The sequence below is a fragment of the Plectropomus leopardus genome, chromosome 8, assembly GCF_008729295.1.
Source record: "Plectropomus leopardus isolate mb chromosome 8, YSFRI_Pleo_2.0, whole genome shotgun sequence".
Classification (NCBI taxonomy): Eukaryota; Metazoa; Chordata; class Actinopteri; order Perciformes; family Serranidae; genus Plectropomus; species Plectropomus leopardus.
In genome coordinates, this window is record NC_056470.1 from 21,015,520 (window position 1) to 21,159,225 (window position 143,706).

A 143,706-nucleotide genomic window follows, 5' to 3' on the forward strand; every position below is an offset into this window, starting at 1 on the left:
AAAACCCCAAAACCTGAATCTACATGCAAATATGAAAAGGCCTTGATATCTCAAGGGCAAAATTTGGATGTCTTGATGTCTGGAACTAAATATTTGAGGCGGGAATCATAACAGGCTCCCAATACGATATTATCAAGATGCTCAGGTCCCAATACAGCATTATTAGAATTCTACATGTTTTATTATATACTGAGTGTTACAATAACATTATACAATATATTGCAATGTGTTGCCTTTTTTCAACTGCAAATTAAGGAAAAACTTTTTTAAAAACATTTTCTTTATTTGCATAGGCTACCAGAAACTTAATTTATTTCAACATGAATAATCTCTATAACTAAAAGTCGATACTTGCCGTTCTTGTGTTTTTACAGTATTGCCACATACAATTTTGCAAAATTATAATGTATTGATTATTACCCATACCCCTACTAAATGTTACTTGATGTTTATGTCAGTATTTTCTTTTACTTGAAGGGACGTTGCCTCTCTCTGAATGAGGCTGATGCAGGGCAGGTGTGTAGAAGAAACTAACAGCCAAAAACCAAGAAAACACAGTCATCTTAATAATAAGACAACCAGGCGAAAACAAAGACAGACTACCTAATGAAGGCAACTTAACCCTTTAAAACCTAAGCAAATTGGTTTTAGGTCTTTCATTGTTAGAAAGCAATGAGCAACTTCACAAGACAAGGCCCAAAAATTAACAGGAAATTAGTTAAAAAAGAAAAAAGAAAGAAGGGAAAGGAAAATTACCTTAAAATAAGCAAAAAAGAAAACGACATTTCTGTTTAGAATAAACAAATCGAACTAAAGTAATTTTCAGGTCATTTTCTTATCTTTAAAAAAAAGTTTCTACTTCCTTATTTTGGGTTTTATTTTGACAAGCAGCACCGGAAACAGTGTTTTCCCTTCCCTTCCAGCTTGACATCTTGCTTGTGGTTCATGTTTTGTGAGCTAATCTGGCTAGCAGATGTCGACTGGTCAAACTTATTTTCAGATGAATATATGCGGTAAGGGTTTTGCTTTCCTTGTGCGGAATGCACTTTTGATGATATTTGACAAATTGAAGCTAATGAATTATGAAGCTAATGGCCTGTTTTTAAATGCGTTTATGATTAATTATCTGCAGTGCTACCCAGCTAACTTAGCTAACGTTTGCTAACTGGAGCTGTCGGGGAAGCCAGCAGGAACCGCCTTGACATTATTTTTTATCCTCTTTCATTGTGTGGTGACTGCTAGAAACGCATTAATTTGAATTGTAAGTGATGATCATATCGGCACTAAAATGCACAATGACACGGGGTAAGGGGTATTTGTGTTTTCCTAGCCGCTTTTAATGACGTTACGGTGGCTAACGTTTGCGCTAAGGCCCGTGCTACTGCTGGGCCGATCATGTTAACCAAGCTGCCCCCCGATTATGGCAGTGGATTGACGCAATGTTACATTATTTGACATTAATGCAAATCAAACAATAGATAAGAACTACTCGCAGTCCCTTGTGTACCTCTTTGACATTTCTGCAGATATAAGTTAAGCATCACCGGTCTCAGTGATGCCACATAGAGGTGTTTATTTTTTGTTGTTGTTGTTTTTGTTGTTATTCCTAATTTACATAACAGTAAAAAAGTCAAAAGTCTAGAATACAATTTGACGTACACAATAACAACAATAATCAAGCCAGGGGGATATTTCAATAAATAAAAATATTGTCAGATATACAAATGCCAAGAGTCTTGATAGCCTTTTTGTTCGTCGAATCAGTAATTTCATATAATCCTATCCTTCAGAAAACTGCCAATATTTTTTTATTTTTTTTTTTTTTGCTAAACTTACAATTATGTTGTAAGTATTTTGCCAGAACCATTACCAGATTCATTTTATGCTTTGCTTTCTTTTTTGGGCTATTGAGAAAGCCTAACACTATACTTTTGCCAAATAATGTAATGTCTTTGAAGAAAAACAACGCCAAAAACATCGTGTTAAAAAAAAAAAGTTTCAGATTGTTCATCACAAAACACAGCGTCCGTGTTTGTCTTTTTAAAAAATATTTCTTACTTGTAGTGACTGGCAGCAGGTAATATATGACATCTACAAATTAATGCCGATATGTAGTGACATGGAATAGAGACAATATTCTGTTGAAAAAGGGCACCCATGGCTCTATTATTATTTTGGGGATGTTGCAAGAAACAAATTTATCCTATTGGCTTGACATACATTTGCAAAAAGAAAGAAAGCATGTTTTGTTTGACCTTTTCTCTCCTGAAGCTATAATTGAAAACCTGTAGCTACTCACTCACCCAGCATCCGATATATTGTACAGCTGTTAGTTACTACTCCAGCGCTGCTGTTATCAAATCAAATCAAGTTTATTTATATTGCACATTTATAAATAACCGTCATTGACCAAAGTGCTGTAGAAATGAAAACAAATGGAACACAGATTGATAACTTGAAATGCGCACAGCAACAAAATGTTAGCAGAAATTACAAAGCAATAGTATATGTACATAAATATAAAAAAATGAGAGTAGTAAAATTATAAAACACTACACACCAGTATGAGCAACCAAAGACTATTGAAAAACATGTACATCTTAAGATTAGTCTCGTAAGTGTAGAGTAGGAGCAGATAAGTTTTGTAATGTACAGGGGTGCCGATCCATGTAGGCTTAAAAAACAAAAAAAAAACTTTAAAAACAGTCTTGTATTTGATGGGTAACCAGTGCAGGGATGCCAGGACTAGTGGTCTCTCTACTGGTACCAGTGAGGAGTCTCCCTGCTGCATTCTGTATCAGCTGTAGGAGAGACAATATATATTTTACTTTGTCACCTGTTGTTTCTTGACTGTGACACTGGTGGTTTATTGGATGGAATGATGACACGTGTCTCTCTTGTGTAATTTCAGCATAAAACGGTTTAAACGCCACTCCTAGTAAAAGGGGAGGATGGCGCATCGAAGCACCCCACCTTCGCCCTCGCAGAGGACAGAGTACCTGGAGCCTGATAATGATTCCGACAGGGACTCAGGTGTTGGGGAGGATGCAGGGGAGGATGCTGACAGTTGCCATGGAGGCACAGTAACAGAGGAGGAGCAAGTCAACAAGCAAGAGGATGTGGAAGAAACCAACGGGGAGGGAGAAGATTTTACAGTTTTTGTTGCCTTTCAAGGGAATATGGAAGATGAGGACTTCACTCAAAAACTTGACACTATCCTCAGTGGAATACCAGACATGCTTGATATGGGTTAGTTTAATGCTGTTTTACGCTTAACTGCAATGGGGAGGAAAACCGTGCAAGTGTTTTTTCTTGTTTGTTTGCTTTTTTATCAGAAAAAGAAGCATTCAAAGATATAAAGAGTGTACTCACATAAAACTAGGCCGTCAGTGCAGTGGAAAGACACAAATACTTTTGGAATTGGTGCTACATGACCAGGATAAAAAAGAGAAATAGGGCTGTGGCATTCGCTTTTGCTTAATAAGTAGAAAAACCTACAACTACTAGAATGCACTGTGCCATACCTGACCAGTGAATGCTCCTACTGGTGAGTGACATAATGTGAGCTTGGCCATGTCACACGATGGCGGCTGGCTGGTAACAAATGATTTTGTATTATATTTAAATGCAAAGCTAAAAGATGTTTCTGAAAACGTTTAAGGTGAGAAACAGGCAATGCAGTAACAGAATCTTGTTTTATATGTGATCAGTGCTGTTTAGTTTTACTGTTTGAGCTTAGCTTTCAATCAGTTTCTCTGTGCAGGGTGGCGCCCACTTCCTGTTCGCAAACTTTTGCTATTACAGCTAAACAGGGCATATGGCAAGAACTGGGCACTGTGTTAACATAATCCTGACTTCTGTTTGATCAGCACTGCCCAGTTTTACTGTTTGGTGGCATTTCAGTCCGAGTTTGAGAGGGAGAGAGAGAGAGCAAGGGATGGGCGGGTCTGTCTCTCGAGTCACTTCAGTAATCTTTGTGTCCATGGCGGCGGGCAATACGAAAACGTGGAAGTACAGTTGGTGGATCAGACAACAGCCCGAGAGCCAACAATTTTCTCCGTGGGTGGAGGAGGCATATCATGGCACTTGTTAGATGGAGTCCAGTTTACCACAGTTCATCTACACACACTACCCACATTGTTTTGATACAAAGCTGGTTGAAAATCAGTGAAGTGTCCCTTTAACTGATATGCTGCATACAAAAAGGAGCTGCTCATTACAGGTGTGTCCTGATAGCTGCTGTCCAGCTCTGGCTGTGTATCTGGGTCTATATAATATAAGACCTCAGTTGTCTGCCCGGTTAAATACAGTTCTTTAAAAAAGTTTCAATCTTCTTATATGTAATTATTGGGTGGAGGGAGGGTTTATGCAGCATTGCATTGTGATAGTTTTAGTGGCAGTATTGTATCTAAACACAAACTGCCAAGTTTAGCTTTTTACTTAGTACATTTTACTCATCTGGTAGCCCACTAGAATAAGTAGGAATACATTTATTTGGATTTTTGGCCATTATCCAATACTAGGTATTGATAGGTAATAGGTATTGATATATCCATCTTTTTCTCCAGCTAATTTTATTGACCATCAAGTTTCTTATGTAGTAGAATTAACACTCTATAATGTATACTCTTATATTGGTGGCCCACCAGCAGATGGAGTCATAAAATACAATGCTTTTAGAGTTGATGTTTTTCTAGATTAATTCCCAGAGATGTGTTTTCACTGAAAAACAAGTCTTTTATTAGAGAAATGTCCTGAATTCTTTGTCCTATTATATATGACACCAGCAGTTGAGTGTCCATCCTCTCCTTGTCCCTCTCTAACCAGTCACCTCTAAAAAAAATCCATCTTGTATTCAGTGCAATTGCAACTTATATCCATTCATTGTCCCTCTTTAGGCTCTGAAAGGCTACAGCCACAACATGTGGAGCCGTGGAACAGTGTGCGAGTTACCTTCAACATTCCTCGGGATGCTGCTGAGCGACTCAGACTGTTGGCCCAGAACAACCAGCAGCAGCTCAGAGACCTGGGGATTCTCTCTGTGCAGATAGAAGGTAACAGCACTGCCTTCAAACTTCATCTTTCATTTAAACCGAATGCAAAAAACTGTATTGTTTATTCTCTTTTTTCCTTTTTTTTTTCTTTTTTTTTTTTTTACATCTGTGGTACTTAGAATAAGAATAGAAGAATAGAGTCCAAAAACTCAGAAATGACTTAGCATTTTTGCACCTCCACTGCCCTTGTCTCAAAGTTGGTGGGTTTTTTGAATGGGTTTTCAGTTAAACTCCTTAAATAAGGTCAAACTTCAGAGGCTTTCATGTTTTGATCTTCAACATAAAATACATCAGTAAATACCCCACTCGCAAACTTTTAAAGCTTTAATGTGACAGTTGCTAACAATTGGCTAAATGAGACCACAGAACGTCATCACGCAGAATCATGTCAAATCTGCTCTACAGGCTCGTAGCAGTGGTGACGTGACCATGTGTAGTTTGTTTTTGCCTTGCAATAGCTTCTTACTTCAGGTGACTACATTTACTTCACAAATCCCGAAAGTGCTGTTTAATTATGAAGATTACCTTGTTGAACAAAATGTGTAAGTATGATAGACATTTGTTAACCAAAGAGCTTATTCTCTGCAGTGGTCCAAAATCCAGTGGAAAAAAATCCATAAGCTTTTTGATGAGGGAACCAGGGTTAAGTTATCTTTAGGGTTGGCCTACAGAAAAAAACATCATCCCTGATGCACTCTATAAGGCATACACACTAGACTTTGTGTTGTAAATGTTAGTTATAGATGTTCACTCTGTTGATATTCAGGGGAAGGGGCCATCAATGTGGCTGTGGGACCAAATAGAGGACAAGAAGTCAGAGTGAATGGACCAATTGGAGCACCTGGCCAGATGAGAATGGAGGTTGGCTTTCCAGGTCATCCTGGTCCAGGTATTGTTTTACTGAATTGATGACACATGGTCTTGAATATTACACAGCGTTTTTTGTACTAGTTGTAGCAGTAAAAGTGTATTTTGTATAATGGCGCAGTAGGTAATATGCAAACATCGATTATTTTTGTCTTCTCTATTTCCAACACATAAGCACACATAAAGACATGAACACATTACACAAAGCTGTAAAGACAGACAATGGTCATATGTATTGTATGGTTGTTTTTAGTTTTGCTTTGTGTGTTAAAGCCATTCATTAGTGATTGCTGATCTGTTAATTACAAATACACCAGAATATAAGTATTGTAAATCTCATATTATCTTCCCAAGAGAGTTCAAGATGTGCTAAGTGGAAAAGAGGGTCACACTAAATACTTACAACTTTAGCCTGCTGAAGTTGTTTTATTCCGCCATGTTTGCAGTTTTAATACTGTATACATCATCCCTGTATGTTCTGGTTGTATTTTACTAAAGACACTACTGAGAAATAAGTATGCGTGATCATTATAACCGTGCTAATTTAACAAAGTTAAAGGTGGTGCTGTGCAAAGACTTCTGCGCATTAATGTATGTTATAAAAATGATTTGCCTGTTTCCACAAAATTATTTAACACGCCCATATTTTCATAAGGAGGAGTACGGATGGCTAATCCGGCAATGGTTCCCCCAGGGCCTGGCATGTCAGGTCAAGCTATGGTACCAGGCAGCAGTGGACAGATGCACCCTCGTGTTCAGAGACCATCTTCACAGACAGGTTCAGGTCTTTATTTCTTGTACGTCATATCATCCATGTTGCAATTTGGAATGAATTAAGGCTTGGACAATACAATAATGGAAAAATTGCGTCCTCCTCTTCCACAGATGTGATGGATCCAATGATGCCAGGCATGTCAGTTCAGCAGCAACAGCAACTTCAGCATCAACAGGCCGGTCCCCATGCCTCAGGCCCAATGCCTCCTCAGGCTGCTCATCACATGCAGGCTCTGCAGGGAGGTAGACCGCTCAACCCTGCTGCACTGCAGCAGCTACAGCAACAACATCACCAACAGCAACAAGCCCAGCAGCAAGCTCAGCTCTCCCAGCTTGGACCTAGACCTCCATTCAACCCATCGGGCCAGATGGCTGTACCTCCTGGCTGGAACCAGCTGCCCTCCGGTGTCCTCCAGCCACCAGCAGCCCAAGGAGGCCCTGCCTGGAGAAAGCCCCCACCCCAAGCCCAAATGGTTCAACGTCCACCCTCCCTTGCTACAGTTCAGACTCCCAGCCATCCTCCGCCGCCTTACCCGTTTGGCAGCCAGCAGGCTGGGCAGGTGTTCAATGCCATGGGCCAGGGACAAATACAGCAACAGCAGCAGACAGGAGTGGGTCAGTTTGCTGCTCCCCAGCCTAAAGGCCCACAGGCTGGTCCTGGTGGTGTCACAGGACAGCCCAGACCACCTCCACCCCTTCCACCAACATCTGGACCGCAGGGAAACCTCACTGCCAAGTCCCCTGGCTCCTCCTCATCTCCTTTTCAGCAGGGTTCACCTGGGACTCCTCCCATGATGGCTCAGAGACCTACAACACCACAGGGTTTTCCCCAGGGCGTTGGATCACCAGGAAGAGCAGCCCTCGGCCAACAGGGTAACTTGCAGCAAGGATTCATGGGAATGCCCCAGCATGGACAGCCTGGGGCCCAAGTTCACCCAGGTGGGCTACTGTTTGTTGTTATACTGAAATGCACTTTAAAAAATCAAAATTTTGACTCTTGTAAAATAGTATGTGAAGTTAAAGTAGTCTGATGTCTATAATGACAATAAATACTGATTACAGGCATGCCGAAGCGTCCCATGGGCTTTCCAAACCCAAACTTTGTCCAAGGTCAGGTGAGTGCCAGCACTCCAGGAACCCCTGGTGGAGGAGCCAGTCAGCAGCTTCAGAGCAGCCAAGCAATGACTCATGCAGGTAAAAGATTTGCCGTTTAATCAATTGCAAACATTTTTGGCAAAGATCCTTCTTACATTTGACAATTACATGCACTGAGACATGCCTTTTTACATTTTAAAAAAACATTTTGGTTGTGTCATGACATGCTGTTTGACTGATGAAGACAACTGCTTGAAAAATGATAACAACATGACTACTGAATTATATACACTGCTGCATCTCCTATACGCGGTTAACCACTATAGAACATATAGTATATAGTATATAGTTTTTCTCACGGATTTTAAAAACTATACTTTTAATTAATTTTGAGTGTATTATGATAAAGTAATGGATGTAGGTCTAACATTTGAGATCAGATAATGTAAAATGTTATAAAGATTGTTTACGCTGCAGCTAATGGACTCAAATGGCAGGCCTGATTAAAAATAATGAACTGCATTGAATCACCTACACGAGGAACCTTTATGGCAGTGTAATCGAGTATATTTTAGATCCTTTTAGGCGTTTTTCAGATTCTTTCATTTCAGTACAGAATTGTTAAAATCAATCAGTCTATCATATTTTAAATTGTTTAGTCTTAAGTTAGACTGTCACTATAATATTTTAAAATAAAAGTTATGCTGTTTAGTAACAAATTTAACAGGGTTCCAGTCAATCCTCAAAAAGTCTTAAAAGGCATTGAATTAATAGATTTTTAAAAAGCCTTAATTGTTATTAGATTGACTTTAATTAATCTTTTCAAAAGTCTTAAAAATGCTCAGACTGGGGAAGTAGGAATTTCTAAATCTTTTTTCTGATGTTGCAACATAAAAGCTCAAAGTAGATGGTAATATCTATTTTTTTTTGTTTGTTAAATAATTAAATAAATTCCTTTTCCTAAACTCGTCATGATGAGAATCCCAGCAGTGGAAATTCACATGAAGATTGAGAAACACAAAATAGCCCAGAAAACAGGCCAGATATTTCCCACTATTGTTGGTAACCCAAATAGAAACTTCTGTTATTATGTAAAATGTTCACTGTCTTCCATCTATTCCACTCTAAAAAGAGTTGTTTTTCCAACATTTGTTCTTCTTGAATTTTGGTTATTAGAAAATTAGTTTTAAACTTAAATCCAAGTGGCATTAAAAAGTATTAAATCTACCTCGCCTTAATCTGCAGGAACCCTGCTTTTAGGTTTTTCTTGGATTCTTTAATTTCACAATAAACTTGTTGAGTTCGAGTAGCTTCAGACAAACAAACTTAACAGGGGTTCTATCATATTTTAAATTTTGTAGTCTTAATTTAGAATGTCACCATTATATTTTAAAATACAGCTCATGATGTTTAGTAACAAATTTAAAGAAATCATTGCACTGGGTCATTAACTACCAAGTGTGTCAATTTATCACTTTAAAACTATATATAAAATGTATCATATTTTAATACTCATCTCATTAAGTCCCAGCTGTGCAGTTTGTTGGTTGTTGACATTTACACTTGATGAACTGCTTTGATGTGCCTCATTTGGCACGCCATACCTTCCCTGGAGTAAGCAGAAAGCATAATAGTGTAGTACCTGTTGTGAACCCCTTTTAAGTCATATTTTTCTCTCTTCTCCCTTTTACATCAGGAGCTCCACCCTCAGCCTCCACCCCTAACTCAATGCAGGGTCCACCACATGCCCAACCCAATGTTATGGGTGTACAAAGTAGCATGGCAGGTCTGCCACCTGGTACAACCGCTGGGCCTAGTATGGGCCAGCAGCAGCCTGGCCTCCAGACCCAGATGATGGGCCTCCAGCATCAGGCCCAGCCCGTGTCCTCCTCCCCCAGCCAGAAGGTTCAAGGCCAAGGTGGAGGTCAGACTGTTCTCTCAAGGCCCATCAGTCAAGGGCAGAGAGGAGGGATGACCCCACCCAAGCAAATGATGCCTCAGCAAGGCCAGGGGGTGATGCATGGGCAGGGTCAGATGGTTGGGGGCCAAGGGCACCAGGCCATGCTCCTACAGCAGCAGCAACAACAGCAACAAAACTCCATGATGGAGCAAATGGTTGCCAACCAGATGCAAGGCAACAAGCAGGCATTTGGAGGCAAGATTCCAGCTGGGGTCATGCCTGGCCAGATGATGCGTGGCCCTGCCCCAAACGTTCAAGGTAACATGGCTCAGTTCCAGAGCCAAGTTGGCCCTCAGCAGATGACCCCACAACAGCAGCAGCAAATGGCTCAACTCCAACAACAGCAGTTACAACAACAGCAACAGCACCAATTGCAACAGCAACAGCTACAACAACAGCAGCAGCAACAACAACAGCAACAACACCAGCAGATGAACCAGCAACAGCCCCAGCAGGTTTCTATCGCTGGCAATCCGAATCAAGCTATGGGCATGCACGGGCAACAAATGAGGCTCCCTGCTGGTCATCCTCTCATCCAACAGCAGTTGCAACAGCAGCAGTTACAGCAGCAACAGAAACAACAGCAACAGGCCATGTTGCAACAGCAGCAACAGCAACAACAACAACAACAACAACAACAACAGGCAGCTCAACAACACCCACATCCTTTGGGAGATCCTAATAGTGGAACAGGGGACTTGGGGGTCCAACAGATGGTCCCTGATATCCAGGCACAGCAACAGCAAGGCATGATGGCGGGTCCTCAGCACATGCAGATGGGAAATGGCCACTTTGGAGGTCATGGCATGAACTTTAACTCACAGTTCCCAGGTCAGATGCAGATGGGGGGACCCTGCGTACAGCCAGGAGGCTTTAACGTCAGCAAAGATGTAACACTGACAAGCCCACTGCTGGTCAATCTGCTGCAGAGCGATATCTCAGCCAGCCAGTTTGGGCCAGGAGGAAAACAGGGAGCAGGAGGTGGCAACCAAGCCAAACCCAAAAAGAAGAAACCGGCAAGAAAGAAGAAGCCCAAAGAGGGAGAGGGACCACAGCAAGTAGAGGGACTTGGGTAATAATTTGTCTTTCTTACAGGTTTGTTTTTGCCATGGTGGACAGTTGAACTAAGTTTTTCACATTGACATGAAATTATTGATATAGCTTCTTTTATTCTCTTAGTGGTCTTGATGTGGCTGCTGGCATGGAGGATTCTGACCTGCCAAATCTGGGTGGTGAACAGAGTTTGGGTTTAGACACCTCTGGCCAGAAACTCCCTGATTTTGCCAACAGGCCTGCAGGTACCTAATTCAGAATTAATCAATTTGGGCAGTTATTTTGTCTGCATTTCACTGCTTATTATTTATTTGTAGCAACTTAACAGCATGCTTTATCTTTGCAAAATTTGTCTTTTTGTCTGATTTGTAAATGTATGCATCTCTACACTTCTTCTAGGCTTTCCTGGCCAACCTGGAGACCAGAGAGTATTGCAGCAGGTACCCATGCAGTTTATGCAGCAGCAACAACAACAACAACAACAACAACAACAGCAACAGCAACAGCAACAACAGCAGCAGCAACAGGTGAGGATGAGCCATGGTACTGTTGATCTGGCGACTTGCATAGTTGCTGTGATACAGTTTCATGTCATTTAATTTTTAATTCTTCTGGTTATGCACAGCAATCAGATTTAGATTCAAAACACATATACACATTTATAATACTAATACACATTCCTGTAAAAAGGAACACCGTGAAGGAGCAGGGAGAAGTAAAAAGTTCTTATTTTACCTGCTTCTTTCTCAAACATTGCTAAAAGTTTCCATATTCCTGATGTAATAAAAAGTCTGTTAGTATGCTCTCTGAGGTCCATTTAATGAATCATTTTTACTGCTCTCTTTCATTATATGAACAATGGCTTCATGTTACTCATGTATGTGTTGCTACACACTTACTTGCGATAACTGAAGTATGGCAAAATATGTGAAGAGTACAGACTTGTCATTGCCTTGTAATCTAACACATACTTTGCTTTTTTTCTAAACAAAAATACTCTCAGACACATTTGTCTTTACATGTGCTTTCTGAGATTTCCATGACAGTTTATCATCCATTATCACACCCAGAAATCTAATTTGAGACACATTCAATGTGACTAAAGTCTATGAACAGTGAAACCATTTCATCTGTTTTCAATTGGCAAAAACCATAAACTTAGATGTGTTCATATAGAAGGATAACTTATTCTCATTACACCATTTTTTAAGTTTGAGATTTTCATTTGTAATGCTTCGTGCTTAAACAACAGTCCTTTATGCTCAATGTTTTTATGTATGATTTGCAAGTTCAGTGTATGTCCATAGCTTGGAAAATGCAGTAGTACGTTCGACTAACAGTGGATAAAATTCTATTTACTAGACTTTGTTTTTATGTGCAACAGACAAATGTGTACTAGCATGAAGGATCTTTGCAATGCAAGGTGACTGTGCTTGCCTATGCTCGAAACGCACTTCTTTGGGAATCAAAGTGACTTGCAGCTGTGACATGGTTGCATGATCCAAGGCAAATAAACATGTGAACAGATAATAAAGTTTTGTCTTGTCTTAACAGCAGCAACAACAACAACAAATGCAGCACATGCAACAGCAGCAGATACAGCAACAACAAATGCAGCAGCAGCAACAAATACAACAACAAATGCAACAGCAGCAAATACAGCAACAACAGCAACAATTACAACAACAACAACAGCAGATGCAGCAACAGCAGATGCAGCAACAGCAGCAGATGCAACAGATGCAGATGCAGGGTCTCCAGAATGCTCAAGGGCAGCAAGGGATGGCCGGGCCGCAAACACCAGGTCAAGGCCAGCCCCAGATGCACCCTCATCAGCTGCAGCAACAGCAGCAGCAGCAGCAACAGCAGCAGCAACAGCAGCAGCAGCAAAATCAGCAGCCACACTTGCAACAGCAGGTATTATTTCTGTCACGTACCTAACTTAATGTGTATGGTTAGTGGTTTATCCTTTTAATAGTTTATGGCGATCCCCATTTTTCATTATAGCAGCAACAGCAGATGATGATGATGCTGAAGATGCAGCAGGAGCAGGCAAAGAATCGCATGTCCATCCCTCCAGGTGGGCAGCTCCCTCCTCGGGGTATGGGCAATCCACCCGAGGTGCAGAGGCTTCCCGTATCACAGCAAGGCAACATGCCTGTAATGATCAGCCTTCAGGGACATGGAGGTGTGCCGCCGTCACCTGACAAAGCCAGAGGGATGCCCCTGATGGTGAACCCACAGGTAAGGGCCCATGTGCTTCAACATGAAGATGATAATGACATTGACATCTCATGATTTGAATTTTATTTGTGATGGCACTTTAAGGGCTAGGCGATATGGCTCAAAATGTTTGTGTTGCTCAATATCGATAATTATCTACCAAAAAAAGTCAAATCATTATTTCTTTCAAGTTTTAAGGCAGAAATTCGCTCCTGAGTGAAAGATGAAGAAAACATAGTTTCATTGGAGTTTAAACAGCAGAACATTTAAAAAATCTGAGGTAGATTAAAAACAATGATAATCAAAATTATGTAATTCAATTAGACAATAAAAAAAGACATAGAAATCTTAATTTTGGTCAGCAGCATGTCAAACTCTTTGGACAGACGGTTTATAAGTTTTGTATGTGTTTTTACTGACAGTGGAAACTGAATAAATGACAAAGACAAAAATCTTAACTATGAGTTGTATTTTCTCTATAAGTTTTACACCCAAAAATATTAAATTTTGCCATTTCTCAAACAAAACAATAACAAGACAGACTTTGATGACATCTGGAAGTAGTAATGAAAGTCTGTTTGACTGAGGCAGAAATCATGTTTACAGATGTGGAAATTCATGAATGTTGACACATATTTACATTACCTTTAGTCCCGTTCAGTCATGTCATTATATGGAATAGTTGGTCAGTCAGTCACGTCACTCGCTAACTTACCCATAGCACTAGATGAGTAAACTATACAACGACTGTTGCTAACATAATTGGGAATTAAACCACGTTGCAATGTTACCAGTGGTCAAAACAATCATACTATAAATAACTTAATATGCACGTTGAATGTTGATGTAACGTTATAATGTTGCCGTGCACTTCAGTGGGCAGGGGAAAGGTGGCTGGTCTGCCGGTCCCCAAGTCGTTGTCTTCTATGGCTGCTGCTCAGTCTTCTGATAAGTGTCGAGGGGGTTGCTGGCATTTATGATGCATTGCCGCCTCCCTCTATAGGCGTATGGGTGGTTTAATTACATGGAGGATTTATCGAACATTTATTATATCGCTATCAGGGAAAATGATATCAGGATAATTATTGTTATTGTTTTATCACCCAGCCCTAGGCAGTAATTTTTTTTTCCTTTGGAGTAAACTATACAGAGTAAACTGTACAGCATTTGCATATGTTCTCCTGTCTAGCTTGCAGGTGCTGCACGAAGAATGTCCCATCCTGATGTAGGACAGGGCCCTCAGAGCACTGGATCTGAGGAGGCCTCTGCAGGAGCCCACCTGAAACCAGAGAGACCTGGTGGCCCAGAAACTGGGGTGCAGCCTGGAAATGGGAACCAGCAGATGATGACCAACCAAGGCTCCAACGCTCACATGATGAAGCAGGGACCTGTTCCATCACCGATGCCCCAACACACTGGCGCCAGTCCTCAGCAACAGTTACCTAGTCAGCCTCAGCAAGGAGGCCCCATGCCAGGCATTCATTTCCCAAATGTCCCGACAACCTCTCAGAGCTCCCGGCCCAAAACCCCCAACAGAGCCAGCCCCAGGCCTTACCACCATCCCCTCACCCCAACTAATCGTCCACCGAGCACTGAACCCTCCGAAATCAACCTCTCGCCAGAGAGGCTAAATGCCTCTATTGCAGGGCTGTTCCCTCCCAAAATAAACATTCCTCTGCCTCCCAGGCAGCCTAACCTAAACAGGGGATTTGATCAGCAAGGTCTTAACCCAACAACTCTGAAAGCCATCGGACAGGCCCCTCCTAACTTAACCTTACCAGGCAGTAACAACGGCAGTGTGGGTGGAAATAACACTAACAACAGTCAGCAGCCTTTCGCAACTGGGGCAGGAGGAGCAGGCGCTAAACAGGACAAGCAGCCTGGAGCACAGGGTAAGAGGGCAAGTCCTAGCAACAGTCGGAGGTCAAGTCCAGCCTCTAGCCGTAAATCAGCCACCCCAAGTCCAGGGAGACAAAAGGGGGCAAAGATGGCCGTCACCTGCCCCCCTGCCCAACAGCAGATGGTCAACCCTCAGGGGCAAACCATGATGCTCAGCCCCACATCAGTACCCCCAAGTCCAGTATCTATGCCTTCACAAGTGAGTGTGGGCATGGAGGCACAGCAGGCCCAGACCCCCTTCCATGGGATGCAAGGTAACCCTGCTGAGGGTGTCAGGGAAAGTCAGGGAATGATGGCAGCAGAGCAGCGACAGATGCCTCAGCCCCAGCCACAGCCTTTGAGGGAGTTATCAGCTCCCAGAATGGCAAGTCCTCGTTTCCCTGTGCCGCAACAGCCTAAACCTGACTTGGAACTACAGGCTGGCACAGTTGATAGGCACCCAGCACACACAGCTGCCATGCAGGACTCTGAAGTCTCACCCTCTCTCAGGGCAGCTCCAACCTCCCTCAACCAGTTACTGGATAACTCTGGGATCCCAAACATGCCTCTTCGGCCTGCACAGAGTAACGCTGTTAGGGATGGCATGGGAAAAGACAGCCCCAAGTCAGCTTTGGAGCCAGAGAGACCACTCCACAGTAATCCCCAGAGTACAGATATCTCCGCTGCTGTCACTACTGCTGCCACTATAAATGATTCAGAAGCTAAACCCAAACCTACTGTCCCAATAATGACCAGCAGTCCTAATTTGCAGCCTGCTCCAATGTCCAGCTTGCACCCTAGCACTAACGTGACCTCTAATATTATCCCCAACCCTAGCCAAAACCCCGTCTCCAGTCTTGGTGTCAATCCCAGTGCGAATGTAAACCCAACGCCAACCCGCAGTACAAACAGTACTGCAACCACGAGTGTGAGCCCCAACCCAGTCACTTCCAGTCAGAGCAGTCCTGCTTCTATCGTTAATACCACTTCGAACTCCAGCTCTGCTCAAAAACCAAGCCCCAGTCCTAAACCTGTGACAAGTGTTCATTCAGTCATTCAGATCCCGGCCTCCTCTAGCACAATTTCACCTAATCAGATCACTGTGTTCGTCACCTCTAACCCCATCACCTCTGCCCCCACTTCGCAGGTACCCACATCATTGGTGTCCACCATGGTGGCTGTCCCCAACAAGAGCATTAGACCTCAGGACATCAGGCAGCAGGCCCCTGTCCCCCGACCTCCTCAGTTTATCACCACCCCTGTATTTATCAACCCCATTTTTCAGGTCCCAGGTGCATCTGTGGCTCCCAATACCACAATGGTATCACAGTCAGTCACCATGATGGGGCCCATCCAAGTGTCCACTACAAACATCCAACTCTCTCCTGCCCCAAGCTCCACTCAGTCCTCAGGGGCTAACGTGACCAGCACTCAGCCTGCCAGAAGTGCTGTTGGACAGCTCCAGCTGGCCACTAGTGTGCCCTCACCAGTTCAAGTTGTTACTCCCCCAGCTCCTTCTCAAATTAACCCAGGGGCTCCCAAAACAGAAAATCTAGGTGAAACAGGCTCTGCTCAGAAACCTAGTCCCCCAGTCAGGCAGCCATCTCCTCATCCAAGCCCTGCTGCATCATCTCCCTTTCAGTCACCGCTGGCCTCACCTCCTCTCTGCTCTAGTCCTGGGGCTGCTAACACCATCAGAAAAAGCCCCATGTCTCCGTCTCCCACCGCCCAGGTGAAAAGTAAACCCACACAGGCTTCTCCAACTGTGTCTGGTCCAGCTGATTCCCAGCAGAGTCCTGTAGAAAGGCCTGCGCAGGGGCCCACTGGGGCTGTACCACCACAGGTTTTTCATCCTCCTGCTAGTCAAGCCATTCAGATTGAAGCATTAGCTCCCCTTACTACCACTACTGCTGCTCCAAACAACATTACTCCACCTGCTGTCTCCTCTGCAATCCCAGTTCCTGGCCAAGTGGCTGCTCCTACTCAGATTGTTACCCAGGCTCCAGTGCCTCCACCAGCTTCAGTCTCAAGCCAGGCCCAGACTGTACCTCCTCAGACTCCTAATGTCACTGTAGTTGGTGCTACTACAGGTGTCTCTTCCACCTTACTCTCTACGGTTGCTCCTGTACAAAGTCCCATACCGTCCATTGTTTCAATTGTTGCTGGTTCTGGATCTGCTTTGGAGGTGGCCCCCACAACATCATCTCCAGTTACTAATCCCAGTGCTGTTCCACCAGCGCAGTTGGACCCTGTGGCTATGGAGCCCCCCATGCCGCCAGCTGCTGCATCTGCTGAAACCACTCAGACCACTGCAGGTAAACGCACAGCTATCAAGTTAACAGGATAATGATCATATTGAAGCCATGGTCTGTGGTCAGGTCAAACAAGTATCATGCAACCTGATGTATTACATAGCCACTCTATATGTGGTTTTACAGAACTGTGCAAAAGTCTTAGTCACTTTAACTTTTGTTATTTTAGCATGGTTAGAATGATAATACATAATTATTTCTTAGTATAGTCTTTACTAAAACACAATCAGAACATAAAGGAAATATGTATACAGCATTGAAATGCAAATATTTCAGAAAAAAAATTCAGCGGGTTTAAGTTGCATGTATTTAGTCTAATCTCCGTTTCCACTTAGCATCTCTTTAAGTCTCATGGGCAGTGTATTACACCAGCTTGCATTAGAAACATGTCTAAAGCGCAGTATTGATTTTTTTGAGCTACCTTTATAATGGTTTGACTTTTGACTGTTCTGACTTTCTTAGTGTTTTAATGCATTGTACACATTCTCTATATTCTTTGTTTGTATATATACATATCTTTGTCTCATCTTCATTAAGATAATGAAGATGAGACAAAGATATGTATATATATTCATTACAACTTTGCTAAAGCTCTATAGTATAGTAAATCTATGGTGGCCTAAGACTTTTGCACATTGCTTTGTTTACATGTGTCTGTGTTTGCATGCACAAAATATTCCAGTTTTTGCCCTTTTTCTGAAAAAGACAACATTCCCACAAAACTGTTTTCATGGCTAATAAAAATAAATCTTCTACCAAAGTTCACATCAACATTTAGCTGTACATTTTCATGATCAACATGTCATTAATCACATCAAAATGTGGAAAAGTGCCTCAAACAGCTGGAGCCGATAGTGCCACTTTGTTTCTTGAGTTTTCCACTGGTGGTGGAGTTGTTTGACGATGCGAACACAGCCTATCTTTGCCATTCCTTTCATAACCACTGTCTTAAAAAGGTCAACATTTTGTTCATCTGCTGTCTGTCTATTTCCATTTGAACGCAGCATTAATCAGAAAATGCTACATTTGGGAAAAGGCCTAATTCAGAATATCCAAGCGGAATATGTTGTGCATGTAACTGTAGTGAGTGGTCAATACTCCCAACTAACATTTTTTTTATACATTTTCCAATATGTCAGTTGAACTATGTAATCCTTTTCTCCAGCACCTGTTAATAAAGAAGTCCCACAGTCCCAGGAACCCATTACCAGTGAGAAGACGGGTAAGTGTGGTCATAATTGTTGTAAGAAGTTGTTAAAAAGAGAGAATTCCCCCACACATTCCAATTACTTGCAAAAAAACTCAGGTGGAATTTTGCAACCTTATGAAGGTTTGAGGAACAATGTTGTTTACTTAAAAAAGTTTTTTGCAAGTAATTGGACAGTGCACAGGAATTTTCCCTCTTTCGCATTCTACAGAAGTTTTTTTGAAGGTGTGCAGGAACCTCCACATTCAAGTTTTAAAAGTTGTTAAAATGCTTGAATTTTAAAGAATAACTCATATTTGTTTTGTATTTTGTCCTGTTCAGGTGAAGACGCCTCGACAGGTTCTGAGCAGGGGTAAGATTCCTCATAACATTTGTATTCTTATTACAGCTGTGTTGTTGATAAGTTGGGTAATGCTTTGTGTGCTGGGGTCTGTTAAGGTGTCCCTTACTATTGATCGCTGTGATGGTGGCTTAGTCTTTAAATGTGCGCTCTTGAAAGAGAAATGCTTAGACATTTCTAACTCTACTGAAACTCAGGGAGTGCATTTGGTTGGCCAAGGAGGTACATGGTGAATACAATGAGCCACATGGCCTCAGCACTTGGTATGTATGATTGGCATGCAACTATAAAAATATTCCAATGCATGTCAGAAGTTTAAACAAAATAGACACGATCACAAAGCAAATTGCACTACTCCACTGACATTTGTAGTTGCATCTCTTTTCCCGGGGTTTGTCTTAATATGGTGGGGAAGTGAAGCCATGTTTGTTCAGCACAGTTTATAGTTTACCGCTGTTTTTCCACTTCTATCACAGATGGGCAAAGAAAAGAAAGACGCCCATCAACTTAGTCCCAAGGTATGTATTTTAATGTTTGCGCTGCAAAGACACAAGCAGTGATCATGTCGACGTAATGGATGCTGTCGGGATGAAGACGGACAGTATCTGTGGTAGATGAGGAAAAACAGCAAGAGTCCAGAGTGGTATTATATCTTTCTCTGAGTAGAGCAGAGTTAACCCACAACCTTTCACCCTGAGTAACACATCATTGTGTTGTCCCTCCTTCCTTGTCGTTTGTTGTTGTTTTTTTCTGGTTCTCCCAGCACTGCTGTGGAGAAGCCCAAGGGACCGAGCCGGCGCAGCTCTCGGGCAGAGAAGGAGGTGGAGGAGGAGCCAGTAGCAGACAGCGGCATTAGGAAGAGATCGGCCAGACCTGGAGCCAGTGCTGCTGTAAAAGGTAACATAAACACACAAGCAGCTTTTAAGAGGCATGATTACAGATGTACCGATTACAGTTTTTTAAAGTCTGACCTGCCAATTCTAATTAGGCCAATTCTGATTGTCCAGAGGCATATGCTGGCATATGTGTCGCAAAAACCTCATATGGCTTGTTATTGATGAGGTACACCTCACATACAAATAGTAAATAGAAATAAATAGTATTTTTTTAGACCATTACTGTCTAACTGAAAACCCATTTGTGTAATAGAGGAGCAGAGGTTAGTGCTAACATCAGGATTGGCTGAGGGAGTTTGTCTGACAAAGCGAGCACTCCTGCCTGCTGAAAGTGTTTCAGATTCATACAGAGAGCAGTTGAGCTTACAGGATGGCTTTATCGGACTTATAATTGACAGCACGCCAAAACATTTTTGAAAGTGTTATGTATATCTTATATGGCTGCATGGATGATTGTAGAGAGGTAATCAGATCATGCTTGATTGACAGCTCTCTTTTGGTTTAAGTAATGTCACCATTTTATTTTGTTTTCACTCACTGGCATCAAAACGTTTTGCTGTCAAAGAACAAACTACCAAATCTATCAAATGAACTCTACTTGTTGAGACAGCTAGACTAATTAGACTAATTACCAAACAAGGTTAGAGGGCCCAACTCTGTGTTTGCCGTTGTTTTGCCTCCCAGACTATAGTGCCAATAATTTTAGCATTTTCCATTCTGTTACATGAAGCGATAGCATTACTTTTCTATAAGAACCTTTTGAAGTAATTTTCAACTACCCTAGTAGCCTGCTAGTAATCTTGACTAATCAGCAAACAAGCAGACAAGGGTAGACCACCCATATTTGTGTTTTTATTGAATTATAGAGTGCTGCAGGGTTGATGTTTTTGTAGGCCGATGCAAAGTTATCATCGCCCTGGTCCTCTTGTCAAAAAGCCAACTAGATGTTTTCATTGCATTTGAGATATTTGCAGAAAACAAGCTCTGTGGCAAACAAACATTTTGATATTTACACATTTTGTTCATTGAGATAATCTTAAAAAATTAACACTTCTTTTATGTTTTTGAAGCACAAGTGCAATCGCCAGAAGTACAAAACTAACTTAAGGCACAAACGAACTACACAGAGGTCACATGGATAATGTTGCCTCCAAAACAAGGCTGTAAAGCTTTGTTGGACAAGATGATGTTCTGTAGTCTTATTTAGCTACTTGTTAGCAACCACCCTTTTTTTAAAATGCTTAGTGAACTGCCGTGTCAAGTACATATAATCAAACATCGCTGAGTAAACTTTGCCTTCATTGATGAGTTTAAAGCCACCTTAAATAATCAATATCAGTTTAAGTGTACACTATATTAAGAATAGTTTCACTGCTTTACCTTGCCGTAAGACAGCCCTTACCAACGGAGATTTGAAGCTGTTATATCAAAAACACCAAACTCCACTGAGAAAAACAGTGTTTTTCCTTCACTGAACGGTAGAGTCATGCGGGTAATCTCCATGAAGGACCGGGATCCATGTGGATTCTAGAGTTTGGCTCGGACCATACATCCCTTTCCGAACCCAAATAACTGAACCCAAGAGATTAAATTGACTATTTTCAACTACTGACAAAAACAAGTAGGCCTTATGAAAACAAATAGCACATTTAGCTGATCGAAAGATTGCAACAGCTTGTTAGCGCGGCACAGAGGCAGACAAACAGCAGTTTTTCCTTTCAGCGTCTGAACAGTCAAATGTTGAGCGGTGGAAAGTGACTTCTTTTGACTTCTACACAAGACTTGGTTTTAGTCTCAGTTTTGGTCAGACTTTAGATGGAATTCTTTATAAATGCAGTGACGTATCGCTCCATCTCCCATCTAGCTGCTCTCTGCTGCCTTTGTTGGTTTCAGGGGCAAATTTAGTGATTTGGGAGCTCAGTGTCCCAGCCTAAACGCCTTACTTTGATTTCATCCATTCTCTAACTGGTAATGATGGTGGGCTGTTGGCAGCTGTAGAAGAAGTTATGCTGTTCTTTACACCCTCGGTATAACTAATGTAGACAAGTGCAGGTGATGTTACTGTGTCTGCTGCTGTATGTGAACCATCGCTCAGAGCATGCATGTAAATTTTATCAGCACAGACCTGGCTATATCTGAGACTGACCCCCAGATAAACATTCATGGCCAGTTATGGTCACCAGTCAATCAATTTTTGCATCTCTAGATAGAATATCTATCACTAGGCCTAAGTTACCAGTCACTATGCCCATTACCACCCTCCTAAAACACTTATATACTCTTTTTAACAGAAACTGGAGCAAGCCCCACCCAGGCCAAACGAAGGAAGTCAAAATAGGCACAATTGCAGCTGTGGAAACCTGTGAACTGTACTGTAAATGTTTTTGTTTTCCCGCTGTGAATCGGTTGATATCGGTTTCTTTGTCCCAGATTATGAATTTTCAGTGGAGGAAGAAACCATGTACAGATTGTTTTAAAAAGAATGCTTTTGTTTTGTCCATGCTATAATGTGAGATTGTAGTTAGAATGTGTGCAATACAGTATGTGTTTGTGTGAATGTGCTTTTTATATTAAATGCTGGATTAATCATGTGAAGACTGATAATGGAACTTGTCATGATTGTATAATTATGTTGTAAAACTGAATTAAATTTTCTACTGCTTTTTGTTCTGTGAAACTGTGCAAAATGATTCATGTTTTGCCGCAAGGTTGTAATTTTGCAAGCACAAAATTAATGTAAATATTTGAACTTAAACAACCACTAATGACTTTCAGCAACATTTCAATGCTATGAAGTCAGTGTTGTTTAAATTTAAATATTAGATATTTAGTGGCTGTTAAAATTGAAGTATTTATGCCTCTTATTTACATCCATAGTTTATCATTTTCAGTCATGAGTTCCTACGAAAACAGCATTAAAGCACTGTAATACTTATAAGCACTTGCAGAAGGTGGAGTTTGATGTAAACATTGTGGACTCTATGTTGGTGAAGACAAGTTAAACACTGACAGAAGATAATTCTCTAGAACAGTGATAGTCAACTCATAGCCAGCAGGCCAAATCTCACCCCCAACAGAGGTCTTAGCGAAACCCCTGATGTCCTGCAATCTAAGAAACATCCTGAAATCCTAGAAATGTCCTAGAAAAGTTCTATAATCATAGAATTGTCCCAAAATCTTAGAAATGTCTGAAATCCCTAGACAAAAAAAAAATCTAGAATTGTCCTAAAATAACAGAAATGTGTTAAAATCTAAAATAAAATAAAAAATCTAAAGTCTTATAAATGTCCTAAAATCCTAGAATTATCTCTAAATCTGAGAAATGTCTTGAAAATCTAGAAATGTTCCAAAATCTTAGAAATGTCCTAAAATCCTAGAAGTGTCCTAAAATCCTAAAAATGTGCTAAAATCTTAGAAACATCCTAAAATCCTAGAAATGTCCAAAAATCCTAGAAGCATCCTAAAATCCTAGAAATGTCCTAAGTCCCTAGAAATGTCCAAAAATCCTAGAAATATCCTAAAATCCTAGAAATGTATTCAAATCCGAGAAAAGTGTATAGGGCTGCTGTAACTGGCCCCTGGCCCCCTGTCATTTTGCAAAAGTGACCCCCAAGCAAAGCAAGTTGAGTATCTCTGCTCCGCGTGCATGTGTCCTGTATCAATGTAATAAAATAATAATGAGTGTTATTGAAAGGATAAAGTGTCCACATTGACGTAACTGACTTTTGATACAGGTAGGGTGCACGCACAGTATTTTCTCGGCTTTCAGGTCGGTGTGCGCATGCGCAGTCGGTAAACGGTGGTACTCCATTCCAGTGTGTCAGTTGAGGTTCCCTGAGCCTCGCATCCTGAACAGCTGTCCAGTGTGACAACTTCACCTGCTCCAGAAACAAAAACAACCTGACCATGAGCGGGGATTATGGACACGGAGACTCTCAGGTACTTCTTGGTCAATAATTCAGTTTTGTTTGTTTTTTTTAAATTCAGTTTGTGTCAATTATTTGTAAATAACTGACATAACTGACGAGTATTAATCGTCATGATATGAAATAACGGTCAAGAGATAACGTTAAAGTTAAACAGTTTCTCGTCGTAGTGAAAAGTTTGAAATGATGTGTAGTATTTGCATTTTAATGTAACAATATTTGTGTGTTTTTAGGATACATTTGTATGCAAATTGAAACTTGAATAACCGAGCTACCGGCATTTTCAAATTTGATATATTAAAATCTTTTTTTTCCACCACTTGTAGGTCAATTCCGGATCGAAAGGAAGCGGTAGGTCCTCTGATGAGGATTTTTATTCATATTGTGTCCGATTTACAGTCGTAATCGTGATCTGTCTACTGTTAGTTTTTAAAGGACAGAAATGGCGTCCCAGAGACTAAGTCCCTTCTCCTCCACTCTCTTGCGGCTATTGTTCAAAAAAAGGGTCTGAAATGCACACTTGCGACCCTCGGGTTTTTAATCTGCCGGGGTATTCCCAGAGCACCTGGCATCGTGTTTATTTTGCATGCTTCAGTTTGATGATATGTACGTGCAATTACGGCGAAATTTGGAGCCGAAAGTGGCAAAATTGGGGCTGAGGACTTAGTCTCTGCGCCATTTTCTTTTTCAGTATGAAGCAGCCAGGGCGCCGATCATAGAGCCAACTGTCTGCCGTGATATGGAGGCGAGAGCGGGGAGCTTATCGCCTCTCCCTGCCCGTATCTCAGCACCAGCCGCTCTCTGCCTCCATCCCACTGCTGGACTCATTTATCTGCACTGCCAACAGGGATTACACGCAGTTTAAAACTTTAAGTCACAGAAAAGAAAAGTTGCACTTCATTATTGAAAGCATATGCTTTGAGCAGCCCTTTTTTGCACAAATTAATAGTCTTTACAAGAGTATCTGTTAGGGTGAAGTCAGGTAAGGTGGGACATCAGGTAAAGTGGGACAAATAAGGTTTTACATCTTGGACCCTTTAAATGTTAGTAGCTGGACACTGAACATGTTCTTGAGTTATGCTACAAATGTGCTTGACATGAAACAATCATTTTGATTGTTTTTGATAACCAGGATGAGCAAAGCAAAGAGCCAAAAATCCACTGGTCCCAGAGCGTGAGAGGAAAGCCATGTGGCATGTTGATTTTCACATGTTGTCGAACAAAAGAACACAGATGAGACAGGTGGAGAGGGACAGATCAATCAAAAAGCTGCAAAAGGAGTCCCGTCCAGTGTCTTATTTGCAATATGCTATCACTTTTATTTTATTTAAAGTGATATTTGCAAGTTAGACACTGTGCGGGAGTCCTTTTGCAGATTTTCACATGTTGGTAATAAGAGTATTGCAGCTAATGTAATAAGGGTATAACAACAACAGTGGTTGTATGCACATTGATTTGTCCTCTGGCAGAAATCAGCACATTGGTCAATTCAGAATTTGCATTTTAAACCCAATATCTGCAGATTCAGATGATGTACCGACGGTTTTATGCATCCATACTAACAACTAGACCTACTATGATTTTTTTCTCATCATAGTTCGTGATTAATCTGAAAAGTTAAAGAATAAAGTTTTTAAGGGTAAATAAGGTGCCAGATTTAATGCATTTAAATAGGACATTGTTCTAAAGTAAAACCAGCATGATTTTTTTGGCTACCTGTTGCCAAAAAATCACGAGCTATGCTGTTGCGTGCCACTCTTTTAAATTTCAGACATTTCAAGTATTTTTGTTATTAAAAACAGTAAATATGATGCTATGAGTCCACGTCAGCCACAATAGTCTAGAATAAACCAAAACTGTTTGACTGGTACATGTCTATTGTAGACAAACTGGCATCAAGGAAACAGGTACCAAAAAACAACAAGGAAAGCATGGCGGAAAAATCTTTTTAAATGAATACCCGCAGGTTATGATTCAATGAATTAATGACTGAACTGTTAATTTGTTTAATCATTTAAAAAAACAAACAAATATGACTCACTTTACCTGAATGTGTCCTCAGAGTGAGGTCGGGGTTCTCGACATGTTTAAAGGTCCAAAGTTTTTAAATGATTTTACCTAACAACGTATTTCCTTCATAGAGATATAGCAGTAAACCACAACAAGTTCTAAAGTAGCCTGCAGACTTTTAGGTGCTTTTCTTAGTAATTTACCATAATATGTCTCAAATTACCTGACATCACCAAACTGTAAAGTTGAGAGTTGAGAGAATTTGCTGCCTGATGTGATGGAAAACAAAGCAGTCTGTGAGAACTGATTTTTAATAGGGATGTGTGTTACTATTTCATATAGCAGATCATTTTAAACTGCCATGACAACAGGAAGCCACAAGGTGATGATCAAGCCAAACCAGGTCTACCTTGAGGGAAATTCAACTCAGCAGGAAACATTTTAATATGAAGAGTGGTGTAAAAATAATTGTTACAGTCTAATCATTAGACTGGCTGCACAGAGAGTGTGAAAATTACCTTTCCTCTCAAGTCCAATCTCATATTTTTTTAATTAATGCTTTGAAACCAACTTAACAACACATGGCTCAAAAAATACAAAATAAAAAATACAATAAAAAGTTACAAGAAAATTACCTGAACATAAAAAGAAAAGTAAAAATTAAAACAAACAAGACCAAATGACCAGGAAAAAGTGCAGAAAATTAAGGAACATGTATGTTTTTTTCTGTTACATAATTTTAAACAAATGATTATTAATATTGTTTTCTGGACATTTTTCTGTTGTTTTTTTTTTCTTTTGATGTTTGTCTAACAACTGTCCCCTTTTTTCAAGTCTAATTTTCAGGTAATTTTCTTTGTCACCTTTTGCAATTTGTGGGACATTTCTTGCCAAGCAGGTCATTGCCTCTGACCCCTTGTTTTTGAAAGAAACCAATGTGCTTGGGTTTCGGAGATAATAAGATTAGATGTTATTTCAAAGGGTTGATTTCAAACTATTAAACACATATTTATAATTATCATAATTACATGTTTAAAATTATGTTACAGAATTATTTTAAGGTTCTTTAAGCATTTTTTCCAAGTTTTGCTTGCTTTTTTAAGTTTTGTTCCTAATTCTGGTAATGTAATGTAATCTTGTAATCTTGTACTTTTTACTCATTTCTGGCTAATTTTTTGCGTAATTTCTTCTTTCATTGCTCATTTCCTTCTTATGTTTTTAAAAGAGATAAAGCCATTTTTCTCAGGCTTCAAAGCGTTTAGAGCCCAAAATTGGAATTTTAGTGATCTGTATTGCTTTATTTTATCAAATTTTATTTATCCATCTCTTAGTTTATTTTTGTCTTAATTTATTAAGCTCTTCTGTATGACAATCACATTTGTAATTTTTGAAATCTTTAAACCCACCACTGAACCTAATACTGCCTTTTTACTTTATCCTTGCACTTACCTAACAAAACGTAGATTAACGTAACGCAGTCTAATAATCATACTCCTACACAGGTCAGGAGACTACATCTATACTACTTACAATTGTACTCACCTACAAAGCTTGAATAAGAAAATAATTTGTCCAAAAATCCACCATAAATTTGGTTTAACCATAAATTTAAAAGGTTTTTTAAATAGCATTGTAGGTAAGTGTCAGATATCTGTATCAAAAGAGATTGAAACTCCAGCAGCACTTGTGGTATTTAGGACAGCTTTATTGCAAGACAAACGGGTTTCGGCTTATGGCAATAAAGGCATTAAAGATGTTCTAAATACTACAAGTGTTGCTGAAATTTGACCTTTTTTGATACATTTTCCTTTTCCATGCTTCTAGGTAGTTGGTGAAGTACCAGAAACACTCATCCTGCTTCTTTAGTATCTGTTACCTGTAGATACCATGTTTTAAAAGTAGGATGAAATGCAAAATAAATATTTAAATACAGTGGTATAATTTAACAAAGTAAAAGTGCTTTGTTACAGTGCTTAAGTATTTTTTGGGAGTGTCTACTTTGAGTTTTTATATTTTGGTCAAGTTTCACTTTTATTTTTTTTTCCACTACATTTCCTAAATAAAATGTATACTTTTGCTCCAATACATTTCCCCTAAGCATCTTAATTATTTACGACAAAATAGAGACGGAGGGAAGGAATAGAAGAGAGGACACATTGACAAATGAAGGAGTGGGAGAGAAGGAAAAACTGGATTTTGTTCTTTAAAACCTTTTAGGTTGTAAAAAAGACCTAGTTTTTCTTCAAAAGTAATGTATGCTCCATTTTTAAGGTGGTGAAGGCCACAAAGAAAAAAACATCTTTTTTTTACAAAAAACTTGACAACTTCCTTTTTTATCAACTGCATTTACTTGTACCTTTACTTTCAATACTTAAGTACATTTAATAGCATAAACTTACTTTTGATACTTAAGTAAAGTAGACATCAGATACTTTAAGACTTTTACTAAAATAATATTCTTATTGATGACTTAAAGTTCTATCAAAGTCATTTTCTGGCAAAATATTTTTACTTTCAGACTTTTTGTTTTCAGACTTTCTTCTTCTTTCTAATTTTGCTAAACAAGTTTGATCTCTGCTTTGTATCGCAGACACCCACAGACATAAAGACAAGCACAAAGACAAGGAACACAGACACAAAGACCACAAGAAAGAGAGGGAGCGAGAGAAAGTTAAGTACGGCAGCAGGTAGGATATCTGCATATTCCTTCCATTTCTTTGGTGAAATATGTTTTTGCTTATGAACTGACCAGTGCAGGAGTGCACAGGTCCTGAAATGATGACCTTCCAGTGTTACCTTTATCTTCTCACCTCCTGACATGTACATATTCTCCAGTATGAATTCTGTTATGACCTGGTGGTTTTAGCTTTTATATCTGAATCTTCAGTGAGAGGGTATAATGACAAAGTCCATGCATTTGGATACAGATTCTTTCAGTATGAAACATAAAAAATGCAAACACACAAACAAGAACATGAAAGAATCATTCAGGGTTCTGGTATGTGATTGAACTAATTTAACCCTGCCATGTTAAATCAGTAAACATGCATCACAAGGGCTCTCTGAAATCCACTTTCATGAATGACATCTGCAGAGCGTTTGTAATTTGAACCCTTGTGGGGCAGTGGTTATGCTTTCTTGTTTGTCTGATTGAAATACTTGTGGGCTGTACGATGTTAGGAGAGTCACAATTTTGGCCACTTTTACTGGCAGTTGTCCACGCCAATGTCATTGTTGGTTAAAAATGGTGACATTTTTTTGTCGATTACATCTTTTGCGTCTGTGTGTCTGGCCTATTTTTGACCCTTTTGCACTTGATGTCTGACCTCTGTGGCTTCTGTGTTCCAGTGAACACAGGGACCACTCTGAGAAGAAACACAAAGACAAAGAGAAGCTGAAGCACAGCGACGGCAGCTCAGACAAGCACAGGGAAAAACACAAAGACAAAGACAAGGACAAAGAGAAGAGGAGAGAGGAAAAGGTCTGTTAATGGGCAATCAGTCTGCCTTTTATGAAAAGCTGTACAGGCCTCTAGTGTGAATACTATGTTTCTCATCATGACAGCATTTTTATTTTGTGACATTAACTTAACAAGATTTATTTTCACATGATCACATAATAACAAATTATAAAACTAAAACTAACAAAGATAGTCCTGATTACCTGTCAAGAACTCTATGAGCAAATCGATTTAGGGATATCTATGACATAAATTGCTGGGAATATTCATTACTATGTTTTATTAGTTTATAATCACCTGAAAATAAGAATTGATGTGTTTTTGTTACTTCATGCCTCGTTTCCACCAGGCAGTCCATTTCAGTTCAGTTTGTTACACGTTACAACAATTATTTTTGTGTTTCAATTTTCAAAAGTTTTGGATTATTGTATAAAACTTACGTGTGTGAAGCGTCCATATTTTCAGACATTGATGTAAACCCTAAGTACAACTTGACTGGTGAACGGAGGCTTGCAACAGCATGGCAGTATTTGTAGTTTTGAAAATGTCACGCAGTCCCGTTCCGTGTACAATCAGCAAGTTGCAGACATCCCTCTGCATCGTCAGTGAAAAGGAAATACAGCAAGAGCTGGATGTAGCAGCGAGGCGTTTATTACCATTTGGTAACAACCCAGCATACATGATGAGAGTACTGTCTGTTACTGTGGACACACAAATCAGATCAACGGTTTAGGTTCATTTCCGTGTAGATTATGCAAGGTTCTAAGGGTACTATATTGAAAGTTTTTGGTGCAAACATGGTTTTAAAATGAGCAGTTTAAATCTTCATATGGAGCAGGTTCTCTCCCACTGAGTCCCCAATGTTGTGGTACACCGACTCTGGATTGAGCCAGTCATGTTTTGGGTTTGGCTACCGTGGTTTTCCTTCACGCTTGGCACACAGGAGAAGATTCACTTCTACAACCTTGCTGCTAGATGCCACTAAATTCTACACACATTTAAAACTGAGAGAGTGGTTATAGTACATATCAAAAGAATAGAGGGATATGCTAATATATGTGTCATTTTTTTCTTACAGATCAAATCATCCCATGTAGACAAGCTGAAAAAGGAGAAAAAAAATGGATATGTAAGGTAAACTGCATTACTGTGTTGTGTCCCATGTGAAATTAAAGTAATTATAGAACAGTTCTGGCCATCTCTCATTTTGGAAGATATTTATTTCAAGCAAAGCCATTGATTACTTGCGATTAATGGTATATTGCTTTTACTAATATGCAGTTCAATGTCTTCAACTTAGAGATTCAAGCCCTGCTGCCATTAAGAGCGAGCCTGAAGAAGACAATGGCTTCTACCCTTCTCCGCAACACAACAAGACCTCCAAACGAGAGAGTAATGATGAAGAGTGGGTATCATTCAATTTAAACCAGATCTCTACTTTGAGCTTCATTTTCTGTCACTATCTATTCTGTAATCTGTGATCCAGTTGGATTATAAATAAATCTGTTTACAGAATTGAATACAAGCCCAAAAAAGTCAAGACAGAGCATGACAAAAAGGTCAAGAAGAGGAAACATGACTATGAAGAGGAGGAAGAGGTTCTTTCTAGTTTTTTGTATCATTATTTTGATAATTTGATAGATTGTTATGTCGTCCACTGTTTGTGCTCTCCGCAGATATTCTGTTCTCCTCACTTGTTTCAGGACATCAAGCCCAAAAAGAAAACAAAAGACAAAAAGGTAACAGAGGGAAAGGAATCCAAAAAAGAAGAACAGGAGAAGTGGAAATGGTAAGGTCATTTGGGACACAAATTGTCCTTTTCCTCTGAAAATTATGCAACAAGGGAAGTTAACTGATGTAAACGGCCCCTGAGAATTAAATACGTTATTTGTGTTTTCTCTCGTGGGTTGTATTTTGTTGTTTGTTGTGATGATTAGGTGGGAGGAGGAGAGATCTACTGATGGCTCCAAATGGCGATTCCTTGAGCACAAGGGTCCAGTGTTTGCACCACCATATGAACCCATGCCTGATAAAGTCAAATTTTACTACGATGGTGAGTTTTCTGTATAAAAAAACAAGTTGTAATGTATTAGGATTTTTTTTTTTGCCAGACATACAATATAATGTTTCTGTAATTGTAGGTAAGCCTATGAAACTTAGCGCTCCTGCTGAGGAGGTAGCTACATTTTTTGCCAAGATGTTGGATCACGAGTACACCACCAAGGACATTTTCAGAAAGAACTTTTTTAAGGACTGGAGGAAGGTGAGAAGATAAAACATATTCAAGAGTCTCGAGCCAGAGTCTGCAGACGGTGTAATATTCAAGTGTTTAAGTTGGGCATGATTCAGATGTCTTCTCTTTTATTTAAGGAAATGACATCAGAGGAGAAGTCAAAGATCACTGACCTGAATAAGTGCAACTTCAGTGAGATGAATGAGTACTTCAAGACCCAATCAGAAGCGAGGAAACAGATGTCAAAAGAAGAGAAACAGGTAGGCTTGCATTCATGAAGACTCCCCCAGCCCTGGAGAAATCATGAAATCTCTCGCTATATTTTTAGTTAAGTTTAGCTTAGTTTATTTGCACTTACACATGCATAGAAAAGACAGAAAAAGAATTTAAACACCATGCATTAGTGGTTAGAAACCAAAAATGGCTTATGGAGATACCTCCTCTGTTAAATAACTAAAATAATTCATAAAAAGAAAAAAAAGGTAAAAAGAAGATAGCATAATTGATCAAAATTTCGAGACTAAGCAGTAATACAAAATTAATAAAATGCACAGCTGTCAAAAGTTTGTATTTACAAAGTGAAATGCATTACAAACAAATCAATATAATGCTATGAATGTTTGCAAATTTCATGTTTTCATTCACTTTGTAGAAAATCAAGGAGGAAAATGAAAGACTCCTCCAGGAATACGGCTTCTGCATCATGGACAACCACAAGGAGAGGATCGGAAACTTCCGCATTGAGCCGCCCGGCCTGTTCCGAGGACGAGGGGATCATCCGAAGATGGGCATGCTCAAACGGCGCATCAGACCCGAAGACATCATTATTAACTGTAGCAAGTGGGTAATCTTACCACCACCGTTATCACCGTCCTCACTGCCATAGATTTTTTGCGTCTGCATCGGCACTAGCCTCAGCTGGAGGCATAATGTTTTTGGGCTGTTCCTTTGTGTGATACTTGGAAAAACGATATCTTAACAACCTCTTGAGGGAATTTCTTCAAATGTCCACTTTGACCTAAGAATAAACTGACAGTAATTTGGCGGTCAAACTTCAAGGTAACTGTGACCTCGTCTGTCTCATGCCTGATATCTCAGGAAGGGCTCCAAGGAATTTCCTCGTATTTGGCTCGAACGTCCTCTTGGACTCATGAAGAACCGATGAGATTTTGGTAGTTAAAGGTTCTCATTCTGACCTTGTCCATGTCATTCTTGTGAACACGATATCTCAAGAACACCTGGGGGGAATTACCATCTGGACGCATGGATTAATTGATTAAAATTTGGTAGTGAAAGCTAGAGGTCACTGTGACCTCAAACAAAATGTTTTTGGCCATAACTCAAGAATTCATACACACAAATGTCTAATAGAATAAAATTATAAAGTGTTGCCATTTTATACCAAAAAGGTCACAGTTCACCTTCACTTTTCTGGCCATTATTCAACATCATAACTCAGCAACTGAAGGGGAGACATTTGGTTGGAATCAGTGACACTGATCGTGGCCGTCCACCTTTAAACTGCTGATTGTAGAGATCTGCTGTGCTGGAGATGTTTGTGAAGCATCACATTTTAGAATTTATAGCTTCTTGCAGCAACATCCATATTTGAAACATTGTCAGCTGTCATGGTTACATGAGTCTGGACAGAAATAGATTTATATATCATGTAACTGCAAATTGACTGGTTTGGGCGGAATACAACCTCAAATCCGTAATTCTAGTAACATTTTAGCATTGGTTTTGTTATTTTAGTTTAGTTTTTGGATCCCTAGAAAGAACACACAACACTTACGTCAGTAGTACAGTATGTCCAGTTTTGAGTTTTTGCCACAAGGTGGCTGTGTGAAACCACTGTAGGTGAAGTTATATGTAAATACATAGTGGGATAATGCATGAATTTTAAGGACGAGCAGGGATTATGTGTGCTTTGAAAACAGAATGTATTTTCTTGTGGAAGCTATTAGTCCATCAAAGTGAAACAAACAGAGACAAACGTCACATTTTTTGTCCTGCTCTTTTTCTCTCTATTCAACCAGTTTGTTTTTTTCTTCATTTTCTTTCCCTTTTATCTACCCTTGCATCCTCTAACTGCCATGTTGTTACAGCTAGATTTATTTATAGACCACGGAAAATCATTTTCTTTTTATCGCTGTCACTCCATGCCTCAGGTGGTGTTTGTGCATGTGTGTGGGAAGTGATGATTTGTAGCATTTAGTTGCCATCACAGGCAGATGAGCAAAACGATGTACGTGCTGCAAGCGGTATGTACAGTATGGCAGATGTATTGCTGGCACGCACTTACACACATGCCGGCACTGTGTCAAAGGTAGTCTTCCTGTCAGAGTACTCTGTGTGTGCAAACAGTAACAAAACCCGGTGAGGACATGTTGACACCCACATGCTGGTCATAATGGGGTTTGTTTTGCTTTCACATTTGTCTGTATACTTTTGTCTCACAGCTGTAGTGTTTACTATGTAAAGTTAATCTGTAATAAGTATTGTATATTGTTCCTGTGAGGAAAGCACCTTAATCGGCACACACTTAGAAACTCAAACACGTCATGTTATGTTAATAATAAAACTCTTATTGTAGGGACTCCAAGCACCCTAAACCTCCCTCAGGGTCAAAATGGAAGGAAGTCCGCCATGATAATAAGGTGACCTGGCTGGCATCTTGGACAGAGAACATCCAGGGCTCCATCAAGTACATCATGTTGAATCCTAGCTCAAGGATCAAGGTACCTGACATTAACTTCAAGCCTAAAACCCAGTCTAATCCTTAACTTCAATATTTCACCAGTTATCCCTTGATTTAATTAAAATTATCTGTCTGTTACCCTTCTAAATTAACAGGTTTTTGTGTTTGTCTGTGTGTGCGCGTGAAGGGGGAGAAGGACTGGCAGAAATATGAGACTGCTCGACGGTTGAAGAAGTGTGTGGATCGCATCCGTACCCAGTATAGAGACGACTGGAAGTCAAAAGAGATGAGGATCAGGCAGAGAGCCGTGGCACTTTATTTCATAGACAAGGTGAGGAGAACTGCTGTAAAACTGTAATGATAAAGCACAAAAAAACAAAATTATTATACACAGCCTCATGTCTTTGACTCTAACTGGCGATGCCTATGGAAAAAAAGCACAGGATGTAGAAGGAACCCCCCCCCCCAGAGTAAGGTTCCCCTGGAAATGCCGAAATTGAAACCTTTAATCTTACTACAGACCCTATTTTATCATTTCTGTTAACCACAAGGCCTCCCACTGTTGTAGGTAAACCAAGTGAACCCCTTTGAAACCTGCATTGACATCAGTGTTCTTGTGCTATGTTGGAATGCCTTTTACAAGTTATTTTAACCCTTTAAACCTAAGCAAATTGGTTCAACTTCTTTCAAAAACACGAGGAAAAGGACAGTGACTAACTTGGCAACAAATGTCCCACAATTTGAAAGAAATATGTAAAAGGTAACAAGAAAATGAACTGAAAATTAGTTTTAAAAAGAGGAAAATGTAAAAATGCTAGGGAAAATGTCCAGAAAACCATATGTATAATTATTATAACCATATATTTCAAATTATGTTATTTATAATTTTTTCCAGTTTGGCCACATTTTATCATTTATATTGCTTATCTTGAGGTAATTTTCTTGTTACTTTTTTTAACACAAATTTCTTGCTAATTATTGGGCCATGTCTTTTAAAGTTGCGCATTGTTTCCTACCCATTTTTTTTAAAGAAGTCAAACCAAATTGCTCAGCTTTTAAAGGGTGAAGAGAAAAAATCCTGAGAAAGTGTTACACTCTCAAATCTTGATGATAATCACGATGTGTTATCCTGTTTTCCCTGTAGCTTGCACTGAGGGCGGGTAATGAAAAGGAGGAAGGTGAGACAGCGGACACGGTGGGCTGCTGCTCGCTGCGGGTGGAGCACATCAAACTGTACCCCAAGCTGGATGAACAGGAGTACGTGGTCGAGTTTGACTTCTTGGGAAAGGACTCCATCCGCTACTACAACAAGATCCCCGTGGAGAAGAGGGTAAGAATGGAGACAGTAATGTGAGATAAAGGGAGAGAAGATAACTGAAGAGAGATATCATGTGGCACATATATTAAATCACAAGAGATTTTATGTGGTTTCATCAATCAGTCAATTAATAAGACTTTATTTGTATAGCACTTTTCATACAAACAGACTATAACACAAAGTGCTTCATACACACGAGTAAAAACAAGATTTTGTAATTAAGTAAAGAGCTAAAAAAAAAAAAAGGAGTACTCATTAAAACCAAGAACTTAGGAAATGCTACCATAAATAAATAGAAAGGTAAAAAATAAATAATGATAACAGTAATTATAAAAGATAAATAACTCAAACTGTAAATAATAGGTAAATGACAGGATAACAGAAAATAAGTAAAATAATAAATAAATATTTTAAAAATACTAACATGATATATGGAATAGTAAAACTGTGAAACAGACTAAAATGTATAAATAAATAGTCGTAGATAAATAGAGGGTGAAGGGTGAGGTTGAGTGTGTACTGAATTAGTCGTAATGAGATAAGAAGTTGCAACGTAGAGTAGGATGTTTGCACAGACAGGTGACCGGGCACTAAAAGCTTTCCGTCAGCTCTGCCTCAGAGGGAGGTCTATTTCCTGCAATTACTGGAGTGCACACATGCACACAGACACACGCTACTCATGTTTGGTTTTAAGTCACAAATTCTTCAACACACGTGGGCACTGTCTCCTCTTCCTCTCTTCGTCCCTACTTCCATGTAGAAGTACATACAAACAAATGCACCTGTGATGAACCATTTGCTCTTGTCAACATGAACAAGAAATAGAATAGCACACCCATGTGGCAGTAATGGGATTGTACTTGCATCAACAATGTTAGTCTGAAAGTGATTTCTTGCTCGATAAATGTGTTGATTTCCTATTAGGTCTTTAAAAATCTGCAGCTGTTCCTGGAGAACAAACAGCCTGAGGATGACCTCTTTGACAGACTGAATGTAAGAAACTCAAACATGAATATCTGCCTCCAGGGCTTCTAAGTTATATGTTTAAATTTCTAGTTGTAACACTTGTATAACTCTGTTTCTTCTTCTTCTCCCCACTCTTTTCCTCTCTTCTCTGTGTCTCCTACAGACTTCTATTCTGAATAAGCACTTACAGGAGCTGATGGACGGCCTGACAGCCAAGGTCTTTCGCACCTACAACGCCTCCATCACCCTGCAGCAGCAGCTCAAGGAACTCACCTGCCGTGAGTAGCAGCAGCTTCAGACAGCTGAATGACACCCACACAGCTAATACTCTTAATCACTCTATATGACTCAATATTTCCTGTAATTCCAACAAAACTGGACTAGATAGTTTGAAATTCTGCAGTGTCAAGTCAAACAAATACAACAAACAATTGTTTTTTCACTTTTTTATGAACTAAAACTGGTAAGATGATTTGACACAACTTGCTACATAATTCTCAAACTGAGTAGCACAAGATAACATTGTGGGACTGCATGGTGTTAAGGCTATTACATGAGGTCATTTTATTTTGTCTATGGAAGTCTGAAAGATGAATTAACAAGCTATAAATGTTTGAGAATTCTCTAAAAGTATAATAGGAAAAGGTTTTTACATTGCTGTAAATTCAGATGGTTGATACTGATGAATCTTTCAGGAATGACGGACCCGAATAACAATCATATTGTTTATCAGCATGCACCTAAGTCAACTCCAAAAAAACCCAATGAAATCCAATCAATAAGTTAAACTGTAAATGGACTTGCACAGTCATTTGAACACTCAAAGTGCTGACAGAGCACTTGTCACATCCACACTCCGGTATCTGCCGGTAGAGCCGGGGGTCGATAAGTGGACGAGCCACTCTACCTACTGAGCCACAGCCGCCCCATAAAGTTGATATATGTAGGTAAATCTGAGGTGTAAAATTGATAGGAATGTGGTTTTATTAACAATGAGTCTCTTCAACAGTTTAGTCTGTATGAATTGGATCTCTTAGGAGTTTATATCTAATAAGGACAGATAATAAAGCAAAACTGTATGTAAATAAAACTACCCCCTCTAGCTCCTCTACCACAGAGTAATACTTCAAAGGATTTGTGGTAAAACATTTACCAAGAACATTAATTCATGTAGTATATAATACACTTGACAGGGACAGATTTATGTGAATAAAAGTGCCCCATCATCTCCACAAATACAATCAAAGAACAGGTAAAACATGTTATCTTAGCATACTGTAGCTGTAATCTTGTAATGTCAAGCTGTCAAAAACAGTCCCAGTTTGCTGAAATATATAGCAACAGGTGATGACAGTCGCTGTGATAGTGGCTAAGCAAAAGTATGGGGCACAGGTGAAAGTGCCAAAATCAGTTTACATCAGGGGTTGTAGAAAAAGAGATGAAGGAGGTGGGGCTTTGAACCCTATAAATATTAACATTAGAAGCCTTCTCAGAGTATATTTTTAGACAGATTGTGTGAAATTACATGAACAAATACTGTACCTGTAATTTACTGCACATTTTTTATTGTGCCTTTAAATGCATAATCACTTCAAAAATTGGGGTCAGTAATGAGTGTCAGTAAGGACATGCACATAAACATGTATGCACAAATACACAAACAGACAAACAAAGAAAAACGAAAAACTGGACATCTAAACAAAATCTAAGTACAATTACTGAAGATGTAACACATGTGCAATCCACATCCACCCAAAAAAAGTAAATAAATTATACAGAAAATAAAAAGGAAAAAAATGAATTCAATGAAATCAGTTAAATATTAAATGGGAGGTTGAGGATCATGCAAATTGTAAACTACTTCTGCTACTTTGTTGTGGTTGTGTCATTGTCTGGTCTCTAGCTGATGACAGCTTCCCTGCTAAAATCCTGTCATACAACCGTGCCAACCGGGCGGTGGCCATCCTCTGTAACCATCAGAGAGCTCCACCCAAAACATTCGAGAAGTCCATGCAAAACCTTCAGACCAAGGTAAACCCCCATGTTCCCCCTTCTTCTGCTTTGTTGTCCCTGAACAAGCGACATTACCTGAGTTGCATTGAATAAAATAAAATAAAAATGTCATAGTGAAAGATATTTTATCTCTATGTGATGTTGATGATCTACTTCGCTCAGCATATGTTTGTTGTGATTGCAGATTGACGAGAAACAGAATCAACTGTCAGCAGCCAGGAAGCAACTGAAGGCTGCCAAGACTGATCACAAGAGTTCCCATGATGACAAGAGCAAAAAGTAAGACAGCCTGACTACTGCTAACCAGTGAGAGAGACTGTTAGTTTCATCCGTTACTTACCCATTATCTGTAAAAACACCCAACACATCAAGTTCATGAGGTTTGGGGCATCTGCTTTTTCAGTCCATCTCTATAATTCTTTCTCTCTGTGTCTCTGTGTCCCTGCCCTTATACATCTGTCTTTCTCTGTATGTCTTTGTCATCCTCCCTCTGTCTGTCTTGGTGTCTCTCTCAGGGCTGTGGAGGTTAAGCGTAAAGCTGTCCAGAGGATAGAGGAGCAGCTGATGAAGCTCCAGGTTCAGGCCACAGACAGAGAGGAGAACAAGCAGATTGCTCTGGGCACCTCCAAGCTCAACTACCTGGATCCACGCATCTCTGTGGCATGGTATTTATGTGGCACAGCAGAAGCTGATTCCTCCTGTTTATAAGCTAAAACTGTTATTTGATTGCAGGTGTTACACAGTAAAAAAAAACAAAAAAAAAACTGTGACATTAAGTGAGTAAGCCGCCTACTGTTTAACGGGCCAGCTTTCTCTGGGTGGGTGGGTGTACAGGGTGCATATCTACCTTGGTGACAGAAAGGCAGGAAATGCTTCTTGCATTGTAGGAAAAGGAGCAGCACAAGTAAAAAGCTAACGGCTGCAGAAGGAAAATAAGAGGAAGAAAAGCGTGTGAGTGTGAGGAACAATGGGGTTTGTTTCTGAAAGCCAGGGAGCGTCCCCAAACAGCACTCCTTCCTCCATGTGGGAAGTCAATGAGGAGCTGTCTGTGGCTGAACGGAGGGCCAGGCTGCAGAGAGGGGGAACAGTCGTCAGCCCTCCCTAACCAGTGCCCCACAGCTATTTATGGAGAGCCTCCTCCTCAAGCACAATGGATACAGGAATGCTCCGTGTTTTCCCTGATTGTAAGGCATAAGGGACGGGGTCCCCCCTTGTAGGGTGGTGCATGGGAACCTACATCTTCGCTGTGGTGGCATGTGTGAATATGTGTAACAGAGATGAAAACATCAAGTCGAACTGGGTTGATTGCTAGTGGGGCTGGCGTATCAGTAACCTCGTCACATTAGTGATGTAAATAATTCTAAATAAGAGCGATTTACTTTTCTAGTTAGTTCATGGATGTATAAAGAGAACTGGATACATAGTTGAAGGTTGCATCATTGAAAGTTGCTCAGTGACGCACAATGCTAAAAAAATTTTAACTAGTGCATAGAATAACCCAAATAATCGGTACTGCTTTTGCGCTGTGTGATCATAGATGTATAATAAAATTCTTTTGCTGGCCCCGCCCTCGAGCTGATGCTCGACTCATAAACTTTACACATAGATTTTAATAATACCTACAGTAGATACCAGATGCCAAGATGGCGCCTTCTTTAGTTTTTGAATTGAATTGCTCGCTTGGCTTATATGCAAAGAAAATGTTTTAAGCTTCTGGGTTTACTTCTGCAATATATGGGCCACTGAATATGAGTAGTGGTGTTTATGTGTCCCACTGAACCTGCCCTCTGCATTTTAAGACAGAGAAGTTGCTTGTAGTCCCTGCTCCTCCCCGGGAACTTTGGTTTACAGGACAGTGGCGAGAGAGTGATGATTGATGGTCTGTCCAGTCAGGCTCGAGAAAAGAATCGAGAAAAGCTCAGGCCAAGTGTGTCTAGACCAAAGCATTCAGAATGCCCTCCTATTAGTAAAATGTAAACAGGCCTTTTTGCTGCAGACATTTTGGTTATCGCAGGTAAAGCACAGGTGTTAATGATAACATTAAAGGAGACCTATTCACATACATGCACAGTACCATTGTATACATTATATAGCTCAAAGTATTGCACATGAGTTAGTGCTGTATACAATGTGAGACCTTTAACAAGTGCATTCCATTAAGATAAGCTAGTTTCAGTGTCTTGGTATTATGAACGCTGGCTCACTGGCTTACTGGGACACTTAATGAAATAAAGCCGTTGTTTTACCTATGACAAGTGTCTGCCACAGCAAAGGTCTATGCTAGGACCCTATGATATGACTGAATCAGAGTTTTAAATATATTATAGAAGACATTATACTAATACAGTAAAACAAAATGAAAAGCAGTAAATGAGCTATTGTTACTCATGAAGTCCCAGCAACATTAATGCATTGCACATGCGCCAAATAGTTTTAGATTTCGTGTTGACAACCAACTAACTACCACTTTCTGAATTCCCTACATAATAAATAGTGAGCAGTGTTGCCGCCAGTGAGTGGATGAGCTTTCAGTCATTTTTATGCCTCCATGCCAGTGATGGTTGTGAGAGACATTATGTTTTGAGTTGTCCATCCCATTCTTGTGAACAAAGTATCTCAGGAACGCTTTGAGGGAATTTCTTCAAATTTGGCACAAATGTTCACTTGGACTCGATGATGAAGTGATTAGATTTTGTTGGTCGAAGGTCAAGGTCAATGTGACCTCACAAAATAAGTTTTTGGCTACAAGTCTAGAATACATGTTAGTTATGACAAGATTTCACTCAAATGTCTAACAGGATATAATCATAAAGTAATGTAAAGTTCCCATGATGACAAGAGCAAAAAGTAAGACAGCCTGACTACTGCTAACCAGTGAGAGAGACTGTTAGTTTCATCCGTTACTTACCAATGTTGGGAGTTTTATCTGTAAGAACACCCAAAACATCAAGTTCATGAGGTTTGGGGCATCTTCTTTTTCAGTCCATCTCTATAATTCTTTCTCTCTGTGTCTCTGTGTCCCCGCCCCTGTACATCTGTCTTTGTCTGTATCTCTTTGTCTGTATCTCTTTGTCAGTTATGACAAAATTTCACGCAAATGTCTAACAGGATATAATCATAAAGTAATGACTTATACAGTGTATAAAAAAAGGTTGAAGTACAGCTTCAGTGTAAATGGTCTATCTTTCCTCCTCTCCAGGTGCAAGAAATGGTCTGTTTCCATTGAGAAGATCTACAATAAAACACAGAGAGAGAAGTTTGCCTGGGCGATTGACATGGCTGAAAAGGACTACGAGTTTTAAACGCACTTAATGTTTCACCTTTTATAAACATGCCTTTGATTGTAGAGATGGTTTGTAGTTGATGTCAAATAATTCCACTGTGTGGTTACTGCAGGACTGTGAAGGAGGAAGCTGTGACCGCAATTTAACAGATGTGCTGTATATGTATATATGAATTGGTAATTTAATATAAGAGAATAACTCCTGAACCATTCGACCAAGCTGCCAAAGGGCACCTCTCTTTTAAGAAAATGACAGTAGTGTGTATGTAGCTGCAGCTATCTGCCCATGATCAAACACCTATGAACACATTAGTATTATCTTTTGTCAAACACGACTGTACTGAGATTTGTAAGCCATCAGACTTATTGAGACATTCTATATTCTCATAGAATAATGAATTAACAAATGTTTGTACGGGAGACTGTGAGGAGCAACATGAGAGATAATAGGATGAATTTCAATTTGTGGTATTGTGTGAAAGATTGGTACAATAAAATGACAGACAGTGTGAAGAATAGAAACCTGGCACTATGCTCATATAATTATTAGCACACAGAATGTCATCTTTTTTCCATTTAGTTTAATTTTGCTGTTTATTTCAGGGATGTATATATTTTTTGTCATTTTCAGTAACTATAATTCAGTGTTTTATAAAATTGTGTGCTGTATGCATTGTCAACAAGAAGCTCTTCACTGCTCATATGCAATGTGTGTGTCCGTTTCCACAGTTTTACAATGGTGACATTCCTCTCGGTTCCAGCTGAAGTACAGCATTATGTTTTGTGTACCAGAGCTAAAAGAGACTGTTCCTTCAAACTGAGACGTTTCCTAAGGGGGATGTGGATTTTGCCAAAATGATCACAGAAGTCTATCATTGTAGTGTGCTGTTTGTATTGCTGTGATGAATCAGAAAGTGTCCTCTTTAGTTTTCAAATGTGAATGGATATTCTAACTTTTGTCATTAATATTTCTCTCTATGATTATTTATCACTCCTAAATTGGTTGGATGCATATTGTTTTGAGCTTTGTAGTTTTCAGAATAAAACATCAACCTTGTCTTTTTTGTCCATGCTTGTCCTTTTTTATATGTGTGGAAAAAGGATTCAACAAGCTCGTCCCCTCAGTATACAAAGAGACACATAATCCTTTCAGAGACATAATCAACAGTGACCTGTCAGGTCAGGGGTCATAGTCCAATTTCCAATTATGTGTCTCAAAAACAGTTTATTTCTCTGTATTATTTTCTATTTTCACTTTTATTTGGTCTCTATTTAGTTAAATGGTCAAAGAAAAATCACAAATAAGGATAACAAAGTTAACTTTGTGTTATGATGCTTATGTTGAGAAGTCAGCTAATTAGTAGGGCAGCAGGTCTGCTTCTTTAAGAGGCCGAGAACAGGCGCTCCTACTGGAGCCAAGAGCTGCGTCAAGTTAACGGGAGAGACACAATTTTACCAGAAGTAGGGTAATTTTGTCAAAAATAAATGCAAAAAACCAAACGCTTCTGCCTGTCCTACAACAATAATTCAACTTTGAGGTAGAAAGCAGTTACAGAGGCAAGGCAGAGCTGAATTAAAGTAGAAGATTGCAATATAAGATAAAGCAAATAAAGAAGATGCAAAAAAAAAAAGAAAAAAAGAAATGAATCATCTGTGCTAGGAGCTGCGTAATGTATACGCGCTATTCATAAATGACAGTGCAAAAAATCCCATAATCTAATGTAATGTAATGTAATCTGACAAATCAGCGCTCGCTTTTTTATTGTGTACATCTGGATGGGTTTACATTACTTTTTCCTAGAAATGTCCTAAAATCTCAGAAATGTCCTTTAATCCCCAAAATCCTAGAAAGATCCTAAAAATATGCTTAAATCCTAGAAATGTCCTAAAACCCGAGAAATGTCCTAAAATCCCATAAACATGTGTAGGGCTGCTGCAACAGGCCCCTGACCTCCTGTCAGTAGCACCCAAGCACCACTGCCTCTCCTCCAGAGGTTCCTTGACACGACTATTATTGTGAAAAGCCTGGGCGGAAGCTTGGTTTCTGGCTCCGGCTGGTGGTCGCTGGGGGGGAAGGGCCTGCGCCTGCTGGAGCTGAGAGCAGACAAACTTGCGTAGTCTTACCACGGTTCTCACCGTCTGCTTGTCTCTCTCTATGGACGGCCGGAGGGCAGAAGAGGAAACAGGGATTGTTGTCGTCGGGACCGCAGCGCTTTTCCAGGGCCCAGCGATGATTTAATCACGGAAAAACGGGGTGAGGGGGGAAAAGGAGAAGGAGACAAACGACGGGAGCGCGAGAGGAGAGGAGCAGCCGTTGGAGATGTGCGGTCGGGCCGAGATTGCGGCGGTAGGTACAGCACAGCAGCCCCTGCGACGTGTTGTTTTCCTGTTGATTTTTCTGCGCACGGCAAGGCGAAAAGACAAGCGAGAAAGAGTCAGAGGAGCTACTGCTACCTGGGCTTTTATCCAGTGCCGAAATCAGCCTTGCTTATTCTTTTGGCCCAGTGAAATGCTAGCACCGGCCCGGTTTCCACGCTGTGAAAATAGCCAGACGTTTCTTGTTATCCCACTCTGCTGCCATAAGTCACCAGTTGTATTCCCAAAAATGTTCTTGTATCCAAAGGAAACTTTGTTTCCCTGTGGGACTGACTGCAGCAGGTTACAGGCCTGTTTGTAGTGGTGAAAATCAGATTAAACCTCCCCGCTGCTTGATCAAAGGTAAAATCAAACAGGAGAGAAAGTTATCTGGCGTGATTAGCTTAATCAACACGTTTTCTCCTACAATGACATAATCTTTAAGGTTGCAGTTGTCATTAATTTACACCACTGCAAATGATAAATCATAATACTTTGCCTGTTGAGATTTATCAGAGTTCAGTGTTACTCAATACTGAGAGTAACTTTACACACAGAAAAATCAATTCCACCATACATGTAATGAAATGTTATACTTTGTACACCAAGAAATTAATTTAATAGCATTGCCACTTTATATATTATGTATATGCTGTTTGACTACCACATTATGTACTTGCTCTGAAGATTTTGTGACAAATTTGTCAAATGTACCACCATGCGCAAAATATCAGTCCATAATTGTGATTAAAAAAAAAGGAAAACCCTGCATGTTCATGTAAAGTATGCACATTTTACTTTTTACATAGTTATTTTTTTAGGTTTTTCATTGATGACAGTATTTTATCACTGGCGGGATTCACAAATGTGTGCAAATTATTATTACCGTATTTCTCTTTGTTGGGAATTGATCTATAATATGCTTGAACACTTTAAGGATTGTAGTTTAATGTTATTTCATAAATGGGCATATTTCAGGGTTTTGGGAAGCACTCAAGTTCACAAATGTGTCGAAATATCGATAGGAGTATGTGCCAAAATACACTAAATTTGAAGAGAGAAAAAACATTTAAACACAAAGATGAGAAAGATCATTTGGATGATAAAAAAAATCAGGTTTCTCTTTAACACTATTTACAGCATGTAATGCGTATGTATGGTAATGTTTCCAGTATTATTTTAAGCATCAACTCTTCACTGCTGTATAATGTGTGTACAGCACCGCCACACTACAAGTCCTCTGTGAATTGTTGTTTCATGGGTTCCCCCCTCCTCTTCTCCCGCTGTAGGTATCCCTGTCTAGGCCTGGACTGAGCAGATTGTTCTGAGAGGAAACGGACAACAAACAGGGGAAGTGAACATGGCTGGGACCTCGGGCTTCTTTTCCAACGGACCCGTTCCGTGGATGGACAATGACACGGAGATGAACAACCTGTACCGAGACCTGGAGCTGGGGACAGTACTGACACTGTTTTATTCTAAGAAGTCCCAGCGGCCAGAGAGACGAACATTTCAAGTCAAGCTGGAGACCAGGACTATTATCTGGACTCGGGGCACGGATAAAATAGAAGGAGAGAGTGAGTAGCGTGCAGACACAAACACAAACATACGCACAAACAGGCAGTAAAGCTCCTGAGTGGCTGGCTGTAAATGTGAGGCCATCCATGCCAGAACTGGTTGGTTTACATACATATAGAAATATGAAAACTTCAAAGTGTGGTGCTCAAATGGCTCACCAAAGACTTGGCGAGCGCTAATGGCGTGATGGAATTGTGAACTGCTAGTGAATGACGTCAGTTGTTATCAAAGAAGTCACTTCCCTAAATCCTTTTAAGTCTTAAAAAATGTAATTTATAGGGCTTTGCAAAACTACTATCAAAATATCAATGAGTAAGTGCATAAATATAGGAGATCAGAAGACATTTACATGCAAAAATATCTGGAAAAGCAAAGATCAGTAATGTGGAAATTAAAGTGAAGGTCAGTTGTTCATTTTAAAGAAAGAGACTCTCAGAGAAAGACAATATGTAAGCTCCATAACAATATCACTCAAAAGAAAGTCTGTCTCTCAATATCAATATTACCCCTTTTATTTCAGCTCTGATTAGTGCCTGAAAGTTTCTGTTCTGTCTCACTAAAATGTACAAAATTTGGTTTGTTCGTGTGTTTGCTGTTTTGTAATTGAGAGACTCAAGTTACCTTAAAGCCCAATTATCTGTTTTATTTATTTTGTAGCATTATTGTTTGACAGAACAGGTGCGAGTCTTGGTGGATATTAATGCGGCTGTAGATAAATCACATCTCATTTACAAATACAGGATTCAACAACTAGAAAAAAGTGCCCTTCCTGGAATTTTTTTTGTTGCATTAATGTGAATATACTACAATTTAACAGGAAGCTGACAGTCAGGTTAATCTTCAACAAAACAGCATGTCTAACTGAGGACACGCAGGCCTTCAGTGAGTCGTTAAGTCGTCTGTCTCTCGGGTAGCAGGATGCCTTGTGCACAGCTGCACTCTGCTCCGGATGCAGCAAAAAAGATGGTAGGCTTACTTTTTTTTTTTTTAACACAACAATATCATCTCCTCTGCTCACACATGAGCTCATAGCTGCCACTTGATACTCCTGGAGAGGTGAAATTGGACTAGGGGGCTCATTAATGTACAGAAATAGAATATGAGGGGTTTTACTGGAAGTGTGTGAGCATTTGGGAACATTTTGGCCTGCTGTATTTACCCCTTATCAGTGGCAGAGAGTGAATGATGTCCATTAACTGTGAGACAGCACTCTAGTTTGTTGCTAAATATAAAATGCTGAGAAGCAAACCTTTTTTTTCTCAGTCGATCGAAGTGTATTTTGCACGTTTTCTCTCCCAGATTGATTTCTTTTTTTTGTGTGGTCTTTTCTATAAGGATTCTTGCACATGAAGTTGGCTTATCTTTTCACATATGTTTTATAATGTGATGCAATAAGATTTATGTCTGTCTTGACAAAGCAGGATGTGGTCTTGCAGAAGAAATAGCGGTAACATACTGGTTCGAAGTGTAGGCAGGGCATGTTAAAAAACAACATAGAGCTTTGAATACCTGACACACACAGTCTTTTTTTTTTTTGAAGATTATTTTTGGGGGGATTTTTCCCTTTATTGATAGGACAGCTGTAGAATGACAGGTAATGTGGGGGAGAGAGGGGGAATGACACACAGCCAAGGGGCTGCAACTGAGCTAGAGGCCCATACACAGTCTTTTAAAGCAAAAAAGTTTGCCCAAATTCTACATTAGGCTGCACGTGAGTGTATAGTAGTGTTGTCAAAAATACCAGTCTATTGATACATACTGATTTTGAGCATTTGAAACTAGGGGTTGACCGATATTGGTTTTTTTAGGGCTGATACCAGTACTGATTATTTGTAGTTAATGAGGGGGATGAGCAATATTCGGGAAACGATATGCATTTACAACGAAAATTAAAATCTTTCTGTCAAAATGTATAATTTGTTATATAACAAACTCCAACACAAAACTAAATGTTTAATAAAAACGTTCAACATAATATATCACAAGTTCCCAGCAACTTTTTATTTTTAAGTGAAGATTTAAATTAAAAAATATGTAAATAAAAATAGCTACCTGAGGTTTTACAGTGTTACAATACTATGACAAACAAATTGTAATTAATGCAACAAACGTAAAGGTGCATATCAAGATAATATATTGTACTACTGGTTTTTAACTACTTGTGCATTAATGTGTTATCACTTAATGTTGCAGCTGGTAAAGATGGAGCTCTTTTTAATTGATTTTAATGCAAGAAATTACATCATAGCCTTCTCTTTTTTTCTAGTCATCTGGCTGCTGAACCAGAAAATGAATTTATGGACGATTGCTTATGTATTGTAATTAGCTATAAGAGGCTCTATATTATTGTCAGCCAACATTACATATCACGATTATTAAATCAAAACGCCAATGCATATAATTGGCAAAATGCCAAATATCAGCCCCGATAATCGGCCAGGACAATAATCTGTTGTCTGCTATTTGAAACGGTTTCAGTGCTCATTTTCTGCAGTATCTGAACACCAGTACCAGCTTCAATTTCTCCTTCTCTCTTATTGTTATTTACTGCAGTTTTTCCACTGTCCTCTGCTACTAACCAAGAAAAGAAAAGTTGCGAGTGGCATGTTAAAGTCTTGTTGTATTTATCTTTTAATAAAAAAAACGTAATTCTATGCCCCAATGTCAGTTTCCCCCCACAGTATCAAAAAGGCTATTAAATATCAATATTTGTTAAAAGTATTGCACTGAAGTTACAGATTCCAAATTTGTGACTAAAGTAGTGGATAGTTTGTTTTGATGCTGGAGAGACTGTTGCGAAACTGAACGTAAACTACACTCCCCAGAGTATCATACAAGTCATCTTTTCAACTTCTGTTTTCTGTTACTGATAACAAAATGATCATGAATCAAAAATCATGTCAGACTGTGACACATCAGTTTGCTACTTTATCGTTTTAACCGATGAGCTTTGACACAAACTTTACTGAATGGGCCAGTTGTAGGGTTTTTATGAATTAGTTTGACTCAAGGTCTACACACACCAAACTGACATCAACGAACTTGTGGCGACAAAGGCTGGCAGTTGCATTTCCTCATGTCACCTGTGTCAAAAAGATTCACTTGCACACACCGCTACGGCCAACTAGCATGTATGTTCAGCAACTGTGTAACTCTCCATAGCAGCAAGTGCTAGTAGTCTGTATTCATCATTCAAAAATGGCAAGCAGAAGACAGGATCGATTAGTGATGCTAGTTAGTCAGGAAGCACACAGTCAGCACAACCCGGTGCTGAAAGAACAAATTATATTTATTGTGTGCCAGGGAATACAAGCACAAACTATTACAAACTGTTTCTGCTAAAGAGCACAATGGGTAAAACATATTCTTACCTCAAATAACACATTTGTTTTGTTCTCATGCCCCCTTGACTTTGGTCTTTTGTTTGCTTTCCTCATTTTAGTCACCAAAGTGACGCTTCGAGCAAGACCACTCTCTAGATTTACACTTTACACCATCTTAAATACATATGCGAAAAGTCATGTGACCAATCACATGAACAAGACTCATGCCAGTAAATACAAACCAATAAATAAATACATAATCACACAAAAAATATGTGTGTAAATATGTTTATAAATATCTGTATTGTTCTTAGTTCATTCATTATCTAATGAAAAAATATACATTTGAACATTCAATCAATGTCCTGCAAACCCCATAGTGTTCTAGAAAAAAATAACCAAGAGTAGAAAAACATGGAACATATTTAAAAAGAGGAAGAGATTCGGTATAGTTCCCGTAAACACCATCGGGCTCTGAGGCTGTCATTTCCTACGAGGCTACATTAAACTGAAGAGGTGCCTCTCTTAGTCCTGTCATAGTTTAATATGAGAAAAAAAGTCAGAGATGATAATATAACAGACCGCACATTATGATAATAGAGTTATCAGATTATACAGTACATACACAGAAGGTACTAAGAAACAGATTACAAGAAAGGGTGAAAATCCATCTCCTCATTGAGGCCCTGAGGTGCTAGAGAACCTAAAGTATATATCCAGAATAGTTCACGTTTCCAAGGCAGATTGTCAATGTCAGTGTTAATCTTGTCTGATGAAGAGCCGTCTTGCTTGAAACGTCGCTTATTGCATTAAATAAATGATAACTTTAGGTTATGAGGTTTCCACAGTCATGGAAAACCTGTAAAAGACATGGATTTCACAATCACATTTTTCTGGTCCGGAAAACTCGTGGTATTAGAAAAAAGTTTTTGAAAATTTGGAAAAGTCATGGAATTGTTTGTGTGTGTGTAGTGAAATTGTTACAGTAATCTGCCATGGGCAAGGCTTACAAGAAATATGAGATAATGGTGACATTATTTTCTGTAGCTGTTGGCAAAACACAGCTCTTCATTCGTTCTTCATTTTCTCTCAGCGTGTCTTAGATGAAATTATGTTTTCGTAGATCGTATCAGATTCAACTGATACGATTGAAAAAACAGGAGTAGCTGTTGTTGTGTACTTGTACATGTCTTCATCGAGTTATGCGAAAAGCATACGTAATTTTCTTTGAGCACCTTAACAGGCTTCAGTTGAACAGATACACGTGTCCATGATAACTAATGATTCACACGAGTCTGAATGTGGGTCTGTGTTCATGTCTCCACAATACTTCCCTGATAACCAGTGAATCGGAGCTCAGTCCACATTTTCAAGTCACACTTGGTGCTCTGTCAGTCGTGTCACACTGAGCTTCCCCTGCAAGACTAACTCAGACATTTAGTTACCATTAAAATAGCGGTTTTCTCACAGTGCTGCAGAACAGATCTGTTAATGTCACATCGGGACAGTCTGACTGCATATCCTGACTAACCGTTGAAAGTTCATACGATTTACTGCTTCACTGTTATTACTTGATCCAGACGATTAGTTAATTAATTGATGTGTTGATCGATGGCTCTGTTTTTAGGCTGTGGACCGTTCATCGGACAAAAAAAGATATTTGAAGCTGTTGTCACGAAAATATTTACCCCACTGTCTCATGGATTACATCAATAATCGAGACTAAAGTTGGCCGATTAATCTATGATGAAAGTACTCCTAAATGGGAGCTTTTATTTGAATGCCACATTGATCCCAGGGATCAAGTGTATAGAGGAATTGCGAGACATTTGTTTTTTCATACAGGACGCGTCTTGAAGCTGGCTTTGCAAAAAAAGGCTTCTCCGAAAATTTACCACATCTTCAATACCTGTGTCATTCTACTTTATAGCACATGATGTTTATGGATTGAAATGTTATGATTCCTTAATCAGTTTCATTTTCTTGAGTTAATACCAATGTCTAGTTTAAATTTCATTTTTTTTGTGAACAGCTACATTGGAAATATGTTTAATGAACAAAAACTTGACATGTTGAATACTTATATCCTCCACTGCATATCGAAAATTATTTGCAAATCATTGCACTATGTTTTTATGCAAGTTTTACAAAGCGTCCCAGCTTTTTTGGAATTGAGGTTGTATAAAATGTCAGGAAAATGGTGAAAATTATCAGTCAGTGTTTTCTTAAAGCCCAAATTGACGCCTTTAAATGTCTTGTTTTGTTCACAACCCAAAGATATTCAGTTTACGGTCATAGAGGAGTAAAGAAATCAGAAAGCATTCGCATGTAAGAAGCTGGAAACAGAGAATTTCGCCTTTTTCTTCCTTAAAAACATACTCAAACCAAGTCATTGATAAATTTAAAGAATTGATAAATATGGACTGCAGCTGTGCAAGCATCACCCATTGTTTAAATTTAAAATTTCATTAGCTATATATCCTGGAAATTTCTTTAGAAATGAACCTTGTAAATAATGAGGAAGTCTTGATGTAGTTTTTGCTGTCTTTTCTGTAATCTGTATGCAGATGGAATTACCAGCATACGTGTATCACTTCTTCTCTCTGACCTGTTTTGTTTCCATACCTCCCGCAAAAGACACACACACCGTTTCTTGCCCTAAACATCTGATGTCATTTCTAGTTGACACACTGCTACTTGTCTTGCAGTTACACACTTGGCTGTCAGCCCAGTTTATTCATGAGAAATATATCAACAAATCAGCGGGACATTAGCCAGCAGGCAGCAACATGATTGCAGATCAGAATCAGATTTTGATATTGTTTATGTCTGTATGAAAACGCTGTTGTAAAGATCAGAATGTCACTGGAAAAAAACTCCATTGATAATTTGCTCCATTTACAGCGTGTTGGAAAGGGGAACAGGGTCTGTGCAGCTGCATGACAGTTACTTGTCAGTCCTCTGCTTAACTTTATCCGACATGATATCAAAGGAGCTGATATGGATCAGCTGATTTGCAAGTGCACACACTGTCATGCTCTGGACTGCAAAGACATTCGAAAATTAAAACATTGCAAAATGAACTACTCCAACTACTACAGTTTTGTTTTAGGAAATGTTGAGCATACATTTTTATTTACTCCATGGTCATGCATCTAATTTTATTATGGCTGCACTGATGATTATTTCACTGTTGACTTTTAATCTCTAATTTAATTGTTTTATCTCCAAATTGTCGGGAAAAAAGTGTGAGGTGCTTGCTACATTTTCTCACAGGTGATGTATTCACATTGCTTGTTTTGTCCGACCAACAGTCTCAACCCCCAGAATATTCAATCAAATCATCACATTTGAGATGCTTTAACCAGTGAATGTTCGAATTGAATGTTTGATTTTTTTTCCTACTTTTAATCAGTTATCATAATAGTTGTTTTTTTTCTCTCTATCAATTAATCAACATATTGTTGCAGTTCTAGATGTAACTCATGTCACTGAATTCAATTTGATTATTTCTCAACATTCTGCAGTTTTCCTTCCTCTGCAACACAAAACAAATAAGCTTTGCCGTGATGCATTTAAATAAGTGAGCACGTGTGAGGGTTATTAGACTGAACTAAGTGAGTTTTAAGGCTGGGTATTGATCAAAGGTTTCTTTTCTGTTTGTAGCATAAACTGTATAACATTTCAAGAAGTAGGCATCACATACCCAGTCACATTTGTAATCTTAATTTATTCTTTGGTCAGATTGTTACTATTTGGTTTGAAATTTGACTGCAACAAAAAGTTGTTTTCATTATCTATTAAACTTTGATTGCTCTGTTATCAATTAATTGTTTAGTCAACAGAATCTGATCTATAGTCAGAAAATGTTGAGCATGCCCATCACAGCACAGGGTGGCAGGCATCTTCAAGTAGACCTATAGTCTAAAGCCCCAAAGGGACAACAGGGTCACTCCAGGCTTGTAGGCAGGTGGCAAAAAGAATTAAATGCGTAGTTTTTTTCTGCAGCTCGCTTCCTTCTCATCTCTTTTTGAGAGTTGCACATGTGCAGCGCCAATCAGGCACTTGCACAATGGCACAGGGTAAAGCCAAAGTTTATGAGTTGAAGCACAAGTGTGCGTTTGAGTTAATTTGGAAACAGGAGTTTAGCTGGGTGGCATCAGAGGATTCCAAAATAAAGATTAAACATGGTAAATGGCCTTCGGTCTTTGTGAATTTTGATAATTGCTAATGAATGAAATTATTTTTATTGGGGCAAGTGAAAATGGACTTTTGGCAAGTAGATTTCTTGGGCAAGTGAAAAAAACATGAACCGTGATATGTCATTTACAGTACAATAAAATACAGAAAAGCAGCAAATCCTCACAAAGTGGAACTGACAAATGTTGAAGTTTTTCTATGATGACAGACATAAATGAGCATTTTCCAACTAATAGAACGGAAGAAGAATAAATTCTTTTGTTTCTTAATGAAAAGCTGTTTTGTAGAGAACCTCCACAAAGTAAGGTATCCAAAAAAGTATCATAGGTAGAAACTCTGTCCTGGTGAGGAGCGGTAGAAATAGTATGGAAGGCAGGACGGAGCTCTGGAGGAAGTGTGGGAGTGTGTTGCAGGATACCTCCTCTCATCTCCTTTGGTAAGGTTACACCTCTGGCTATCTCTTTATTTCCTGCATCTGTCTAAAGCAGGCTCCAAATATTTTGACTCAAATGTCTGAATGGATCAGCCTGTCAAATCCGCATTGCTCTCAGCAGAAGCCTCTTGGCCCGCCGGGTGGGTGAAGTCAACTGAAATATGACGTATGATTAGAGGTGATAACCTGCATGAGAGGACATACTTTTTTGTTTCTTTTTAATGCTTGAGCAAAGAACTTGCACGTTTCTCACCTTTACGCAAGCACAGATGTGGCGTGTAGGCGACAAAAGCACAGGATGTGTGGTTCGGGGGCAGGAAGAGGAGCAGGAGCTTAAAGAAGTGTGTGTGTGTGTGTATGTGTGTTTGTTAAGCAGGAGAGTCCCTGCTGTAGGTCTTTAACTGCTACTAATACAACGCTGATAGGAACCCGTTGAGCTACTTTACAGCCCACACTCTCGTAAAGTTTCTGAGTGCCTATTAATGGAGTCAAGACAGAACTGCACCAGCTCTTTTTTCAGCTGCATTTTTCCCAAAGATAAAAGATGAAGCAGTTTGTGCAAAAGCCTATGCAATGTTTTAATTTTATTTTTTATATCAGTCCATTGTAGGGCAGTTAAAAGAAACAGTACTGTATAAAGACTAGATTTGAGCTCAGCAGACAGGGTTGTTTAGTGTATATTCAGGGTTTCCATGGGCATGAAAATGTTTTGGATTTTTTTTTCTCTGAAAATGTGTGTGAAACCCTGCATGCCACTCTTATATTGGCTGTTTAATGTCCTCTGTATTGTAAAATATTAAAAACCATCAAAAGCACTCTCAGTCACACAGTTCCCCAAACACAATATGTTTGCGATGTGTTTACGATCTCTTTTATACAGACACGAGCAGTCCCACCACAAGCTAGTCTGTGCGACTTGGTGATGGTCTCCTGTTTTTAAATTAGTAATTGGTGGTTTTGTTTGATTTCAGTAGTGAAATTCAAACAGAGGTTATGGTGGTTATGGTCAGTAACTTCATTAACATCATTTAAAATCCATCTCTAACAATATCTGCCCACTGTAGATCTTCACTTAAAGCAACGTCCCTATATGTGGTTGAGGTCGTGGCCTCAGCTGTGCTGTTTTATGTGGTTGGGGGGCTTGAAATACTCATACGTACTGTGTGTTGGTCTTTATGCTGAAAGGTTTGTGATAGAGCGTTCTTGACTCTACATAGAAAAGTATGGAATTTAATTTTTTTAATAATTTCTAGGTCTGAATAGGTATGGAAAAAGACAAGAGAGTAAGTCAAATATTGCTTTCATACTGTTTTCTAAACTCTAAAATTCAGCATTTAAAAGAAAAAAATGATCGTACACAGTGTTTTTCATGGCATTTGAAGCAGGCAGCCAGCACAGCCAAAATGTTAACCACTGAGGGAGAGAGTTGTGGGCAAGACGGAGCTTGATGTCGTCAAAAGCAAAGTCAGAAGTATGGCGTGCATACAGAATTTACATTCCTACATAGAGCTGCCTGTACGTCACAGCTCTGCCCCGAGTGCCTTATAACTAAACCAAACCTGAACATCAGCAACCAAATTAGTTTGAATTAAAATGTGGCAGTGTCTTTGAATTGCATATATACATTGCATTGTAGTTAACCAAATATCAAGCTTGTCCTAACAGTTATGAGTCATGTAGACAAAATGAAAATGAAACAATTTATCATTTATCATTTTCAGTTCTTATTTATGAAGAAACTAAAGAATATGAGTGGAATGATAATATTGTATTGTTTATTAAAAATTTTATGGTATAATAAAACTAGTATAGGTAGCTGCAAGTAGTTGACTTCCCCTTTTATTTACTTAAAAAACTTCTAGCTGTTTCTACTTAGATGTCAAATATGTATAAGTAAATATGGAACTTTTGAAGTGGAGAATGTGTAGGAACTCTGGTATTATATATGGACTTTAAATGTTTTGGTTTTTTTTTTTGTGAAGATATGATTATATTGTGTTTTTCCCCAATAATCCGTCATTCAGATTAGTATTTTAATGCAAATTGTGAATTAACAAATTGGTTATTGAAGGTTATGCTTTTAAACAATGAAGAATTTTATAATAAAGTGTTATTATTAGTGTGTTGAACATCATTTGAATTATTTTAATGGGATTTTGCATATTGTGACACTCAGAGTTGTCAGAAAATGATTCCTGTTACATGATTTTTACTTCAACCATGTGGCCCACTTCTACTGAAGACATCATATCTACAAGAAAATGGTGGTTCTGTGTTTTGCTAACTGTTGTGTGTCTGCCCATCCAGTTGACATTCGAGAGATCAAGGAGATCCGTCCTGGACAAAAGTCACGGGACTTTGAGCGCTATGTGGAGGACTCGGCAGCGAGGCTGGACCAGGCTCACTGCTTTGTCATCCTGTATGGCACGGAGTTTCGCCTTAAATCCCTCAGCCTAGCAGGTACGAACAGACACCAACATACACTCGCATACCTTTACATGCTTACATTTGTATTTCACCATCCTGTCCCTAACATAAATACCTCTGATAATGTGGTCATTAACTACAAACATCCTTCAGTTTGCCCTTAGTGCAACTGTTTATTTTCCAACCCCTTTGTACTTATTAACTGTTGCTTTTTGTATTGGTGGGACTCGTCTTTATGAGTAAATACATCCTGTATTACAGCACAGAAAGGTTTTGGTTGAGTGTTCAAGCTTCAATGCCATCATCATAAAAAAGTATTATTATTTCTATCAAGTCAAGTTAATTTTATTTGTATAATCCAATATCACAACTTTCCCTTAAAGGGTTTTAGAAGCTGCACAGCATGCAACACTAGAGCGGTGAGGTTTAGTTGATTAGTGAATTTGTGGAATAACAATTAATCCATTAATCATTTCAGTCTTTTTTTAAATGCGAAATATCATGTCAAAAAAGTCATATATTACGTCATAATTATCATTATAGAAATATAAATTGTCCATCTTCAGTTTTGACTATTAGTACATTGGTCTTATACCAGGTTCCCTTTTGTATCCCGTGATCCGGTTTTCGTAGAGAGGCGTCGTTTTACAAGTGACATTTGTGAGGTTGTGTGCGTGTGAATGTATAAGCTTGCTTTTTAATGAGAAATCAGGGAAAATAATTGATAAAGAAAACAATTGGTAGTTACAGCCCTATACAACACCATGTCCTTAGACCATATTCTTAGAGAGGGAAAAAAAACCTTTAATGGGAATAAACACAAAAGAAAATCTGTCAAGAGTCAGTAATGTGTTGATTTTTCCACAGCAACGTCTGATGAGGAGATGACCATGTGGGTGAAGGGGTTAAACTGGCTTGTTGCCGACACACTGAAGTCTCCGACACCGCTCCAGATAGAGAGGTAAACATGTCACTCCACTCACATCCAAAGCTGAAGCTGATGTAATTATGGACAGACATCATATGATAATTTCATGTCTTTTTTTTCGTGTGTTACATGCAGAAAATCCCTTCATTCTTTCTTTTTTTTAGATGGTTACGAAAGCAGTTCTACGCTGTTGATCGCAACAGAGAAGACAGGTACGTCAGCTCAGTTAAAAGATTTAAACCTCAAGAGTTAATCAGATCAGCCTGACAGGAAATAGGTGCAATTAGATATAACTCAATTGTCTGATGCACCGGTTGTGTGCCCTCTCCCCAGTGTGACATGTCGAGCAAGTAGACTAGCTACACCAGGCTGGTAGGTGTCTGTGAGAGAGCTTTGTTGAGGTGCAGTGAAGGAACTAACCTCTCAGCCGCACACCAGCACCTCTTCCTGCAGCAGGAAACAGACTGCAGAGGATGGAGGAGATGTACAGTGATGTTTGTCTGTTACATCCCTGGCGAAAGAGCAAGCCTTTGTTACGCTGTAGGGGTATTGTCTCCTCTGGCCAAAAAATTCCAGGCTGTGTTGTTAAAAAACAAAGCCAAAAAAGACTCGGCAGAGCACACGGGGCATGCGAGTTTTAACTGCAGATTTTGAAACTAAATTACTGCACCACAACAGGATCTGCGCGTGCAAGTTATTAGACGTCTTTTTGTATGTGCGTATTCATGTTTGTGTTGGATTTCTCAGCAAGTTGATTTGTGTAATGTGTTTAGGATATCCTGTAAGGATCTGAAGAGCATGCTGAGCCAGGTCAACTACAGGGTGCCCAACATGAGGTTCCTCCGAGAGAAACTTCCGGTAACCTCCTCCTACTTATCACAGAACCCCTTTTCCACTCCATCTCCCTGCCCACTTCCCTTTCGAAATGATGTCTTTAGAAAGATTTATGAGTTTTAGGCTGGATTGAGCTAACAAGGATTAACTTTTAAACCTGATTAAATCACAATTTAAGTTTAAATTTGGTTGCACCAAACTTTAAAACTACCTTTAAAATGAATAAAGATTGCATTTAAACCTTTCTTTAGTTTTTACTTTAAACCTAGATTAAATTAAATTCTGTTGAACCAAAACGTTAAATTCCAATTCAAACTGCGATCCAGTGTTAACTTTAAAACTTGAGTTGAGGAGGTTTAACTTTTACAATGGCTGCCTTTTTGAGATGGACTGAGCAAAATAAGATTGAAAAAAGCTGAGACAGACTCAACCAACTTGACCTTTATGGTGATGATGAATTTTCTCTCCTTACTAAGGAAACTGTTTTGGATCTGAACAGGAAGACTGGGCCAGCTGTCAAACACGGCAATGACAGACAGAAACATTGTTGCCTGTTTTTCTAACTTCTATAATTAGGCAACATTGTTCCATTAATGTTACATCAATGTAACATTTATTGTTACGCAAAAGCAGCCGTTAAAACACCCCCTCCACCTCTCTTATACTTACTAGGTGCCAACAGCACGCTGATTATGTATTTATTTCTTCATTCAAATATTTGTTTGTTTATTATTTAAACTCAGTTTAAATTCTGTTTAAACAAGTAACCGTAGCTTTAGATTAACTGAGATTAATTTCTAGCGAGCAGCCGAGCTCTGCTTAATTTTAAATCTGGATTTACTCATTATAAACCTAGTTTTACTAAACGGTGATTAGAGCAAATCTTAGATTAAATTATTCCTTATTGGTACAACCCGGCCTTAACTTTTCTTTTCGCCTTCCCACTCATCTCTCCACTTGTTTTATAGGACTCCGAGTTGAGGAATGGAGACGTGTCCTTCAGCCAGTTTGCGCAGCTCTATCGCAGCCTCATGTTTGATGCTCAGAAAAACGTAAGTGCAATAATTTCATGCGTCCACAGATAGTTCTGTCCCGGCACTTTCATCCCCCATCTGATGCCCTGCCAAGGCACCCTTCCTCCCCCATCTGTCTGTTCTCAAATGGCTGTGAGATCAATACGGACCAGTTAAAAACCCACCAAACCCCTGTGGTGGAGGCCATTAGGACACACTCACACGGATGAGGAGGCAGGCAGGCTGGCTGGGGTTGGATTAAATGGATGACCTCAGTACCCACCACAACTAACCACCCAGCCCCCTGCCTGACTAGCACTATATACTCTGAAAGGACTCCACTTTCACTAATTAACTGAAATGTTCCTTTTTTGCCTATTCTTTCAGATGGAGATCCCATTTATACAGAGGTAGGTCAAAACTAAACACATGCACAGTGAATCTCCTGCTGCATCGCGTGTGTGTTTGCTGAACCATTACTTTCTCTGCCAGGTTCATTGACAGACCAGAACAGAGGATCTCCCTCGACGACTTCAAGGGCTTCCTCCTCGAGTCTCAAAAGGTAATATTTCTGCCGCGCTGTTTGACATCTAGTTCAGTCCAGATTTGTTTCATTTGCATGCTCCAGTACATCTGTGTTTGTATGTGAATCCAGGAAATGTGGGCCACAGACAACAACAAAGTTCAAGAGTTTATGTTCAGCTACCTGAAAGACCCCCTGAGGGAAGTGGAGCAACCTTATTTCCACCAAGACGAGGTACAAACACACTCACCGCCGCTCCCACTTCCCCCTTTTTTCTCAACTCTCTTTACGCTCTTCTCTGGGTCTCTTTTTCGCTAATGGAAAAAAAATGAAATTTGGGGGGGGGGTTGCTGTTTTCTGATGTCCCCATCCGTGTTGTTGGCGTAGGTGGGAGATGCTCAGACCATGGATAGTCATGATCTTGGTCTAAAGCACCTCCTCCCACACAGAAAGGAAAGGTTATTGACTGCGGTGCCGCATGAGAGTTCTGCAGAAAGCGAGGGGATGCTTTTTGTGGTCACCATAAAGCTATGATTGACTAAAGAGAAGAGGAAGTTGGTGAGAGCCAGCCTGCAGGAGTTGGTGCTGTCTTTTTTTGCCATAGGCTATATTGTGTTATTTAGCAGTCATACATTAGTCATACTAAGAATAAAGATATTCCAAGAGATAAAATTATTGTTGTTGACCTCTTTTGACCAAATACTTCAATATCAGCAGTATTGTAGAGTTGACTTTGGTGCCACCAGAAAACATTTGCAGTGAGATTTTTGATAAATAATCATCAGTTATGTGGATATAACAACTAAATGGTTAAAGTCAAATAATATAACAGCTAGAACAGCATTAAGAAAATTGTATCACTTCACCTGTTTTCAGTAAATGTTATTTGTTAACATTTATTTATGTATTTGTCATGTTTTGTAAGCTAATGCACATTGTTCATAATGCGAAGTGGCATTTCCGCTGCATTAAAAATACGATTTGGCCATTGAAAAATGTTACAGATTTTTTTAATATATGCTCTTTTAACATATGCAGTATTTTTTGGAGAATGTTTAACCTTATAGATAAATTTGTGCAAAATTTGGACTGTTTAACTGTTTTACCAAGTCTTACTTTTAGACTAGTAGAACAGTCTAAGTTTAAATTTCCTTTTAAACACCAGGAATATGAGTCATTAGGAGCACTCCATCACTTGTAAATATGGCACAAAATTATTTATTTATAAAAGGTTTGGTGCAGACTCAGTGGTCTGTATGGTCCAAGGCTGGGTCAGATCCTGGCACACAAACACATGTTTACATTATAAGAACAGGGGTAACCTTCAGAGTAAAGTCTGCACTCTAAGCAGACTCTCTGAAAGTTGGGAAAAAGTTTACTTGATGCTCCCACAGACTTGATAAATCGTGTATTTTGGACACCCTTAGTCACTTCGTGTCAGAGTCCACATATTTGAGTCATTTGAGTCTTGGACTTCTGAGAAAGTTAAATATAGATATTATTTTTTGGATTTTTTTTGAGTGTGCAGATATATTTGGATATTGTAGGATGTTGTGTATGTATGTTTGTTGTTTGCTCACTCTACTTAGCCTGAGGTGTTCTGTGATCTGATTGCCTAATTATGGACTACACCTGTTCAAGCTGACCATGTGACTGTTTTTCCATCCACAGATAGTCTGCCATGTGACTGCGTAGACCTATCATGATACAACTTTTGTTTTCAGCCTTATCATGTCATTAATGCTAACTTATAAATGGAAGAGCACAAGGTTGCCATTTTATTCTTGCCCTGGTGAAGGCCTAATGGCTGAAACACGTAGGCATGCTTTTATTGTTACAAAAAAGCAATGAGAAGATAAAGGCTTTTTAATGATCACCCACTTGAGTGCCTCGGATATTTCCAAGAATCCACATATCTGAATTTAGCCTCCTTCTCACTGCTCTCCTCTCTCCTGTATAGTACCTGACGTACCTGTTCTCCAAAGAGAACACCATATGGGAGTCCTCGCTGGACCAGGTGTGTCCTGACAATATGAACAACCCCCTGTCCCACTACTGGATCTCCTCTTCGCACAACACGTAAGGACGGCGTCTAAAGCTTTCACGCATTCATTTCACAATGTCAAGCTTGGGTCAAGTTAGACCAGTTTTTAACCAGTAATTAGGCCCTGGGAACACTGGCGTCCTCTCTTGGAACCTCTAATGAAAGAGGGCTTTTGAACTCACTTCATACATCAGATAAAAGTGTATTATTTAACAATCATGTTCCAGAATGAGACCCAGGCGCGTATTTTGCAGGAAAATGTATTTTTCCTCCCATTGAAAAGTGTGTGAAAGGCAGTTGAAATGATAACCTTCTGTACCAGATGTGAAACAATACTCATTGGAGCAGCGGAATGAAAACTTCCCATGTTGCTTTGATTAGGTTTGAATTGACCGACTGAATGAGTAAGAAGTGTTTACTCAAGTCAACAAAAGAAAGAGAGCCCTTTTGATAGAACAGTATCAGTGTGTTTGTGCTACCACCACCGAGAGTGTGTGCGGGGCAGTCCCTGGCATGTGAGTCCTTTTTTGGAAGACTGGTTAGTGTGTTTTGTGGTTTGTGTGCGTACTTTGACGTTACATGCTTATTTTTAGCTACCTGACGGGAGACCAGTTTTCCAGTGAGTCGTCCCTGGAGGCGTACGCTCGCTGTCTGAGGATGGGCTGCCGCTGCATTGAACGTGGGTAAACACTCTTGCACACGCTACATTTTCACCCACGTACAGTAAATCATCACCACTTGACATCCAACCTCCTAATTAACTGTCTTACCCCAACTTCTTCTGCCTTACAGTTCTACTTTAATGCAGCCGCCGCGCCCTTAACCACACACTCACACACATGCTTGTTGTTACATAACAGCTCTGTATATGACACTCCACGAAAACCTTGTCAAGCAGGTTTTTGTGAATAGGACTGGCTTATCGTGGGTTAAAGGGTCGCTTTGCCTCAAAAAAGTAAACAAATATGTAAACGTCTTCAAGTTTAAAGGTCTCCTTATAATTCTTCTGCATCCACTCTTTTTAAGTAGCATAGCAGGTGAATGAGTGTTTTCATTTACAGTGGACTGCTGGGATGGTCCAGATGGAATGCCAGTCATCTACCACGGACACACCCTCACGACAAAAATCAAGTTTTGCGATGTCTTGACCACCATCAAAGAGCATGCCTTCGTCACATCTGAGTGAGTCCCCGTGAGCAGTTTCTTTTTACAGCTGTCAGTGACTGTGAGATGATTGAAAGAATAAGAGCTGACAAAGATAAAGAACTGGCTAAAACAGAAATATGAGAGGAAGCAATGTGGTCAGGCTGCAGGGACTTCATCACTGCCTGTGCTGTTATGTTTGAAAAATTAAGATAAGAAAATGACACCTTAACACAGATAAAGAGGGAATTCCTGTGAAATTCATATCTTCTTATCTGTGGTCCTCCTACAGCTATCCCATCATCTTGTCCATTGAGGACCACTGTAGTATTGTGCAGCAGAGAAATATGGCCACTTACTTTAAGAAGGTGTTTGGAGACATGCTGCTGACCAAGGCGGTGGATATTGCGGCAGACGGGCTGCCCTCACCCAACCAGCTCAAGAGGAAGATTCTCATCAAGGTCAGGAGCCACCCAGAGCAGAGAGAAACGATATGATCTTTTAGAGCCAGTTATTTCTGCAGGACTAAATTGTTGGTTTGTTTCACACAGTGAATAAATCATAATGTTGAACTGTGCTGCCGTTACAAATTAACTTTAACTGCTAACTTTTCAAGTTCACAGTAAAAACATCAACACTTCAGCCTACGATGAGCCGTGTGTTTCAGAATAAAAGCACTAGTGGTTTTGCTTTGATTTAATTCACTTTAAAACTTTTTCATTGTTTGTTTATTGTAATGGTACTTAATTTCACTTTATTATTACAGTGTTTTATTTAACTTAATTTTAACAGGGTTTATTTAACTTTACTTTAACAGTGCATTATTTAAAATTATAAACAATATTAAAAATGTTTAAGATTAACAGTAGTTTATTTAATTTTATTGTAAGTGGGCTTTTTAAACTATAATGTAAAAGTAGTTTATTTGAATTTGTTATAATATTACTTTATTTGACTTTATTAGTATTTTATTTAATGTTATTGTAACAGTAGTTTAACTTAGTTATATTAAAACAACATTTTATTCATACTATTGTAGCAGTACCTGCTTTACTTAGCATTGTTATAACAGTAGTTTGTTTAGTAATCTGCAGTAGTTTATTGGAGATTTATGGGAGATTTCAAAATATCTTGTGATATTTACAGGCCATATCTGATGGTGTCATTTTTCTGATCACACGTCTTTCTTCTTCTGTCCTCTTCATCCTTTATTTGCTGCAGCATAAGAAGCTTGCAGAAGGCAGTGCCTATGAGGAGGTGTCCACCTCCACTCCGTACTCGGAGAACGATATCAGCAACTCCATCAAAAATGGCATCCTGTACCTGGAAGACCCCATTAATCATGTAAGCATGTGGATCGCGTGTAAAAGTATTCTCAGTACTGCATCGGCACAGACATTAAGCTTGCAATATGATGCACTGAAAGTAGCTTCCATACCAAGCCTGTTTTGTGTGTTTCAACTACTCTTAAGTTATTGGATTCTGGCTTTAATAAAGCAAAGACACATCATCAACTTAAGGCTTGATGCTCAAAGAGGCATTGACTTTATGAACTTATTTTCTTGGCCTTATAGATGATTAAACTCTCGGTAAGAGGGCAGCTTCTTGCCTACTTGGGCCATTTTTTAGTGCAACACATGGATCCTCTAAATATTTCATCTAACATCCTTCTTCTCTCTCTTTCCCCTCTAGGAGTGGTACCCTCATTTCTTTGTCCTGACTAGCAGTAAGATCTACTACTCAGAGGAGACCTCCAGTAACCAGGGCAACGATGATGAAGAGGAGCACAGAGAGGTTAGTAGGCCTGCTCTACTGTTGATTTTTGACAGAGATAGGATTTTCTTGTTCTGGTTTTGAACTTTGAAGTTCAAAGATTTTGAACAAATGCACACATTACACTTAATTTTACACAGTCTGAGAAATACAGTATTTTCTATGGAGCAGTTTTGGTTTTTATTCAAAGACCTGTACCTGGATCAGATCCAGAGGGAAAGTGTTTCTGTGTCTTTTTTAAGGATATATTTATTACATTTTTCACTGCACAAAACAAAACAGTTCAGACATGGCATAACAAAATGAGTGGCTAAAAATAAAATAAAACTATTGGACATTGAGCATTATATCCCTTACAACATGGAGGCAGCATCACATAAATAGATGAATAGGCTATATGGACAAAAAGTGAGGTTTCAGCAAGACTGATTTCAAGGAAATGTACAGACTGGCTACGCTGATTTTTGGAAATCCTTGTAATATGGAAGATGACAGCGTAGGTCCAATGTGTATTTTAAGTTGGTGTCCCAAACTAAACTTCTTCCTCTTTACCATACAGGTGTCCAACGGTATGGACCAGCACGTGACAGAGAAATGGTTCCATGGGAAGTTGGGAGCAGGGCGGGACGGGAGGCAGATAGCCGAGAGGTTACTGTCGGAGTACTGCCTGGAGACTGGAGCTCCAGATGGCTCCTTCCTGGTCCGAGAGAGCGAGACCTTTGTGGGAGACTACACGCTGTCTTTCTGGTATGATACAAATGGTTTTACATTCAGAGAGCATCTGCAAACAAACGAAAGAGGGAAGGTTTATTAGATAATTATCGAAAAAAGTGGGAAATCTTTTCAGAAAACTATTTAGAATTATAATAATCTGTTATTTTAAAATATCTTACAGAAAAAAACAAAATATATTTTAAAGAAATCTTATTTTCAGCACTTTTTGAAGGTCAATTTCTTTTTTTTTGTCTATAATTTTCCCCCTTATTTTCAGGAAATTTTACCACAACTTTTTTATAAATTGTTTGCTAATTTTTGGGGGTCTTGTCTTGTTAAGTTGCTTGTTGCCTTCTCCCAGGAGGCAGTATTTTTGAAACAAGTTAAACCACTATGCTCAGGTTTGAAGGATTAAAGAGATACATCAGATAGTGTGTACTACACAACAAAAGAAGGCAGATTTCTCCTGCTTGCTCGCAGGATCATGCAATTAGTGCCTGCATGTGCCAGGATGCATTGCACGCAAACTTTTGACTAATGCAGCCGCAGCTTCTCTGTGATGCAGTTTCTCAGCGGGACGCTCTTTTGGAAACAAGGCTAGTTTACAATACAAGTAGTACTTAGAGCATGGCCCCTGGCTTCACGGAGGCGAAACCCAACCTATAGTTCTCCCTTGCCTCCAACTACATCACTGTAACATCAAATGGTGGCATTAGATGCAGAAATAACCCCAGATTTTGAAGCTGCAAACTCAGCTTTCTCAGCCAACATAGCACACACTGACGAAATTATTGCTTCAGATGACTGCTATTACGTCTATTACTATCAACACTTACTGGACATTCACATAAAAGGTGACGAATTTGACCTTTAACAACAGTATAATATGTTAGTAACACTTTATCATGATAATTAAAATAATGGAATCGTTGCTAGTATGGAGCTTTATCTATGGCTGTATGTGTTTGTGGCAAACTCTCCATGTGTGTTGTGAAGGGTTACTTCGTGCAAATAACAGTGACGCACTGACGGATCAATCAGTGTCAATTTCTCCATCATTGATTGAATGTGGTTGTCATGGTCTGAAGTGTGATCGTTCATTTTCTGTCTGCTAATGCAAAGGCTCTCGTGAGTGGAGTTGAAGCCAATCAATCAGCATATATGTGATTCACACACAATGTATGGGAACAGTTCTCAGAGGGCAGTGTGTTCAAGGTTAACATGGCGGATGTTTGTTTTTGAAGTAAGAAAGTTTTTAAAATTCTTCATCACTCACCTTCTTTTGTTGTTTTATCTTTGCACCAGGCGTTCAGGGCGGGTGCAGCACTGTCGTATCCACTCTCGTCAGGAGGCAGGCAGCCCGAAGTTCTACCTGACTGACAACCTGGTGTTCGACACGCTCTTTGCCCTGATCAACCACTACCAGCAGGTGGCGCTGCGCTGCAACGAGTTTGAGATGAAGCTGACTGAGCCGGTGCCTCAGACCAACGCTCATGAGAGCAAAGAGTAAGTCTCAAGCAGCATTTACACAGAATGGAAAGAATTTGAAATTATGAAGCTCTGTGGATCTTGTGGTGCACATTTTTCCCATTTTTGCCTCAGTTCTAACATTTTATTGTAAACATATTTTTATTACATTTATGCAGTTACACATTGAAACATATCACACGGTGTACAAACAACAGATCTTTACCCCTTAGGAAATATATGGAAGTGTTACTAATAACAATAATAAAAACAATAAAAACAAAAAAGTTAAACACAAATTTGATGTGCAAAAGGCCATAAATAAATTATTTAAGGAAACTTATTACATTAAATAAAATGGAAAAGTATATAAATACAGCATCAACCAGGGTACATTCCACATTCCTAACAGTCAGTTGACATTTTCAGCATTACCTCACTCTAATGCCTCTTTAATATCGCTGTTTCCAACAAATTCCAAAAACCTCTTCCAAATACCGTTAAACACTCAAGAGAGGGGACATCTTACACTTTTCTAGCACATTGCATTGCACATTCTCATTATTCTGTTAAATTGTGTTAATATCAGTCGAGTTTTGATAGTTTGAGTATGTGCTGTTAAACATATATGACTCCACTCATAAACTGAGATTTCTCTAAATAACATTTTATCATAACTCAAGGTTACATTGTAGACTGGTAGCTGACGACCTCATCTACCGTGAACGAGCATCAGGAGGTGAAACCGTAAGCTGAAGCTGTAATTATGAGCTGTCTGTCTTTGCTTTGTTGTTTGTCCCAGATGGTACCATGCCAACCTCTCCAGGAGCCATGCAGAAAACATGCTAATGAGGGTACCTCGTGATGGGGCTTTCCTCGTGAGGAAGAGGGCGGAACCCAACTCGTTTGCCATTTCCTTCAGGTAGCTTCCTGCTGTCCTATGCCCTTATTAAGTGGTACTTATTTATATTTTTTGCCATTTACTTGTAACTTCTTTTTCATGTACGGATGACTTTTCCATGTAAGGATGACTGAGGAGATGCAAATGGTCAAAAATCCTACAAATTTCTGCATTCCAATGCTACTTTCAGTCGACTCTAAAGTCACAGTTTCCACCCATTTCAAATTTTCAACTTCACACCTCGAAATGTTACAGGAGCACAAAACCAAACATAAACAAAAACATGGCTGGTTGGGACAAACTGTTTCTTTAGCAAGTGCGCGCGCACACACACACACACACACACACACACACACACACACATTACATTCCTTGTCTTGTCATTTTCAATGTTTTCCAAAAAAAACCACAAATGCACACTTTTATGCAGAGCAGACAACTTCACCATAACCATCTACCTAATGACATTTGCCAACATATTTTGTCATCAGTTTACGTGCAGACCGTGTAATACTATATGATGATATGTATTATCGTAAAACTACCTCGTATAACTACCTTTTAGTTGATGATATGCCATTTAGAGTATGCGCTTTCATGCGTGCTGCCATTGTTGTGTGCCAACTACTACTTCATAAAGGCAGGATTCATGGATTTGTCCCAAAATTACAAGTAGGAACTCCAACTTAAGTGCTGTTCCATTGTACTTTTACAAGTAAGAAGTCGAAAAATTTTAAATTCCAAGTTGTCTGGAGCAAAGCATTATCATGATAACTGTTATTTACATGAATGCAGAGTCATTTATATCATGCTTGTGGTTTCTTCACAGGGCTGAGGGAAAGATAAAGCACTGTCGCGTGCAGCAGGAAGGTCAGACCGTGGTGCTGGGCACCTCAGAGTTTGACAGCCTCGTAGATCTCATCAGCTACTATGAGAAGCACCCTCTGTACCGCAAAATGAAACTGCGGTATCCCATCAATGAGGACACACTGGAGAAGATAGGCACCGATGTGAGTATGAATATACCATCAACAGCACACTGGAAATTATTATAAGGTGGTCTTTGTTAAATAATATCTGACAAAAAGTATGTGTGTAGTTTGTATTCTGTGTTAAAAATCTGCTGTCCAACAGGAGCCAGACTATGGGTCACTGTACGAGGGCAGGAATCCAGGCTTTTATGTGGAGGCCAACCAAATGCCAACATTTAAGGTGAGTGTCCAGCACAGAGGAGTTCATGCTTGTTGAATTCTTCACCTTTAGACCTGAATATAGTGAAGATGGTCAACATGCATGTCACAGGCTTCTGTCTTGTCTTTTCAGTGCACTGTGAAAGCCATGTACGAGTATAAAGCCCAGAGAGACGATGAGCTCTCCTTCGTTAAGAACGCCATTATCTCTAATGTGGACAAACAGGAAGGAGGATGGTGAGTGACTTGCAGAGCATTTATCCACAAAGAAGCTCTTAATTATCCGCTTAGACAAATCATATTTGTGCAGGTTGAGAGAGTGAAAACTTATGACGGGGTGAATCGTACAGGATGGGACTATGGGATGAGATTAAAAAAAAATGTAATTGTTCTGATATTGACCCAATGTTGGCATCATTTTAGTACCACTGTGTTAAAAATATCATCTTTTCCAATGTTTTTGTGTCTCAGGTGGAAGGGTGACTGTGGAGGGAAGAAGCAGCTGTGGTTTCCTGCTAATTACGTGGAGGAGGTCAGTCCGTCCGCGGCGGAGCCTGATAGAACCGTGAGTATGAAACCTGAAAACTGAGAGTACATTAGGGCACCTGCACCCTCCACAGGAAGTTTGGGTCTCTTCACTCATCTGTCAATTACCCACTGTCAAAGACATACATGTGTTCTGTGGATTATGGCTTCAAAACAGGTGTCAACTTCTTTCCTAATCCTCCCTCTCTCTGTCAAGCAGGAGATGACAGAAAACAGCCCTCTGGGAGATCTGCTGAGAGGAAGTGTGGACGTGTCTTCCTGTCAGATTGGTGAGTGGCCCCTCCACTTCCTGTTCATGCTGCAGGGTTGCAAAGCAGGCAGTCATCTTGCTGCGGGGCAACCTTCTTTTTTGGTCATTGTAGGCAAGCACATAAAATGCCCTTTCTTCTTTATAATCAAAACGCTCACAACTTTTTGTAGCATCATTTTTGTTCATTATCAGCCTTTTCTATTATTAATTCTTCCCTGTTAGGTTTTTATTGTCACTCTTTTGTTTCTCACAGCCCTTTATTTATGGTGTTCTATTGACATCCTCCAGCTCAGTCAATACACACCCATTAGTGTTGGCACATGCTTTCATGCATTGTTGTGGCCTCTGCTAACCACAGTTAATACCTGAGCCTGCGTCAGTGTGTCTCTAGCTGTTTGGCTCCATCTAGTGGTAAAAAGGGAAATATGTTCTCAAACACTGAGTTCTAATGCTTCCCTCACAATGACCACTGGCACTATCACAGCAGTTGAAGCCATTGTTTTCCTTTGGAGAAAGGGGTGACGCTGAACCATGAGGCAGGGCTGTTGTTTATGTTGCACAGCACTCGTCTCTGTGTTCAAAGTTCAAGTTATTTGAACTTTAACCCTGTTTTCCTCTGACCTTTTTATAAAACACATCTAATCACATAACATCAGAGATATTTAAAACATAACAACATGATGTAACTTTATTTATATAGCAACTTTCAGTGCTTCACACGGCACGACACAGTTTAAAGAACACTAACAGCTATAAAATGTTACTATACTATATATATATATATATATATACATATATAAATATATATATATATATATAAAACATTAAAGATGTTCCAGCTGGATTAAGTTTTACTTGCATCAAGCAAGGAAGCTATTAACAGACACTGGCTGAATGTAAACACTCCAAAACAGGAACACTGGCTGGAAATAGACAAAGATATTTTAGTTATGGTGGGTTGACATAGGTTTTGAGAGTGTAAGAGAATACATTCAAAAAGAACTGTAAAACAAGCATTTGTTGTATATGTAATATATTTTTTATTTAATTTGTCGGTCTTGTTGTTATTTTTTGTGTCAATGTTAGGCTTTTCTGTTTATACCTCTGCGAATACTCAAGAAAAACTTCAGTAACAAAAAAAGAAGTTGAAAAAATGATGTTTGAGCAAAGAAACTGTCTGAGTTTCTTTATAAATTCATAAAAACAATAATTTGAGAAAGATAAGATAGATTGAAAAGATATTGATTAATAAATAATTTTGTATGAATAAATAGAGATAGATTAGACTTGGGTGTTGTTGTTTTGGTTTTTTTTGTTGTTGTTTTTTTTATACCGTCCTAAAATTTCACCTTGGTATGTGGTATATGACAGTATTTGTGTGCAGGGTAAAATTCGGAATTATAAGAATTATAAATACAGAAAATAATACCATAGATTTCTACATACCCCGGTATACTGTAATACAGTAAAACCACCTAAGTCTAATAGATATATAGATGGATCTGATATGTAGATAATTAGCTTGAGCATATATAGTTCTGTTGCACCTGTTCTCTGGTAGGAAAGTTATTTATTTAATAATCAATGTTATATTATGATCATACATTGAATTTTCATTGATAAATAAATAAATAACAATGTTTATATATTAAACAAACTGCAGTGAGTGAAATGCAGACAGTGATATTCTCTCCCCATATCTACCACTAATTGTTTTGTTTATTCTTTGTCTAAATGCTTTTATTACCATTTCATTTAATTTTTATGTAATTTTGATAAATATAAATAAATAATTAATAAATATAAATATATGATAAATAAATAAATCAGTCAATCATAAATAAATAATCCAGCTGATAATAAATAAACAATATAAATAATAAATAATTTGACATTTTGGATTATGGCCAAATCTAGTCTGGGTTTAAACAGGAAAGGAGAACCGTGTTTGTCCTCCTCAATGCTTATTTTTGTCTTCCCTTTTTCTTACCATTCTCCTGTTTTTCTTTTCAGTTGTGCGTCCTGAAGGGAAAGGCAGTAGGCCTCATGTCTTCTCCTTAGTGCCAAACCCTTCCATGCGGACGGGCCAGGTGCTGGATGTCGCCGCCAGCAGCCAGGAGGAACTCAAGGAATGGGTGTTCAAGATCCGTGAGGTTACAATGACCTCAGAGGCCAAGGTAAATATATATAAATCACATGACAGAAAACGCAGGCCAGGACTCATACCATGCTCATGCCACAATTAGGGTGCAAAGAGCAAGTCATGACTTGTGTTAGCCTTATAATACCCATAACCCTTATTTAGGAAGCTCTGACTCAACAGTGTTTGGTGTATGGTGTTTTCCAGGAATGCTATTCTGCACAGTCACCACACAGTCACCACCTGAGCAGCAGTTGTGGTAGAAGGAAGGAAAAAGGTTCAGGCTAGCGTTAGCGTCTGTAGCTACGGTTACATGCTCACCAGTATTCCCCTTTTATTCCGAATATGACAATATTCTGAGTTTGATGTCGGTCATATAAAGAGCATAATCCATTTAAATATTCCAAATTAGACTGTTTTACGAATTTTGCATTCTCAGATTAAGACACGTGGGATATGACTGTATTATCCAGTTTTTGGGAGCAGCACTTGGGCATGTATACAGTCAATTCGCAGTATGAGTCTCGATTGGAATTTTTACGACAGTTTGTGACAAACGGCCTCTCATCTGTTTATGGGTGGCTCTGTGCGTTGTCATGGATACAAAGTACACAAACCAGCTCGCCAACCGTTTGCAAAGCTGTGGGAAAGAGATGCATGCAAAATTAAATCCCACATTTCTGGCCAGAAGGAAAAACACACCTACTTTTAAACATTAAGGAAGACTTGTGTATTAACAGGTTTTTGGATATGTGCTGGCAGCAGTGTACTTTTCAAGAAAATGAAGGAAGGAAAGAGTGAGTCCAAAATGTCCGCCACTTGTAGGTAACTGAAAAAACCCTATGCTGATGCAAAGAAGCCAAATGACAAGCTGCTCCAGCTATTCTACTTCTCCATAGTTTGATGTGATAAGTGGCATATTAGAGCATATTAATTGGAATATACACGGCTGCATGTAAACAGGAGTGTTAGTGGAATATTCATTTTCATTAGACATGTAAACAGCTTAGAAGGAATATAGTCTTTTCGGAATAAAGAAAAAATCTCATTTGTGCATGTAAACATACTCAGTGATATGAAGTGATGTGAGTTACTGTTGGAGCAGATGTATTTAAAGTTTGTGTCCCTGTGCCCAGCTGGAGGAGGGAAAGATGATGGAGAGGAGGAAGAAGATTGCACTAGAATTATCCGACCTGGTCATCTACTGTAGGCCTGTGCCCTTTGATGAAGACAGTAAGGACTATGCACACTTGTTGGGCTTTGAGTATGCAGTTTAACACACGCAGGACATGAGATGTTCCTGATTTCATACCTATGACATGATACAAAAAGGCACATGTCCTACATGAGCACAGGTATGTCAGTCTTCTCTCTCTGCCTCCTGTAGAAATTGGCACAGAGCGGGCCTGTTTCAGGGACATGTCATCCTTCCCCGAGACCAAGGCAGAGAAATACGTCAACAAGATCAAAGGGAAGAAGTTCTTGCAGTACAATCGACTGCAGCTGTCCAGGATCTACCCCAGAGGCCAGAGACTAGACTCCTCCAACTACGACCCTCTGCCCATGTGGCTCTGTGGGTCCCAGCTGGTAGCGCTCAACTTTCAGACAGCAGGTATCTCCTTTTTTGTCAAAGCAGATAAAATAGCACAGAATGTCCTTTTTATGCCTATGCACCTGCAATAGCCGAGGCCGGAGGCATTATGTTATCGTGTTGTCCATCTGTTTGGACCATTTTTGTAAACAAAATATCTCAAAAATACCTCGAGGGAATTTATTCAAATTTGACACAATCATCTACTTGGACTTATGGATGAACTGATTAGATTTTTGTGGTCAAAGTTCAAGGTCACTGTGACCTCTTCAGTCTCATTCTCATGAATGCGATATCTCATAAACATCTTGAGGGAATTTCCTTAAATTTGGCACAGACGTTTGGGTGTACTCAAGAATGAACTGATTAGATTTTGGTGGCCAAAGGTCAAGGTCACACCCACTTTACATTTGTCTCATTCTTGGGAAAGAGATCTCTCAAGAACACCTTGAGGGACCTTTTGAATTTCCTCAAAATTGACACAAACATTCGCTTGTGCTCAACAGTGAACTGATTAGATTTTGGTATTAAAAGTGCAAAGTCAATGTGACCTTGCATCCTCAAATTTGGCACAAACGTCCCCTTGAACTCCAGAATGAAACATAAATCATGTTTTTGGCCATAACTCAATAATTCACATGTTCACATTAAACTGTGAGTGCAACTTAACTGGTGCACAGAGGCATACAATGGCTGTATATCTAGTTGTCTTACTCTTCCTTATTTTTTTTTACCTTCCCCGTTCTTTTTCCCACCGCGCAGACAAACCCATGCAGATGAACCAGGCTCTGTTCATGCTAAACGGAAAGAGTGGCTACGTCCTTCAGCCGCCCATCATGAGGGACGACAACTTTGATCCCTTCGACAGACATACGCTGCGAGGCCTAGAACAGGTCACGCTAGAGATTGAGGTACAGTTTAGAGAGCATTTTACTATGTATATGCATGTGTGATTCCATAATGCAGAGGTTTTCAAACTGTAAGGTACTCCTCCCCAATGGGGCGTGGAAGAGGTTAAAGAGAGGGGGCACATGAGATGTGAGGCAAAATACTGCATGACGTGAAAGGGACAGGTGCTGCTAATGTGCTAAAAATAACATAAGATGGTTATTTTGGCCTGGCCGCCGGTTAGGCACATTAATTAACACAGTCAGTTTCTGCAGCAGCAGCTTTGACACACAGTTCATGGAGGCCAAATCAGTTAAAGCAACATGTAGGTGAAGATTCTCCGTCATCCAGGACATGGTCATTCTAAAAGCTATATTATAGGTAACTGGACTTGCACGAGTTCCTTGAAATTCAAGAAAAAGTTACTCTCCAGAAAAAGATTCTTGAAAAATGAAATTCATGTAAGTCCAGCTGCCTATAAAATAGCACTTAGAATTGCCAAATAGGGTACTTTAAACGCACCCGATTGCTACAATTTGTGTGGAACTCAGCTTAGTGGGTGGGCTCATTTTAAAAGAAAAAAAATGTTTTTGTGTCATTCTGTAGTATGTATTCAAATCCAAAAGTTCAAATGTTGTTACACTTGTAACACTTTGCATTCATGTTCCTCCTCCAAAGAAGTCACCTGTATTCCTCTTCCTCTCTTCTGAAGGTTTTGGGCGCCCGGCACTTGCCCAAGCACGGGCGTGGCATAGTTTGTCCTCTGATTGAGATTGAGGTGTGCGGGGCAGAATACGACAGTGCCAAGCAAAAAACTGACTCTGAAGGTGAGCGCTGCCCTAATTTTAACCATGGGTGTGTCTGCCAGAAAAGTTACACGCTGCCAGAACTGAAGGAATGAGTAGCTGCTGTTTGCTGGATACATAACTCTCGTGTAATTTCCTTTCTGGTTCTAGAAAAACAGGAAGTTTTACAAACAACAAAGCCGTGTGTGGGAATAAAAAAAGAAAATATTGGACACACTTCTGACACAGCTCTCATCAGGTTTTAGCCAAAGAAGAAACATTACAGTACAGTGTTTTATAATACAGACTTGCTTGCCACATGCAGCACTATGATCTTGTTTTGCTACTTTTACTCTCTTAAGATTTTGATATGCCTGTATTCAATAATAAGTAATGTGTGATGGTGACTATATAGATACTGGCAGCATTTCTTCCACTCTGCAGTCTTTCTTTGTGTTTTGCTAGCATGCAAAGTAGAATATTGAGCTTTCAATAAAGCTATAAAGTAGTTTTAGCCTGCAAGCAGAAGTTGAGACATTTTTTTTATCTTTAATGGCATGAGGGTTTGCTGTTAGGGACAGCTGATTCTAAGCCTTTTGCAGTGATATGTTTAGTTTTAGTTTGTGAGTATGCATTTTCCTCTGCGGTTTTATTTATGGTTATCTCTTCTGCACTTTGGTTCTTTTAGCAGAGCAGGCAGTGAGCCAGACTCAAGTTTTATTTCAGTGTATTGCATTGTGATGATGTTGAAATTTTCTGTGTAACACAGAAATGCTATTTTTAAGATTAGGAGCTGTGATGTAATTGCTGAAAATTTTACCAGTGATTTATAAGGACATCCCAGTCAGATATCAAAAATCACTATTGGGGCCAACCAATTCATTTTTTAACTGATGGGCTATACTGAGCTGCATAGAGGCCAAACCATTCCAACCCAATCCTTTATTTTACATCAGCTGGTGTTTTTAAATAACAGCAATGCAAGGAGGGAAACTGTCGCCAAAAAAAAATGGAAGTATGTCCCTGTTTATTTATGCGAGTTCCCAAAGTTATCAGCACTCATTTCATTTCAGCTCAGTGCGAGAGTCTCTAGTGTTTTGCTGTTGTCTGTGCCACATGATGTTTCACCACCCTGCTCGGAGGAGAGACAGTGGTGTAGAACAAACGATAAACTCACCATAACACTGCAAGTGCAACAAAAGCCAATGAGTAATTTATGTATGTAATCCTTGCAAAAAATGTACTCAAGACAAAAATTAACACTCAAAGGGATAAAGATCATTCACGTAACTGAGACAGAGGCTGCAACAAACACTGGAAAATGCTCTCTTAAAGGGACAACTAAATTCTCCCAAGACAGTGAAAAGACCAGGGAAATTAAAGAGAAGTTTGTTATTTTATATTTTATTATGTTAAAAATTGATTTTTTTCTTGATGTATTGCATAGCTATTAAGTTTACAAGTGTAAACATTAGATTAATATTAATAACTTTAATTAACTTGTGCACTGTTGTTACTGGGGGAGAGTAATGCTATTACAGTTAGGAGACCAGTGGTGGAAACATTGTACATTTCTGTGTGTCCATCTTTTTTTTGTCCTCTCCAGCTGATAACGGTCTGAACCCCACGTGGCCCCGAAAATCATTCCAGTTCGTAGTATGCAATTCTGCCTTTGCCTTCCTGCGCTTTGTGGTTTATGAGATTGACATGTTCAGTGACCAAAACTTCCTGGCACAGGCAACTTTCCCCATTCATGGCCTCAAGACAGGTACACACAACATTAGCATGCTCTCTGAAATGACCTTGAACCCTGATGGAAATCAGTGCTGTGACAAAACTCTCTTTGTACAACACCAGGTTACCGGTCAGTACCTCTTAAGAACAGCTACAACGAGGATCTGGAGTTGGCCTCTCTGTTAGTCCACATGGACATCATCAGAGGAAGGGTAAGCTGCTGATTCTGAGACTTTTTTTAAACCTCCTTTGTCTTCGCAATCAACAATCGCAGGCACCAAAAACATTGATGAAAACATAAACCCAATCTGACACGTCCTCTCATATATCTCTGACATGTAGAAATGTTATAATTAGAGCACACATACATCGCATTTCTTGGCTGTGTGAGGTAAACTTTTGGAGTCTTTGTTAGTGACGACAACTTCAGGAAGTGACTGCACATGCCCAAGATGTGATCCAACATGTAACCACCTGTAAAACTGCCAAGTGTTAGTCTTTACTTTGTTTTTCATAAGGATTAGACACATTGGATATAATGTGTTAATTGACACACCGAGCCAATTGTTGAAAATTGGTTGATGTTGAGCTGTCAGTGAGCGTCTGTCGCCCTAGTTTTCATGGCGTGTCCTGCATTGTTTATATTTCTCGGCCCTTGTTGGTGGCTTGTCTGCCAATTGTCTGCTCGGTGCTTCGGTATGATGAATCAGCTCTGCTGCTGATTCATCATACCGAAGCACCGAGCTCTGACACATTCCTCACTCAGAACTGAGTGTGTGAGATCAAAACAAACTTTTTATTAATTAATTGATTTACTTTTTTTTTTTTTACTGGGGTCCCTACAAGTAAACATTACATCCTATATAAAACAAGTATATGATTTAAAATGCAAGGCAAAAATAAACAAAAAACAGCAAGAAAACAGGAAAACTAAACTATCAAAATTAATAACAGCACTACTAAAAACAGCATGTACATTCATTCTTTTGTTTTTTTTTAGACATTAAGATCAGCAGTGCAAACAGTTTGCAATAGTTTGTGTTATTGTGCTCTAGCATACAGTAAATTATATTTTATTGATATTTGTTCATTCAACATGGAAATAGCATCTGGTATCTTTGCTGTCAGCCTCCTGGTTTCCCTCTTTGAATGACGATTATCGGTGACCGCCGCCTGCTGGTATGGAGAGTTTTCCTCTCACACAGGCGCAGAACATATGTGCTGGTTGGCCGTTGATTGTAGCCATTGCTGTATATCAGAGAGCCACTTTTTGGCAAAGACACAGGCGACGTGAGGCAACATAACAGTCAACCTTTGTCGCCACTAGTTCTTTTAAGTCAGTGTGGTGTGTCTGGCAGATTTTGGACAGAGCTAGGATAGCTCTTCCAGTCTTTATCAAGTCCCGAGGAAGAGCGCCAAGCTTTGAAGCAAATTTTACATAATGGCCAAAAGTGGAATTACACCATCATGTGACGCTATGGGTCCCAGAAAGACTTTTTTCCCATTGGGAAAGAGACATCTGTAAATCAGTGGATACATTTTTGTGAGCATCAAAGCCTCCATGAAACGACTCATTTGCCTATCAAGATTTGATCCCTTCAGTTTGATAGCATTTGGAGAGTCTAAAAGAGCAGCAAGATTAAATTACTTGATGTCCTTTCAAGCTAGCGGGACGCTGAACCGGGAGTCAGCTGCTCGGACACATTGCACATGCCCTATGGGCCCCATAATGTGGAAGATCTGGGTACTTTCAGACTGCGGAAATAGAGCGTTTTTCGCCTAATGCACCACTGAGCAGCTCTCATTGTAATAAATGGGGGCCCCGCCTCCATGCTGTATCCAGGTTTTCTTAACACATCCATGGTCTTTATGCTAAGCTAACCAGCTGCAGGTGGTAGCTTTATATATACTTTACAGCCATGAGAGTGGTACCAATCTCATCTGACTCAAAATAGTGAAGCATATATTCCAAAAATGTCCAGCTCTTCATTATAAAATGAGCCTGTGTGTAACTTCAGGAGGAAACTCTCAAAAGTTTAACTCTAAAGAGGCCTATGGAGATGAATCATCTCTCTCCTCATCACAATTCTCTCAGGATGAAAATGGCGAGGTCTTGAGCCCGTTCCTTGCAGTCGGGGCCACATCAATGTCAGCCTCTACCCAAGCAGGGCGGGAACGTTTGGGGGAATTGAACTCCGTGTCTTCGACCTCCTCCAACATGTCTCCTGTGCCCCAGTCGCCGGCCCAGGCCATGGCCTACAGGGGGAGGGAGGGCTCCTTCGAGTCCCGCTACCAGTCCCCTCTAGAGGACTTCAGGGTGCCCCAGGAGGCACTGTTGGATCACATGGACCCACAGAACAGACAGACGAGGTAAATGTGTGGTGTCTTGGATTTTTCTCATGACTTTGCGCTGAGTTTCGTAGCAGTAGAAGATTCCAGACATCCTCCTGTCTTTGTCTTTACCTCAGGATGTTGCGGAGGACCAGAGTGGGCGGAGAGAACCGTGTCTAAGTCCAAGCCAATCAGGACGCATTTCTGTTGCACCCCCACCCTCCCACCCACCCTTCCGTACCCAGTCGCCTCTCCCCGTACTGATGATGTCACTGACTGCTGTGAACACTGTTTCCATGGAAACGCCCACCACCGCTTTGGCCTACATTTCAGGCAGCTCTCCCTCCCTCCATTCTCCTACCCCCCCCCCCTCTCTCTTTCCCTCTGGCTCTCTCCCTCTCTCTCCTCTCCCTGCCGCCCAGCCTCCTCACCACTCGAGAAGGAGAGACTCGGACAGGAGAGGGAGGGCCGCTGAGAGGAAGCTGACTGCTGCGGACAGGAAGAAGGAACAGGACATTTACAGGAGAGCTAGGCTGAAAAAGTTCCAGCTCTGGACTGGCTGTTTGCGGAGCGGGTTGTCCTCTCTTGTGTTTTAGTTGTGCACAGCAGCTGCTTAGCTTGGAGGCTAAGAGGAGGGAAAGAGAGAGTTATAAAAGGTATCAGTTTGAAACTGTTTCCCGGTTAAGGTTCTTCGCTCTTCTCTATTAGGCGTATATGAATATATGTATTTATTCCTGCTGTGCTGTTGGCCGGAGAACAGCAGCAGCTGACCTGCTCTCAAAGAGCTCCTGTCTCTATGTTTTTAATTATTATAATTATTTAAACCTTTAAACATTCATAATGTGACTTTTCTTTTCTTTTTTGTTTTTTCTATGTATATGTGTAAAACACGAGGGCTCTCTACGGCTATTTTAATGTCTATCTCCTTCTTCTTTGTGGAGAAAATTATGCGCCTCCAGTCAAGCTCACACCCTAAACCTGGAGGATTTTTTATTTTGAAGGCATCAGGAAGAAGTCATAGCCTGTTTGTGTTAAAAGCAGCAAGAGAGTAGCCAGCATCGTATGTTAATGTCTGCGTACACAAACACACACATGCATACACACACAGGCTTTTTTCATTTCTAACTTACATTCCAGATAACTGCACATCATTCCATTATTCTGCACTGCAGGCGCCTTTACAAGCCAGTCTGACACATTCAAACCTCTGTCTCCCTCGATTGTCTTACTCCACATCCATCATGTCTGTGGAAAACCTAACACCACACTGTGCGATAACGCAGGACCAGGGATACTTGTTGACCAGATGAGGTTGTAGTCTTAAGAGGGAAGGATAATTGTGTTCATATTTGTCAACTTCTTCTCCTTCAGATTTTTGCTTGTATCATCTACCAACATGTTAATGGACCATTTTTAACAGCAGCACAGCCATCTTTTCAAACAAGGGATACTTCATAGGGCTGCAAGGTCACTGCTAAAAATGCTGCCGATTACTTTGCTGGATGATTTGATTAATTTTCAGAATTTGGTTTGAGGAACACAATTATGGACTTACATTTGAAAACATTTTGACATACAGGGAACACTGTAAATGTTTCTCTTTTGACAGTGTAATATACTGCAGAGGTGTGGACCTGAGTCCCATAATTTGGACTCGAGTCACATTAATTACAAAATTGATGACTTTTAACTTAAAAAAAATCAAAAAACTTGCAACTTAACTTGGTCTTTAACACCAATGACTTCACTTGGACTTGAGCCTTTTGACTCAGTTCATTTCCTGAATCAACTGGCGTTAATGCTGTTCATTTTCAGCACGACGACGCTAAATTCCACTTTGTTTGGACCAGTCCGACAGCATCCAGTCACACAGCAGGAGAAAACCATGAAGAGCGAGTGTTAAATTACTGAGTGCTAGTTGGAAAAAATTATACCAAAGATAATTTTCTTCTTGTACAAAAACTACGCTGTGGTCAACATGTAGTATGCAAAACCTGCAGGTCGAAAATTGCTGGAAGAGATGCAAAAAACTTGTTTTAACAAATGAATACAGATTTAGAGAAAAACAAAACAATTATTTTTGTTGATGAAGTACACATTACTCTGTCACAGTTACATTGCAGTTAGTGACAAGCGCATTGTGACTTGTTTAGGACTTGAAACTCAAAATTCAGGACTTGTGACTTGAGTGGACTTGTGATTTGCCATGCAAAGACTCAGTCCCACCTCTGCTACACTGTAGTTACGGACATTGTAATACACTTACATGATTAACTTTGCAGCCTTGTGTTTCTGTGGTTTGTGATAGAGTATTTCTGAAGCGTGGTTGTATATTACTGACATTTCAAATCTTCATAGAATTTTTGGCCCCTTAATTCTGTGTTTCGAATATAACTGACACGGCTCTGTGACTACAGTGAGTATAAAAACTGTTTTTATTTGAGTGGGTTTTCAACAGATGTCTCCTAGAGGTGGTTTTAGGTCCAGAGCAAAGGTGTTTACAACCAGCTTGTTTTTATTTGTCAGCAATTGTACAATAGGAGTTCCCCGTGTTTGAGAGGAAATTGTTGATTAAGTGAGAAGGTTTGCATTGCCTCCAGTAAACATGCGGTTTACTCTTCGCTGGTTCATTCTGTTGCACCACAAAGACATGAGGGACCTTTTGTGTTTGTGCTGCAGTGGTGTTTTGGGGGAGTTTTGTCACAAGCTGCTTCCCAGAAACCTGTGAGGATTTTAAGTTACACTGCCATGATGAAATTGCCACTGCCCATGATGTTTTTTTTTTGTGATGAAATGTGCACAATTGCAGACTTAGTGTAAACACCACGCGCCATCATTCCCAACTTCGGACTCTTGTTCTGGCTTCTGCTTATAAATGTTTGTCTGACTTGCTAATTGAGACTCTTTTTAAGGTAAATGTCACCTAAATGTGCAGGTTTCTCACTTCCTGCGTTTGTGGTTTGTTTGGGAGGAGCAGGCCGAGTCTAAGCTTCAGACTGTAGCTGTGTTTCTGTGGCTGATGGATGACAAAGGTCTGTGCTCTGGGCCTTCAGTGAGCCCAGACGGAGCTTGTGTTTAACCAGTGGTGTTATCCTTCCACGTTTGTATCAGAAACAGTGTTTTCTCTGCTCGTATGTGATGACTGTATGATGTAAACTCAGTATTCCCACTCAGTGTTTGACCACTGAGACACACCTAAGCCATATGGTATGATTTAAGGTAAAAGCAGGGACAGGAGTAAATACTTGAGGTCGCAACAAAAGCTTTTTTTAGCGTCTTGTGTTGGCGCCCCATTATTAATTCCGCCGCTCGCCCATATTACGCTTTTTTTTGCTCCCCTCCTGTAGTCGATGAATGGTCTTTTGTGGAGAGCTCCCTCCAATGCTGCATTGCTCTTATTGCTGACCTGTCTGCTTCTGTCTGTGCGCCTCCGTCTGCGTACACATCACATTAACGCCACATCCTTCACCTCCCCTGCTGGGCTTCAAGCACCCGCAAAGCCACGGTGCACCCACACAGTTGCTGTCACTTATTTTGACTGATCAGACCTCCTCTCAGCACTGTGCGAGCATGTGACTCTACTGTTCAGTTTGTAGTACCGGTTATAGCGGGACAACGCAAACTCCCAGCAACCTGTAAAGAGGTCTAGATGAACCAAAATAACCAAGAGCACCTATGTGGGTGTGCAGGGCCCATTAGTGTCTTTTTTTTCTTTTCTCCAGTCTTGTCTGTTTTGTTACCGACGGTCTCATTTACAATCGCCTTTCTGTAATGTGCCTAAACTATGGAGAGGAAAAGTATTCATTTTAATTTTGCCTTTCATATGAAACATATTCAAGCCTGAAAAGTAAATAAAATACTTACTACTTTATATGAATTTGTCCCATTTTTATTGCATTAAAATGTATTGTTTACAGTTAAATGTTCAGTGCGACAGAGAAACTGGGTTTCAAAAGTTTCAGGTTCTGCACCACAGGAAGAGTGTGCTGAAGTTTTGGTCTTAGATGTGTTAACAGCTGCCTGAGAGCATGCTGACTTAACTCTTGCAGCACTGAAAAAAATAATCAGCAGCCATTTTGATAACCGATTAAGTCGCTTTTCAAGCAAAATGCAGATGCTTCTATAGTCAAGCTTCTTGATTGTGAGGTTTTGCTGTTGTGTGCTGTTTTACGTGGTTGTGAACTGTTGGTTGGACAAAAACAAGCAGTTTTTCATCTCGGCCTTTGGGAAGGTATCGCTGTTTTCTGACATTTTGGGAGGGTGTTTTGTGCCATTATTAAAGACAGGGCAGGAGATTAGAAGACACAGATGGGGATGATGTGCCACGAAGGTCCAGCAGCCACAACATGAGAATGACACTGTCAATATATCAAAAACCCCAGGCCACATACTCTGTTGATATTTTGTAGGCTAAATTATTAATCAAGAAAAATTACAAATTAATTAAAATAATAATTATTTGCACTATTGAACAAGTTTTTTTTTTCAGTCGGCTCCGCATGACCAAAGCATTATTTTGTTTATTATCAAAGTTAGGCAGAAGTGATATATCATGAGATAGACCCCAATCAAAGGCGTAGGTTTCGTTTCAACATGGGGGTTCTCCACCAGAAAATTTGGAGCTTCTAACACTTAATTTGCTTCTTTCTGGATTTTTCTGCATCAATTTATGATGTAAGTTGTGTCAAAATAAAAGCCCTCTGTCATGTTTTATTGAGGAGGGCATGCATGTTCTACATATTGAGGGGGTTGTGTCCCGAGTCCTTTCTGAAATCTACGTTTATGCCCCCATGAAGGGATGGCACGATATGATTTTATTGCAAATTTTGACAAAAACACTGTTGATAGTGGAGAATTTCCAAAATCCACACCTAAGCATAATTTGTATGGCACTGGCGAGCTCATCGCTTTGCACCGTATTGATATGGCAGTTACCGCTGATAGTGGGACAGCCTTGTCACCGAGGCATAGCTCCCACCCTCTGACTCCCCCTGGTTAACTCCATCAGCTCTGTTATCGTTGTTTAGCGCTGTTTATGGAGTCAGCACTGTTAGCTGCTAGTCCTCCAGTTCAGCCACCTCCAGTCTCACTGATTTTCTATCATGTCATTTATTAATAACCTTTCAAGTAGCGTCACACCGTGACAAAACTGGTAATATTTCTTTTTATTTGCAAATCCGAAACAGTAGCCTACACAGAAAGTTGCACTGTAGCAACTAAGGTTTTAGACTAGTGAGGAATATATTTCTGGTAAAAAGTGGAATATATAGTATAGCCTAGACGAGACCTAGACTAGCAAGATGTCAGGAGTTTGGCAATATCTACAGTTGATAAAAGTAAATTCAGTGGCATTAAATTCTCGGTATGATTTTTTTTTAAGAAGGGTTTTACCTGAGCCATGCCAAACAACAGACAACTCAATCGCTCTCAATTTTGCACAGAGCTAGTGTTGTTGTGGAATTTCTGACTTAAAATCGGAATCGGAATTAACTTTTAGCCAAAATAATGCTGACCTTAAATCTTTACATCATCCCAATGTCTACACCAAAGACACTCGAGGCCTCAAATTTATTACATTCTGTTTATTCTGCAAATACCATCTGTAAAAATTATACATCAAGCCTAAGTATGGAACTCTGGTAAAAGTTCACAGTTCTTTTACAGTCAAATTTATTTCATAGGAAAGTTCCATAAAAACAAACGTAACGTACACGTCAGTGACGTAAAGAAGCACTTGATGCTACAACACGGACCAGATTCCATAGAGTCTATTATATTGTGTCGCTTTTTTGTTTGAACACTACAGGGTGCTTGCCCTCTTTGGATGACAGACGTTTCCCCCCCCCAAACTGGACAATTTAATGTCCTCTTTAACCAAATATGTACAAGAAGGAAATGAAAAGTGAGTACAAAGACATGGTCATATGAACATCAGTGCTGTGTTTCACATAAGACACTATGAACAGCCTAGCGAGCACATTTAAAGTAAGCTGCAAGCATGAAGTCAAAGTGTATGAGTGCAAGTTGGTGGGAAAAAAAATGAAGTATGAAGAATGGAAAAAGGATTTGTCATTTGATTCACGTTAAGGCCTTTAAGGCAAGCACCCTGTAGCAAAGAGCTGTGCAATTTTTCGTACCCAAAAACAAACTATGAACAGTCTCTCATCATCACTCCGTCCATCCTCGTCTGAAGGTTGATTTGGTCGATAACTGTCCAAAAAAAACCCAACCCCCACCCCTGATCAGCTGAGGTCTTAATCTCTACCACATTTTTCCCCTTTTCTCCTCCTGTTCTTCCTCCAAATCTACCCTGTTTTTTTCTTCCTTTCTGCCATTACAGCAGGCAGGCGGAACAAACACGGCAGAAAAACGCTGTCAGCCCGGCCCCTCCCTCCACCACATCCACTCCTGCACTTCGACTGGAACTTCCTTCTGAGGGGAAAATGGCGGACGGGAGGATACTGGAGAAGGTCTGTGCAGCGGAGGGGTAGAAGGAGGGCAGGGGGTGGGTGGATGGATAGGAGGAGGGGGGGTTAGTGGCTTTACCGTCCATCTCACGAAGTGGGGGAGGTCATGCCTACCTCTAGGGGTGTGAGAGAGAGGGATGAGGGGTGAGGATGGTTTCAAGGTCTATTTCCATCCAGTGATCCTGTTACAATCGCATCTGCCGCCTTTTTCTCAGACACAAAGACCACCTGCGTTGGGAACTCCATCCTCAGACAAAAGGTCGCCTCAATCAGTTTCTGTAGTAATAAAAAAAGAAAAAAAAAAATGAAAAAAGCATCAATGCGACAACATGCTCCAGAGAACAAATAAGTATAAATTTTCTTCGTGATTATATTTGGTGTACCGGCGGCAGACACCACATACCTGCCACAGCATGCCTCATTACTCATAATTATGATCCTTGTGTGTTTCACCTGATAGACAATTACACGTGTTATGGTAATGACTCATCTCCATCTAACAACCAGTTTTCCCATCACAATCAAAAACCTAATTAAATTTCAACAAGGCGCACTATGGCCTAAATAGTTACAAGGGGTGATGCAATATACAGGTTTTGGCAAAAACCGTGAAATTAAAAAAAAAAATTGATATCATGTTAATAATACTCATATGATAATATCGTGCTAATAATCCAGTGACTCTTTCAGGAACGGTGAATCAGATTTAGCAGCATTTAGCAGTGATGACTGCAATCAGCTGAAACTTCTCCTGTGTGCTCACATTATTTATCTGATAACTTAAGATAAAGACGCTCAGGGTGTTTTAACCGAGAATTATATGCAAAAGTCTCTTCCTCTCGTAATCAAATTGCGTTGTTGATTGTAACCAGTAAAAACACCAAAGAAAGCAGTTTCTCGTCTTAAATCAGTGAAAATGCGAATAGCCCAATAACTCCTTTACACTGTCTGTTCAGGGCGGGAATATCACGCTGTTACCGTTATTGTGAACTCTTTGTCCACAATAATTGTGTAGTGAAAATCGTTGTTAACCTTTTTGCTTTTACTTCATCCTCATTTTTAAAAAAAGACAAGAGAAAGTGTATTGAAAGATAATTAATCTGCACCTATTCCGATGATCACTTTTTTTTTCAGTCACCATCAAATTTTTTTTTAATCAGTCAACGCTTCCAGTTTCTCAAATGTGATGATTTGTTACTTTTCTTTGTCATATAAAGTTAATATCCTGAGGATGAGGACAGCAGATATCACAGAGGGCTTGTAATTGCCATTTTTTATTTCATTTTTTTACATTAAAGATACAAACATTCTTAGGGGGACTTGCTGAATGTATCACACTAAAGACTACTCCACACATGCAGAGTACCTTTAGTAGGATTCACAGTCTTGTCAGCATCGGCCTCCTCCTCCGCTTCTGCTGCGACACCACACACCGACTGCTCCATTTTTTCCTCCGTCCCTCCTCCTGGCTGCGGCTCCAGGGGGGAGGATCCTGCTGATCGAGGCTCAGCTGCTGCATCTGGTGCAACTGGTCCTGCTCCTGTCGCACGAGCTGCAGCAGACTGTTCCGTCGCCTTCATAGAGAACCAGTGTCGCACCAAATCTGCTGTTAAACCACTGGCCTGAGCCAGTTCCTGTAACTGTGTATAAAGAATAAACTGTGTTAGGCTCAGCGTGGCTTTAAACGTAAATTTATGATAGCAAAATTAGAGAATGTGAAAAAACTGGAGTGCAAATCTTTGCTTGTTAGTCAAAAAGTCAGACTCCACTCTAAACTAATTTGTATTACTGTATATTAAGTTCAGCAAAACAAAGCTAACAAGACTGGTAAATTATTTGGCAAGACACTACAGATGAAACTTGCCCCCTTGAATATTTCCATTAATATAATAATGTTATATAATCAAATTATAAAACGTGGTTTAAATAAGTTAAGACACAATATATGAGAACAAACATCGTAATACAAAACTTCACAATATAGACAGGAATTAAACTGGAAAGTTTAGTGAATGTAAGTGCTACTGAGTTGGAGATTTTTGGCTCTGAGTCTGAGAAAAAAATAATAATTTCAAGAAAAAAAACTTTAAAGATATGAATAGTATTACATTTTCAAACCAAAAATGACACTAGGGTAAACAAAATTAACTAAACATATTACCATAAATCTAATGACTAATATTAGGAATAATTATTATTATTGTTATTATTACTGTATTACAAGTTGTCTGAAATCTTATGTTTAAATATGCAAATGGGGGATTATGTTATTAAACATTTGCCTTTTTCAACAGAGCAGAAATCTATAATTAAACACCTTAATCTGTATTTTTGGCATTTTCTATTCTCTAGTCTGAAAGAAGACATGTTATAGAAAAAAAAAACTGCACAAAATCTGAACAGGAGAAAAATCCACCTATATTTTTACTTGCTTAAAATGAAGAAAACAAATCATTTATGAAAATCAATCATATAAAAAAAAATATGCAAACTGATTTACTGAGCTGAATAAAGAATCCTGCTGCTACGGTTGATCAACACTTAAATGCAATCAGGAAGTGAAAGTCAATGTCTTCTAAGTTCCCAAAATATCTTGTATGTGTGTAACTGAAGTGGTTTTGAAGCAGTTAACAATGTGCATTTCTCTGAGCCTAAAAAAAGCGCAGTGTCAATAAGAGACACTCGTTTCCCTGGATATGAGTTTATTTCCTCCTACAGAGCAATTAGCTGAAGTGACTCAAAAATATCCCGTCATAACTTTTATCACAGCAGCAAAGAATCATCATCTGCAAGTTTCAGCTGCTCAGAAACAATTAAACTGCTGTGAATAAATAATTTATTTGTCGATTTTTATCACCTTTGACTCCTCCAGGCTGCCGTGGGCGTCGTGGTGGGCCTGCAGGATCTGCGCGTTCCCCTTCCGGAGGTCCTCTTCCAGAGCCATGTTCTGGTAAGTCTCCAGCCACTTCAGCTGGCCGTTCTTCTGCACATAACGGCAGTCGCCAAACCAGCGCACGACCTCGGGTCTGGGCAGTCCCGTTGCTGAGATCATCTCATCATACTGAGTGGCGCTGGGCCACTGCGTACGGGCGTAGACTTGTTTGAGTGTTTGCAGCTGCTCAGCTGTCTTCTTACCTCGGACGGCTGTGGGTTTGGGGGAGTGGGATGTTTTGGGTGTTGGGGTGGAGGACTGGGATGGTTTTGGGGTGGAGGATGGAGTGGGGCCAGGGGAGGATGCAGGTGTGCTGCTGGATTGAAGCGGACTATGCGACCCTTCACCCTCTGCTTTGCCGTTGGCCTCTGTCACCTTCAGCATCTTCAGATTGATTTTAATAGGGTTGACTTTCAGTCCCCCTGACCCGTCCTCTTTCTGTCTCTCCTCCCCGTCAACCTCCATCTCCTCCACCTCCTCCTCTCTCATCGCCCGCTCCGCCTCCTCCTTCTTTTTCTCAGCTGCCATTCTCTTTCTCCTGTCAGCGAACCAGCCGTGGATCTCCCTCCTGGTCATCTTGGTTTCAGATCGCAGTCTGTCCACTTCCTCCATTGCTGGGTCAGGGTCCTGGACAAAACTGGCCTCTAGAGCCTTTAGCTGAATGAAAAAAAGAATAGGAACAGACAAGGTCAAAAATCTGGAGCACTGAGTGAAATGAATTAGATTAAATGATTGCATGATTGGTTGATCAACAATCAAATCTACGATCGAAACAAATAACGAGCAACCATTTTTAATTATTAATTTGGAGGTAAAAATGATTTTCACTTAAGCTCATCATATGAAGTAAATGTTGTTTGCACAACGTGATGGCTGCAGAATGATGACACTTTGCAGTTCTGCCACCACTTATGATCTGGAAAATGAAGGCTCGATTTACAGCACGAAGGAAGTGCGTCAACTAGAGCTGCACGATACGCAAATAGATAAATAATGATAATATTGAAATTATTTTGACAGACATGAGTTACCCTTTTTTTTTTGACCAGACATGTACGTTCCCTTAGGTGTTGACTGAATTATGATTTGTAGGTCGAGGCATCTCTGTAGCTCCACAATGCTTCATTAAAAATGGCATGTTGTGACAAATTTTACGTTTATAAAAAATTGACAGCATATTGCATGGCCATATTGCGATTTTGATATAATGTTTCCAATTAACCCCAGCGTCAATCATTGCATAATGAAGACAGGAAGAAGATAGCACGGTGTTTTCCTCGGTAGCTATCCCTCGTTAAGAAAGATGATCACAGTGAACTTCTTTGCAGTTACAATCCACAGTGGCAGACATGGCAGACAGTGTAACAACCAAAGTGACTGTGGAAAATAAAATGCACTCTTGTGTTATTGGTAGTTGCTAGGTTCTGACAAAACAGAAAGCAATCTAGTTTTCTCTGCAACAATAATAATACCACTAATTACTGACAGTAGAGAAGCTGAAAGTTGTCCAGTCACAATTGGAGTCAATTATCAATCAAAAATGCCAAATAATCTCTGGTACCAGCTTATCAAGTGTGATGATTTGCTACTTTTTACCACAAAACATTAGAAGATGAAAATTTGATTGATTTTTTCACTATTCTCAGGATTTATATGACCAAACAGTTGACTGGTTGATGGAGTACACCACTTATTTAACGTCGCACTCCTATCTGGGTTCTCATTGTTGGATCATGATGCTAGTAGCAGCTGGAAAACATCTTATTAACTTGAGCAGCCTCCTCAGCATCTTCTAGCTTATAACACACCAGTCTCACCTGATGAGGTTCTCTCTCCTTGTAGCGGATAGCTGTGAAGTCGGGTGAAGGGGGTCTAGGGAGCCTGCGTGAAGGTGTGGTGGGAGACGTGGGAGTCTGTGATGTAGTCGGGCTCAGGGGTGCAGAGCTGTGCTGGGGCGTTTTCGCGCCGGAGTTGCTGCTACTTTCAGACAAGTCAACAGGGTGGGCACTGCCAGCGGCGCCGCTCCCTGGCGTACCTGAACCGCCCCCTGCGCCCGCTGTGCCAGACTTACTCTGTCCACCTGTGCTGGAGCGCGAACCTTTGAGGTTGCGATAGTGGTAACGCCGGTCACTGAACCACTTGCGGACTTCTCGTACCGTGAGCCCAGTCAGAGAAATGAGGCGGTCCACCTCCTCCTGGTCGGGAAACTGGCTGACCTGAAAACTGTCCTTCAGAGCGTTGAGCTGCTCCTGAGACTTCTTGCCCTTGTAAAAACTGGGGTCCAGGAAGGCGTTGACTGGTGTCCGGGAGCCAGACGTGCTGCTTGAAGGAGCTGCAGGAGAGGGGGAAGACGACTTTGAGGCAGGCGAAGACGCCTCCTCCATTTTGATGGTCGGAGAGTCGCTGGTGGGGGGCTCGACATCATCTGTGCTTGTGCTAGTTGTGTGATTTCTGTTGCTGCTACCATTGGTGTCTTTGCTTTTCTGTCCATCACTGCCTGCTTTGCCTGTTTTGCCTGATTTGCTGTCTGTGGAGTTTTTTCTTTCTGCAGTTACTTTGTCGTCACTCTGCACAATGTTGGTGTTGCTGGCTTTGCTGATATCAATGTTCTTAGCATTCACGTGGCTGGTGACATTACTATTGCTCTTGTTCTTGCAGTCTGCATTAGCGCTGCTGTGTTTACCGTTGAGACTGCTGACCTTGGCATTACTAAGATTACTGCTTCCCAGACTGAGGTTAATGACACTTGCTTGGCTGCTAGTAATAATACTGCTAGTGCCCGCTCTCCCACTCCTACTACTATTACTGCTGCTGCTGCTGCTCCCGCCACTGCTGCTGCTGCCCACCGTCCCCACCACCATGCTGATGCCTTTGTCTGCCACCAGCGCTGCAGCAGGTCGGGCTTGCATCATGGGGCGGGCTGCTGCCTGGGGCTTCGGTGTGACAGCCAGGGCCACAGGAGCACTGCTGACCTGGATGCCGTTTGCCATTACAGGCTGCGTGACGATTACTCCTCCTTGGCTGACAAGAGAGCCCTGCAGGATGTGAGGGATCCCAGTGGCCCCCAGTGAGGCGGGCAGGACTGTGATTGTGTGTTGGGCTGGGCTGTGGTGACTCTGGGTCTGGTTGTGTGAGCTGGAAGGCGCAGTCTGGATGATGGTGTTGAACATCTTCCTCCTGGCCTCCTCGATCTCCTCAGGAGACCAGCTGATACCTTGTTTGAGTCTCTGGGCTGTGAACCAGATCTTGATCTGCTCTTCAGGGAACTTTGTGACCACAGTCAGGTAGCAGAGCTCCGCCTTTGTGGGGTACGGGAACTTACTGAAGGAGGTCTTCAAGAAAGAGGAGGAGTCCATGGAGGCACTGTAGGTGGGGATGCTGCTCAAAGGAATCATCACCTGGGAGGGTAAATTGTGGAAAAAAGAGCGGGAGATTGTTATTTGATTTGATTGATGGGTTATTTCGGGGTTTTTTTTAACCACAATCCTATTTTCCCATGTTTTTGTGTATATGTGACTCAAGGGAACAACTTTTTTTTAACTGGTCCACTATTGACTATAATGTAACTACTCACGTGCACTTTGTCAATTTACTTCAACTAAAACTGTTTGTTTTGACAGACTCAGACTATTTTTGTGAGTGTCTAACAACATTATCGAACAGAGATAGACCTTTTTATTGAAGACTAAGATCCTTTTTGTTAAACATGAAACAACCCAGACATCGCAATCCCAAAACCCACCTAACCCCATTTAAATAAACAGTCATTTTAGTGTGTATAAGGCCAGCAAATTTGAAAACTAAAACTAAAATGGCTTTTGTGAATTTCATTTTGTTTGTCAATTTTGTTTTACAATTATAAAATTGCTGTTAATTTAAATGTAGTCTGGTAGATCTAGCAATGGCGATTTCAGGACTGTTTCTAGTTAAATTAAAAGCATCTTACTTTTTAACAGAGGGTCTATCTCTAAATGTACCCTTTCCATAATGTCAGAGACTTATGATAATAATCTGAGCCTATCAGTGAAAAAGCAAGCACTTTTAGTGGACGTAAACTGACCTTTGACCATTTCCCGAGAGGTTACAGTGCAGCCTGTTTAGCTGCTGCCAGCTGCAGTGCTGTTGTTCCCATTAGTCTCTCAGACACAAAAACAAGGGGAAATAGGGTGCAGGTAAAAAAAAAAAAAAAAAAAAAAAAAACATAAAAGAAGATACTGTTTAACTTCACTGGGACACAAAAATAAATCAAAAAAACGTACCTTGGGGAGATTTTTGGAGGTCGAGTATGAAGTGGAGGAAATATTTGAAGAGGCTGTGGTTGGTGCAGATTGATGAAGGCTTCTGTTTTGAACAACTGAGACCACCTACAGAAAACAGAAGGGAACTTCATAAAATCTGAAAAAACAACTAACCTGATTAAATCTAAACAGACTGCCACCTACCTGTGTGATGGGAGTCTTGAGCATCGGTAATGCTCCAGATCCGTTGACTATCTGGATTGCTGAGGGCAGAGTGACCTTGGTCGTTCCATTGTGGACAATTGTGGGAACATGAGTGACTGTAACAGCAGCAGGCTCTTTTCTCTCAGTCTCTCTGGATGCAGACACAGAGTGTGGGTCTGACGAAGGCTCATCGGAGACGGGGTGAGACACCACTATCCGTTTGGACTCAGATTTGCCCTTTAGCATCCTCATTATTGGGGTTTTGGTGATGGAGATCTCGCTATCCTTCCCTGTCTCTGCAGCAGACACCAGATTCTGCTCCACCACGACTCTCCTGTCCCTCTTCCTCAGCTGCAGAGTCGTGTTCAGCGTGCTGGGGTGAACCCTAGCGTTATGCAGTGCCAAACCCTCAAATTTGGGTGCCGAAACCCCACAACTCACGCAAAAGAAGCTGGGGTCCGCACGAAAGTCCTGGTGCCCGGAGTACACATGATCCAAGAACAAGTTAAGGTCGTGGGTTTTAAAGTTACAAGGCTTACAGGTGTAAGTGCCAGCACTATCTTGGACAGTGTCCTCCGCCTCCGGTTTGGAAGACTCTCCTGGGTCAAACGGGCTATGTCGATCTCCTCCAGAAATCCTGGACTGTCTGAGAAGAACCGCAGAGTCCTCATCGACCTCCTCTGCTGGGCGTATGATCTTGCTGGGGATCATACAAGGAGTCGAAGACTTCCTCTTGCTGGCCATGATGTGACCACAGGGTGGGTGGGGGGGTCGTTCAAATGGCTGAGAGCAGAGTGTGAGAGAGAATATGGGTCGTCTCTGGTTGACTATAGACCAGGCACGGGGGAAGGAGGACAGCGGGACATGTCCATGGGTCCACTTGTAGTTCTCACTTCAGTTTTAAAGGAAAAACCTGAAATTGAAAGAGCGTAATAGTTTTAGTTCAAGTCATGATTTGATTTGTGGCATAAATTATTAAATTTCAAGTACAAACAAGGTAAGAGATGAGAGAGCGAGAAAAGACAGCCAGGAGAAGAAATAAGATTGGATATCTTACACTGCTTACTTGAAAAAATTGTGCACGTCTGGATGTTTCCAGATAAAATATCAACATCACAGGTCATAACAAGACCCTGTGAAAAGATTCATCTGAAGCCATCAAAATCAGGTGTTGCTAACAAATCTTTAATTAAAAAAAAAATCTTCTTCTCCACTTCCCTCTCCCATGAAACTTAAGGCTATCTCCTTTATGAGGGCATTCAAACAGTCTGCTTCTTCACTAAAGGCTTTTTGGGAGAGCTCCTGTCCTACCCCCTTCTTTCCCCTCCCCCACACGACTCTGTCTCACTTCCCCTCGTTCAGACACACCCCCACAGAGAGAGCACATTCTGTATTTCTTTTAAATCCAGAGCCTCCGTAGCTTCACTGAACACCTTTATAAAAGGTTGCCACAGAAAAACTCACTTGTAAATCTGTTACTTAAGACAGGGTCTACTTAATAATTGGGCAAGTGGCTGTTACCATATTTCCTTAGAAAAGAAAAAAAAACATAAACATGGCGTTCTCGCCCAACACTAGCACAGACAGAAACATGCAGACCTGCATACGTATGTGAATCCTCATATTTCCCAGCATCCCCTAGATCCCTTGTCTCCGTACAAAATGGCGAAGCTTCCTGTGGAGGAGATTTCCCCTCCCTCCCACTGAGAGGTAGTGATGCAGTATTGGAGGACAGCTCTAGGGCAATTACTCACCCAATCACTCTGCACCGACATGACACCTCACGCACCAAGCAGCAAATGCTCACAAAAGTTCAACAGCTCAAAGAAGTTCAACAGGAAAACCCTAAAAGCTGTTAAAGTCCAGCCCCTCCCTGTGCAAAGATACTTGACTTACAAATCCAAACCAAATGCAGCTTTTCTGGTAGGCCGCCCAAATCTAAAATAATCTTGCTCTTCCAATGCACAAACACAGTAGTCCCTTGCAAACTTCCCTGGGACTAGTTTTGACTAAGAACAACCGTGTTTTGCACAGAGCTGCTGCAGCACCATCTCTATCAGGTGAGCAGTACATCAGTACAAGTCATCACTCTATCAGCTAACCACTGATCAAATGGTGAAATGCTCCGTCTTCCGACCAACAAACATGCAAACAAACAGCCTTGTTTTGCAACATAAAGGTCATGGTACATTAGCTCAAAGCCCAGTTAACCCTCACAGGACCGGGCTGTGACAGATGCCCTTTCACACACTGACTGGGTGAATGTACAGTGCTGTGCACAAGTCTTAGGCTGCCATAAACTTTATTTTAATAATAAGATAATAATAAAGTCTATTTAACACTTATCAAAACCAACATTACAAAGTGCTGGACACTTAAATTCACAAAACACACACAGGAATAAGCATGTATTTGCAAAGTTATTCTTATTTCTCTATAGTCTCTTTACTAAAATACAACCAGAACATACACAAAAGATGTATGTAGTATTAAAAATGCAAATATTTCAGAGAAAAAACCCAACTTCAACAGGCTAAAGTTGCAAGTATTTAGTGTGACCTCCCTTTCCACTTAGCATGTCTTGAACTCTCTTGGGCAGATAATGTGAGATTTACAGTACTAATCTTCTCTATTTACACTAGGTTGCATTCAAGACGTGTCCAAAACTCAATATTGATGTTTGAGCTACCTTTTGCTATGGTTGAACAATTCCAGTGTATTACACTACATATTGACTTGAGTCTGAAGAAGCCATTTTGTTCTGACTTTTTTGGACATTGTACATTGGACTCTCTGTACTCTTTATTTGTATCTTAATAAAGAGACTGAGAAATGAGTATATACTTTTATTAAAACTACAAATCTATGGTGGCCTAAAACGTTTGCACAGTTCTATATACAGCGTTCACTTTCCAGCAGTCAAAAGCCTGCAACCGCAGGTTCACTCAGTGTAAGACTTAAAGCATGTTCATGTGCATTTTGTCTCCAGTCGACACTGACTTTTCTGAATTTTAAAGAGATCAAAACTGTGAATAATCAACCAATGATAAACCTGTGATGGAAACTTTAATTGGACATCTAATTGGCTCTCTTTGAAGAGGGCTACCCTTCGCCATGGATCTGAGTGCGAGGGGTTAACAGGCAAATGAAGTTTGCTACTGTGGAGGGAACGTGATGCCCCTTGTTCCCCCCTGCACCCCCCAGAGAGAGTAACTGCCCTTAGCTTGGAGCTCTTGAGTGCACCCCTCCTAACTCCCCTGCCATTCAGTTCTGCATCAGGGGGCACCGCTCTGCCAAGGCAGGATGGTCACATGACCAACACAAAGGCTTATGGGTGGGCAGTCTCAGCCATCCATCACGTGGTTGTGCTGGGTGTGGGTGGGCAAGCGAGAGGAGAGGAGAGGGAGAGCGAACGGGAGAGGATGGTGGGGGATGGGCAGCCGGTTTGGGGTGAGGAGGCAAGGGGAAGGAGGGGTGTTAACTGTCGTGGAGGAAGCACTGAGGTGTTTCAGTGAGGAATTTTCCTCTCTGATACCCCCCTCACTCCAAACAGCTACCCCACCCTGCTAACCCCCGCTCCTCAACGCACCCTTCTTGCTCCAAACTACAATCACACAGTCCTTCCCTCCCTCCTCCCTCCCCCCCTCCTCGCTGCGCTGCAAAGCCTGGAATGTTCCAACCCGAGCTCTTCAGCCAGTGGACGTAACCCGAAGTTCAGCTTTGGTGTCTGCATGTGCACGCACATGCATTTAAGTGTCTTGTGCAAAATTAGCACTCAAAGTAAAACCAAGTGGTGAACACATAAGGTGTCACATTTGCACATATCGACTGCCAGTAAGACAATGGCGGCAAAGTTCACCTGAAAAATCAAAAAAGCCACAAGCACATCTGCAGACAAAAGTTGGGCCTCTGCACGGCGAGTCACCAGCAGAGGCCTCGCACAGGTGAGGGCCGAAACAATGCACAGTGCGTGCTGAGCTATTATCGGCGAGTCGGAATGGGCAGCTCATGTCTCAGCAATGCCAGATGAGTTGTGTTGACTTCATGGTGTGAGTGCATCAGCCGGTAACTTTGCTGCACATATGTTGGACTGACCGTGCTGCTGCTGATGTTGGGTTTGTGTCTGTTATATGTGTCAGCATTTGCATGTGTGGGTTTCCTGTGAAAGAAGGAAGGTGGGGTGGGGTGGGCGCATGTGTGCTCGCGCTTGTGAGTGTGTGTGTATGTGGCGTGCGGGGGTGGCTGCCTGCATGCTTGTGTGTGAGGCTTGTTTACTGAGGTAGTGTGGCTGCCATTTTTCCTGTGTGTGCGAGTCAGAGATCTCCCAGTGACACACAAAAGACAATGTTTTTGTCCTCCTGGATTGTAACCTATATTATCTATGGCTCGGCACAGCGTGACCTCCTTTCATCCCCCGGCCTGACTCTTGTCTAGGCCGGGGCTATATCCTCTGAGTGCAGGCCAATAATAGCAGTCGCACATGCTAAAAATCCTGCAGCTTGGCCGTGTAGCGAAGCTGCATGCTAACTACACGACTCCTCACCTAGCTGAGAACACAGGTGAAATATCTGCACGAGTAAAAAACACTGGTGCACGAAACAGGCAGCCCTGCTCCATTTCTTGCTTCCACAACTCGTCTTTCTTCCCCCGTCTCTTCACCCTCACTCCCCCTCCCTCTCAAACCGTCTCTGCACCCTCTGCTTGCCTCCCTCCCACCATTCCGTCTTCTCCTCCCTCTCCAAGCAAGTTTGGCCCAGGGAGACAGGTCGGCAGCGCCACTGGTGTGTTACTGTCCCCATGGCAACCACCTTCTACCCCCTCTCCCTCTCTCTCTCTCTCCCACCAGCTCATTTCTCTGAAGCACATGCGTGTGGGTAAACACGCACACACATGGTTACTCACACACACATCTCCTATGCCATCCTGGCTCTAGCTGGGCTTGTTTGTTCCACACACCCCTGTGAGTGGTATTTGGAGAGTCCCTGCCCTGCTCCTATTTCAGTGCCTCCCTCACGCGGTGTTGATGTCTCCAAGCTAGGTGTGGTCGCCGTCGCCAAAGCACGCCATTGGCCGGGGCCGATGGCGTCTCTTCCTGTTAACTCAGTCCCTGTCCAGACATCTGCCTGGGCTACTGTCTTTGCTCTCTGTGGCTCTTGTGTTTGGCCTACAGCGGCCTGAAGCATGCAGGGCTCCTGTATTCACTGTAGGCAGCGCAGGCATGGATACATAAACAAGGCTGCAAATTTGGCAGATGCTGTCTCTTTCAGAGAAGACTGAAGAACCACTTCTATGCCCAAGTGTATTCAAGCTTATTAAGTCTGCACCAAACCCTTCACCATCTACGAGTCTCTGTTCCAAAACACAAACTCTTTGCTTTTCCCTCCGCTGTACCAAAACTGAAATCCTTCGCCGTGTTTTCTTCTGTCCCAAAACACGCATGTCTTGCCAGTTACTGAATTTACTCCCACCTTGACTCCAACTGACCTCCTCCTGTCAATCAACTGCAGGGTTTCACTCAATCGTGCATCTGCTGACAAGCTCCCCCACTCTCACTGCTGACATGTTTTGTGTGTCTGAACTTCTTTCCACTACCTCTCCGGGCTTTATACAGTGTACTGGCAGCGACGAGGAAACCTCAATGACCGTGTTCCTACAGTGTCATTCCATCTGCTCCAGAGTCCCACTTGGGCTGCTCTCAGGTCAGTGAGCGGATGGCTGCGTGGGTTGCAAACGGCTGCATTGCTGTGGCCACTGCCAGTGCATGCGTTAAAACTGGGTTGCTGAGAGGGGAGGGAGAGAAAAATGGCGGAGCACCATGCTCTGTGCTGTCCAACCTAAAATGGCTGACATCACAAGCTGTTAACCAGCCAAGCAGAGCAAGAGGCTGCTGCTGCTGACCCAAACCTGCTCGCTCTGGACGTGTGAGTGGATCGCACTGCTCTCCCCCCAAGATTGTGAAAAGGCTCTTGAGTTGTAGCTGTTTTATTTGCGGTCTGACTGGGTAGAGATCTGGAAGGAAATTGTCATTACATGGGTCAACAACACAGGGAGGAAACTCACTGATGAAAAGTCACTGCCGAAGGATTGACACGCACAAAGAATTGCTCGGTTTCAGTAGATGTTTAAAAGACAAGAAAAAGATGCAAGAGCAAAATATAATTTCAGTGAGTGGTTAATCTTTTCATAGAAAGCAGCTTAACCTCCAAACCTAAAACTGGGGGAAAGACAGGGAGGAGAAAGAGGGGTGGGAGGTGGGGATCGGTGGGGGGAAGTGAGACTACTCAGTGAGATGTGGGAGCTTGAGCATCACCACAGCAACACTACAAAATACAGCAAGATGGAGCATAATGGTCCGTGTAAGTTTTGGTCTTTGAATTTTCCTTTCAGAAAAATAAATTAAAAATAGATATATGTCATTTTTTCATTTTCGGGGTCATAAATGTGATATACAGAATAGAAATGCAAATTAATTTTCTTTATCTCCTGAATAGGTAATATACTAAATAGATAAGCCACTTTCTTTATCTCCTCTCAAAAATGTAAATAAAATACCAAGAAAACAAAGTCATTTTCTGAAACTCCTTGCTTCTCTTGCTAACTACACTGACATGATTTTGGCACCCAGGAAGGCATTTAACAGGTTTTTTTTAAAATTCCCTTTAAAAAAAAAAAATACAGTTTCTGGTTTCAAAAACAAACAAAACAACAACCCCACCAAGCAAACAAAGACGAAGAATGACTTGTTTTTTTGTCTTTGTTTTCTTGCTACTTCATTTTATTTTGTTGGAAGGAGAAAAAGAAAGTGACATATCTATTCAGTATATTCCATTTCTGACCCCCAAAACTGAAAAGATCTTTTTCATTTTTGAATTTTGAAATGGAACTCAAATAATAATATTTATTATTTTTCCCATTTCTGTTTCTGGAAGGAAAGTTAGGAGACAAAAATGTACACAGACCCATAATATTTTGTTGATATTATTTTGTTTTATTGTCTATGGGCCTCTCTATGAGCTGAGTCCTTGATAAAGTTTTGATTTGAATAATAACAATAATAACAATAATAATAATGATATTAAAGTTTTATACCGCAGTTAGGAACATGTAATACTGACAAGTCCTTATAAAACTCCCACATAGACAAATTGACTGTTGTTTTCTAATTTTTTTTAATCACCAATAATAGTATAGACACTGGCCTATTCTAATAGGTGAACCACTGTGGGTGATAAATAGATAGGTGGATTAGGCTGCTTGTCTATGCTTGGGACTCACGTGGACATCAGACACAAACTAGCTGTCTGGGAAAGCTTTGCTCTAATCCCCGGAGTCACACTCTCATGACAACACTGACATGATAAATAGTCTACCAAGGCTACAGTTTCACACTCACTGACCGTTAGGCAACAGAGAATAAAGCATGGGTGCTTATAGTTTATGAAAAGTGTGTCAACCTTAAATCAAAGTGTGTCAACATTTTATTTGACGGAGCAAAAATACCCAAATACCATAAGCCCGTGAGTAAAATACAATAAATTTCTTGTGTCTTTTCAAAAAGCAACTCTGGAGAACATCATTAGTCATAACTGATGGGACTGAGAGTGATTTCTAACTTCTTCATTCATGGCTCAGACTGAAGAAATGGGGAAATTCTGACGAAAATCTCACACGTCCGATTTGAATATAAAACGACAACGTCTAAATGCCACTAATGTTAAAAAGTAATGTTTCCTAAAAATGTATGCGAATAGCGGTATTATGCGAAACAGCTCAAACACAAAGTGTCCGGGCTGTAACGTTAGTCCCTGAGCGCAGCAGCGTCAAACATTTCCGAAAATGATGCGTGTTCATCTTCCGCTCAAGTTAGGCGGAGTGAGCCCCAACTTAATGGGCTTGACTGCATTATAGGTTTAAAACATTGTATCCAATTCAGAGTGGCGGAAAAGGCAAGCCCCCAGCCCAAAAAACCTACTCTCTCTCCCCCCGTTGGCTGTCGCCATTTTAAGCAGGCGACATGCAGCTGGCCAGCACCGCTGAGCCGGAGCCCGCAAAGGTAAGGCTTCACAATAGCTCGCGCAAGTTTGGGAAAGGTGAAACACTTGTGTAATGTGTATCATAAAACCACACTCACCTCGCTTTGTCGGAGCTCAGTGTATGCAGCGCAGGATATAAAAAGTTTACAATGATATGGGCTCAGTGGAGGCAGAAATTTTGGGCTTCACTGATGGCAAGTTATAGGTGTAAGCCCCCTCTGTCCTGGTGATAAACGTGACACCGGAGACAGACCCGGTCTTCACGGCGGCCCCCTCTTTTTGCGCTTGTTTATTTCGAGTGGCTCTCAGCGTTAAAGCAGGCTGTGGAGGGGAGGAAAATACGACGGACGTACCGAGGGAAGAGACGGACACGTGACGCAGACGTCACTGACGGTGGAGTTGGCGTGAGAGCTCGAGCTCCGCCGTGCAGAGAGCAGAAGTGAGTCAGACATCCCGTCCTGACTTTGACCCACCAACACATGGGGGGTCGTGGTTACGTTTTAGAAAGGGACACAAGCTGTGCTGGCTGTCCCGGTTTAATGTGATGATACAGGAGCTCACACCTGTCCCTCTCCCAGGTGACCTCTCTTAAAGAGATAGCACAGGCGGCAGGGTGAAGTCAGGTAAATTGACAAATAAGGTTTTACATGTTGGCTTCTGTAAATATTAGCAGAAAGTTACCAAACATGTTATTGCATTGTTATTACCCGGTTCTCGACTGTGAACCACAATTTTAGTATGCATAAGGTTCCAGAGTGCTTAAAACAGCATCACAGCATCAAAATTGAGCTTGTTTATCAAAAAAATGGGCCGGTGGAGGACACCACAACCCCGACAGAGGTCCTTGCTAAGACCCTGTGTCCTAAAATCATAGAAATATCCTAAAATCCTAGAAATGTCCTCAAATCCTATGAATGTCCTTAAATCCAAGAAACATCCTAAAATCAAAGAAACGTCCTAAAATGCTAGAAATGTCTCAGAATTCTAAAAATGGCCTATAATCCTAGAAAATATATACTGTATATCCTCGATCCACGGAGAAATGCACAAAGTCCTTATACAGAAACTGCACCATTTAACGAGCCCTCAGGATTTCTGTTAAGTTGTGATGTCATAGAGTATCCCACACTGTTGTCTTGTCAAAAACCCTGTGTGATTTTTCCATTAGATTTTGGATTATTGCAGAAAAAAAAAACAACCGTTAATGATACTTGCACGTTTTGTTTAGTATGATAATCTCCACAAATTAACACAGCTTTTATGATTTTTGAAGCCTAAATACTGTTGCCAGAAGTAAAAAAAAAAAATAATAATAATAATAATGTTATTGCTATAAACAAACTATACCACAGTTGCATTACTTGCCGCCACCACTAGGAGGCTGTCAAGCTGTGTTTGGTGTGATGATGTTCTGTTGTCTTTTCTATTTACTTGCTAGCAACCACATTTTTTAAGACACATGAAAGCTTCAAAATTCACGAGTGGGATATCTACTGACATATTTTATGTTTTAGAACAAGACATGAAAGTCTCTTAAAGCTTGTGTTAACAACGTACCTTACTTCAGGCTTCTAACCAAACAGCAATTCCGAAAAAACCCACTGCCTTTGACACCAGGGGGTGCTAAAATGCTGACCTCTTTCTGGATTTTAGGAGTCATTCCTGCAGCGCCCTGTAAACTAAAGAAATAAATATGCTAGGAGCACATTTTCACACAAGTCCCCTCTAAAAGATAGGGCCATACGATTGTGTAATAATGCAGTATGCAGCTGATATTGTACTTAAGTGTTGCAAATTCCCTTACACATTTGCCCATTGTGTAAACAAAAACAAACACATTTTATTCATCTTTTTTATTTGCTCATACATGGCAGTAAAATATTTATCAGTTACCTGTCTTAAAGAGACAGTTTGTAGGATTTAGGGGCAGAAATGCAAATAATATTCATAGCTCAATTTTAGTTTGTTTGTAATCCCCTGAAAATAAGAATTGTAGTGTTTTTGTTAAAACGAGTCAGCTATGTTGATATTCTCTGCAGTGTCTCTATTGCAGAGTTGGCCATGTTGTTTTTACAGTAGCCTAGGACAGAAAAATGACACACTGCCCCCCCCATTCATTTTTTGCAGACATTGCATAGTAGCCTTTGCATTAAGGAAAAAGAAAAAGAAAAGAATCCAGCAAAAAAGAAACACTAACCCTCCCAACATCCACTCTCCCCACTTACATACATGCCACAGACACACAATAAAAAAACAACAAATAACTGAAAAAGAAGGAAAATAAGAATAAAAAATACATTGAATAAATTTAAAAAACCTGTAGTTCTACACACTTGGCTCAGACAAGTTACAGTTTTGCAACCTTACCAATTTGTTATTGATTTTCCATTAGGTCTAGTTTATTATGCTCGCATGCAATTAGACTCAAATTAAAGATGATGACACATCTCCCACATCTTCCTGAATGAGTCATTCAGGAAGATGTTTAGTGGGTTAATTTTGAGAGTCAAAAGAGAAACTGAAATGCAGTTAACGTATCTTAGGGGGGAAATATGTTCAAAACTACACTGACTTCAGCATAACACACTTGATGTCATAACAAAATACATAATGTCCTAAAAGATATATTAAAATGTTATCAGAATCCATCTGAAGTGAGAGAGCACTGTGTTATGACTGAAGCTATGTTAGAGCCACAACGAAAACCGTTATTGACCAAATCACTCCATTTGCATCAATTTATCATGTAGCCATTGTGGTCATCTCTAATCAGTGTTAATCAGGGGAAGATGGAGCCTGAAGACTCTCACTAACTGAAGTGAAGCTCACCTTCATGAAGGAAGCCCTCTGCTGGACAGCAAAGAGAATAACAGAGAGTAAAGTCAGCAGGTATCCATCAGGCTCAGTAAAAACATGACCATATCATATAATATCATTGTTTTATCTGCTCGGTGATATTTTGTTTATATTAAAACTGAAGCTTGATAACTTCATTCCACTAAAAAAAATATATCTATATACAGTTTAATAAAACTGCATCTATTTGACTAAATCTGAATGTCAGAATATCAAATGTTTGTGGTCTCTCATTAAAAAAAACAAACAAACAAACAAAATGCCCAGTATTTCACATCAAATAAAATAAGTAAATGAATAATTGGAGGTGCATAGATAAATGAAGCACTATGGAGCTACAAAAACACCCCGGCCTGCAAATCATACTCCAGCCGTAAGGAAACATCTTTATTTGGTACGGACCCTAGCAAAACAAACAACAAACATTTCTTTTTTTTCAGTGAAGATGAATTATTATTGCCCATAAATTACGACTCATATTGCAATATCTATAAAAATAATTGCATTGTGTACATCCTTTATTTGATGTTGTTGATCAAAACCACAAATGTAATTTTTTAAAAACTCTAGTCAATACATGTTTTAATGATACTAGTTGTAAAGTATTGTTTGTATTTGTATTTTTTTTTTTTTTTACCAGTAACCACAAATATTTTTGAAGATCACAATTAAAGGGTAAAAGGGTAAATATGATGCTAGAGTACATAAAAAGTCTAATATATATATATATATATATATATATATATATATATATATATATATATATATATATATATATATATATATATATTAGCTTACATACTATTTTTATACATTGAATTGAATTAAATTGAATTGTAGCATAAGGCACAGTATATATATCTTAACACTTTACTCACTCAGCTCATTATCCATATTATGATTAAAATATTCACATATTAGTGTTAATTGTCTACTACTGTGTTTCTTACCTTTATATTTTTACATCCGTACATACTCAGTATATTTCCATACTTTATTTCAAATATTTAAATATTTACATACTGTGCTAACTGTTTACTCTTACTGTACTGTACTCTATTTTACATTTAATATACTTGTGCTGGAACTTATTTCTACTTGCTATAATCCTCTATGCTGACATCAGACTGACTGTAGCAAACTACAATATCCCCCCGGGGATCATTATATAGTATCTCTGAATCAGATTCTGAAAAACAGAGCTCATTCATCAAAAAATGTCCCAGACACAGATAAGCTCCCACTGTCCTCAAATACTAGAAATGCCCTTGATATTTAATGTATACATTATAAAATCTGCTTTGACATTGCTAAACTTGATCATAATTTACTGAAAGTGTTTACAGATTCTCCCCAAAATATATCTGGCAAACAAGAACACAAACATACATGAGAGCACAAATAATTGAGGTTCGCCAAATAAAGTTGTAATAGTCTAAAAATCCTTTGCGTCTTTTTTCATTTGTAAGAGCAAGAGGAGGAAAGCACTGAGTTGATCTCGATTAAGAGAATATAGAAAGAGGGGTGTAAACAATTGAAATTAAAAAAATAATAACATAGATCAAATATGTTTTTACTTGTATCATCATAATAACAAATTAAAAGTTTAAGGGTAAAATCGTGAGTGATGTTACACTTATTACAGACATTATAACTTAAATTTGACCAAAAACTAATTATTATTTTACACTGGAAAAAATAAATAATTGCGTTCACAATGCATTTACAGATTCTGACCACTGGGGGGTCGCTGTAGTTTTCAACACTTTCTGGCACGAGCGGCGGCGCAGAAACGTCGCACTCTCTCATTGGCTGACGGCGGCCGGGGTCAAACTACATTGCGCATGCCCAGATGGCCTTTTTACGGTTAGAGACAGAAATCTGTCAGATCAGCGGAGCGTGCATTCCCCTAATACCTGCTAATATTTCTTAATACTTTCTTCCCCTAGTCTGCGATAGACACTTAAATCTATCTTGAAGTGTCCTCACATTTGGATTCTAACTTTTCGACGCCTGTAGCCGAAGGAAACCGCAAAGAATGACGAGCAATTTAAAGCGGAAAGAAGAAAGTCATCTGGTGAATGGGGGTGTAAAACAGCCCACATGGAGCAAAGCCTTCAACAGTACTGCTGTTTGGGAAGAGAAGGTCAGTCACTTGCCCTTTTGAAATAAAACCCAGCTGTTATATTTCAGCGTGTATTTGCCCCAGGGTTCTTAATGCACCTTATTTGTCGTCGGGGTTTTAAACACACGGCTAACTGAAGCTAGCTGCCATGCTAAGGATTAATGTGATTTGACTGGGTTAACTGTCATATCGAAAGAGTGCCGTTTCCATTAGCTACGTCGGCGGTTTGGATATTGTCAATAAGTAAAAATGATGTCGACGACATGTAAATGATGCTGGGCTTCATGACTGCCTACTCATTTAAATGATCATTTAAATTCAAGTTAATAAAATACCATTAAAATGTCCCATTATATTCTGTCACACTAGTTAGTACCTTTACGTAGTCAAGGTTTGCAACTTATGTTTTATGTCTCTATTAATGCTTTTGATCAATCGATTAACTGTGAAGTATATACATTTGTAATTAGTTGTAGTTTTTAAAGAGTGAAAAATCATCACATTTGTGAGACTGAAACTAAAGGTTACTTGTGCAAACAAACAAACAAAACAAACAAAAAAAAAAAAAACCCAACAGAAACAGTCAATTATCAAAGTAGTTGGCTTTTAAGTGGCTTAGCGTTGCAACCTGTGATTAGTTTTATAGTCATTGATTGCTTCTGATTAACCCAATAACTGTTAAGTATGTAAAATATCTACATAAAGTAAGTAGTGATGAGTGAAATCCTCACATTTGAGAGACTTAAACCAGAGATTTGCTTGTGCAAACAAACAAAAAAACGAAACAGTTATCAAAATAGTTGGCTATTCAACTTATGGGTAGTTTTGTAGTCTATTATTGCTTTTGATGAGTTGATTAACTGTTAAGTATTTAAAATATATTAATTTTTTAAAACTTCTCACAGTTGAGAGAGTGGTACCAGAGATTGGTTGTGCAAACAAACACCTCAAACAATTATTAGTTATTAAAGTAATTGTCAAAGGGGTGCACCTATAATGATTAGTTTAGTAGTCTATCATTGCATTTCAATATTTGATTAAAGATGTAAAAATAATAATAATAATAATAATGAAAAAATCCTCACATTTGATAGACTGGAACCAGATCTTGTTTGTACTGTCCAGTTGCATTTTTTTGTACTGTAGATAAACAAATGTTAATGATATTATAACCGTAGATTTTTATACCATGATGTGGTAAAAATGGTATGCCGCTGCAACCCTAGTTAATTTTGTAAAATAAATAAATAAATAAATAAATAAAAAAAGTAATCCCTGCATTTGGGAGACAGGAATCAGATATTTTGTGTGCTACAAAAAAAAAATACAAAAAACAATTAATCGATTATCAAAATTGTTGGCTTTTATGTGGTTGCAGGTTGAAGCTGATGATTAGTTTAATAGTCTATTATTGTTTTGATTAATTGATTAACTATCAAGCATGTGAAATATTAAGAAGAAATGAGTAAAAAAGCCTCACGTTTGAGAAACTTGAACCAGAGATTGCTTGTGCTAGAAAAAAAACCAAGATAATTCAATGGATTTTAGTCTAGAGTTATATCAGTGATTAGTTTGGTAGTCTATTGTTGCTTTTGATAAAATCAATTAACTGTTAAATATTTAAAATCATTTTTTCAAATGTGAGAAATCCTCACATTTGACAGACAGGAACCAGAGACTGTTAATGGCAAGAAATAAAATACCGAAATAATCAATACTTTGCTTTCATAGTTAATGGATGCATTAATGATTGATTTAATAGTCTATTATTGCTTTTTGATTAATTGGTTAACTATTATGTACGTGTCTAAAATTAGTGAAAAAAGAGAAAATAGTGAAAAAATCCTCAAATCTGAGAAACTGGAACCATAGTTTGCTTGTACAGGAAAAAAATACAGAAATGATTAATTGTCTTTAAAATAGTTTTCAGTTAATTTTACTGTTGATTGGCTGATCAAATAATTGATTTTATATATATATATAATAGTCACTCTCACAAGCTTGTTTTGTCAAAGTTTGTCTCCCGTTACCGTAACATGAACTTTAAAGCAACACATAACTGAAATCACCTTAAATGAAGCTCTAACCTACAGCAAAGAGGTCTGTGGACAGAAATAGACACAATACTGGTGATACTTCTCGCTGTTTTAGATAAAACATATGATTATGCTTTCTTGTTTGAACAGTTTTTCTGTTGTTTTTTATTTCTGATAAAGGAACTAAAGCTGGACAAGCCTTGATTACCTGCATCATTAAAAAAAAAAACATCAGACAAAGAGCATGAATGAAGTGAATTGTAATGCCTTATGCAATATGTGGTGTTCCTCGAAAGTCAGTATCTTCTTTAACTCAAGTTTTTGTATTTTCTTTTACAGGATGAGTTTTTAGATGTGATTTACTGGCTTCGACAAATTATTGCAGTAATCCTCGGTGTGATATGGGGTGTGGCACCGTTGAAAGGATTCCTGGGAATAGCCATGTAAGTATTTTTTTACAGGCTGCCTCAAACCTTATATTTTTAAAGAAAAGACTTGAGTTAACATGTTGATGTGCTTGCCTTCTCAGATTCTGCATCATCAATGCTGGCGTCCTGTATGTATACTTCAGCAGCTTTCAGCAGATCGATGAGGAAGAGTACGGTGGCACGTGGGAACTCACCAAAGAAGGCTTCATGACATCTTTTGCTTTGTTTCTGGTAGGGATGTTAATACTTATTGAAAAATATAGACTTTTTGTAAAGCATGGTGACATTTTTTATTAGATATACATATATAGATATGAGAGAGACTGCTATAAACTTTTACTTTTAGTTAAACTTTTCTCGTTCAGTGTATATGCTTTGTGTAAGTTAGAGTTGTCATTTTAGAAACAGGGGATTTAATCTTCAGAATACAGATACACATTGCAGATTCAAGTTTCAAGTTTCTCTACATTTGTCGACTTAAAAAGTTAAAAAGGTTTAAAGACTGGACATTTTTAGGATCTTGAATTTTATCACATTTAATTTCTTTTCATTAAAAAAAAAGCTTAATTTTGTGATGCGTAATGGCTGGTGGTTCACTCTGCAACGTGCAGAGAAGTCACAATCACATCACAACTGACAATAGATGTGAGAATTAACACCTGTATAGACATGGTGTTATTTTGGGCTGCCTCAAACTAAAGATGACAACTGTGAGTGAAATGTGGTGAAATCTTTGCTTGTTTTCTTTGGTTGATTTCAAAAGACAGTCCAGTTTTATGAGCAATGAAAATATTTCTTTTAATTCTCTGTCCTACATCAGATTGTGTTTGGTTTTTTCAGGATTTTTGTTGTTTGTTTTTTTTTTTTAAGTTCAGCCTGTCATTAGTCCGTTTGTAATGAGTTCACTGTGCTGGCTGCTATGAAATGATGCAGTTTGCTGTTTCTGAACCATAAGATTTGATCATTGATGTCTAATGTGTCGTTTATTTTCTCCCTACCAGGTGGTGTGGATAATCTTTTACACAGCTCTACATTTTGACTGAGAGGAATCCACAGGACACTAAATACGAACATTTCTGTTGAAGTAAATTTTCAAAACGGAGGAACTCCATGGCTTGATGGGTGTCAACGCTCCTACACACAGTACGACTCCTCAGTGTGCAGCGCGTCATGGGAATCCTAGTTTGATTAACGAGATCCTGCAAGACCACCGTGATGTTCAAATAATATACAATCTCTCTGATTTAAGGGGTTCCTGTTTAAGACACCCTCCATTACACTTCCCATACGTTTATATTTCCTTCCTCGCCTCAATGTCATCATCTCCAACAAAACACTATATAACGAATAGACCAGCTGAGATTGGTTGCACTTCTTTTTGCAACTGATCTAAATCAGAACAGGGATTCTTTAGTATTTGTTAGTTTCTACTGGGCCTTTCTTCTGTTGTAGAAGAGTGACATGAACACAGATTTTAGACTGACACTATGACAGAAAGTGTGTGTATTTATCCCAGTTTACTGCTCATTAGCCTGTCATTAAGTAAAAGGAAGTTGGTGATAAAAACCAAATGTCACATAGTAAATTAGGGTTTAATCAGAATGTAAGGTGTTGCTTTTCAATTTAGGGACAAAGACATCATATTGGATGTATAAAAACACCAGTAAAAGATTGTTTATGTGGTTTCACTGTTAAATCATCGCTCACTCCAAAGTCATTTATTTGCCTTGTTAAGAAAATAATCATGGCCTCAAAAATGATTGAAATTTAAAAAGTGGCATGGCAGTAAAGCACATTATAAGTTATCATTGCAGCTGTAGTACGCGACTGTTTTTAGTGGATCAGGGATGGGTCGGATCTTTGGAATGGGGATATATGAGGTACTTATCCACAGTCGGTGTATTACATACAGTAGATGTCAGTCGGCACGCTCCCGGTTTGAAGATATACTGCTACTGTGTGTGTAATATGCTGACAATGAATACGTTTTCCAAAAACCCCAATTCAAAAAATCTGAACTGCCCCTTTAAGGATGCAGTCATCTGTTGTCATGAAATATTGAGAGGTGACTTTGAGCTTCCATGTTTTGTTTTTATTTGCTTACATAGCATTTCTAAATAAAATCTTGTCAATTGTTATTTCTTCTTAAGGGTCTCATGTCCAACAAATGTGAAAGCTCATGACCAACCAAAACTGAAATCTCACCCATTTTATCATAAAAAAAACATGCTGGTTGGTAAGATACATATATCAGCTGATATCCAGTCCCGATGACACTATCCGCCAGTTGTATCAATGCACTGTTACTTCAGTCAGGAACTAATAATCATCATCTGTGTTATCCATCCAAGTGATTTCCTCAAAGCAAAGAGGGAGGAAACATGCATGCCGTTTTCAGATGCAAATGTTCACAGATTTAAGCTAAAACGAGTCTGTGCACTGCCATGACTTGCTGTTCGTATATCTAGATGTCATTTATTAATGGCATTAGTTAGAAGGGTAGGAATAATTGAAATCTATTATTTTATTCTCACATGTAGCTTCCAGATCAAAGTCTTACCTGTTGTTTTGAAATTAATTTAAACTTGTCTGTAAATTCTGTACAATGTCCCTTTTGTCAAATCCACCTTGTATTACACAGATTTATTTGTTCTTATGTTATATCTTGTTTGATGTAACATATTTCTCAGTATTTTTATAGTGAACTTTTAAAAACAGTTCTTGCAAAGTTATTGTAACGATACTGTTATATTAGATACGCAGTGGGTGTGTGAAAGGATTGTATTTTCTGATCAAATCTTTTGGGAATCATTAAACATGGGCTTTGTTTGGCCTCCATTTTCAAAGAGATGGCATCAGTTTTTCATTGAAATGTTGAATTGAAGATATTTTAGTGTGTTAGTTTTTGTCAGATGATTAATTTAGTAATTATTGGACTGCATGCTGATGTTACTAAGAAGTAGATTTTCTGTTAAATGCATACTACAACTCTTGTTAGCTTTTTGCTATCTCCATAAAATAAAAACATTTCAAAACAATAGACAGTTAGGTGGCATTAAAGAATTGGCAAAAATATAGTTAAGTTGAAAATTTGAAGACACTATTTATGTTTTAAGCATTGGTGGGAAAAAGTATTTAGATATTTTGCTCAAATAAAGTCGAAACACCACATAATAAAAACATTCCCTTACAATTTATAGTAATGCATTTGAAATTTTACTTAGAATTTGCAGTAAAATGTACTTAACCCTTTGAAACCTGATCAAATTGGATTATTTCTTTTAAAAACATGGGAAGAGAGCAATGAATAACTAAACAAGAAAATTACCTGAAAATTTGCAAAAAAAAAAAAAAAAAAAAAAAAAAATTAGAGGAAAGTTACCTGAAAATTAGTGATTAAAGTAAAAAAAAAAAAACAAAAAACTTAAAAGCACAAAGCAGGAAATTACCTGAATAAGGTGCTTAAATAAAATAATGAATATAAATAATAGGAAATTTGTTTTTCTGTAACCTAATTTCAAATACACGATTATAATAATTATAAATATAGTTTTCGTGATATTTTTCCGTTATACATTCGATAAGTTGCTAATGATTCTCTCTCTCTCGTTTTAGGCTAATTTTGAGGCCATTATTAAATTGTCCTTTTATTGTTTTTTTTTTTTGCAATTTCGTGCCTTTGCTTTTTTCACTCTGCTGTAAAAGGTGCTATATAAATAAAGTTATTATTATTAGTAGTAGTAGTAGTAGCAGTAGCAGTAGTAATAGTAGTAGTAGTTGCGCATTGCCTTTTCCCCGTGTTTTTTTTTTTTTTTTTAAGAAATAAAACCAATTCACCGACGTTTCAGAGGTTCACGTGCTTGTAAAGACGTCTGAACACACCACAAGAAAACTGATGGCGATCCAGGTTTCAAAGGGTTAAAGTGTTCACTTAAATTTGCAGCTGCAGCTGTTTTCAGGCGCTCTGACATCATTCATAAAATCTCAGATCATGACGCAATCTACGCGGAAGAAAAAAAAATGTGACGTAAAGCCAAGATGGCGGCTCCCCTCTCCACGATGAAATTCTGGAAGCCGGGTAAGTACGAGAAAAATGAATAAATTAGGCATTTAATGCAATTTTTCGGGTTTAAATGTATTCACGCACAGCTGCTTGTAAAGTCCAGTCAGTCTCGGGTTGGTTTTGTCTTCGTAACAGCAGCTGCGTGATCTCTGCGGGTTCAGCTCCGCGCGGTAACGTTAGCTCTGCGGAATCAAAGTGCCAAAATAAAACACACGGACAGAAAGTGCGACAATTGCGTGAAAACATGCGAGCTAAAACTGCGCTGGCATAGGGTTTTCACCGCCTACGCGTCATCGTTTTTAGTCGTTGCAGTGCACTAAACCCTCATCCTCCTAAATCCTCACCGTGCTTACATTTTAAATAAAACATCTTATCTCCACCTTCACCATCTGCTCTGCTCCAGGGGCTGAGGCTCCGGGGATCTCAGAGGAGCGGGAACTCAACTCAGAGACCACCGGCTCCCCCATCATCTTCAATCCGCACACAGCCCTCTCCATCGAGAAACAGCGACAGAAACTCCCCGTTTTCAAGGTGTCACCTCTCAGCATGCACGGATGTAACATTAGTGTTGGTCTTTACTGTGTCTGCCTGTGATTCAGTTTTTGTTAGCTGTGTCCCAGGGGCGTCTCTAGACTTTGACGGGGATCCCACATGTCATGAAGAACCTGAAAAGTCATTAAGTTTTACAGTCATGATTTCCAAGTCTGGGAAAATCATTGAATTTGTAAGAATCATTGAAAGTAATGGAAAAGTCAGGAAATTTTATTTAGTGTTATTAAATTGTTACAGTAATCTTCCATGGATAAGGCTTCCAAGTAATGCAAGATAACTGCAAATTTTATTTTCTGTAGTGTATGGACATAATGCAGCTCAATGATGCGTTGATTTATGATGTGTTGTTTAGCATCACTTTTAGTTTATTCAGTTGAAGTTATGTTTGAATCCGATATGTTTAATTACCCAAGGCAAGTTTGGCAAGAAAGAAAAAGCCTTTGAAAAATCCTGGAAAAATTTAGAAATGTGTGAGAACCCTGACTTTAGGACATTGGGGACTCAGCTAGTTTGAGTTTAAATATTTTATGTCTTCATCTGCTGGCGGGCCATTTCGTTAAGAGTATGCATAGTACTTTACAAATGCTATCATTAAACATACATTGACTAGTACATTTATTTGTGTACCAGGATGAAATGAATGACAGATTAAAAAGATCCAGGACGTATTTTTGTATTCTTATTCTTTGAAAAATATATTTTAGTTATATTTAGGGCTATACGTGAAACAGTGGAGGCAGAAGTCTCAGACACTCAGGCCTAACAATGCCACTGTTGTGTCCTGTTCAGCACAGAAACAACATCTTATACTTGGTGGAGAGCTTCCAGACCGTCATCATAGTGGGTGAAACAGGATGTGGGAAGACGACGCAGATACCTCAGGTCAGAGCGGTTATATTTTATCCTCATTCTCAGGTTTATTCTTGTATTTTTGGTGTCTGCTAAAACATGTTTACATACTTTAATGTTTAGAAAACACTTTATTTTTCTCATACTGGCTGCTTGAATATATCTATATTCACCCTCTATCTGAAATGCTCCACTATAGTGCTTGTTTCTTTAAGCCCTGATCCTGAAAAAGCCCAGTCTGCTCTGATTGGTCGGTGTTTGCGGTTGTTCCACATCTACACTCTCCACATCTCTGCATCATCTTTGCAGCTGGGAGGGATTGACAATTATGCCACTGTAGCTACACGTTCTACCTCTATAGACTGAATCATAATGTTTATTCACAATAACTTCTGGTTAGAAAATACTCGCGTCATGTACATGAAATTTAACAGTGATGTAATTGTTCAGTTGTAATCAAGTGCCAGTTGTCTACCCGGAAGTGATTGTTGTTGTTAGGGCGATGTTAGAGTGATTCGGCCTTTATAATGTATTTGTGACATCACAATGTCACAGAAATTGGTTCGTGTGAAGGCACAGTTTCTAAATGCGGACTATGTGCATTTCTCTGTAGATTGAGCATTTTGATACTTTCACAGTATTTCGATAGCACCTATTCTTGCTTTATTCTAGAAAATACACGGAAATGTGACTTTTTACAATATAAAACCTTTCAAAAAACACTTATGAGAAGAGCTAGAACTGCTGCACTAGTTATTTATCTACTCTGATCTACGCTGAAAAGGAAAAATACCCTCAAAGTCACATGAATCTAACAGCCAAAGGCACAGCATTGCTGCAGTGAACTGATACCCTTCATGTGGCTTCAGCTCCCACAGTGGTTTTACACGACCTTGTATTTTTTTTTAACAACTAACAGCATAATGCACAGGGACAAACAAAACATAACAACCTACCCAAAAAAACATAAAAATGATAAATAACATGACCTTGTCTTAATGCTTAGTTGCCTCTTTTTTGCATTTTTTTTTGGACCGCATCAGCTAATTTATGCAAAGTCTGCTGTTCTGCAACATCACTGTCTCTTTGCATGCTCCTCTTTGTTTTTGATCTACCATCTCTTTTCATCTGACTCCTTTCAGTACCTGCTGGAGGCTGGCTGGGCGACGGAGGGGAAGGTGATTGGAGTGACACAGCCTCGACGTGTGGCTGCTATCTCTGTAAGACCTCTGCTGATGTCCTTAATGCAAGAAACCAAGTTCGCACTTAAAGACACGTGCCATGGATTTAAAAATTCTTTATTTTCCCTCTATTGCCTGCTGATAGGTAGCTAACCGTGTGGCAGAGGAGCGGGGGGCCCTGGTTGGACACGAGGTGGGCTACACCATCCGATTTGATGACTGCTCTGATCCCCACGCCACAAGGATCAAGGTATTCCCACAAGGATCAAGGATCCAGATGTTTGAAGTCTTCGTCACAAGCTGCCCTGTGTTGGGTTCCTTTTAGTTCTTAATTGTGCCTGTGTGCTTCAGTTCCTCACAGATGGCATGCTGGTGCGGGAGATGATGGCTGATCCTCTTTTGAAAAAGTACAGGTATGTGATTGTATACATTATTCAGCAGATATTTTGACGAACATTTTTCAAGAAAAAGCACAGGTATTAATTGTATTTAATCAGAACAAATTCAAACATACAACTTTATGTTACAAACTTTACTTTGCCTTAACTTTCCTTCACAAGGAAAAAAAGCTTTTTTGATAACTCCTTCAAAATCCTTGTTACTGTATATAATATATCATAATTCACTCTCTAAATTTTTTTTTATATTGCTGTTTCAACATCACAAATTTCTCTTTCAAACAACTTAATTTATGCAAGTTTCTCACCCAAAATTACATGGATTGGATTTCACTCGAAAATATCAAGATAATGCTGCAATTTACCTTCCCCCGATGACTGTTTTTACTGAATAAAGTTTAAATTTAATATAATGTAACTCAATGCAACCTCTGTGAGCTGTTCGTTTTGGCTGCTGGCTGCTAACAGCTAGCCTTAACTAGCTCTCCTGCTGACTTTAACGAAGATTTGTTTATCACAATGTAGAATTATCAGAGAACCAAAAGTGTGCGTTCCCTGGTGTGTCAACAGTGAGTTTACTGGGTCTTTTCCTCCCGCTTACATCACGGGGAACATTGCTGTCCATCCCAAACAAGTTTTCGTTTTTCCAAGGACAACGGGACGCTGTAGTCTGGAGCCCTGCTTTTTAGCTTGAACAAAATGAATTAATGCGACTCAATAGAAAAACACTGACCACTGCCATCAGTGTCATTTTATTTGTCTATATAGGCTGATTCCAATGCTCTGCCAATACATCTGTGCATCCCTGGTTTTAATCAAGTGTCCCTGTAGCTGTGACAGTTGAGCCAGCATGACCCTGAACTGAAGCAGCGAAGTGGAACTCAGCCATCATTGATTGTATTATTTACATACACGCCTTTTTCTGTTGTGACATATCACCATTTCCTCTGTAAGAAAGGCCAGTTTTTATTTGACATGTAAACATTTTTTATTTAAATTATTATTATTTTATTTTATTTTATCAAGACCAGGCTGGCTCCACTCTTTGTAACTCTGTTGTTTTTTATTGTGCTGTTATCCTCAGTGTGTTGGTGCTAGATGAAGCACATGAAAGAACCTTGTACACAGACATAGCCATTGGTCTGCTAAAGAAGGTAATTCTGTCACTATTTAACTTCAGTTTATACTTGACTAGCCATGAAAATAATCCTAGAAAGCTGTGACTTCTTTTCCATTTCAAGTCTTAACTTCTAGCTCTCTATTCCTTCACGCTCTCTTGATTCTTCTACAGATTCAGAAGAAGCGGCGAGACCTGAGGCTGATTGTGGCCTCTGCCACGCTGGATGCCAAGGTGACTGCGTCATTAAGATGAACAGATACGCCTGATTAGTGAGACGAGAGAAACAAAGACAGTCAGAGGAAAAAGTTGATGTCAGGTCAGATCACATTGTACTGACATCTGCGATACACTGATGAAAGAGAGACACAATCAGGCCACGACTGCGCTCAGCTTTAAACAAGTCAGCTGAAATGCCATATCAGACATCGACTGTACTTTCTGTTTAAAAAGACTTTTATCTACCATGCAAATTATTTAGTTATACTGCAGTAGTAAGTTGCACACTTTTAAAAAAAAAATGTCAGATTGAGGGCAGCAAAAGTACGTCATTGCAGTGTTGCAAAACATTGGTCGATTAAAAACAATATTCATTTTCTGTATTAACTGGAAAATGTCACTGATAGGGATCTAGAAATGCCTCAGAAATGTTTCTTTTACTAACTGATATATCGCCTTCATCTGAAGAAATTTCATGACTTCTTCAACCTGAATGAGACTGGTGATCCCAGCAAGGACACGTGTGGAATTTTGACAGTGGAGGGACGCACCTTTCCTGTGGACGTCTTCTACACTGTCAGGTACACGATCCAGTCTGAGGAAATGGTGTTTCATTTGCATCATTTGTTTTTTGACACTGAAGTGTCTTTTGTTTGTCCTCAGTCCTGTTCCAGACTATGTGAAGGCCACAGTGGAGACGGTGCTGAAGATCCATGAGACGGAGGATGACGGAGATGTCCTGGCTTTTCTAACTGGGCAGGTTAGTGGCTGCAGTACTGATTGCAAGAAAATAGCAGAGGGGAAAGAGAAAGTTTATGAGCTAAAGTCCAAGCCAGCAGGTTATCCTGGAAACAGGAGTTTAGAAGATGTGGGCACAGTTTGCATCAAGTTTCAGAGCCAGGTAGACAAGTTTGCAATTGCACATGACAATGAACTAGTCTTTGTTGTTATTTGATAACTGCTAATAAATCAAACAATTTGTATAGGGACAGTTTAAAAATTGACTTTCGGCAAAAACATGTTTAAACCAATTTCCCTGACTGGCCAAGTTAAATAAAACATTTATATTAAACCCTGCTTTTTTTTGATAACTTCCATCTGACAGAAGCGTGTAGATTGTCTATGATTATACCAGCATCTCATTTTTATATTATTATGTTGTAGCATGGTCAGTCTTTCTTCTTGTCTGTCATAGTTATGCTTTCTGTATTTTTTCTCTCAGGAAGAGGTGGAGAAAGTGGTGTCCCTTCTGCAGGACCAGGCAAGGTCTCTGTCAAGATATGGCATGAAGAAACACCTGAGAATTTTGCCTATGTACTCCGGTCTACCTTACGCTGAGCAGATGAAGGTCTTTGAGAGGGCGCCCTCCTCTGTCCGCAAGGTGCTGACTTTTGCATTTCCACTGTTTGGTATATGTTCCAAAAGCCGAGCAATCCCAAAAAGCATCCTAGTAACCAGACCGATTTAAAAATCTGGAAACAACAAACCCAAGAAATACTGGAGGACTTAAAATGTTTAAAGAAACAGTTCACTCTAAATAAGAAAATACATATTTTTCCTATAACCTGTAGTGCAATTTATCAATCTATTTTGTTTTGGAACTGTTTTCCACTCACCATGCATTTGGTGACATAACAGCTAGTGAAACAGTGTAATTTAATTCACATTTGACTTATTGTTATTATTGTTGACTTGTTTCATGTTTTTCAGGTTGTGGTGGCCACTAACATAGCTGAGACCTCCATCACTATAAACGGAGTTGTATTTGTCATTGACTGTGCATTTGTGAAGCTGCGAGCGTATAACCCTCGCACGGCCATTGAATCGCTGGTGGTTACTCCCATCTCCAAGGCTTCAGCCAGCCAGAGGGCCGGGAGAGCTGGACGAAACCGACCTGGGAAATGCTTCAGACTATACACAGGTATGTGTGAGTTTGCAGGAATAGAAGAATGATGAGTGTTGCAGGATATCGTCTGTGAGAGCGATTGTTAACATTAGTGGCAAAGTGTTGTAGCTGTACCCCCCCACCCCCACCCACCCTCTCTGCCTGCTTCTCTGTCACTTTGTCTCCCCCTCCCTGTGTTTCTTATCGCCTCTGTTCCTTTCATCAGAGGAGGACTTTGAGAAACTGCCTGCCTCTACTGTGCCAGAGATGCAGCGCACCAATTTGGCCCCTGTCATCCTGCAGCTCAAAGCATTAGGCATTGACAACGTGCTGCGGTTCAACTTCCTTTCTGTGAGTGGCTTCCTTGCATCCACAGGGTGGCTGTGATGTGTTCACCCACTGTGAAAGGAATTGTACTTTACATTTTAATTAGCCAGAATGGCCTCTGGGGAAAAATGCATGGAAACCATAAAACTAATGCAGTCATTGTGTGTTTGTGCTTTCAAAGATGTAATGACAAGACTTCCAAATTACAGCAGAGTCTAATTTAAATCTGTCTTTCAGAGTTAATACTGTAATTGTTGTACTTGAAGAGGGGATAGTGTGGATCTTTTGAAGTGGGGTTACATGAAGTACTTATCCACAGTCAGTGTATTACCCACAGTAGATGTCAGTCAACACGCCCCCAATTAGAAGAAGCAGGCTGCAGTCTGGCATGGCAATTAAGCAATGTACTGCTGTGGAGGGGTTAGCAATAAAAACATATTTTAGCCATCTTAAGAAAACTAATGTCAGTTTAAGTGTATGTTATATTTAGAATACTTTTTGGTTATAGTAATAGTTATAGTTTACCTTGCCGTCAGACAGCAATTTCAGATGGAGAAGCCATTATATCACTCTCTTCAAAGCCAGACTCCACTGAGAAAAACAATGATTTAACATCACTGTGCACATGAGCTGCTGGTCTACCACGGCCTCCAGAAGTTATTTTGTTGGTGTTATGGTGTTGTGTTTTCGAGGGCTACTTCAGATTCACCAAAGTCCCTCAGTTACACAAACAAATTGATCAAAGCAGCGGTAGACCAGCAGCTCATGTGTTCAGTGAGCTGAAATTACTGTTTTTGTCCACGGAGTCTGGTGGCATTGACAAGAGCATAGATGGGGACCTGAAGCTGTCAGTGGCTTAAGATTTTCTGCAGGTGGGACTTTTTTTCAGGTGGCCCAAAAATGTTTTGTTCCTATTGTTACTTTCTGTTATTACTGCAGATATTGTTGCTCAAGCCATGTCCACACAGCTGCTCCCCTACAGTAATTATTTACATCTTCTCCATGCATCTACACTTAATAATAATGACTTTATTTAGCACCTTAAAAAACACAGTTATAAATACTTTGACAAAAAAAAGCAAAGCCAAGGCAATAAACCCCAGAGTAAATAAAATAAGTAAAGTTAGTCAGTAATGAACTGTCCTTTTAACATGTATCTAATTTTCATTTTTTGTGTAACAATTGTGCAGCCTCCTCCAGCTCAGACCATGGTTCAGGCTCTGGAGCTCCTCTACGCACTGGGAGGTAAGAAACAGGGCTGTCAGCAGGGTGGGATTGCAAAAAGGGAAACTGTCCTTCAACTGCAAGACTAGTGTTCAAAATTCACTGTCGGCAAGCATCCACAGGCTAAGGTGTCCTTGCACATGATGCAGAATCTTAACCAGTTGCGTGTCTGTTGGCAGGTCTAGACCATTACGGACGTTTGACGGATCCCATGGGTGTGCGGATGGCAGAGTTTCCTCTCAGCCCTATGTTTGCCAAGATGCTCCTCGAGTCAGGAAACTTTGGCTGCTCCAAAGAGATTGTTACCATTGCGGCAATGATGCAGATTCAGAATATATTCGTCGTGCCGCCCAATCAGAAGAAAGCTGCCGTAAGTGAAAAACGGCGTTCAAAAGGAGCATGTTGTATATTTGGCAGAAATGCTTTGTCAGCACAACAATTATCCCATTTTTGCTATCTCACCCTGCAGGCGCGAGAGCACAGGAAATTTGCAGTTGCTGAGGGAGACCACCTCACCATGCTGAATGTGTATGAGGCATTCATTAAGGTATAACGTGTGAGAATATGTGTAACGGTGTATAACTCAGTCAGTGACAATGATCACAACACTTGGGGCTTGCAAACTCAGCAAAAGTCAGGGAAAAAAGTTGACTCCGGTGAAGACTGTGAAACCTTTTTGTCTTTCCTGCAGCACCAGAAGAGCTCCCAGTGGTGTCAGGAACACTTCCTCAATTACAAGGGTCTGCTGCGGGCTGTGACTGTACGAGAGCAGCTCCGGCGTCTCATGAACAAGTTTAAAGTGCCACGGACTTCAAGTGAAGGTTTGTGTGTGTCATGTTTATTTTATGCAACATCAGGAGTTGCAGCGGTCAAGGGAACTGAGTAAGATGTTTAGACGAGGAAGCTGCTGTTTTTAAAATCATCTAAATGCGTCCTTCTTTGAATGCACCATTTTCATCACTGTCATAACTTAAGTACAATAATATTTTGACACATTCATCACTTCTATCTTTCCTACAGGCGACCCTGATGTGATCTTGAAGTGTATTGTATATGGATTTTTCGCTAATGCAGCTCGCATTCATCACTCTGGTTCCTACCGGTGAGCGTGCTGTCTGCTGTTTATCACTCTTCTATTAAATGTCTGACTTTTCCCAGCAAAAGGACTATTCAGATTTTAGTCCTGTTTCAAATCACACAACTCTCTCTCAAATTCATTTGTTCTCTCAGGACTTTACGAGATGATCGTGAGCTTCACATCCACCCCAACTCCGTGCTGTTTGGAGAAAAACCTCCTAAATGGTAAGTGCATTTTCTCCTGCAGCAATATAGCTCCTGTAGTGTCTTGTAGGGCTGGATTTAAGGATCATATGTGCTACCGGTTAATCTATTTTATAAACATTAGAAAACAGTTAGAAAAGTCTGCTACAATATCCCGGAGCCTAAAATGACTTCATAGAATATCTTGTTTTGTCCAACCAACATTTCCAAACCTGAAAATATTAACTTTATTATAATGTAAGACCAATGAAAGCAGCAAATCCTCACATTTGAGTACCTTGAAATCTCATGTTTTGGCATTTTTGCTTGAAAAATGACTGAAGCAATTATCAAAACAGCTGTCCGTTTTCTGTCGCTTTAATATGAAATCAGTTGATTAGTGGTAGCAGCTCTAGTGTCTTGTAGAATGACCATGGTTTTGGTGTATGATGTGCAGAGAATCTGCATACATTTAGAGTAATATTTATGCTTTTTTACCTAAAGAAATACTTCACCTCCCACCGCCCATTTTTACATCAATTACTCACCCTGTGTCATGTTAAATTCATGAAGAAAACTTTGTGTCTCTCGTGTGTCTCCACGGTGAATGACGAATCCAAAAATAGAAAAAATTCTTGATGAATTAAAGAGTTACACATTTAACAATAGTAAAATTATATTAAAACATCTGTTTACAAAACTCATGCAGGATAATACAAGTCTCATTTATCCAGGTGTACGCTGAAGTCCTTCTCAAACAGCTCTTTCAGATGGGAAACTCAACTAAAACGCCAGGCTTCATCAACAAAAACAGTAGTTTTGCCTGGCTAAAATGGGGAGCTGCTGGTCTACTGCTGCCTTGATCAGTTGGTTTATTTATGTTACTGTGTGACTTTGGTGTTTTAAAGGGTAAGTTTTGATTCACTTAAGCCACACAATAACACAAACAGTATAACTGTTTGAGGCAGCAGTAGAAATACAGCTTCTGTGTTCAGCAAGATACAATCACTGTTTTTTGTCAATGTGGCCTCGTTTGAAGAGAGCATAGAGAAGTTTTACTTCCCGGTCTAAAAGGGCTGTCTGTTTGGGAAGTACTGAAGTACCATAGTCTTTTTTTCTGTTCATTGGAGGCAACATAACACAACATGAGCGACTGATAAACAAATGTTCATTTGAGGGGTGAGGAACTCCTATACGATGGAGATTTAGGGCCACATTGAGGATAAAAATTCTTTTGAGTCTTCAAGAATGAAGTCTAAAGTTTTATGAGGAAAAAGTCATGATTTTATGAGAATAAAGTCATAATATCACGAGAATGAAGTTGTAACTTGACAAGAAAAAAAGTCGTAATTTACAAGAATAAAGTTGTATTTTTACGAGAAAGGGGATATTATATTACGGAAATAAACATATTGCCAGCAAACTGTAAAACAGGCGAGAGCACAGGCGGTCTCCTTGGCAACCACTGTTCACAGTGTCATGCCGTGCCACACACAGTCAATAGGTAACCTGTTTACCTTTGCTCTCGCCTGTTTTCTCGTAATACTACGACTTTATCCTCATAATATTACGACTTTTTTCTTGAAATTATGACATTATTCTCAATATCTATTTTTTTTTCTTTAACATGGCCCTTATCCTTCATCGTACCTTTATAAGTGTTTCCAAAACGATACTTAAAGTAATTTAACATTGTGTCCTTTTGCAGGGTTGTTTTCAACGAAGTGGTTCAGACAGCCAAATACTACATGCGCGATGTGACTGCTGTTGAGTCGTCCTGGTTGGTCGAGTTGGCCCCTCACTTTTACAAGCAGGCCAAGGTGGGTCAATGAAAGATATATATTCCAGCTTGTTATTTTTTTGTGAATGAGAAAAAGGTCACTGTGCCTGGAGCCTCTGCTATTTTATTGTTGTGATTTAACACTATGTTTCCTGTCTTTCAGCATGGTTCACTGGCCAGCAAGAGGTCCCGGGTCCTCTAAATCTCACCATCCTTTCATCATATTAAGACAGGAAGACTCCTTGAACCAAAAGGAGAAACACCCTCTCAAAATGGCACTGTGCCCCTCTCCATCTCATTGTATATAAAGATGTAATATATATTTATTGTCCATGTCCACCTGCACAACTCCTCCACACTATGTGGCCATGCTAGAGTAGGATTGACTGGATACTGTTTTACACGTGACTTCATTTGAAAGCATCCATCTTGCTTTTTTGGCAGTGACGAAGAGTAAATGGTGATGAATGTGGGATGAGACCAGGATGTTTCTGACTGGTTTTCATTCAAGTATGGTCACGTAGTTCATACTTGTACATAGTCAGAGCAGGCTCAGGTCCAGGGAACGTGTGCCACAGGCCCGTCCACACCTGGTTCTTGGCTTCATTATTTTTTTAATTGCTGTATTTTCCTGCTGCATGATAAATAATGGAAGACAATGGTATGTGAGGATGATTCTTTCTGAGAGACTTATGGCTCAGTTCTTTGGGTTAATTTGCTTTTCCCATAGCCTGGGTGCCTTTATGTTTTTAACTGGTTCACTTTATCTCCAAGTAATTTTTTATTTCGTAACTTTCATACCTTCATACAGAATGTAGTGGTATATATTTTCAGGAATTTGCTGCAGAAGGAAACACATTTATCTCTTTCATCCAATAACGATACTGTGAAAAGACAGCTTTACTTTTTTGATCCTTGTTTTCCACTTGACACTAAACTACAATCTAGCGCCGACACAGTGGCCTTGTCACCACTCTGTGCCAAGTTTTTCTTTATCAGCCTGTTTCGCATTTCAGTTTCAGATGGAATGTGTAAATACACCCAAGCATTGTAAATGAAAAGCTGTGAATCAAAACTAAAAATGAAGTGCCATTTTGGTCCTGTGGTGACATAAAGTGCATTCAGACACGTGTCCAGAGCCTCAAAGAAACAGTAGCATTTATCCGATTTCAGCCATCTCTTTGGTGGTCATAATTGCCTTTCCTCTTACGGTTTGTCTCAGTTTTGAGCAAGACCTTATTGTACTTTTTGTCCCCTGTTACTATCAACATCATCAACCAGGCCAAATATTTGTGATTTCCATTCCATATTGACTGCATGTGTTCTCCCACGTTTGTTATTATTTGTACTTTTGTTTTTCTTCAGAGGTGTTTGGCCCTGAAAGTGTCAGTGAGCAGTATTTTAAAGGTTTGTCATTTGCTTTCAAACCAGTAAGGTCACCAAATTTTCACTTCTGCCTGCATGGTTTTTTGTAGATCTTGTTCTTGAGGTTACTACTGTAGGTAGATTCAGTAAAAACTGTTATCAAGCCGCAGAACAACACGCCATACTGTAGCTAGGTAAACCAACTCAAATTAGATGGATATACAAATGAAGTACCTCTGCATGTGAAATGGTACTCTGATGTAGACTATACTTAAGATCACTTCGTAGATTTATTGCAAATGAAAACATTTGCCTATTGACTTGTTTATCCTCGTTTGTGCTGATACTGAGTATGTATGCAGCCAAAGCAGTAATCTGTAGACCTGTGTAATTGCTCACCTCTGAGAAAAAAACTGTCACCTGCCATTTCTTCCTCACATCTTCAAATAAAGCCTTATTGTCATGCACTGTGCATTAGCTTTTGTTTTTTTTCCCCACTGAACTACTGTTGGTGAACTTTTTGTGCAGTGTAAAACATTTCCAGGAGGTGTCACTGTTGCACCACAAATTGTGCCTACTCCAAAAGCTTCAGAGGATCATCAGTGAGTGAGAGGGCACTTGCGAGCGTCTGTGTGTTATTCCCATGGATATATTATATTTAGTTTCCCTTGTGATAAGCATAATTTTAAAAAATAAAAAATAAAAATTTGGCTCATCTGCCATTATCCATTTAGAGATCCAGTATTGTGAACATATGCACTTAACTGCATGGATTTGTATCAGCAAAAATTTAAGAATATTTTTGACCAAATGTGACTAGGGTTTCTCTTCAACATTGGGGGGGACACATAAACTGTGGGTTGGGGGTCCTGCCCCAGGAAATTTTGAGTATCATACAGTTAGATTTCTGCATTCTCGTGAATTTTAATGTACTGATTTAAGGTGAAAATGGCTTTGATTTAGTAAAAACAAGTTCTCAGCTTCTTTGTACTTTTATTGGTAGTGACAAATACACATGTTCTATATATTGATGGGTACTTGCCCCCCTTAATTTACTTTTTTTTTCCTGTTGTCATGTTATTGTTGTACTCCTATTTTGTTATTTTAACCTCTTTGCTTTTGCACAGCACTTTGTAGCCTAGGTTTTGAAAGGTGCTGCTATATAAATAAAGTTTTACTTACTTACTGTAAGAACATCAGATGCAGGGTTAGCCTTTGCAAATTAAACAAAGCCAAATTATACAAATCATGTTGGTTGCAAGGTTGATGTGATTTGCAGCTCAAAAGCTCCAGGATTATTGTGTCTAGCTTTTGTTTTGGGTTTATGCAACACTTAAGCACATTTTTAACTGGCATGACAAGAGTCCTGCTGTATTACTTTAATCTTAGGCATAATGTTGATATACTTGTGCCAAAATTTAGTTGTAAGACTCCATTATTTCAGTTTTGTGCTCGAAAGATGCATATTTCTAAATAAATGTATTTAATAAAATGATCACAGTGCAAATCTGGGGCTAGGTGGTATTAGAAGAAGACTGATAACAATTACTTTGGCAGTTTTGCCAATTATAAAATTTGCATGCACTTAAGCCCAGTTTAACACGTAAAAGGTGTGTGGCTCTTTTATTTTTACCCAATTTTCGGGTCTTAAATTTGAATGCCTTTGATTATTAAAATTATACTTATTATCACAAACTGAGCAGATGTTATGGTTCATGTCCACCAGAGGGCAGGTGAGGCTCTCAGCAGCAGCTCAGCGCAGACTGCTGCAGTTACACTTTCCAGCCATCAGTGGAAACAGCCAACACTTCGCTGCTAAACGCAAAAGTCTCGAGGAAGAAAAAAAACGCGCCTTTACCTGCGTGACGCATCTTCCTCAGCCTGTTGTGAAGGAGCTCACCTGCTAATGTCTCCAAGCGTCTGTCAGTTAGTACCTACCGGACGCGTGTGAAGTGTGTGCCTCCCCTCAGTTTATACGGACATAAATGTAAGTTTATGAAGTGTGTACGAACAGTGTATTTCACTGGCAGGTTTTGTTTGACGTGCACTTTAGTTCGCGAGCAGGCGCGTTTGCCGTATAGTGCGACAGCCAGCTAAAATGTATGGTTAGCTAAACCGGAAATCTGGCAGTTGTTTGTTTTAAGTAGTTTAGTTTGATAAACTCAATTGAAGACAGCCGCCGCTTATGTTTTGTTAAATATTTGTGTTAACGGAAGATAGCAGAGAAAACAATTAGGCAACTCTCCAAAACAAACGAATGAATGCGATTTAAGCCAGTGGGCCAGCCGCAGCTCAATTTGATCTCATGTAGGCCAGACCAGTGAAACCATTACATAATGCCTAAAAATAACTACGCCGTCAAATTTCCCCTTTCTTTTAGTTTGAAGAAGTACATTATGAAAACGTTCTTCCGTTTACAAAGCAGATCATGCACAGCCTAAATGTCTTAAGGAAAGCAGTTTCAGCAGTATGCTTCAGTTTTTCCACATTCAGTCAGTCTGCTACTCACTATTAATACATGCATTTTCCATACATGAGGTTAAATGTATGGCACTGGGTCAGCGTGCATTGTTAATAAATTGTTGATTCATTTACCTTCATGGTTCAAAACAAGAAGAAGGCTGCTGTTTTAAGACATATAATGAACATACATCCTTTAAGGTAACCACCATTAAATGAGATATAACGACTGAAATGTCAGTGGAAAAATGACTTCCATCATGTTTATTTTCTCTGTAACCAATGGAGGGTTGCTTGCAAAAAAAATCTTTTCTCCATCAAGCTCTAGATCCAGAGTTAACTCTTGGTAAGTGTGTCAGAGTGGCCACCTTCAGGTATGATTCCACTCTGCCAACTGAATTTATGTTGGTCTGTTTAAAAATATTTTATTTGGCAGCTTGAGGTCTTGCCATAATTTATAGCACAAAGGTTATATAAGCGTGTGTTGCAATTTAAGGCTGTTTGTCTGTGCCAGCTGATTTTTTTGGGCTTCTGAAGAACTGTGTGACTCAAACTCAATATTTTAAAATGGGCTCCTTATCCATATGCTGTCCTTAATATTATTTAAGTTTAGCATTGCACTTCAGTTGCTGCTAAATGCATCTGCTTGTCAAAATTATGAAGAAATTGTCATAGTTGAATGAACTAGCAAAGGAAATAAAGATGGGGGCATGCCTACATGCCAAAACCGCTGTCCTTCTCATGTGCTGGATTATGCAGACACATCACATGCGTCTTGATATTTGCACATATCTCACAGAGAGGAAATTAGAAAATGCTACCATTATAAAAGACATCAGAAGCAATAAAATATAATCAATATGTTGTTGGCTTTAAGTTTATCTCAAGGTACCGTGTTGGCTAGGGTTAGGGTTATTTGATAGCTCCCAGCTATCGGTGTGTATAAATGGCACATAGTAAAACACTTTGGATAAAAGCGCTGTATAAATGCAGCCAACGTTTGAGATAAGTAGGCATTTCAGGAGATGTGTGTCTCTGCTCTGCAGTTACTCACTTTTACCCCTTGTCCTTACTGTCAGTGGTACGGCTCCTTCTTACCCCAGTGACCTACACATTTAACATGAACAGACCTCAAAAGGAAGATGTGGTGATGACTGCCCCCACAGAGATGACTGGAAGCATTGAGAAAAAAGAAGAAAATCACAGAGCTGTGTTTTCTGGCCAGCAGCATGAGCTGATACTTGTAAACATTGACAAATAACAAGTATGGCTGCACTAAGTAATCAGTTTGGAACTTCTCAGTTGTATTTTCAAAGTGAATGCTCTCCAAAAGTCTATAAGTAGACATTTCAAATATATGTTTTTGACGTTAAGAGCACAACCGATTTTCTGACTTTGTGTTGTTGGTGGCGGGAAGATGCAGGGTTCTTCAGGGAAAGAAGACACAACCACACAGTATAGAAAAAGGAAAGTGCTACTTATCATCAGCGTAGTGAATTTTGGTGTTTCTGCAGGTGACATGAGGTGAATATGAACTGGTGTGTTACCTCAGACGTTGAGCATGATAAAGGACGAAAATGAAGATATGGATTCTTAACAGTGACTGTGACCAGTTAGTTTGAATATTAATTACATTTAGAGAGTTAAATCACCACAATGATACATTTCTTATCCTCCGTTCTCAACAGAGTGCTTCAATCTGTAGTGGACAAATCGTAAAAAAAAAACTCTTCCTCTAGTTACTCAATTAAGTCAGTAACAGTTTTTAGTTAATAAGGTGCAGCCCACATATTAGTCAATTATGATAAAATATTCCACTAAACTAAATATCTTACAAAAAAATGATCCTTCAAAGCACATCTTTTCTCCCAGGGTCTGACAGATTCCCAACTTGATACCAAACTTTGGATGTCAGTATTTGTTCAACGTGTTGACTAATAGACTAATTCTTTCTTTATTTTTTGAAAAAAATAATTACAACAAACAAAAAAACCCCCAATATATATTAATTTTGCTACAATACTGGTATTTCTAACGTTAATGCAATACCTTGAAAAATATTGATAATGGATACGATTTTTGACCCAGTGAGAAAAAACTGACATTTAGGACATAACATTTAAATTTTTTAGTAAAAGATAAATATAAAAAAGGCTAGGACATGACAATAATGACTTTACTTTTCTTGGTTAGTAGCAGATAACAGCAGAATGACTGCAGTAAACAATGAGAGCAAGAAAGCGTAGGTGGCACCAGTGCAGTCATACTGCAGAAAATTAGTACAATAACCACTTCAAATATAGAAATCAATAGGCTATGCATTAATAAATCATTATGTTTGACAACACCAATATTTAAATTAAATATAAATGTAAATGCACCCTAATCTTTATTAAAAGTTTACATTTTTTGGACGTAATGCAGCAAAAATGATAGATCGTTGCAGACAGAATGACCAAACTAAAACCTAGTTAATAAAGCGCTCAAAGTGCAAGTTACTTTCCGTGTTAATATTTTATGGCTGTGTGGGCCAGTGCAAGATAATGAATAAGCAGCACTTGATAAAACCTTTTTCTGAAGTAGAGCAGGTTGGCTCATCAAACAAATAAGGAACGCCTGTAAAACTGAGATATGAACAATCCACTCTCTCTTACCCTCTCTTCCTTATCACAACATTAAAGATTATCATTGCAAATGTAAGATTAACATAGCTAATGTTGGCAACCTAACTACATTTGGACCTACAATATGTGCAACTTATTTCAATGTGCTTGTGGAGCTTTTAAAAGCAGGGCTCTCAGTGTTTTTTCAGGAGGCACAGCAAGTACTTCATGATGTAACTGTTGTCTTTATTTAGATTTTGATATAAAATGTGTGACCAGATGTGATCGGGGATTTGCTCTGTCATCATCACATTGTTGCCAGAAGACAGGTGGTGCTTCTTTATCTTCCAGGCAGCTGGTGACTTGTTGTCTGCACAAAAGGTGCACCTTGTCGACTACGCTCCCCTCCCGCACTCAAACCCCACATCTAGAACAGACTAGATGTGATTGAATTATAAATGTGAATTGTAGTTAAGTAAAAAATACATTACTGACTCCAAAATATACTTGAGTAAAGAGAATAAGTACAGTTTTAAAAACATGAAAAGTACTTGTTCCTTTAAAAAAAAAAAAGATGTATGCATTACTTGTACTGCGTCACTACCCACCCTTGAAAGAAGCACATCGTGCAGTGTCAAAGAGCTGAATAAGCAAGAGAGAGCAAGTGAAAAAAGAAAAATCAAAAGCATTTACTTTATCATTTATTTTATTTAGCATTATTTGTGAAGCTTAGTTGCGTTCTTTGTGAAATCCAGACCGTGTGTCTGCAATAGTGAGAAACAACAAAGACAGTTGTGCTGTAAAAATAGGGTTAATCATTTTTTATATCACCTTTTTATTGTTGTATGGGGTGCAATAGCACAGCATTACTAACACTGCAGATTTAAACACAGGGCTCCCACAGCCATGGAAAACCTGGAAAGTCATGGAAATTCACAATCACATTATTCAGACTGGAAAAGTGATAGAATTAGTCAAAATCATTGAAAGTTTTGGAAAAGTAATGTAAATTTTCTAGAGTGTAGAAAAAAATATATTTTAGTAATCTTCTGAGGATAACTTTCCACATAATGCTACATAACAGCAAATTAATTTTCTGTAGCTATTGACTTAATGTTGCTCTAGTATGCATCGACGTGCGATGTTTTATTAACCATCATGTACATTTTGTAATTTTTGGGTTTGTCTCTCCCTTCTTGTATGCCAGCTTGCTGAAATTGTATGTAAGAGTTTTAATCTGAAATGTTAGAAAAATGTGGGACAAGTGGGGCAAGCAAGAAAAAAAAATAGATTATGGCACCTTGAAAAATAATGGGAAAGTTTGGTAATTTTGTCTATGAAAATGTGTGGGAACCCCATACACAGTTAGTGCTAACAATTAAATCACCACCAAGCTGTTCGCAGCCGGAAACTTCAAATTCTATAGTTAGATCATGCTTGGTATTCAGTGATCAATTAATCCAAACTGAGTTACAAAAACTGCTGAATCTCAATTAACTTTTTATTAAGCATAGTATGGAACTGCTCATGGACCAGTCACATAGTTTGTGTATTCAGTGTCCCGAAATGGGATTTTTCTTATGTCTATGCGTCTTCTGTATTTTAGGTCCTCTGAATGGAACAGTTCTGTCTCTGTGTCATCTGACAGGAGGGACGCCTCTCCCCACCTGATGTCCTAAAGGAGGGCAAAAACAAGTAAGAGCAGAAAGGCATCATTTCTTTATGCGTTTTTCAGTTCCACTCAGTTGGCCATTAGTGTTGTGTAACCACATACATGCGAGATGACAGCCGGAGGTATTAGTGATTAATCGCGTGCATGTGACTTGGACAAGGCAGCAGATTGAACAGGTTGTGTGTGCGTGGTTGAATGTTCCTCACCATATTTCAGTGCTGTCAAAAAATCATTGACATGTTCCATCCAATTCAAAGAATGTTTAACTGTTTTAAAGGGTTTGATGGGAAAGCAACTCATGTGTGACTTGTAATTACCCCCTGTTCAAAGTTTGTACATGTTTTGAAAGAAAACAGTGTGGTTAATATTTCTCCCCTCAATGAACAACCAGTAATAAGTGTGTTTTTCAGTTTTTTTTTGAAGGAGTTCACAGTGTGTCTCAGACTTACGCTTCCTTCATCCCACATGATGTTAGTGTTGAATTGTGCCACACATACCTTGAGACCATACATATTTGGTATCCCTTTACACATATGGTTGTGATAGGCCAGGTTGCAAACCAATGAGCAGAAATGCTTTATGGCAATATTAACTTTCCATTTTTTGTGTTTTCCTTTGTATCATTCTGTGTGACCTGTCTAAATTCTGAGTTTTTAGTGGGTCTGTGAATGCAACACAGGCAGAACTCTTTATGTACTGAACTTGCTTTGCGTGCTAATAATTGTCTGGGTTTTAGGACTCATTCCTGCAGTGCTCTGTGCTCAGCAATGTCATTGATATAACATCATGAGATATTAAATACAGTTAAGCATAACTTTCCTGGCAATGTGACACTAATAAGCATTTTTTTAACAAACATACAATATCTTAACTTATACTTATTCTTTTACTCTAAAACTAATAAAATAAACTCAAAAAAATAAAATAATAAACTGTGTGTGTTAGTTTAGGAGGTGGGAGAGGGAAATTATTCAAAATCCTGAATAATTAATTATTTTAAGTGATTTTGCAAATTATTTTTTGCCCAACATTGTTAATTAACATCATGTCCTGTGCGTGGTGTTTGGATGTGATTATTTCTCTGAACATTTTTTTTTATAGTATGAACGAGAGGCTCTTTTTCCAAGTAGCTGTATGCATGAAAAAAAAAATTCGAAGAGATTTCAAGCATGGGAGGAATTTTTACATTTGGTAGGGAGGATGCAATCAGTAGCATGGGACTCACAGAGGCCTCCTCGGGTGACAAATTGAAAGTGTCTCGGTCTAGTTTATAGCCCTGATCAGGTCAAACGAAAAATATTGGAGGTCTGGGTGAGGAGACAGGCCCGCCTGGTGCAGATAAATGGACTGATCATTTCTTATTGAGAAACAATTCCTAAAAGGTAGTTTACTGTGTGACTGGGGAAGCGGCGAGCGGAGAGCAGAACACGCACCCACTGCTCCCTCCCTGACCCTTCCTCCACTGCCGGAATTAAATGGATAGAGAGAACGCGTGTTTCTGATGGCACTCCTCCGCCAGAGAGACACTCCATTTGTTATGAAGTAGGGGTTCTGATGAAGTGTAGGGAGCTCCTCTTTCTTTTTTCCCCCTTTTTTCATCCTTCCTTTCTCAGGCACTACAAGGCCGGCCTTCAGTCTGCTTCACATGAAATGGATGGAAGGAGCCGATTGAATTTTACACTCCCCTGGTCATGATTAATGTGTTTGGTGTGGGGCGTCTTGGCAGTGAATCTCGACTACCACTAGCTGGTGCTCAAGCTCTCCCGTCGCTGTATCCTCATAGCTTTGCAGAGGGGCAGGGGGGTGGCTGTTAAAGCAGGGCAGCTTTGCTCAAGAAACCAGTCCTTTCATAGCCCACAACCCCTTCAACTCCTCTCCCCTTGTGTTAATAGAAAATCTCTGCTCTTGCCCACTCGCTCGTTATTACTTCACGGTCAGTTTCTCAGTGTGCGCTGTACCCAGTGCTGCTTGGCAGGCTGTGCTGTAAATGTCAATTTATCACTTAACCCATTGTTAAAGGGTGAGAGGCCTAATAAAAGATGCCAAGTCATGTTATCGGATTCCTTAACAGACACTCATGGTGTCGGTTTAGTTATTCAGACTTCATGCGCAGACCTGAAATTACACCAGATTTCCAAGAGTCGATCACTTGTCTTTGAAAATGTTTTTTGATTAATCTCTCACAGGAGGTTAAAAATGTTAACAGCAAAGTATTAACAGGATTCATACGCAGTTTGGAATTTGATTTTTGTCTTCCTCAGGTTGGGATAAGCGTTGTATTGAAAAATCTTTCCAGACTCTTTTCCCTATTCTGTTTTCTAAAATATAAAATTGGGAATTTCTAACCCAATGGACATAATAAATAAAAGAGGCTGCACAGATGCTATGATTTTTTTTTATTCAGTGTGACAAAAATTGAGTAGTAAGGAAACCCAAACAAAAGAAAATGATGCAAAAATTATCATATTTTTTTGCCTGATGACTGAGATGTACATCTTGTGGAGTTACTTCAAATACTGCAGTAGTGGCAGAAGGTTCTATGGGTACTTCCGAAACACTTGAAAAGCAAGAAATTATTTAGTTTTGCATGAAGGCAAAACATATGTAAAAGGGTGGCTGGTGCTTGCCTGCATGCATAGAATTACTTAGTTTAACTTTTTTTCAGCTAATTTTAAGTTCTCATCTATAAAAGAGACAAAAAATATGAGGGGAACAAGAGTATAAAATCATCAATTATTCAATATGTTATGGAGAAATAATATAAGTAAAGGTAGCTGCAGGTAGTTTACTTCCTCTTTGGGCCAGGATGTTTGACAGGAAAACAATATCCAACTTTCTGTGTGTGGACTAAACAGCCAGGATAGGTAAATGCAAGTTTTCCGAGGGCTGGCTTTGAAATGGAGAATGTGAAGGAACCCTGTAATAGGCAGCACACAGAAGTAAAATAACTTCTGTTTCTGTAAGACATCAACTAGAAATAAACACAGTGATAAGATGATCCTGTGAATTAGAAAATGAAGTCACTATGTCCAGCGACAGCTGATCCAGACATCTTCAGAGTATCTGGTGATGAGGGAGCCATATTTAACGACATTAATGGCAGTAAGGCCGGGAGGAACAGACTGGATTTACAGAAGTGCCTCAGATGAGAGATCAATTAAGAGGTAACTGAGTGGATGAGCCAGACTAAGCAGGAACAGGAGCAGGTTTAATTTTGCATAAATAATGTACCGTCTAAGAAGAGAGAGGGAGATAGAGGCAGATACCACTTCGATCCCTTTTTTTTTTTTTTTGTAATTTGTTTTCTCCGATATTCACACACAGTTTATTTCTCTTTATCTCAGATGTCCACAACACATTTTTCCCATGTAATTTCAGCCATAATCCTGTCATCTATTTCCACATTAATTTTGCCATCTACTGTACACATATCAAATGTGTTTATACAGTTATAACCCAATAGATGCCCTGTAAGTGGATTGTATGTTGCCCTGCTGTAACTCCCCGTGCATCCTCCTCTGTGTAGTCCAAACCCTGCTTTGATCATCAGGACTTCAGCGGATGATGGATGGAGCTGTCTCCCTCCAGGTTGTCATAGCATCTGTTGCACGGGGCTCACTGTATTCTGCTCCATCGATGCTTGCATGCACACAGATAGGTCTCCACCACTGTTTGTGTGCGGGCCGTTTGGTGGGTAATGATGGAAAATGAGAAACACAAACCTACCCTTTCAGCACAAACCTCCCGGGGCCTGAATTTCTGTCTGTCTTACATGCTAAGATGAACTGGAATGGGATTTTTTTTTTTTTTTATAATATTTCTCGATCTCTCATTAAAATAGGTAATCCAGGCTCCTTTTTGCCTGACCTAAGCTGACTCTTAACAGAATGGGTGTCTGTGGTTGATATGGTTTAAAAGTGGCTGGCAGGTCCATCCTCTACATAAGTTGGTGGGGGTGAAGGTGTAGAGAGAGGAGATAACTGGAGATAAAAACAATGGGAGAGTGACGAAGGGAGGGATTGCTGAATGAGGGAGAAATCAATAGGAAATCAGTGTTTGGGGAGGGCCTGTCGTTTATCAGGTGACACGGTTAAACAGCGTTAAGGCACTAAAAGTGAGAAAAATATGGGCCATCCCCATGCTGGTATTGATCACAGCGGAATGGGGCAGCAGAAGGCCGAAGCCACTAATAAAATAAGACGTATCTGAGTGGGAATCAGCCAGGGATCGATGGGCACGGTGATCAAGGCCAAAAACATCTTCACTGGGATTTAAGCTCGTTCTGCTGTCCTGTGCCCCCCTTACACACCTCGATATAAGCAAGGGTTGGTGTGATAGAGGTGGCGGGGTCACTCAGAGGCCCTCTGGGCTGGACTTACCTGCACTGTAAAGATTTGTGTAAGACAGAGAGGGGTAAAAGCATGAATTGGATAAGAGAACTTGAGTGATGGAGTGAGACAGAGAAACTTTGCTTGATTTATATAAAATGTAAGTACTTTTTTTCCAATCTATACTGTAAGTTTTATCTGTCTGGCAAGGTGACAAAGTGTCTCGTTTACACTGGCATTTAGATCCTTTATTCATGACTTTGGAGAAGCTACACCTTCAGGTCTTTATCGCATCTGCCAGTTCTACCTGGATTTATAAGTTTCTCTGATTTTTTTTTTTTTTTTTTTAATGTAAAGATTCTCTCAATTTGTGTCAGATTGGATCAGAAGTTTTACTTAATGACATTTTTCTTATATTTTCAGTGGGGTTCAAGTAAAATTTTTTGGCTTGATGGGCCAAAGCTGTGTGTATTGGACAGTTGTGTTGAGATGTCTGCATCACAGTCGAAATCTATATGTGCTTTTAAGCAGTTTTCTCTCCAGTATCCTGTCTGTATGGGTTTGTGTCTGCGTTTTGGACGTTTTTTTTTGTTGGTAATTTTGTTTTGACGGCGTTAATATTCCAGAATTCAGGCCATATAGAACAACTACCAGTGAAGCTTCTTGCAGTTAACCCTGAGTGGGGCCTTTCCTGCCACCAGAGCAGGCAAATTCTAACATCTTTCATTATGAGCACAATTATCATTTTAAACACAAATAAAATAAACAGACTACTTCAGAAGAACATTTGACACAAATTATTGTATTGTGTAACTTTTTACATCTCAGACTGTCAAGTGCCAACAGCTGTCAAGCTGTCGGGGACACACTGTGCTCTCCCTCACCTGACTTGGAGGTTTTTGTGGCGCACGGTGTCTCTCTCTTACCTGATGGTCAAGCTGTTGGGGATCAGGAGCTTGGGCTCGAGCTCACCTGACGGTGAAGTTAGGGGGCATATGGTGGTCTTTTTCTCATCTGATGCTGACATGACTGTGGTGTCAGCCTCATGTAATGTAGCATATTCTTCCTCTTGATCATTGTAATAATCAGGTAGACCTATTTCATTCTCATGGATCTTGTTGTTACTCTCTAAATCTTCCTGACTGGCTCTGACATGTATGTCAACGAAAACATTGGATCAGTAAAAAATTTTTAAAGATATTTGTTTAATTTTACACCAATGTTGGCACTGAAAATGTCGATGTTATCAAGATGTGCATCCTATGTAACTGTAATTTTTAAAAAAAACAACACTTTTTTGTTATCAGTTTTCAAGCAAAGTTTCATCTACTAGACATCTACATGTGATATCGACAAGTCTCACAAGTACCTGCTTTACCATGTCACTGCTACATAAGGATGAGTTCTGGTAATAGCTTTTTTTAAGGCCTCTGATTGGCTAAACTCATCTTCGTCTTCATTGCGTGTTGGGCCACCATGGCTTTAGGATTCGGGTTATATCGCAGCCTGTTGGTTTGGCATGCTCTTGACAGCATTTCAGTTGTGTTATTTGTAAATTATGTCCTCTTACTTTAATTTGTCATGGCTGTGCTCCAGTCAACAATATCAAGAATGATCAAACAGGATGCACCTCATCTCAGTCTACAGTGTCAAGTTTATGGATTCATATGTGCCATGAAGTATTTGAAGTAGAAGTATTTTTTTCCTGTTTTAAATTTGTTGAATTTGGTTTAATTTAGGAAGCAACCTATCCTAATACTTGTGTTGAAAATGTTAATTTTTAAAACAAAACATGTTTTCAATCTGAAGCTTTGGGGTATTGTGTTAATGGAAAAATGGTGCGAATTAAATATGAAACAACAAAAATAAAGCCGTCTGAAGTTTTGGAAGTTTTTAGGTTTGCCTCATCAGCTGTTAATGGTGCTCTGCTGTCAATAACAATTAGAAAGCAGCGACATCTCTCACTTTCCTTGCCTCTTTATCTTCATCCGCCCCCATTTAAAAGCTGCTGTGTCGGTGTCATCATGCCAGAGGTTTTGTCTCAAAATGGGCCATAACAAAGAGAAAAAACAAGGAAATCAGTAGTTGTGGCTGATTAACATCTGGCAGTCGGCTTTTAACGAGTGCATCAAGGCATAGAAAAGGAGAGTTTTAGTATTATTCCAGCTTCTTACTCGTGTTTTAGCATCGGAGCAGTGGTGTAAATAAACAGGATATCTGTATACAGACCACTGTTTTCCAACTCAATTCCTCTCCCGTTTTCTCCTCATTTATTGCACACCAGATGGTGCAAGAGGAGGTCCCTGGAACAGATATGATAGCGGAGGTGCTAACAGAGAAGCTGAGGCCTGTGGTCTAAAGGGACATTCATTCCGGTAATTTGAAAAACTCCATTGTTTTTGTATGCATGTTCTTCTTCATAAACAGCTGTCAGCAGGGTAACTGTCCCCAAGTATGAATGAGGACATTGGATGTTCTTTGTTTTTGAATTCCCTCCGGATCGTCTCTGCTCTCTGTGCTGGCTGTATCTTTCAACATCACATACAAAAACATTCAAATGTGTTTTAACCACTGCCCAGCTGCTGTAGTTCTTGGAAAGATCTGGTCGCTGCTGGACTTCAATCTTTCATCATGTTGATGTGTGAGCAGTTATGCTGTTCACAGGATTTAAAGGACATTTCCTGTGTTGAGCAAAAAAGCCAAATGGCTACAGAGAGTGTGTAACTGGGGAGCACAGGGTGTGATGAAAAAAGTCAAACAGTTTTTATGCAGGACAGGGAAGTTAGATGGAGGACCTATAGGAGATGCTAGCGGAACAGGATTCCTGTAGAAGTCTTAAAAGGCTTTGAATTTATTAATCTCAAAATTAGGCCTTAATTTGTATTAGAATGTCTAAATCAATATTTCAGTAGTCTTAAAAATGCTGAGACATGGGAAGTAGGATTTGTTTTTCTGATGTTGCATTGTAAAATCTCAAAGTAATTGTTAAAAAGTTTTATTTATTTATTTATTTAAATTAACAAATGCCTCTTGCATTCACATAATGCAGGCCATGATAGTGGAACCAACAACAACACTTATATTTTGTTTAAGGCTAGTATGCTTAGAGTTGAGGATCCACTGTCTGCTTGTTAGCTGTCATTGTAACCTGAATGATATTGACCAAATTCTACAAAAAATGACAATTTAACCAAGATTTTATGGCATAGCTAAAACCAGTTCACAGAAATGCATATGAGGCTCCATGTATTTTATGCAGAAAGTTTTTCAAAGTGGGTATGATGGGAATCAAGGAAGTGAAATCCCACAATTAAGCCTTTTTTACACAGAGATCTTGCTATAGGGCCACTGTGAAGTTCCTTTTCTATGCTTCCTTTGCGTTTTTACACAAAACCAAACGACCACGGCATAGTGCTGCTCCATTTGAAATAGGATGCTGGCATTGCAGAATTAAAGGAGGCATGACTGGAGTGACATTTAACACAACAGCGTCGGCTTCTAGTGTGAGATATATCATACACGTGGGCAGTGCTTTATAAACACTAACAAAGGCATAATATACAGGATGGTGAGGTGGCATAACATCACACTCCGGCCTTGAATAGGCAGCGTTTAAGGTGTTGTAAAGTGAGAAATGCAAAACCGCTAAGAAAATCACCAAAAATATGCTTTTCACAGTTCTATTCTACCCTCATCTCCACCATGAGACAAAAATTTCATTTTATTTTACAATAACCATTTGGGCATTTGTCCCTAACCCTTAAAGTAAGTTGGTTAATGTTTTTTTTTTTTTTTTCCATTTTTGGTTATTAGTCTTAAATTTCATCAAATGGCTTTAGAAAAATCTTAAGTCTTAAATCTGACTCACCTTGGGCTGTAGGAGCCCTGTGGCAGTACTAAACCGCCAATGACCAGAGTCAATGTCAGTACCGGACAAGTGCTTTTCTCTTTATCTCCACATTTTTCTGTGCCTCGTACTGCAGTATGTTTAACAAGTGCTACAAGTGAGAGGCGACTGAGGAGAGAGCAGAAGTGTGACAAATAGCAGCAGATCATGCAGAAAATGTGCAATGCTAAACATCAGTTACTGCACATGGGAGAAATGGTGTGTTTGTGCAGTGTTTGCTGTCCAAGGAGTTCTGGTGGGGAAGTTAAAAAAAAAAAAAAAAAAAAGGGTCGCTCTCACAGCTGGGGACTTGGAATTGAATAGATGGCTTCCTTTTCACAGTTTAAAAAAATTATGTTGAGGAGGGCAGAAAATCTTGCTGGGGTTTTGAGTTTCTTTTGATGTGTCGTGATGGCGATTATGAAATCCAATAAAAACTAATTAGGAAATTAGGAGGCAGATCAATAAGGTTTGCTCTGGTGGAGCATGCTGTTTGCCTGTGTGTGTGTGTGTGTGTGTGTGTGTGTGTGTGTGTGTGTGTGTGTGTGTGTGTGTGTGTGTGTGTGTGTGTGTGTGTGTGTGTGTGTGTGTGTGTGTGTGTGTGTGTGTGTGTGTGTGTGTGGCGGTCAGTTTCTTGCCGACCCCCTTCTGTCCAGGGAGAGTGTTGCAGCTCTGACCCGGCCAAAGCAATTGTTACTGATACTCCTCTGTGGATTCAGTCTGCTCTAACCTCATACGGCTGTAATTTATATTTTGTTGACTGCCAGTTTCTTCGTCCATGTGTAATCTGATTCTATGGGTTCTCATTTTTGCTAATTTCATCCTTCTAATGTTACACCTAATGTACCCTGAAACCTCTTTATTGCTCTTTATTGCTCCAGCTTTGCTTTACTTACTTAATTTATTTATTTAGCGTTGGTTTGTCCACCACAAAAACAAGTGACGTAGTGGTGTTGCATTGACAGGAATGTGATGGAGAGTTGTATGAGATTTCTGTCTCGCCCTTGTCTTGAAAGATGAATAGCCGTGTTCAGGTTCTGTATTGAAAACCATGCTATCTTGAATTTTACACTTTCAGCACTTCGACAAAAGTGAGCCAAAAAAAAAGGTGGATATTCATGAAATTAATGCCTGTGTTTATAGCATTCCAAACTTAGCTACAAAGTGTATCACCTTTTCATTTCGAACAATAGTGTGAGAAAGAAGACCAGTCCAGGCATGAATACAACCAGGTTCCTACTGGGAATGGGGTTGAGGGTTATGGTGGTGTTGGAGTCGGGGGTTTAGTTTGGGTGAGAGGTGGGTTCAAGCTACAGGTCTGTAGGATAATAAATGAGTTGCCAGGCCAGGCCAGGCCAAGAGGATCGCAGGGTGTATTGGACAGTACCGACCCCTCCCCGCCTCTCTCTCCAACACCCCAGTCCTCTCCTTGGCCCTACGTGCCGCCCACCAGTCGGTATGGAAACGGGGCCTTATTTAGCGGCCGGACTCGTCCGTGTCCGCGGCTGGCTATTTGTCCTTGTCTAATTACGGCTGCTGGCTGCTGGCCGCGTGCACATGACTAATGGAGGGGCCGGGGACTGGGAGGGGCGAGGTTGGGTGCAGGGGGGAGGCAGCGGGGGAGGAGGAAGCAGTGGACGAGCAGACCGGCCGCTGGTGATTTGTGGACCAGGCACTCTGTCATTGCCCTGGACCCATTTGTCTTCAAGAGGAGTCGGGAAGAAGAGGGGTGGAGATGGAGGGGATGGTGGTGGTGGTGGCGGAGGGGGCTCCAGGGCAGAAAATGGTTTACAATGACTCCCATTTTCCAGCACTTTCATCCTTGGCCACAACAGCGTGCATGGTTTGCCAGCGATGGGATGGAATGGGCGGCTGATGTGATGTAGGATATGACAGAAACCTTGACAGCTCGCCGCTGTTATTTCTTTTTAGGGGGTTGGCTTGATGGCCACCCTCCCTCTCCCCTGAGAGCAAGCCTTATCTGTTTTCTCCCTGTCATGGGGTGAGAGCAGAGGCTCTGTAGATTCAATGCTCTGCTGTCTGGACTCTAACTTGGAGACCAATTATATCTCAGATGTCTCAGACTATGCACATACATCACCCACAGCTTAGACTTTGGCTGTTGTGTTTTCTTTTTTATATCATCATTCACCGGTGTGTAATTCATCCGGAGACCATCGTGATCATAGGCAGGCAGTAGATTCAGGTAGGGATGTCCCAATCACATTTTTCCATCCCTGATTCCAATTATCTAATATTGAGTATCTGCTGATACTGAGTCCCGATCAGATACTTTTGTTTTCCTACATTATACAGCTTCATACTTCAAAAAGGCTTATTTAAAGTTATTACAAAAATACCTGCATCCAAGTTGTTCCTTTATGTTTTTTGTATTTATTTATGAGCTTATAATTATTGTTATGTATTTATTTATTTTACAAAATAAAGTAGAAAATAAAAAAACATCCCTTTAATGTTTAATCTTGTTGGCTTCCTCACTGTCTCGAGGGAATGTCTCTGTCCCTTTAAGAGTCCAGTATTTGTTGCTGTGGCAGCTTGTGTCTCAGTAACCTGAATGAGTTGTATTCTGTTGAGTGTTTATTTCTGTCATCGGCACATCTTTTGGGCGGATTTCCCTTCATTAATGAATAAACCATGTTGGCTTTTTGCTTGCGCACTTGCAGTGGCGAGTGGTGAGTGAGGTTGTAGTAAACACAGCGTGGCTGTCTGTCTCGGTGCAGGGCAGACAGATATCGCAAAAGGAAAAAAAACAAAACGCAAAATGTGAGACTCTTGCACTGAGCTGAAATAAAATGAATGCTCATAGCTTTGCTAAATAACGTAAACAGTCTCATACTGCGTTTTCGTTTATGGTGTGTGGTGTTTCATGGCGGGCGGGCCTCAACCGCTGCTCTTGAGCTTAGTGAAGCAGAGGTGATGACGGCTGCGCTCCGCGTTGCTCTGCATGAAAGTAAAAACATCTGTGTGACAGCTGACATATAACAAAGGATTGGATGCTCTGTAAGCTAAATATTCACGATCCCGATCATACAAAAAATGCCTTGATCGCCCCTCGATCCGATGTTTGAGATCGTATTGGGACATCCAGGTTGTACTCAGAAAGTCCTGTTTGATAATCAATGAATAGATGTGTAGCAAATTACATTTTAGGTGCATTTTGTACCAACTTATAATTCTCTACTAGCCCTTTTTCAGCATTTCCCTCCTGTTATGTGCAGCTTTCTGAAGCCACCTGCATCCCTTTTCCACCTGGAGTCCTTATTAGACCCGAGCTCTGGTTTCTTCAGCCACACAGACAGGAAAAAGCAGCAGTAGGGCAGGAACTACTAACTCTGTATTGATTTTACACAGTTTTTATCTGCCCCCCTTTGCGCTTTCTCCAGGTCTTTTTAAGTAAATAAACACCAGATTTGTCATGTTTGTCCAGGGAGAGGAAGGGGTCGATCGAGGGGATAGGGGGTGGTAGAGGGAGGCCAGGCTCAGGCCTCGCACTGGGTCAGCCATGATTCATTCTGCCATCTCATGGATGGAGGGATTCGGGTAGGATTGTTGAAGGGTGCCTGTGGAGCCTCTCTCTGACCTCTATCGCTCCAGTCCCTCCCCTAACGCTCCTGGGCAGCCCCGGTCCTAAATCACCGGCTGTCAGCGTGTTGGCAGAACAATGGTGCAGGGTCTTCTGCTCCGTCTCAGGCTCCAGCCGACTGGACACGGTTTCCTCCATCGTTAGTGTGAGCTCGTAAGCTCGTACCCTCTCCGGTCCTTCCTGGCCCCTGAGCCCCACAGGGCCCAAAGGAGGTTTGGGGTTAGGCTTGGCCTGATGGTCTGATGAGTTGCTGGACCTGAGGACTGTTGGTATGGGGGCAGGGAGTGAGGAATGTTGCCTCATGGATATTACATTTTGTCTCTTTGCTTGTTATATACGCTGATCATTTATTCTGGCTATGAAGTGTGAATGAGGTTGTAACTGGCTGTTTGTACAACGAGTGAATGTTATAGATAACTTAAGGGATGGTGAAGAATCTCCACAAGGGTCACACTTACTAAAAGTTAGGGCTGAAAGAAGTAGATTCACCATGTTGTTTAACTGATTAGATGATTGACATAAAAGTTATTGTCAGCCGTTATGATTACACACATTTCGCACATCAGATTCAGCTGATATTCGCCTTGATGGCAGTTGCATATGTTTTTCTGTTTTGTCACATCAATTTTGTGCAGGCCAAAAAGCAGGGCTTGAGAATAGAATAGGTAAATTAGAAAACGTACTTTGCATTAACATGGCACCCTGGGATTTCTTTGTGACTAACAAACTCCCTATCAATGTGTCAGAGGACGCACTCTATTGTTTTACTGATAATGCTACATTGTGAACAACAAATCTATGTTAAAATTGTCAGGAGGAGAGCTGGTTTGCATTAGCTGTTTGCAGCCACTTGCTGCAACTAACAGCTAATGGAAGTTGTATTTAGTTACAGTATGATGCATTCAAGCGCTGTTCAGTAAAAAAAGTAAAAGGC

General features: G+C 39.8%; 6 protein-coding genes across 8 annotated transcripts; 5 read left to right on the forward strand and 1 right to left on the reverse strand.

Annotated features, from left to right (window-relative positions):
• The first annotated feature begins 927 nt into the window (after positions 1 to 927).
• Positions 928 to 22,336, forward strand: ncoa6 (nuclear receptor coactivator 6). Its single transcript, XM_042491154.1, has 19 exons — positions 928 to 1,013; positions 2,912 to 3,249; positions 4,899 to 5,054; positions 5,821 to 5,943; positions 6,577 to 6,705; positions 6,807 to 7,634; positions 7,758 to 7,889; positions 9,487 to 10,822; positions 10,930 to 11,048; positions 11,203 to 11,330; positions 12,358 to 12,556; positions 12,608 to 12,720; positions 12,823 to 13,047; positions 14,216 to 17,219; positions 18,382 to 18,438; positions 18,745 to 18,775; positions 19,240 to 19,281; positions 19,527 to 19,660; positions 21,951 to 22,336. The coding sequence occupies exons 2-19, from the start codon at positions 2,952 to 2,954 to the stop codon at positions 21,995 to 21,997; spliced, it is 7,101 nt and encodes a 2,366-aa protein (XP_042347088.1). The 5' UTR covers positions 928 to 1,013; positions 2,912 to 2,951; the 3' UTR covers positions 21,998 to 22,336.
• A 1,144-nt stretch (positions 22,337 to 23,480) lies between these two features.
• Positions 23,481 to 41,611, forward strand: top1b (DNA topoisomerase Ib). The gene is made up of 21 exons (XM_042491373.1): positions 23,481 to 23,598; positions 23,912 to 23,936; positions 28,186 to 28,282; positions 28,944 to 29,076; positions 30,134 to 30,189; positions 30,356 to 30,460; positions 30,569 to 30,653; positions 30,759 to 30,844; positions 30,993 to 31,108; positions 31,197 to 31,318; positions 31,426 to 31,548; positions 31,941 to 32,128; positions 33,885 to 34,029; positions 34,177 to 34,320; positions 35,134 to 35,319; positions 36,232 to 36,300; positions 36,437 to 36,551; positions 38,177 to 38,304; positions 38,471 to 38,565; positions 38,802 to 38,951; positions 41,486 to 41,611. The coding sequence occupies exons 1-21, from the start codon at positions 23,566 to 23,568 to the stop codon at positions 41,586 to 41,588; spliced, it is 2,304 nt and encodes a 767-aa protein (XP_042347307.1). The 5' UTR covers positions 23,481 to 23,565; the 3' UTR covers positions 41,589 to 41,611.
• Positions 41,612 to 43,652: 2,041 nt separating this feature from the next.
• plcg1 (phospholipase C, gamma 1) lies at positions 43,653 to 85,119 on the forward strand. Of its 2 annotated transcripts, XM_042491369.1 has the most exons (33): positions 43,653 to 43,916; positions 45,214 to 45,501; positions 55,766 to 55,918; positions 56,753 to 56,846; positions 56,978 to 57,025; positions 57,587 to 57,671; positions 58,616 to 58,699; positions 59,048 to 59,070; positions 59,153 to 59,222; positions 59,316 to 59,417; positions 61,144 to 61,262; positions 61,821 to 61,906; positions 62,289 to 62,409; positions 62,663 to 62,831; positions 63,592 to 63,714; positions 64,063 to 64,164; positions 64,703 to 64,890; positions 66,163 to 66,363; positions 67,127 to 67,246; positions 68,055 to 68,235; positions 68,360 to 68,437; positions 68,549 to 68,652; positions 68,887 to 68,980; positions 69,161 to 69,230; positions 71,225 to 71,388; positions 72,488 to 72,584; positions 72,739 to 72,963; positions 73,705 to 73,853; positions 74,543 to 74,657; positions 76,222 to 76,383; positions 76,473 to 76,561; positions 78,445 to 78,719; positions 78,818 to 82,551. In XM_042491369.1, the coding sequence occupies exons 2-33, from the start codon at positions 45,285 to 45,287 to the stop codon at positions 78,858 to 78,860; spliced, it is 3,951 nt and encodes a 1,316-aa protein (XP_042347303.1). In that variant the 5' UTR covers positions 43,653 to 43,916; positions 45,214 to 45,284; the 3' UTR covers positions 78,861 to 82,551. The 2 variants fall into 2 exon arrangements, with proteins under 2 accessions (XP_042347303.1, XP_042347304.1); XM_042491370.1 differs by lacking the exons at positions 78,445 to 78,719; positions 78,818 to 82,551 and adding an exon at positions 85,021 to 85,119.
• A 222-nt stretch (positions 85,120 to 85,341) lies between these two features.
• On the reverse strand, positions 85,342 to 101,020 carry zhx3b (zinc fingers and homeoboxes 3b). 2 transcript variants are annotated; one of them, XM_042491372.1, is made up of 7 exons: positions 100,908 to 101,020; positions 92,522 to 93,434; positions 92,339 to 92,443; positions 89,897 to 91,477; positions 88,005 to 88,736; positions 86,514 to 86,787; positions 85,342 to 85,423 (listed from the first exon to the last, which is right to left on the reverse strand). In XM_042491372.1, the coding sequence occupies exons 2-7, from the start codon at positions 93,263 to 93,265 to the stop codon at positions 85,413 to 85,415; spliced, it is 3,447 nt and encodes a 1,148-aa protein (XP_042347306.1). In that variant the 5' UTR covers positions 93,266 to 93,434; positions 100,908 to 101,020; the 3' UTR covers positions 85,342 to 85,412. The 2 variants fall into 2 exon arrangements, with proteins under 2 accessions (XP_042347306.1, XP_042347305.1); XM_042491371.1 differs by lacking the exon at positions 100,908 to 101,020 and adding an exon at positions 100,653 to 100,900.
• Positions 101,021 to 105,252: 4,232 nt separating this feature from the next.
• Positions 105,253 to 109,865, forward strand: rab5if (RAB5 interacting factor). The gene is made up of 4 exons (XM_042492125.1): positions 105,253 to 105,556; positions 107,911 to 108,014; positions 108,101 to 108,230; positions 109,001 to 109,865. The coding sequence occupies exons 1-4, from the start codon at positions 105,449 to 105,451 to the stop codon at positions 109,040 to 109,042; spliced, it is 384 nt and encodes a 127-aa protein (XP_042348059.1). The 5' UTR covers positions 105,253 to 105,448; the 3' UTR covers positions 109,043 to 109,865.
• Positions 109,866 to 112,013: 2,148 nt separating this feature from the next.
• On the forward strand, positions 112,014 to 124,686 carry dhx35 (DEAH-box helicase 35). Its single transcript, XM_042492106.1, has 21 exons — positions 112,014 to 112,077; positions 112,466 to 112,593; positions 113,404 to 113,496; positions 114,606 to 114,683; positions 114,790 to 114,894; positions 114,996 to 115,057; positions 116,127 to 116,196; positions 116,334 to 116,393; positions 116,847 to 116,959; positions 117,042 to 117,138; positions 117,601 to 117,759; positions 118,089 to 118,299; positions 118,490 to 118,614; positions 119,781 to 119,835; positions 119,994 to 120,184; positions 120,284 to 120,361; positions 120,506 to 120,635; positions 120,835 to 120,916; positions 121,045 to 121,116; positions 122,783 to 122,894; positions 123,018 to 124,686. Exons 1-21 carry the CDS (start codon positions 112,038 to 112,040, stop codon positions 123,054 to 123,056), a joined length of 2,100 nt encoding a protein of 699 aa, XP_042348040.1. The 5' UTR covers positions 112,014 to 112,037; the 3' UTR covers positions 123,057 to 124,686.
• The last annotated feature ends 19,020 nt before the right edge of the window (positions 124,687 to 143,706 follow it).

Bases quoted from the DNA above. Each gene is read 5' to 3' on its own strand.
- dhx35 (XM_042492106.1), top strand. From the start codon at position 112,038: ATGGCGGCTCCCCTCTCCACGATGAAATTCTGGAAGCCGG. The intron at 115,058-116,126 runs GTATGTGATTGT...TGTTATCCTCAG, and splicing joins CCTCTTTTGAAAAAGTACAG to TGTGTTGGTGCTAGATGAAG. The intron at 122,895-123,017 runs GTGGGTCAATGA...CCTGTCTTTCAG, and splicing joins ACTTTTACAAGCAGGCCAAG to CATGGTTCACTGGCCAGCAA.
- ncoa6 (XM_042491154.1), top strand. From the start codon at position 2,952: ATGGCGCATCGAAGCACCCCACCTTCGCCCTCGCAGAGGACAGAGTAC. The intron at 5,055-5,820 runs GTAACAGCACTG...GTTGATATTCAG, and splicing joins TCTCTCTGTGCAGATAGAAG to GGGAAGGGGCCATCAATGTG. The intron at 11,049-11,202 runs GTACCTAATTCA...CACTTCTTCTAG, and splicing joins TTTTGCCAACAGGCCTGCAG to GCTTTCCTGGCCAACCTGGA.
- top1b (XM_042491373.1), top strand. From the start codon at position 23,566: ATGAGCGGGGATTATGGACACGGAGACTCTCAG. The intron at 30,190-30,355 runs GTAAACTGCATT...TCTTCAACTTAG, and splicing joins AAAAAAAATGGATATGTAAG to AGATTCAAGCCCTGCTGCCA. The intron at 38,305-38,470 runs GTAAACCCCCAT...TTGTGATTGCAG, and splicing joins TGCAAAACCTTCAGACCAAG to ATTGACGAGAAACAGAATCA.
- zhx3b (XM_042491372.1), bottom strand. From the start codon at position 93,265: ATGGCCAGCAAGAGGAAGTCTTCGACTCCTTGTATGATCCCCAGCAAG. The intron at 91,478-92,338 runs GTACGTTTTTTT...TTACCCTCCCAG, and splicing joins CCTCCAAAAATCTCCCCAAG to GTGATGATTCCTTTGAGCAG. The intron at 88,737-89,896 runs GTGAGACTGGTG...TTTTTCATTCAG, and splicing joins AGGAGAGAGAACCTCATCAG to CTAAAGGCTCTAGAGGCCAG.
- rab5if (XM_042492125.1), top strand. From the start codon at position 105,449: ATGACGAGCAATTTAAAGCGGAAAGAAGAAAGTCATCTGGTGAATGGG. The intron at 105,557-107,910 runs GTCAGTCACTTG...TTTCTTTTACAG, and splicing joins CTGCTGTTTGGGAAGAGAAG to GATGAGTTTTTAGATGTGAT. The intron at 108,015-108,100 runs GTAAGTATTTTT...TTGCCTTCTCAG, and splicing joins GGATTCCTGGGAATAGCCAT to ATTCTGCATCATCAATGCTG.
- plcg1 (XM_042491369.1), top strand. From the start codon at position 45,285: ATGGCTGGGACCTCGGGCTTCTTTTCCAACGGACCCGTTCCGTGGATG. The intron at 64,891-66,162 runs GTATGATACAAA...TCTTTGCACCAG, and splicing joins GACTACACGCTGTCTTTCTG to GCGTTCAGGGCGGGTGCAGC. The intron at 68,981-69,160 runs GTGAGTATGAAA...TCTGTCAAGCAG, and splicing joins CGGCGGAGCCTGATAGAACC to GAGATGACAGAAAACAGCCC.